General features: G+C 38.4%; 1 protein-coding gene and 1 long non-coding RNA gene across 2 annotated transcripts; one reads left to right on the top strand and one right to left on the bottom strand.

The window, feature by feature from the left end:
* The first annotated feature begins 60,212 nt into the window (after window positions 1–60,212).
* LOC309672821 lies at window positions 60,213–64,862 on the top strand. Its single transcript, XR_014269265.1, has 3 exons — window positions 60,213–60,303; window positions 64,162–64,325; window positions 64,843–64,862. It is a non-coding gene; the product is annotated as an uncharacterized lncRNA (long non-coding RNA).
* Window positions 64,863–71,727: 6,865 nt separating this feature from the next.
* Window positions 71,728–137,998, bottom strand: CALCRL (calcitonin receptor like receptor). The gene is made up of 13 exons (XM_082484196.1): window positions 137,759–137,998; window positions 101,496–101,596; window positions 100,317–100,461; window positions 98,677–98,787; window positions 97,652–97,764; window positions 94,456–94,547; window positions 88,781–88,907; window positions 87,033–87,186; window positions 85,751–85,811; window positions 85,564–85,630; window positions 79,445–79,663; window positions 79,043–79,084; window positions 71,728–72,112 (listed from the first exon to the last, which is right to left on the bottom strand). The coding sequence occupies exons 2-13, from the start codon at window positions 101,544–101,546 to the stop codon at window positions 71,891–71,893; spliced, it is 1,404 nt and encodes a 467-aa protein (XP_082340322.1). The 5' UTR covers window positions 101,547–101,596; window positions 137,759–137,998; the 3' UTR covers window positions 71,728–71,890.
* Window positions 137,999–144,179: the final 6,181 nt, after the last annotated feature.

Raw genomic sequence — 144,179 nt, 5'->3', positions numbered from 1 at the left:
GTGGTGAAAGCTTGGACGGCAGTTTTAAAAGTGTCTCCTGAGTTCCAGGAACTCAGCTATTGTGAATTATTATTCTGAAAAAAGACAAGTTTCTGTTATTTAAAAAGAAAAAGTAATTTCTGCACAAAGTATTAAGTTTTTAAAGTCTAAAAAAAAAGTTTTTAAAATGGGTGTGATTTAGGCATTGATATTAAAACTGGATTATTCTGCTTAGCTTTTACATCTAAAATATTTGCATTACAGTGCTGATCTTTTGTTTAGACACTGCCAATAGATTCTCTTTTTAATGGAAAAATCAATAAATTTAGAACAGAAAACCAAACAACTTAATTTTTTGGGGGGTAATTTTTAGAATAGGAACTGAAGTTTTGATGAAATAAGGAGTTTTCCAAGCCACTAGAAATTTTCGTTGTATAATACTTAAAAGACACACTGGTAACATAACATTTGTTTTTATGAAGAGCTTCAAGAAACATTAACTATATTGACGATAGTTACTTTGATTTTTAAGTTTATGATAGGCACAATAATATTAGAAGAACCTTATTTTGTGTTGAAGATAATGAATGTTGAATTCTCATTTGGCTCAAACCTACAGTACTGCACCTGCAAAAATGGATATGAATCGTGTTTGTTCTTGCAGAAAGGGTGGTTGGGCAATGCAGCATCTGTTCGTAAAATATGTGTACTTCTGCATGAAGGCAAGTACAAAATCTTGCTTAAGTCCTGCTTAATATGACCTGCTGTATTCAAGAGACTTCCTCTCTATTGCTCAGTCTTGCAACACTGGCTACAAGCTTTTGTGAATTGAGATTTTGGATCAAATTTAATTATTTAAAAAAAAAAAAGTCTCAGCATGTGAGATGCATGATGCAAAGCCTCTGAGAAAACTAAGAACACAGTCAAAGTAATCCAAGAAGTCTTTTCAGACAGGATACAACCTTTCACTTACCAAGTTTTAATTCATTGCTTTAACTATAAAAATAGCTAAAACTCAGATAGTTATGTTCGAAACAGAGATGAGTATGCTTAATTTTAAGATAGATCGGTTGATCTGTTCCTTAAGATTACATAGAAACTCCTTGTCTTTAAATATCCAGGAAACAGAATAATAATTTCTATTCATTGTGCAGAACAGAAACAATACAAAGAGATTGTACTGCAGAAAAACAAATGTTGCTGTATGCTGACAGAAATAGAGGATGCTTTCCCAGGACATGAAAACACAGTACAGGTCGAGGTGATGATAGGATCTGACTGTTTGTCACTACCCATGGCGCAGAATGCAAAGACGAGGATTGGGAAAATGGAGAACTGCCCACTGTGGGTGAAGATCAAGTACGAGACCACCTGAGGAATCTGAAGGTGCACAAGTCCATGGGACCTGATGAGATACATCCGCGGGTCCAGAGGGAGCTAGCAGATGAGTCACTAAGCCACTAGCCATCATATTTGAGAAATCGTGGTGGTCTGGCAAGGTTCCTGCCGACTGGAAAAGGGGAAACATAACCCCTATTTTCAAAAAGGGAAATAAGGAAGACCCAGGGAACTACAGGCCAATCAGTCTCACCTCTGTGCCTGGCAAGATCATGGAGCAGATCCTCCTGGAAACTTTGTGGAGGCACATAGAAAACAAGGAGGTGATTGGTGACAGCCAGCATGGCTTCACCAAGGGCAAGTCATGTCTGACAAATTTGGTGGCCTTCTAAGAAGGGGTTACAGCGGCAGTGGACAAGGGAAGATCAACTGATGTCATCTACTTGGATTTATGCAAAGCGTTTGACACTGTCCCACACTATATCCTGGTCTCTAAACTGAAGAGACATGGATTCGACAAATGGACCACTTGGTGGATAAAGAACTGGCTGGATGGTCGCACTCAAAGAGTTGTGGTCAACGGTTCGATGTCCAAGTGGAGAGCAGTGACGAGTGGCATTCTTCAGGTCTGTCTGGGGCCTATACTGTTCAACTTCTTTGTTGGCGACATGGACAGTGGAGTCGAGTGCACCCTCAGCAAGTTTGCTGATGATGCCAAGCTGTTTGGTGAGGTAGACGCACTGGAGGGGAGGGATACCATCCAGATGGACCTGGACAGGCTGGAGAGGTGGGCCCAAGCCAACCTCATGCAGTTCAACAAGGCCAAGTGCAAGGCCTTACATCTGCATCGGGGAATCCCAAACAAAAATACAGGCTCGGCGGGGAATGGCTGGAGAGCAGCCCTGAGGAGAAGGACCTGGGTGTGTTGATTGACGAGAAGCTCAACATGAGCCAGCAGTGTGCAATCGCAGCCCAGAAGGCCAACCATATCCTGGGCTGCATCAAAAGAAGTGTGGCCAGCAGGTCAAAGGAGGTGATTCTGCCCCTCTACTCCACTCTCGTGAGACCCCACCTGGAGTACTGCACTCAGCTCTGGAGTCCCCAACATAAGAAGGACATGGACCTGCTAGAGCATGTCCAGAGGAGAGCCACGAGGATGATCGGAGGGCTGGAGCACCTCTCCTATGAGGAGAGGCTGAAAGAGTTGGGGCTCTGGGGAGATCTTATTGTGGCCTTCCAGTACCTAAAGGGGGCCTACAGGAGAGCTGGGGAAGGATTTCTTACAAGGGCATGTAGTGATAGGACGAGGGGGAATGGCTTTAAACTAGAAGAGGGCAGGTTCGGATTGAACATTAGGAAGAAGTTTTTCACTTTAAGGGTGGTAAGGCACTGGCACAGGTTGCCCAGAGAGGTTGTTGAGTCCCCATCCCTGGAGGTGTTCAAGGCCAGGCTGGACACTGGTCTAGTGAGAGGTGTCCCTGTCTATGGCAGGGGTGTTGGAACTCGATGATCTTCAAGGTCCTTTCCAACCTAAACCATTCTATGATTCTATGATTTGGGAGATCTTAGCTTTAAAATGAATGCATATTACTTTAGGTGACAGATTGTTTTACTTTCCACTGCTTAAGGATTGCTAACCTGGCCATAGTAAATGTAATGTCAGTAATTTAGAAATCCAGTGGAATTATCAAGAATTTAATGTGAGAAATCTCAATATAGTTAAGTCTTTTAAATGGCTTAAAGGTCTATTTAAGTTGTGGTTTTAAGGAATAAGGTTTGTTACCAATTTATCCACACTTTAAGACTAGGGAATGAACTACGGAATCTTTGATTTAATGTTGTAAAATGTACCCAAGACTTGCTAAATAAAAGTGCATGTTTGCAATTTCATTGCTAGCAATTAGTCAGACAGAACTCCCACAAAACTTACAGTAAATATCACCAGGTCTTTGAAAGTTCATAAGATGTGTACTTTGCTGCTATTCAGCTTTTCATTTTTGCTCCATGTTTTAAAAATAGATCATTATTTCATCTGTTGTATGGTGTAAAAACAGAATCTCAGTCTTTTGGTGAGTAGACTGGAGTTTCACAAGTGCCTAGAAATACAGAACTGTGCTCAGGAAAGAGGAAAAAACGTTGTTCTTCAAATAAAGTAAGGCAAAAGATTATTGTGGAAAGGCAGGATTTTACTTATCTCTGTCTATATCCCTATTTTTAAATCCTATCTTCTTTCACTAGTTGCTACCATGATCGCTCCCATTGTGCAGTGAGTGTGTCCCTGGCTTTGGCCTGTGGCTGTCTTGGGGATTTCTCTAAAGGGCTCTCTCCAGAAAAAAGTTTAAACTGGCTGTCTGCCTGGTCTGTAGACTGAATGGCAGCCGGTATCTTTTGTTATTTTCACTTTTGCTGAATATTCAAGTAAAAATCCACGTATTGTCGCAACATGAACAGAAAAACTTGGTATAAGTATTTAAATCTCTGTAATAAGACGTAAAGACAGCGCATCTTCACTAGGTCTTTGCTTTACATCAGGAGTGCAATTTTGAAGTGAATCTCCCTGTTGTTCACCCTTACTGTGCAATGGCTTGTGTTGCAGAGCAGCCAATGCCTAAGAAACAAAATTAAAATGGAAAGCATGCTCCAGAAGCACACTGGAAAAAATTGCTATTGTGTTTACATTTGTATAACTGTTTGAGGCCCATGTGTGAGCCCAAGGAGGGGCTGAGAACTTTTCAAGTTGCCTGCTGATCCTGCGTTGCTTTGAAACTTGCTGAATAGATAGCCTTGGAAGTCTGCCAAAGTTGCAGCCAAAGTTGCAGCAAATGGCTCAGAATATTTTGCGAGTGAGGTATGTATTTGTTACTGGAAAAACAAAGAGCATATTCAAAGAAAACAGTGCAGAGACAGTATGCTCTGATTTTGTGGAAAAGCTGGCAGATTTTCAGATAATTCATAGGCTGAAAAGATGGTGTGAACATTGAGTAATAAATCCTCTATCTTCTGTTGTTTATTTTCAGGGAAACAATCTTTGTAAATAGGATTTTATTAAGGAACTATGAAACACTTTTAGCAGTTTCTTCTCCTAATAGTAGTACTATTTCTCCTCTGCCTGTGGAACTATGAACATGGGTCAAAGAAGCATATACGGCCCCAGTCTGAATTGCTTCGCCGCGTAGATCCACGCACATATTGTGGGACCAATCCCTTCTTGAGGGTATTTTGTGCTAAGGAGGCCCCGTTAGCCTCTGACTCTTAGCACCCGCAAACAACCCTTTCCTGACCTAAGTGCTCAGCTAAAAAAGAGAAGCAAATCATTTGGCTCAGAAAGAAAGGAATAATTACAGAATTATTTTAAAAGAATTGGAAAACATCTGACTGGTCTTTTTCCTTTCTCCTTTTTATTCTAGTCTCCCAAAGCAGAAGTTTTGAAACCATGAGGGATCCTTTTGAGTCAGTAGGCAACTAGTAGGTCACACAAACCAAGTGTTGGGCCTTGCTTCCTTGCTTTTACTTTACCTTACCTGGTTGTCTTCCAAGACCAAGACTCTGTATAGTTAGATATGTAAGTATGAAGTTTGGATATCTCTTTTATTCAGTGTTTCATAGGGACATGAAATCTGCCACAGCTTGTTGCCTAACAGCTTGTTCCGAGTGCTTAGTGTGGGAACGGGCATGGAGTTCTACAATTGTGTTGGTGCACTCCAGCGTTCTGGCCAGGGATGAGTGCGTGGCCGTGCACAGTGCTTGTGGAGGAGAACTGCAGTCTTCTGTGCCCCCTGTGCTAAATTAGCTCCTAGGTGAGGAGCTAATATACAGCTTTTATACAGAACGTACTGCACAATGCTTGATAAATCAAGTAACAGCTTACTGGAAACCATTTTTCTGTGTATCTTCTGGTATCTGTGCATCCAGCTCCCATTGGTAAATCTGTGTTTTGTTAAACATACCCTTTTTGAAATAGAAGCCTTCAAAGTTTTACTCTACGCCGCTGCTAAAGAGTTAGTGATTTAACTCTTTATGATGGGGAGCATATGTTGCCTTTTGGCCACTGACAGTAGCATGGAGAAATTACAATGCAACTGATTTACTTTCAGCACGTTGCTTTGAATTAATGGGAGACAGGAAAATAAAGAACTGATGACTATAATTGCTTTGAAACATCACTTTGGATTTAGAACAATCAATGTGCCACATGATTTTTTGAATACAACAATTTCATTAACAGAATTTATTGGTTTTTTGTTGGCTGTGCAATCTGCACTTAATTACTTAATTCGTGTTGGGACCACTCATTAGAAAGAATAATGTCAGGTTTCTGTGATGATATTTTAAAATCCTCTATAAGCTGTCAAGTAATAGACCTTGTCTTAGTTTCAAGATTAGATTTCTTCTGTATTATTATTATATTATAAAACTCTAACAAAACTTGATATCAAAATTAAGTTAGTCAAATGTTATTACTGTTTCTTCTTTCCTGAAAGAGAATTGTGGACTGGCCCTTTCAGTTGTAAACTCCTGTCTTGGAGAAAGTTAATTTCATTGGAACAGTTCTGATGCATCTTTTGGCTGATAAGTGATGATACCACTTTGAATCTCAGGGGACAAATCCTTAACATCAACAAAACCTAAACAAATGTACTGTTTATTACCAGATTTACAAGGGGATATTTCTAAATATCTTACAAATTCTATACGTTTGCTGCAGGGTCCTTTGTTCTCCTGAAGAATCTTTCAAAAACAGTTTCGTTAAACTTTTATTGCCATTACTTCTTGTTTGTTTTTTTGTAATAACATCTATGTTTGTGAATAGTTACTGCATATTCACTTCAATAGTCAGTGCAATCATGTAATAAAAGGACAGCTTCTACCCCCCGAGAATTCTTCCTAGACCTTATCTGTAGTGTTGCATGTGCAGTATGTGCTAAAACTACCCCTCTTCTAGTACAATCTTCAATTTATTGGGAAACTGAGTAGACATTATTTATGGTATCCTATTTCATTTCTGTTTCATACTTGAATGTTTGTTTTTAATAATAACAAATACGTTTCAGTCCCTTTGCAGTCACTAGCACTCTGATCCTAAGAAATCTTAGATGTAGTGATCAACAGTGATAGCAATTAGCAAGATCCACATACAAGTTGAATGTTGTCTTTCAAAGCGTCCAACTTTATCCATAGGATTGTTTTCTTTCGTGATTTGCAAAAACAAAGAGAGAAGCTGGGTATGATTATATGGAGTTTTTAGTCATAGGCGAGCTAAGCTAATTACATTTACCATGGAAAGCATGAAAAATTAAAAACAGCAAGAAAATGATAATGCAAGAGATGAACCCCTGGCAGAAACTGCTGGAATTTAAGAATCACTTCGTTTCTGATAGAAAAGTTAGCTACTCTTGTAAGTAATTTTGCATATTTTAGGTATTTAATGAAGCTGTAGAAAAGTTTTTAAATAACTTCAGTTCGATTAAACCAATTCCGTTCTCAGTGAGCCAGAGCATGCTATGTTTATTATACACTCACCCATATAAGCAAATTGTATCAAAGAGAATTTTTTGTGCTAGACTTGCAAAAATTCTGGGAGCAGCCCCAGCTCTGAGTGCACTTCCTACCATTGTCATAAATCACTGGATACATGTTTTGCCTTACTTGGGAAATTCTTTTGTAAATCAATGGCTGCACTAAAATCTGTTGTTTATGAAAGTATGGTGAGAGCCATGCTCTGAGTCTTAGTGTTTCTGCGAGTCAAACAACATTTTTTTTCTTCCTCTCCACCCAGTTTGTGTGATATTTAAGTTTCAAAGAAAATATTTAAATAGTCTAAAGCCCATAATTATTGATGTTTCAGTAATGAGCTTGGACAAACTTAATGTTGTGTTCATTTTGTGATAAAAGACTCTAATTGATTTTTTTTTTAAACTCTTACCATTGCTTCTGTCTATTTTGAAACGCAGACTGTTCTGCTGAGAAATAGCTCTTAATTACAAAGTTATACAGACATCATATTTTGGGTTTAAATCTCCCGTTTCTTTGTTAGGTGACTCTTTTTTTAATTCACCCCCTGTGTCTCAATCTTAGGTAGTAAGCATTCTTGGCAGGGATTATCATTGTACAAATAAACTTTGTTATTTGTTCATATAATATTTAGCTTTGTTGGGAGAGGGTTGTAGAAACTGCATATATTAGAAACAACTAATCACAGTTGATCATATTTTCTGGACAAAAGTTCCTATAAGTCCAGCTATTTGTCTTGCTCTATTTCTTTTGAAATATTCCTAAATCATATTGAATCTTCACTTCTGTATTAGTGAAATTTGAACAGTAACAGTATTGTTGAAATGATTTAAATGCAAGTAAGAATACTATTTTAAAGTAAGGTTTTGTCCATTATTAATAGATGTAATTGACATTGGAAGTCTTCGCCGGTACATTTTTAAATGTGGCAATTCTGTTCTCAGTTGTAAGTTTGCATTTCCCAGCACATATTTAACAAATATAAAAATGTGACGTTACAAAGTTTAGCTATGGTACACGTTGCTATTTTTTTGAGGGAAAATCAGTTTAAAAGATAATCTTACAACATTCTCGGCACTTGTTCCTGATCATTTTATTCCTCCCTTCTGAAATGGAGGTCATAGTCCCCTCAGTTCTGCAAATGAGTGTTAGCATGAAAATTCTCTGAAAAGAATCAGTGAAGTGACACCTAAATGAGCTTAAAAAACCCGTTTCTAAAAACTCTTTCTAAAAAACGTTTGCTTGAGTGTTTTATTTATTTGGGTTTATAAACCAGACCATTTGCCTATTCAGTTTAGGGTGCAGCTGCACAAACTGTTGAATCAGTGCAACTAAGGAAGCAGTAACATCCAGAAAGGTTGAGTCAGCAAGATGGAAGGTCTTGGAACATGCTTAATTCAGAATAAAGTTTTATGGGCATAAAAAAAGCCCTTTACAGTAAATCGGTTCCTTTAGGTTTATACTGATCGGTACAAGCAAATTTTCCTTGGGGCTTTATCCTGTTTTCATTGAGATAACAGCAATTCCCGTTGATCTCAAGCCTTTCTCAGTCTGTTTCCACAGTGCATTCAGGGATATTATTGTCACATAATAAGACAAGTTCTTTTCCATAGAGAGGAATGCGTTTTAATCTGTGACTTCATAAACTGAAGTGTTTTGTGATGTATTTGTAGATTGACTGAGAGTAAGAATTGACCAAAAAGAGGCAAATAGATTCAGGCCGTTAGAATATAATTCACAGAGCTTCAAATAGTGGAACTCTGTTCCTGATGGTAATTTTGGGGGCTGTCAACCTGACTCCTCTCTGTGGTTATGTGTACTAAGCAGTTTAAACAATTACACAGTATTTCTTAAGAAGGCTCTCTTCAAAGGGCAAAATAACACTTTCTGAAAACACTGTAAATCTTACAATGTTCTGACAGGCACTATTTTCAAAATGTGTATTTCAAATAAAACTAAGAAAAATAAAATGCTAACCTGTGGACCCTCCATAACCTGAATAGGTAGGGTATAAGTTTTACATGTTGTATGTGATAACATTTACTCCAAATGAATACAGAGCTTAAGATATTCTCAGTATGAATATACAAAGTGTTATAATTGTCAGACCAAAGGTCTAATGCAGTACCTTTCTCCGAAGGTAGTTAATAGCGGATAAATGCGGATATTAAAAAAAAAAAATTAAAACCCCTACCTGCTTCTGCAGAATTCTCTTCAATTCCTCATTGTTCTCCTAGGCAGAAGTAGAATGTGTAATGAAAGAATATAGAAAACTTTTCCAGAAAATGGTTGTTTGAGATCAGCCTTAAAATTCATTATTGTCTTCATTACCACTGCTTCACAGAACTTTGAAAATTAGTAGCTTAAAAACCTTTTATCATGTCACTGCTGTGAACTCTAATGCCTCTCACACTAATATAAATATGAAATGGTGCATCTAGGAAAAAGCATCCTATCCAAATCCTCCATCGAATTGAAATCATCAGATCGTGCCATGCCGTTTTATTGTGTCAGAGCACAGCTAGTAATAATGTCAGAATATAGAATGTCAAATGTAGAGCTTTGCTGGCAGAATAAGCCTGAGGCGTACTGATGAAATCTCTGCCTTTTCATTCAGGCTCTGTGAGGTGATTACAGGATGAAAAAGGACAGAAATTTTATGTTCCTAAGAAATACATGTATTTGTAAAATATTTCTTCTGAAATATTTCTTCTGAAATTAGAAGCCTTTTCTTCCCAAGGTTGCACTGTTCCCTCTCATACAAAATCCATCAGTAAGGTAAGCGCTTTTTCTTGCAGCCAGCCTTAAGATTAATCAAAGGGAAAGCATGCTTCTGTAAACTCAGCTGAGTCTCATTTGTTCATTTCACGCCAGACCTGCAGCACCGTTTTGCCTTATGCTTCATTTTATCAGAAAGGTCTGTCAAAAAATATTCACTTACAGTCTTTCTTTTCTGTATCAAATGAAAACAGAAGTCTTCATGGGGCGGATGAAAGAGGCAATGTTTCTTAAACTGCTTCTGATTAATTATTTTACTGGGAATCTTTACAATAGACAGTAGGAGGAAACTGGATTCTTTTGTCTGCCTGTTCCCTAGAGCATTCCCCTATATATGTGCAAGTTGTTAATACTGAAGTACTTCGTTTCTCAATCCTATAGGTCAGAGATGAACAGTGATGCTAAGAGTCCTTTTTGGTAGTACTACTGGTTTTTAGCAGAGTATTTTTAGCTTTAAATTTGAGAAGAGTAACACCAAATTTCACTGAGAGGACAGCGTAGGTTTGATGAAACTGCTCCATTAATTGTGGTTGTTAAGACAGCTTGTTTTATACCCATTCTAACTGTGGATTTGGAAATACATATCTCTCTTGCCTGTTACACTGAAGTCACTGGCTCATTTTGTATTTTCTGATAGCTGTCAATGTGCTGACCTAAAGCCTTATTCAAGTGAGAGACTAAATGCTGCATATTTGTCTGTTATGTATCTTAATGTATGTTTCTGTAGTGACAGAAATTGTTCTGTTGTGATGAGGCTCCTGGATATCTTGGTAGTCAGCGAGGTTACCTGTGGCTGCATCGCTGTTGCAATACAATGTCTGTATGAGTGTACTCTGAAGCAGTTTCATGATGTGACTCATGCATTATTGTTATTTGCAGAAGTAAAACAAACAAACAAACATTTTACAACTATGGAGTTCTTAAATGAATGTCAAAGGCATATTTAATCACAGGTTAACATCCAAGAGTACAACTACCTATTGAGAACCCATGGTTCTGTAGATCCAGTTGGGAATTTAGCAGGATTTCTAGAACTTCTGACAAAATTGAACATATACCAAATAACACCTTTCTCAAGACATTGCACTGCTGATACTGTTTGAATCCAGCAAGTGGAAAAAAATACCTTTGTGACTTTTGTAAAGTCTTCTGTCTCGCTCAAACAGAACTGCTTTCTATAGATAGAGAAAATTATTAGGAGCAGAAAAGGATGAGATAGGGATGTATATTTTCTGCCCCAAAACTTAGTCTTATGGGAATTTGACTTGAATATTTACTCATAGTCCTGTTGGCTTGGTTCTTTTTTCTGTGAAGTTGAACTTGCAGTTGATAAATCCTTCGGAGATCTAAACAAAGACCTAAAGTTTCAACCAACTTAGCATCTAATTTAACAGTTACAGTCTTGAAAACCAAAACAAAATATTAAGGATTTCTCTTTCAAAATATATTCCTAGAATACCCTGACCATAGGGTTCACCAGCTAATTAAAAAAAAAAAAAAAAAGATTGCCTTAGGCATTATCTTTCTGAAGCTGACTTCTGACTAGAAGTTTCATTATTAATGCTCTGTTTAGAGAATTTTCTGTTACATCAGTTTGACTTGGGTTTGAACTCAGTTCCAGAGGTGAATATTCAGTGCTGCAAAGTGAGTGCTCCACCCAATGCACTGATTATTCAGGTTCAAGAGATTTCTTTTCCAAATTGTCCACCCAATGTGTAGGGACACAGCACTTGGGATGACACAACTACTTTCTGTATTTGTGGGAACTGTTGCTATGAGCAGATCCTAATCGCATATGTAATGTTTCATTTGCAGAAAACAAAAAAACTAACTCCCCACACACCATCCAAATAACAAAGAATTATTTGTGACTGTTCTAAAATCATTTGAGTTTGTCCAGACCACTTGATTGCTTGATAACCTTGAAGCAACTTGAAGATATTAATTTATTATTTGATAACCTGTGCAAATGGTCTTGTCTCAGACTGAGTCCTCACAGCAAAGAAATCTGGACCAGTAAACTCATGTAATTCCTGCTTAAACTGAAGAATTGAGTAGCTATAGTAATAGAAAGTTCCTTTTCATCTTTAGTACTTTCTCCTCAGACTGCGGTTGTGAAGCTGTGCCATTGTCCTAACTTTGAACTTCTCTGAGCAAAATGCTGACTCTAAGAAGCTTAAATAAAAATTTATGGCAAGAGTAAGTTAGTTCAGCTGAGTAAGGTAAAAGCTTGAAGCTGTAGAATATGTATGCATCCTTGGGGACAGTCAAAACCCAAATGGACAAGGCCTTGGACAAGCTACTTTAGTTGATGCTGCTTTTACAGGAGGGTTGGACTAACCGACCTCTAAAGGTTCCTTCCAATCTCAACCATTCTGTGCATCTGTGATTTTTTTTTGCTGTAAAATTTAATTCTTTTTCCCACTGCATGGGAACATGTGAAATTAGACATGTGATCTTTGCAGTGTGGCTGGTGTTATACATAAAGGAAATGTGATGAAGATAGAGAAGTAAAAAGAATGTAGATCGTTAGTAAAGCGTGATTACATTTTATTGTCCAGCTTCTTTACCTTTGCGAGTTTTCAAAGTCCAAGATATTTAAGGTGAGAAGTCAGTGTTATTGTCTCAGAGTGGCCTTCAGCATACACAGATTAAAGACAGTTTAACAGCCTCGTATTTGCATGAAGCCCCCAACACCTGTTTGACATACAGCCTATTTTAACATACTCAACCTTGAATCTAAAGTGCTGCCCTAAACTTACAGCATAATCAGTGAGTTACCATTGTACAAAAAAGGCTCGGTTATTAGGAGAGCCTGTAGAAATGACCTTGGAAACTGCAATAATGGATACGTCTTTCAGTAATGTTTTGGAAAGCAAAAGTTGCTGTTAATGGGAGTTACTTATTAATTTTCATAATTGGTGTCATTTTGTTCAGTAGTTAATGCTAAAAAAGAGGAGTGTAATTAAAAAGGTTGATGCATGTAATTTATGGAACAGATCCCAAACATTTCAGTTGCCCGAATAGGTTTTAATTTGAGGTTTTGATGTTAATCCATTATTTTTTTTTTTCTTGAGGAGTCCTGTGACTGCACGTTTGACAGGTTCCCTGTGAGTTGGATAAATGTCTCAGTGGAAACTTCATGACCTGTATAAATACAATTGAAAGACAGAACTGACAGATTCTGTCTAGTCACTAATCACATTCATTTTAACATTTCCTCTCAGTGTAAATTAGTCTTTCGGGGCACTGGTATAATTTTTATTCTTGGGCAATTCTTCTTTCTCCGGGGTTCTCAGGGGTATTTTAAATGATGTTTTTAGGTAATGTTCATTCTAACAGTATGTGTCAATTAAGTGGGCATTAAAAAGACGACTTACACTGTGTCAAGCAAAAAGGAGAATGGTTCTGAGAGTAGTTTGTTGTTCCAGAGTATTTTAAAATTTGAAAAAGTTACCTTTTTAGACAATTTCTCGTATTGAGTTCCAGTATTTTAAAGCACATTATACTTTCAAAAAAATTGGAATAGTTATGATTGTTGTAAAACAATGTTTGTTTGACTCGAGTTTCAACTGTATTTTACTTACTGTTTCTGATTTCACTTCTGGAGGTGTCATTTAAATAAGTAATAAGCACTTCATTTTTTTCTTTTTTCTTTATCTTAATGTTAAAAGTCCCCCGTTCCAAACTTTCCTATCTTTGGTATGAGACTGAAGGCAAAATGGGAGATTGTAACAGCACCCACAAGGAATGAAAAATACACTGTTCAGATGTGTTTTGAATTTATTTTTGATGCCTGGAGTTACAGGACTAGTGCTTATTGTAACCATCTTGCTTCTGGATCTTGCGTGGGTTTCCAGGTTGGGCTTTGTGTGAGAGGTTTGCACCACTAAAGGGTGAGGACCTGCACTGATTCTTAGATAAAGAGGATGTTTCTGGGCTAAGCTTATGTTGCTACAATCATGGACCAGCTGGTGTGGTATACGGCTGGTGTGGGATTAGAAATTGTTAGAAATGTCTCTTCTAATTAAAATGAGAAAAGTCTAGGGAGTTGAAATATGGAAGCTAGGAAGAGGTACCTTTCTTTCTCCTCTCTTTCAGCGGTTTCTGAATTTTCTGTTATATTTCTGTCAGAATGACTCATAAACTATGAAACCTGGAGGTTACTACAGAATTTCCAGCCTGTTGCAACAGATTAAGTTCGGACCTTTGCCCGAGAAGGTCTGCCAGGGAGTCCCTAAGGCTTTGCTCAGGGAAACGTTAGCTATTGCCAGCAATAGTAGAGTGGCAGGAGGCAGAAGTTAAAGAGAGTGGGGTAAAGGCAAGCCATTCCTGCAATACCTCTAACAATAACATCTTTCTACAGATCAGCCTCCCCCAACAGAGCCTGAAACTCTGAGTGCATCCTCTTGCTATGCTTATTATACAAAATGAGTATATTGAAGCAAACAAGGATACTTGGAGGGAAGGCGTTATAGGGAAATATATAGCCAGATGAAGTGGGATTTTGTATGTTTGATACCAATTGTTGAAACCTGACAAGAATTGTGAAATAAAAATTAACGGAGAGTTGGTTTCTTTCCATCCCTTAACTACAAAGAAAATGCGATGTCTGGCAGCTTGAGGTTTCACTTTGTTACCCTTCTGTGTTGCTTAAAATAGCAACAATTTTTGCTGATTTCTGGATAATTCAGTTTTCAAATGCACTTATCTTATCTCTTTCCCTTTTTATATTATATTAAGGAAAGTAGGCAATCAAGGAAGAACTGAATTGTACAATGTATCCAATGCCTGTAGAACAGAAACTCAGAGTAGAAATACATACACTTTGAGGAATATTAAATACCTATATATCAAAATGAAACAATCAGTTGAAACGTCAGTTGGACCAAGATGCAACAAGGGAGAGAGAGAAAGAATTTCTTTTGCTTAGATTTCTCTGAATCTTTTAAATAAGCAGACCTAGCATAGTCTAGTATCGCAATATTTGTTAAGAATAAATGAGTGGTTTAAGCTCTACATTTTGTTAATAGTGTTTTATTATTTATTTTTATTTGTTGCGTGTAAAGTCATTGCCACTTATGCTGGTGCTTAAGACTTACACTGTTCCTTCCCAAACTGGTCTTTAAATAACCTCTGATCCTTAACTGCAGTGAAATCTTCAGATGAAGGTGCTGCTGTGGGCTGGGTATTCATTTATACGCCTCAAGGAGCTGGATTCTCTCATTGATGTCAAAATTCATGACAGTGATTCATCATGGTAGGATGAATTACCTTCTATCACTCCTTTGCCTGTTAGGAAGCATATATGAGTTTTAAGCAGCCTTAGGTGAGGCATGTGTGATTTCTTGGCATGATTCTTCTAACCTGTGTGACAACTTGAGTCTCAGAAACAGGACCAGGTGGTTTTATAAATAATCTCAACCTTTCCGCTTTCTACTTCCATATAACTTGTCCAAATGAAAGTGAACGTCCCTGGAGAAATGTCCAAAATATTACATTCTATTCTCTCAGCATCCTATTTTTGATAGTATCAGAAGTGTTTTGTTCTTAATGTACATGAATAGGCTTCCTGCAGACAGACAGCCTCCAATAATGGAGTATTTTTATTTCCTATCTCATTTCCTTTGTAACAGACCATAAGACCAGTAGGTACTGTACCTCAGGTTATGCTCATTTGATAGTCCAAAATGGCTTACTGGGCAACAAGAATGTCTGAAGAAGTAACTTCAAAAAGGGCTTTGTCATATAGAGTAGTGACAATTCATGCTCAGTTGTATGTATTAGTTTTCTGTTTTGAGTATTTTAAGTTGCTTAAACAATTACTGGTTTGCAAAATTGGCCTCCCTTAGTAAGAACCACACATGAAACCCTCCAGATATCTGAAGCTGAACGCACAAAACCAGAGGTAAAAAGCTGAAGGATGTTTCCTTATAGTGTGTCAGAAAGGCTAACGTCATGTTAATAAGAGCAGACTATCAGCTACTAAACTGAGTTTTGAATTGCTGATCCATGAGCTGCTCGCAGTCCAGACACTTGAGTTCAAAAAATATTTTGAGATAATCCCTAAATGATTCTTGCCACTGTAACTACTTGGAATTGCTTTTGACTTTTGGATGATTTGCTGTTCTTTAGTACAATGACCTTTGCTTATTGGTGAACAGGGCTGGGCAATAGGGCTTTCCTTTGACTTTTGAAAAATATTTTAAGTTCAGATCAAAAGTTAATGACTTTTAAAGCTAAGTCACGTGTGGGTGATGTTTACAATGGAGAAGAATTGGGGTTTTGTTTCCGTTTTTGAACCTTTAAGTCCTCACCTTGTACATGTTATTTACATACAAAGTTGAGAAATGCCTATAGCTGGGCTGAGGAATAAGGAAATTTTGTCTTATTTATAATGCCTTTTTTACAAAACCGAACCTTAATGTCCTAGATATAATGCAGATTGAATATGTATAAATGAAGAGTACTTTTAAGTATGGAGTATTTTTAAGTGTGGAACGCATCAGTTTTGAGGACTTAAAAAAAATGTTGCTTGAAAACTATAAGGATATGATCGGAGTACAAAGGTACATGATCCCTCCTGCCCAGTAATCAGTAAAATCTCATCAGTAAATGTGCGTATTTATGTCTGATTATATCATGGGAAATTCAAGGTCATGTCAAGCTTAGTGCTAAAAGTAGAAATGTAAGAGGAAGCATTTCCCTTGTGTTTTTGGTGTTTGGTTGGTTATTTTTTTTTTTTTTTCCGACATCCAGCATTTTTTTTTTCATTTATTTTCAAACCTAGTAATAAAGTCAGGCTTATTTTAAGGTCATAAGTAAAAAAATATCATTGTAGTATGTATCTCAAATACAAAAGTTGGTCTCATGGTAGTTTTTATTGTCCCTAGAAGTTCTAGTTCTAGAAGAACCAAAGCAAAATAAAAAAAAAAAAAAGAGGTTATTTCTTTGACATCAGCTTTAGAACTCAGCAAAACATAGAAGTCTCCATTATCCTCAGATTGGCTTTCAGAGAACTCTTCTTTTAGAATTACAGAGTTGTTGAGGTTGCAAGAGACCTCTTGAGATTTTCTAGTTAAATGCCCCTACTCAAAGCAGCATCAGCTAGAGCAGGTTGTCCAGGGCCATCTCCATTTTGACTGTCTCCAAGGATGGAGACTCCACAACCTCTCTGGGCAACCTATTCCACTGTTCGACCACCCTCACAGTGGTTGAATAAGAGGAAATAAACCTAAATAAAATATTGGAAGTTGATCTACCATCTGCACATCTTTTGACAGAAGAAAGTCAATTCTGTACCTATCAGTGTATATTTGTAGCAAAGTTGTGTTAGTTTTGCAGTTGTACACAATTGTGCAGATCAACCTGTGTGTATGGCAACTACGTGCAACCAGTAGATTGGCTTAAGTTAAATGGTCTTACAAGCAGCCATGATTTGTCTTGTTCCCCCTTTTTATATCAATGGTAAAAAAGTTCAGTATTTAAGTATTTTTTTAATGATATTTCTAGCATTTTTTACTTTTTCGTTTCTCTCCAACTTGGCCTTGGTTTATTAGTTACAGGAAGTTGAATTTAATTTCCAAAAAGCACCCAAGTTTGTTGTTTATTTGAACTTTATGTCATTATTTGAACTTTCCAAGTATCTTGATATTGGATAGTTATACTGTAAACATGATGAGAATAGGCTTGTGTGGAATTCCTCATGATTTAATATTTTTGTCTTCTTATGGTAGAAAATTGATCTTGAGCACTGTATTATTCATTTGAAATTATAGTGATTCATTTTATAAATTGTATGTACTAACAGAATTTTCAGGATCTGAAAGCGAAATAGAGAGAAAGAGTAAGTCTTTTAGATCAGTTCCAAAGCCCTTGGATAAGCCAGCTTTCTATAATTGGGAAAGCATCACCTATTCCTTAACACCTTAAAAGGAGAAAAATGAAGATTAATATAATTTTTAGAAAACCTCTGAAATGTCGGCTCTGTGCTCCTTCCATGAATCAGTTCTTTTGGAAAGCTTCAAGATCTCTGTAATATGCGAATGCTGTGGGGCTGACTTGTGTGGCCTCACACAGGAGGAAGGTTCTGAAACACCCCAGGGGAGGGACTTGGCCTGGGACTTCTTTGTGTGGTTCTGTTGTTCAAGAAAAGATTGAGCAATCTCAGTGTTGATGAAGGGAGAGATGCTGTGCAGAGTACTAAATTGCTAACGTGCATTCTAACTTGCGTGGTACAACCTTGCGGAAAAATTGATAGCAGTGAAGAAAACCCACTGACCTCCCTGTGGGGACTGGACATGTGGTAGACAGAAATCTGGCAGAGCAAGGGTGGTGTGATTTGATAAAGGCCACAGCAGTCTCTGGCTCTCGCCCCTCAAATCCCCCTTCTCCTTCAGTAGTGTAATTGCAAGTGTGTAGAGTTTTATGTCAGTTCTAGGGAGCAACTCGCCCTTTGTGGTCAGTTTTGTGGTAATAAACATCAAGGAAGGGCTTAGGAACATATTCTTGCCCCAAAGTCAATACAGAGCTGAAGGCACTAAAAATATTTTTTATGGTTTGTTCTTAAGTCTGGCTGTAAATATAATGGAGAAGAATTGAAACTAAACCAAATACTGTTTTGATTTTACAATTTAAATGATGCACAACTTCAGTTTTTGTATTACGTGTGCAAAAATTACACAGGGACATTAAAAAAAGAAAGAGCAACTTCGTAATTTAATTTAAGTGCGTTTTTAACAGCATGTGCTTTTCGGTCAGCACATTCTGCTTTAGATAAACACTGTGTTGGCAAATAGTGAGTGACAAGGAGTGGCGAGTTAGCAGTTAGCATGTAATCACTGAATGAGTCATGAAACCAATATTATAATAATTATGCCACTATGAGATCAGGTTTGCAAAGCCCCGCATTTGCAAATATACAAGCCAGTGACATGAAGGTTTGTTGTTTCTTTTGTGGTTTTTTTTTTTTTTCCTCAATGTAAGTAAATTGCAAAAAGGCACCTGTAAATTAAATCAGTCACACTGAAATGGGAGATAATAAAATGCAAGTGCCTCCTACCTGCAGATGGTAGACATGCTGACTATAGATTTTGTGGGTGATTTGTGATACAATGAAAAATACCTGTTGTATTTTGTGGTTACAAACATGTTGATAAGGGTGCAAGGTCAAGCTAGGATTTTCCAGATGTTTGTTCCATCCTGGCAGTACAAAATTCCAGAAGTCTCATATATAAGCAATCGGACTTTTCTTGCTTTGAGGAAAACCCCTTAATGGTAATAGCCAACAATGCCCTTTATATGTTTGTATATGATGCCAGTCTGCAATACATAATTGTATATGATGAACATAAAAGGGTGTGTTTAAAAGACTGCCGGGCAGTAAGAAGGGACAGTCTTGACCCTCGGGACTGTGAGGCCTGGATGACCTTTCTGTTATGATGGTTCAAGAACATCCTATCAGGATTTGATCCTTAGCACTGTATTTTTATAATCACAGATCATCACATTGTGTGTAATGCCCGAAGAAGGGTCCCGATAGAATAATTTAGTCTATTTCCAGCTTGATTGGTAACATAAAATCCTGGATATTTGAAAAGAGAAGTTTGCTTATCCAACCTGAAACCTTATGCTTGTGTCTGTGTATATTTAGGAGAACTTTTGATATGTATTTTGATTTTTCCTTAAAAATTCCTTTCAGAATTTGCCTGTTGCTGTTCAGAATCCAACTCATTTAATTTATGGGAATTAGAAAGATGAGAAAAGGAGACAAAAGTAAAAGCCTCCTTATCCATGTTGTTATTATTATCCAAATAAAAAAAAAAATCTGATGGTGTTGGGATTAGATTTAAAAGCTGTACCCCCCTAATGTTTCAGTTTAATATGCTATATGTAGGTAAACCTCTTAATTTCTGAATTACACCAATTCTTTATGCACTAGTCATTGCCAATGCACATTTTCAATATTTAGTGATCCAAATCTGTGAAAAGCTGTTGCAAGCTTTTAAAAACTTTGAGAATCCATTTACATGTCATTTAAAGTTGGGATGGCTTCTCTGTGCCTAATTGTCATCTCTGAAGGATACATCAGATGTAGAACAACTAATAATAAGCAGGTATGTTGTTAGATATGAAATCAAAATTAGATATTCTGGTTTAATCCTCTTTTTTTCATGTTTTGTTGAATGCAAGTAGTGTCTGTTTTAAAAGAAGTAATTAGTTCTAGAGAACTACTTATTCCCCTCACTAAATCATATTTGTCAAACTAGAATAATTTATGTAGTAATTAATTGTGATATTACATATAGTGGGCTGTTATTTTGATTGAGAAATAAGCCTCTGGAGCAGATGCACTCTTGCTGAGAAAAAAGTTTCCTTTTGGATTTGTAAATAAGGCACATGTGGAAAAAATAATGTAGAAAAGACTCACAAAACTGTTGTTATTTAATAAGTTCTTTTAGTAAGTTTGTTTTCAAAGATAGGAAGAGCAAATTAACCAGCTGCATCTTTGCTTGTTCAATCAAGGATTTCATGGTGTCTTGGCCAGCAAGTCAAGTGCCTGTTGTTTTTTCTTTATCTTAATTCAGCAAAACCCAAAAGCATGGTATCAAGCAACAAATTACTGTTAGAAAAGTGACATATGCTTGGAGCAGTGTATGCATCGTATTATTTGGAGTTTCTGGTAATGTTTCATGACTGATGATTAATTGCATAGGCAAAGGGTTATCAAAGGAAGCAGTAACTCAAGTGACAGTAGTTTTTGTTTCTTTTCCAAGAATTGCATATAATTGCATATACTTGGGAATGCTGCCTTAGTTATGCGTTGATTGCAAGCTTTAAAACTCCACTTAAGTTAATGAGCACAATTTTTGAAAATCATAATCCCAAGAGCTGCCATTATTTCTGCCATTTGGAAGAAATACATCCATTCATACAGGGACAATAAGTTTTAAACTAGGGAAGGTTCATCAAAGAAGGAATTCAGTAGCAGTCTGTAGCAACACAGCGGTTTCTACTACTCAAGAGTATGATTCACATTTTTTTTAAATGTATTTTGTTTGGGGCAATCCATAATTTGAGGAATAGTTGATTGGTAGGTATGAATGAATCTGGTTAAAAATAACATAATGTGAAACTGTGAAAATGTTCTTGGAATAAAGTATCTCCCTGCAGCTTCTGGGGAAGAAGGAACTGGTGAAGGAAGTGCTCTGGTAAATAGGAAACAGAGTGAAAATGCTTCTCCAGCATCAGTCATTTGGTTAGTAATCCAGGCTACTTTGTTCTTTTGGTCTGGGTTCATTTTCCCATGTGCTATAAGCCAGCTGCTATAAAAGCAGACTTAATTGTTTTGCGCTCCTCTTTGGACAAGGCATTTTCTTAACTTCTCTGGCCTGGAGGATGTGCCTCACTTACAGTCCACACGTTTTCTGATGACAGTTAACCCCCTCCTCTGATCCAGTGAGACGGGAAAAGCAAGTTTATTTCCTAGTTTATGACAAGTTTTTGTTCGGCTGTCTATCCCTCTTCTTGCCCAAGCAGAGTGGAGAGGCTGGCTTTCCAGCATGTGGGCTGATTTATGACATGTGTTTGAAGTTTAGAAATTATAGCTGGCTTTCTTCAATGCTTGATTTTCCCTTTCCAGGAATCTCGTTCTGTAGAAATAAGCTATTTTTTCTTGTGAGGTTTCCATCCTAGTTTCAAATAATAATAAGATCAGAATAAGAACAGCAGAGACTTTCATGTCTGGTTCAAAATGACGTGTCATTACAGTCTGAAATTTCCTCTTCCAATTTTATGAAACTTTTTTCTTTTGTTCCTAAGGGATATAAGGGCTTCTCCTTTCCCTATAATATGATGAAGGGAAAAAAAGTGGTGCTATCGAAGTGTTTTTGGGTGTTCTAGTTGTGAAATACTCCAGAGAACATAAAGGCAGTCATTTACTTGGCCAGGAAGGTGAAAAAAAAAAGAAAGAAAAGTGACTGTAGAAAGAAATAAAAATGTATGAGCAAGCTTTTCCCAAGATAATTCCCAGATCATAATCCTCTCTGTAAAAGGAGAGGCTAGTTTGCTGAAAGAGAAGGAAATGCCACCCTACCCTAGTCAGCCACAAATGCAGCCTAATAATAGACAAGTGTTGCCTTAATAGTTACGTTAGGTCAACCTTTAAAACAAATCTTCTCAAAATTCAGACCGAGACTTAGGAAACCTGAGAAGGTATTGAAATTTTTTAATAAAATGATTTATGTAGCTCTTTTCCCAACATTTTTATTTACCATATTGTAAACTTTTGAAGTTTTTTTTTTTGTTTGGGTTTTACTTCTTTTGTTGTTGTTGGTTTAGCATCTTTGAAGTCATTTTGAAGTGTGGAAAACTATTAGGTTGGCTGTTTTTCAAAACAAATGTCTTACCCTTGACTGTAAAATGATGATGATTGGTCGCAAGGAATAGGGCAAACTGCAGAACTCATCTCAGAATATTTTTATCCGGTGTACAATAGGAGACACTTATTGGGATGTGAACATAATTTGGAATTTAGTGGAATATTCAGTTGAACCACCATTCCCATTTAATTTGGAATATTCAAATACTTTGTTCACTTTTGCTTTTAGATGGTGAAGAGCTAAATACAAATCAATTAGTCTTTTTCAAATCAGCGATCATAAACATGTTGTTTGGCCTGCATACAAATGAATGAGCTACTTTGCTTTAAAGCCTTTTAAAAACTATCTAATCCTGGGAAGCTGGAGCCTGCAATTTTCTGTATACCAGCTTTAATAATGACTAATGTAGTCTAGCCGTGGTGAAGCAGCTTGTCTTGTGTAAGCAAGATATCTTAATCTAAACAGCTCACTTTTCTCATTAAAGTAATTATTGAATCAAAGCCAAAGCAATCATTTAAAATATGTTGCCTTTTTGCTCTGGAGTGCTGTTCAAAATCAATGCAGCAAAAGCACTGAAACATATTTATGAATGAATTCTCAAAAAAACTGGGGGATTGCCCATAGAATTGTAGGGCCGTTTGAGCAGAAGTTGTACGTTTCTTTGCAACCTCCGTTCGTCCTTTGGTGGTCACCTTTAGTTTCTTGAGGCAGAGATCCTGGAGGTCCATGCAGCTAGAAAAGCTTCCTGCTGCCCTACTTACTTGATTTGATGATTCTGCCTCTTCAGATGTGATGCAAAACAAACTGCAACAATGCAGGTAAAATTACCTTAGGTGTTGAATTCAGACAGCTTTGTCAGGAGAACATCAGTGTGAGGGATGGATATCAATTGGATATCCATGCTTTCCAGATCCAGCCATGTAATTTCCACAGGATCCTAGCAAATAGTGTATCTTTAATGAAAGGAAGAGAAGGTTGAGGACACAGCTGGAACAGACTTTTTCACTGCTCTCCTTCTCTCATAGTTTTCCAGCTCAAGTTCCCGTGCCATTTTATTTAAACCTCTGTTTAGTTTGTATGGCAATAGAAAACTGTGCTTCTCCGTACAAGAAACAAAATAGCTTACTCCTTGACAACAGAAATCAACCCCTCACAAAGCACACAGCTTGTTCAACAGCTAACATACAACAAAGCATGCAATTAGTTGCAAATTTCAGCTTTACAAGCAATATTCAAAGAGACAGTTAATATTAAAACTAGTCTTATACAGAAAAACCAAGAATGTTCACAAGCAAGGAGGATTATCTTTGAAATACCCAAACTTGTTCTATCATTCAGTGCTCTTTAAATGAAAGTGATGTATATGCACTGCTTCCAAGTTGTACATAGGCAGGCTTATCTTGGTTGTGCTGTTTATGGCATTATAATTTGAAAAAGAAATGATCAAGATAAATATGAATTGTATGGGTACAGAATACAATAAATATCTTGAAGACCTTTGCCATACTTTGAACATCATTTTTGCTTACAGCTGAAAGCCCCATGAAGGCAAAAGCAAATACCCTGGGTTACAGTACGCATGTAACTTCATGGATTGTCTGGAGCACAGGAGAGTAAAAACTCTAAAATAATGGAGCAAAGTGTGGCAAACCCCAACATCTGGTACCTGACAGGGGAAAAATTAACAGAGAAATTAAATGCAAATTATGAACAGCAAGGGGCGATGAAATAGCTTATGATATAAGTAATGATTTGTCCATTCCCTAGTCTCTTTAATTCAAGACTTGCTGTTTTTTTTTTTTGTTTTTTTTTTTTTCTTGTTACAACAATAAAACTACATGGTACTCAACCATGCAAATACAGTACTGATCAGTTTGCCTCAAGTGCTAGTCCATAAACTACAGCAAATAAACAGCTGATTCTTGTAGACCTCTGTTGCCTGTGTACCCTTGTGGAGGGTGGATGGCAGGTCTGGGTTAACCTTCTTAGCTGCTATAAGCTATGTTCGTGAATCAGGACTCTTAAGTTACTTAAATCGGAAATCTCTTCACATTGTGTTGCATCTTAGAAATCTGAAGAAACATCACTTCTTCAAAACTCAAATTCAGTCAGATTCCTCCCAGAGTGCATCTACAGTGTTCTTGTTCTTGTTACAAGAAGTGAGGAATCAGAACGGTGTGCTTGAAATGCCATTGAGGTGTTTAAAGAGCAATGAAGCGTGAAAGTCAGCACAGGACTGGGTACTTGCAATGCCCGCGCACAGCCTTGCCATGGTAGAGATGTGTATCAGGGTTTGTTTCGTGAGCCTTCGTAGACCAAAATATGTACCATTGTGTTGACAGCGCTAGGTAACTTGTGAAAAGCGGTATCTGCTGTCCTAGTTCAAACAGGTCATTATTATCCATTAACAAGTATGAAGCAGACAATTAGAGACTGCTAAGCTTCCTTTTAGTTATTCTCTTGGCCTGAATCCTAAAGACACTACATTACCAGTGCAGAAATGGAGTCTTGGGGATTGTTTTAAGTGCTGAAGACTCCCTCCCTTAACTTACTTCCTCCTTTATCAGACACACAGCTGATTAGATAGGAAAGCATGCTGGCTGGCGCCTTCCCACCCCGCTTGTTTTCGTACCTCGCTGCTGTGTAGTGCTGGGTCATGTTCCTATTCATTTTTCATGACCTTTCCTCATTACACCCTTTTTAATTGCGGCTTGTTTCTGTGACCTTGGAGTCCTACAGGCCAATCCAAAAGATCAGTCGCTGTGTTTTTTAAGTTACCTTCTGAAAAGGCTGGAAACACTAGGACATGTTTCAGCAAAGAAGTTGGTGTGTATGTGTAGCTTTTACTTGTTTATCATATAATATTTGGCTCAGTGCTGCAGACTGTTTTTGCAGCGTGGTAGCAACTTCATGAATTCTGGTGTTGAATGATTTTTGTTTACAAACGTATTATGTTGGGTATACGTGTGGCTGTTTTATACAAAAATGGATAATCAACTAATATTGCATAAATACCTGTCCTTACTTCACAGCTTTTTAGTCCCACTGCTTTGCTGCATGTTTCTATACTGACTTTCTGTGTTTCTGCCTCTCTAAAAATCATACGGTTATAGTGGCTTTGAACTCACATCGGTTTATTGCAGCCACAAAAAAAATTAGTCCATGTTTTGAACTTATGCTATAGGCAATAAACTGAATTAAAAGTATACCTATGTACCTTTTTATGCACTTTACCACATTTAAGTCCCCTTGAATAGATATTTTATTTTGATTGTTGGATTTGTCAAATGTTTTATTCTCAAGTTCCCTATACAAAGTTTCAGTTGATACTCAAGTAGTTTAAAAAGTGTTGCGATCCTTTATTGATGAGGAAATGGCTTATTACTCATTAAAACTACTTCCTTTCCATCTAAACCCATCTTCCTATCAGGTTCAGAGCCAAAAAGGGAAGATGTGGAAATTGTACGCTATGTTTTGAGAAAATATGAAGTATGTCTACCTGTGTAAGAGTACAAGAACAAATTGTTATAGATCTGTTCTCCCTGTAGTCTAAGTGGGCCGGATGTGAAGCATTTCTGGCCAGGAGTTGTGTAACCTAATTTGTGTGGCACCGAGCCTGAGTTAACGTACCTTGCCTCTCAGCATCCAGTTAATGCTGCTGCGTGGCTTCCGGATCGGAGCTTTCTCAGACCTGGTGAGCTGGGTGGAGCGGATACACAATTGTCCATACGCAGTCATGTCAACATGCACTTACTGCTCCCTGAAAGGGATTGAGAGCTGAGGTATGAGCATTCTGTGTATAGACAGTTACAAGCCAAGAGCGTTGTCTTTAGGTTGCAATTTTTACGTACAACCTTTAGTAGTCTGATGCTTGGATGCATTGGGTTCTTACAGCTCTCCCTAAAAGGAGATGAAAGAAAATCAGAAGATGGAAAATCTGGATTCATCAAGATGCCTATATTTGGATATAAGATGCCTTACCATAGGTATTTAAGCCTGTCAATTCTGACGGTGATGTATTTTGTTATAAAATCCTTTACTAGATGCAGAGGCAGATGCACCCTTGATGTAAATGGCAGGGTTCTTGGAGATAAATATCCTCTTTATTTGGTATCTGAGTCTCAGAGGCAAATTAGTCTTCTTTGTACTTCACCAGTGGTGTTTCCTTTCCATATCTCCTCTTGTTTGCCCAGCCCATCTGCAGAAGCAAAGTGGCCAGCGTGTTTCAGCACCTCTTTGTGCAGCTTCAGTTCTTTGGAGGCATTGACTGCTGCTGTAAATCAGAACAGACTTGGGGTTGAAGTAGAAGGAGAGTGGTCACAAGACACAGGGATGCAAATATGTGTTTATTCTGTGCAGCTCCACTTTCTAATGGCAACAATACTTTGAATCATAATAACATGAATAGTAGAGTACCTAATCATAAAATTCCTTTGAATAAAACCTTGCTGCTCATTGTTCATAATAAAAGGTAGGGTTTTTTTTTCCCCCCAAATAAATTCAAGTATATTTGAAAGGCAGAACTTTAATTTAGAAGCATGTAGAACTCCAGCATAATTTAAAATATTGTTTCTGCTAACTGTAGCTTGACTTTCGAATAGTGATTGGAAAAGTAATACTTATTTTCTAGAAGGACATGTTTCTTCTTTTTCTTAAAAAAAGTAGATGAATGCAGGCTTTTGACACTAATAACTAGTGCTGAGAGAAGCATTTTTCTATGGTCAATTACTTTGGAATGAAGCATGGGTTTTAAGTTTCTCAGAGGATTCACCCTAGCAGGATAAGCAACTGCAAGTCAGACTTAACATTTATGCCTGTCAGCCTTTACACTGCCAAATTGTTAAATATTAGTATATTGTATTTCAACTTTTTTTCTTAAAATAATATCAGCTCTTATTATGGTACACATGTTAAGTACCTGCTGGCCCCAAAAGATTCAATACCACTGACTCAGAGGTTTAGTTACATCAGTGGCAAAACAATCTTTTGTCTTATAGCTAAAGAACAAATATAAAATTACAGGAAGAATTTTGAGAACTTAGGGTTTAGAAAAATATGCTGCTCCTAAAGTTAAGGGGAAGTTTGTCTTCTATTTCAGCTGAAACATAGCAAGTCCCTTGTGAAAAGCTTTTGAAAATCTCTCTGAAAAGATGAAAAGAAAATTATTTAAAAGAAATAGAATCATATGTTCTGTCAACCCTTCATTGCTTCTTTTGCAACGTGAAAAACCTATTAAACCTGACTAACACCAACAACAAAAACTTTGGTTCATTAACTGCTGTCAGTTCAAGGACTTCCACTGACTCCCTTAGGCACTGATGCAGGTTCCTACTAATTAAGCATGTAAAGAACACATGGTTTGTGCTTAGAAAGTATTTTTTTTATAATTAATTACATCAATCTAATAAGAACATGTAATATTTCTAGCAGGAGATCTCACTTTTTGAAGTGCTAGGTAACTAAGGGAAGTAAGCTAAGCTTGACAAATCTTATTCTTTTCCATTTTTGCAAAAAGAATGTGAAAAATATACCTCTTTCTTTAACTTCTCTTAAAACATATGATTTGGTGTAAGTCAAGTTTATGCCGAAGCAAGAGACAGTGTCTGTTTTAAGAAGGTGAAAGCTTTGCTCCTTGTAATGACATTGTAGAAGAGGCTAAAAAATGAGTAATTACCTACCGCTTATGATGCTACCCAATTGTAATCACTGTACCAAGGGATAATCCAAACAAAGTCTTCCTCATCATTCCTGGAAACAACTCCCATTGTTCTTGTTCTGACTGCTTCTGATGATGTAAGGTAATAATGGGCAGTAAAGCTTTTCATGCTAAATGTTTCTGAGAGTCCCACATTTGTGAAACAGACTGGAAAAGTAATAAGAAAGTCAATAGAAGTTTTGAATATTTTCTTACCCGATACACGAGCATGGCTGAGCATGTCCTGTGTAAACCCTTTTAAGAATTAAAACTATGTTTGATCTCTGCAGAAGACATAAATATACAGTGTAAGAAGAGTGGGCTGGACATTTACAACAGCGCGACCTGAGAGTAATTTCCTTTAAGTGAGTGGGCTGTATGAATATGATTTATTTATTTGGCTCATATACAGACTGCTTTCTTTTCTTAACAGTCAACATGAAAACAGTTTATTTTAATATGCAAAAAAGGCAAATTTGTTTCTGGTCAAATCTTAATGTTTTGTTCAACTTCTATATTTTTCTTAATGCCAGTTTCAGCCAGCTGTAATAAAAACAAAGAGGTTGCTCAAAACCAACCAGGCAGGGACATTTCCTTCTGTCTACAACGTTGTAAATAAGTGGATGATAGGATGGTTGGGGTCCCTGAGATTTGGTGTCTGCATTAGAACTCATACTTTCATTCTTTGGTGTAATTAATGCTTTTGTATTTTATCTAAAATAGAATCATTTCTGCAGGAGGGAGTGCTTTTTTATAGGTACTGTAGAGTATAAGAATCTCTTGTAGGAGATCACGGAGTCAAGAGGACCATTTGGTTGAGATATTTATTCTGACTCATGCACAGAGAGGTGTCTAATTCCCAAATATCCTGTCTGTGCCGTTTGAGCTCTGAATTATAAGGTGGAAGGTGAACAGCAACACTTTACTTGCTTTTTTTTTTTTTTGTGAATTTAGTCCTTCAAAATGAGACCCGTTTCAACACTTTTCCTCCTCTCCTCTCCTCTCCTCTCCTCTCCTCTCCTCTCCTCTCCTCTCCTCTCCTCTCCTCTCCTCTCCTCTCCTCTCCTCTCCTCTCCTCTCCTCTCCTCTCTCTCTCTCCTCTCCTCTCCTCTCCTCTCCTCTCCTCTCCTCTCCTCTCCTCTCCTCTCTCTCCTCTCCTCTCCTCTCCTCTCCTCTCCTCTCCTCTCCTCTCCTCTCCTCTCCTCTCCTCTCCTCTCCTCTCCTCTCTTTCCCCCTTTCTTCCTTCTCTCCCCTTTTCTTTACATCTTTCTTCCTATTTTGCAAATTAGCAAATTACATGAATATTTTCAGTTAAATTTTTGGCTTTCCAACACTTGTACTCAGCTATAAGATTATCATGAGAAGCTGGATATATGCAACTTTTATGGTTATATTATATATACCCATACCCAATAGTAATATTGGTTTAATAAGGACAGGGTTTGTAGGCAGAGTTGGCTATCTCTATTATTTCACTCCTACTTTTTTTTTTTAGACAATTTCCACCAAGAAAAATGGTCACTGGTATACAATGAAATTACCTATGGTTCAGATTTTAGGCAGTACAAGATTTAATTGATTAATTTCATTGAAATGGATGAAACTGATAACAATGTTAAAATGTTGTTTGTTTTTCAGTATTAGATGCTTAATTAGTAATTTGGCAGATATGACAAGTAGGGAGGGTATTTCCTGATGGTTGACAATTCACTGAGTTGAGTGCCAACAGCAAATCTAAAATCCCTTAACTGCCATTAATTAATTACCAGGAAATACCTGGCTCGGGTGGAGTGGGTCATTATGCTTCTATTCCATGTAAAACTGTGAAGGGTGAAAAGAAATCAAAATAATGTACAGAGTGGATCATACAAAGCTAGTACAGAGACCAAACTCTGTATATTCACTGTAGTTGTACAGTGACACAAATAGGCCATCACAGATGTCATATTTATAAGCACAGCTCAGAAACACAAAACCAGAACTTCGAGGTGCCTTTAGGTTTAGAAGTGCAATGGGTGTAACCAGGATATATGTTTACAATGGGGTAACATTTTCTGAAATGCACAAGTGAACAATGAAAATATCTCCCGAAGACTGCCTTCTAACCCATGTTCTTTAAAGATTACATTTTATATTCATATTTGAGAATGGGCTTGCTTGTTAATACTTCACTTATTCACACAGGATAAAATTAGGTTACAAAAACTGTTGCAAGATATTAGGATTGCTAAAGTGTGCCTACAGGTTTTCCTCCATTGTTTTAGATTACAGTCTAAACTTGATCATCTATTACTCTAAATTACGAATAAAGATGAAAGTATAGATAGTCCTTAGTAACAAATCACGCCTATTTCACTCAAATTATACCATGATTTTCCAATATTTCAAAGGAAAAGGGAGGAAAAAAGGATAGTTTTCCCCCAACACTCCCTTTCCTGAGACCTCCATATAATCATTAACCAAGAGAAATCTTATTTTTTATTAAATTAGAATCCTTATTCTAAGGTGTGAGGAAGGTGTGATTTAAAAACTCTACAATCCTAAGATAGTAGAGATGTATTACAGTTGTTTCTGCTTATACAAGTCCAAGTCAGATGAGGACCAAATCCAGAGAGCTAATGTTAGTTTCCTTATATTGAGTGCAGCCATTGTTCTAGTGATGATAAACGCAGGTAAATAAAAATGGATACAGGTGCATTTCATATTATCTCAGACGGCGTAGAGATTTTTCTTCTGTTTTTTTTTTTTTTTTTTTGTGGATGGTTTTGTTGGCTAGCTTAGCTTTTCAAAATAGGTTATAATTTACTATTTTTTAAAATTGTTTTTATTGGTTTATGTTGTAACTTTCAGAGGAGCTTTCCTCTGCCTTCCTCATTCAACAGTAATATAGAGTTATATCAGCCTCAACGAAGACATAGCTGATGTGCCTGTTTGCAAAAGCACAGAGCATGGGGAACAAACAGGAGGAACTAGAGATGTGTGCATGCCTCCAAGGCTACGATCTCATTGGCATCGTAGAAACATGGTGGGATGACTCCTACAACTGGAGTGTTGGCATGGAAGGGTGCAGGCTTTTCAGGAGAGACAGGCAAGGGAAACGAGGAGGCGGTGTTGCCTTATATGTCAACGACCAGCTGGAATGCATGTAGCTCAGCCTAGGGATGGATAAAGAGCAAACTGAGAGCCTATGGGTCAGGATTAAAGGGAAATCAAGAGCAGGGGACATTACAGCGGGGGTCTGCTACAGGCTACCTGACCAAGAAAACTGAGTGGATGAAGCCTTCTATAGACAGATAGGGGTGGCATCATGTTCACAGACCCTGGTTTTCATGGGTGACTTCAACCACCCTGGTATCTGTTGGAAGGGTAACACAGCCAGGCATAGGCAATCCAAGAGGTTCTTGGATTGCACTGATGACAACTTCCTTCTCCAAGTGGTTGAGGAGCCAACGAGGAGAGGAGCTATGCTGGACCTTGTTCTTACCAACAAGGAGGGGCTGGTAGACAGTGTCAAACTCAAGGGTAGCCTGGGCTGTAGTGACCATGACATGGTCGAGTTCGAGATCCTCGAGGCAGCAAGGAAGGTGCGCAACAGGCTGACCACCCTTGACTTTGGGAGAGCTGACTTTGGCCTCTTGAAGAATCTGCTTGTTATGGTGCCATGGGATGAGGCGCTGGAGGGAAGAAGGGCCCAAGAAAGTTGGTTAATATTCAAGGATCACCTCCAAGCTCGGCATAGATGCATCCCTACAAAGAGGAAGGCAGGCAGAAAAGCCAAGAGGCCTGCATGGATGAACAAGGAGCTCCTGGACATGACCAAAAGGAAAACGGAAACCTATATGGAGTGGAAACAGGGGCGGGTAGCCTGGGAGGAATACAGAGGAATCGTTCGAGCAGCCAGGGATGGGGTTAGACAAGCTAAAGCCCAGATAGAACTAAGTCTGGCCAGGGACATTAAGACAAACAAAAAATCCTTCTTTAAGTATGTCAGCGAGAAAAGAAAGACTAGGGAAACTGTGGGCCCTCTCCGGAAGGAAACGCAAGAACTGGTTACCCTGGACAGAGACAGAGCTGAGGTACTCAATGACTTTTTTGCCTCAGTCTTCACTGGCAAGGACTGCAGCCGCACTGCTCATGACGCAGAATGCAAAGGTGAGGATGGGGAAAATGGAGAACCGCCCACTGTAGGTGAAGATCAAGTGTGAGACCACCTGAGGAATCTGAAGGTGCACAAGTCCATGGGACCTGATGAGATACATCCGCGGGTCCAGAGGGAGCTAGCAGATGAGGTCGCTAAGCCACTAGCCATCATATTTGAGAAGTCGTGGTAGTCTGGTGAGGTTCCTGCTGACTGGAAAAGGGGAAAAATAACCCCTATTTTCAAAAAGGGAAATAAGGAAGACCCAGGGAACTACAGGCCAGTCAGTCTCACCTCTGTGCCTGGCAAGATCATGGAGCAGATCGTCCTGGAATCTGTGCTGAGGCACATAGAAAACAAGGAGGTGATTGGTGACAGCCAGCATGGCTTCACCAAGGGCAAGTCATGTCTGACAAATTTGGTGGCCTTCCACGATGGGTTTACATGTTGGTGGATAAGGGGAGACCAACCGATGTCAACTACCTGGACTTGTGTTTGACACTTTCCCACACGATATCTTGGTCTCTAAATTGGAGAGACCTAGATTCAACAAATGGACCACTTGCTGGAAAAAGAACTGGCTGGACGGTCGCACTCAAATAGTTGCGGTCAACGGCTCGATGTCCAAGTGGAGAACAGTGACAAGTGGCGTTCCTCAGGGGTCAGTACTGGGACCTGTACTGTTCAACATCGTTGTCAGCAACATGGACGGTGGGATCGAGTGCACTCTCAGCAAGTTTGCTGATGATACCAAGCTGTTTGGCGAGGTAGACACGCTGGAGGGGAGGGATACCATCCAGATGGACCTGGACAGGCTGGAGAGGTGGGCCCAAGCCAACCTCATGCAGTTCAACAAGGCCAAGTGCAAGGTCTTACATCTGCGTCGGGGCAATCCCAAGCACAAATACAGGCTCGGCGAGGAATGGCTGGAGAGCAGCCCTGAGGAGAAGGACCTAGGGGTGCTGATTGAGGAGAAGCTCAACATGAGCCAGCAATGTGCGACTGCAGCCCATAAGGCTAACCGTATCCTGGGCTGCATCAAAAGAAGTGTGGCCAGCAGGTCAAAGGAGGTGATTCTGCCCCTCTACTCCACTCTCGTGAGACCCCACCTGGAGTACTGCACTCAGCTCTGGAGTCCCCAACATAAGAAGGACATGGACCTGTTGGAGTGCGTCCAGAGGAGGGCGACGAGGATGATCGGAGGGCTGGAGCACCTCTTCTACGAGGAGAGGCTGAAAGAGTTGGGGCTGTTCAGCCTGGAGAAGAGAAGGCTCCGAGGAGATCTTATTGCGGCCTTCCAGTACCTAAAGGGGGCCTACAGGAGAGCTGGGGAAGGACTTTTTAATAGAGCATGTAGCGATAGGACAAGGGGGAATGGCTTTAATCTGGAAGAGGGCAGGTTCAGATTAAACATTAGGAAGAAATTCTATATTTGGAGTGTACTTACATGCACCCAGTCAGAGTTCAGCATTTCAAATTATCTGGGAGCCCAAACCTATTTGAAGCTAGAATGATAAAGATCATTAAATAGAAGAAACGTAATTATCCCCTGACCCATTTCATAACAGGAGAGAGTATATATGCAGTTATACTGGTCGTTTTATCATTTCCATTATTCAACTTCCCATTAGTATGTACAAACTTGTCTTAAATACAAGAATTCCAGGAGTGTAATTTAGACAACAGGGACATTCTAAATCCTTAGGACTTTCACTTAAGTTTTTATTAAATAAAATCAGAATTTCATGAGGATTCTGTAACATCACTTCATGTACACCAAGACTCTTCGTACTGTTCAGAAGTAGATTTGACAGAACATCCGAATTTGCATTAATCAAGGAACAGTTCTCCTGTTGTTCTTCACCTGGATGTGCAATAATATTTTTTTTTCGTGTCCTGATAACATCAACACCTGGTGCTTGAGCCCTACAATTTTTCCACCATTCGGGCTTTCAACATAATGCATGTGGAGACATAGGAAAGTTATTTCAGGCGCTAGTGCAGGAGGTGGAGACACAAATGGTATGGAGAAAGAAAGGGGAAACTGTAGGAAGTGTATAGCAAAATAGTTCATTTCCTTATATTTATGAAATGAGTGAGTTCCCACACATTATTTTTGACCAGAATTGTGTTATATTTTTTGAAGAACTCTTGAGAATCGGTTGATATCAGGGATAGATAAGTCATTGAGCCACTGGAACCTCGCCTTTTCTTTAATAAAATAATTCAGATTTGGTTTTTCAGGGTGCTGTGTCTCAGCAAAATTTTACGACATTTAGGAAGAAATGGAATTCTAATGTATCTTAAAAAACCTAAAGACTACTACAGTTATTCAATGGCTAGCTGTTTAAATTGAAGCAGTGTTTCCATGGGACAGGAAAAAAGTACTGATAAGAAACAATGTAGTCTAATGGTAAAGATCTTATGATTGCGAGCTTTCCAGTCATCGTTTCAATAATTCACGTACTTTCATAACAGAACAAGATATCTTGTACTTACAAAGTAGGGTGGATATTACTGCATAAACTACATACAATGCCTTTCAAGCTTTTTGTTTAGATGCTGTTTAAATACACAGCTCAAATCCCACTATCACTGAAGTGAGTGATACAACTTCAAAGAGAGCAAGAACACACCCACTTTATCTGATGCAGTAGAGATACAATGGGACAATGAATACAAGAACATTTTTATTTTTTCAGATATAAACTTTAGGATAAGAAAAGAATGTATTGTATTGCTCTGTTTTTCCTGTGGGACACACCTAGTAAATATTGTAGTATACTTATTTTTTTAATGAAGATGAAATTGCAGATTGTTTGCAACCAGTTCCCATTTACAAGGTTCAGCCATATGTCTTTTTAGCTAGACGTCTAAATTACATTTCTGTTGAAAAGCTAATATTATATGGCCTAAAACTCAGAGCTACTGATATGCTAGCCCTGTCCTAAATCTTAGACTCATCAAAGAGGTTAATATGATACCATTACTAGGTAACCTGTTAATTTGCAGCAGCCACATTTAGAAGTTCAGACATATACACAAAAAAGAATCTTAAATGGTCTGATACTAATTGTGAGACATTCTTAATGAGGAAAACAAACCAAGTATTTGAAATTTGGTCTCTCTTTACCAGCATATTTATCTTTCCTAGAAATGCAGGGACAGTCCATTTGAGTACCACTGAAGATCAAAAATTGTTTATATGAACTAAAGGCAAATGATTGATATTATGGTACACGTTACAGAAAAGTACGTCCTTAAGTTTCTTGTAGGTGGTACTTTTTTTTTTTAATCTTTCCTTATTCAAAGCTGCTTTGGATCTAGTCAGAATAGTTATGCTATCCCCTGATTATTTGGTTCTTTTGTTTTATTATATCTGTGCAGTGTAAAAAAAGGATACCGTCCTTAATTTATAATGGTCAAATACTCTGCCAGTGTCCTTAAGGACAATTCCATTGGCTTTGTGGGTTTGTAATTAAATAAAAAAGACTAAATTTATTCGGGCTGTAAGATGTACTTACTCTTTTTGAAAAAGAAACAAAATGTTATATAAGCTCTTGTTAAGTCTTTCTTCGAATAGATAGATATGAATATGTATGTTTTACAAGGCTCTGACACACAGCTGTTCTGCCAGACTATTGTTTCACACAGCAAGAAGTGAAGCACTGGCAAGTTTGCACAATGATGCACTTGGCTGTGACTTAATAAAACCCATTTTGAACACTGTGAGACTTTGAGGGTAGAAATGGCATATAGGAATATATGCTTTGTAACTTACCCAGTACAACGATTAGAGCTACTGTTACAGGAATAATAGTTCTTGCTGAGACAAGCAACAGGAAAAGGTTCTAAAACTGCTGCTGGGAGTCTTGGAATTGGATTTCTTACAGATTTCTTTGGTCATCTTGGCATTTTATTTCATTATTGCACAGTGAAGCTTGCTAGAAAATTAGATAATATATGGATTTTATTTATTATACCCATTGTAATACAATTAAGCCTGTATCTGATTCAGTTTGCAAATATAAAATGTTTTTCATGTTATTTCAGTTCAGAAAGGTATTGAAGTGCGTGGGAGTGAATATGAGAGTATTATTTTCATTTTTTATATGTACTGTTATCCAGTAACTTTCCCATCATATTGATTGTACATTTAACTTGGAGCAAATTACCGTGGCATTTAAATGAGTCTCTGTATGTGAAGGTTTCAAGACCCTTTTTTTAAACTTTACTAAAAATCTGTACTAAGATTTTTCAGTTTTAACTTTGCTGTTCTTTTCACCACTATCATGTTCCCTTTCATGCTGTATAAGTATTTATTCTCTAGCATAAATAATGATAAATGTAGTAAAATACTTGTTTTAATCATTGGTTAAGACATATTCTATTCAAAAGACACATACTTAGAGTACGTTTCTTGAACAAAGACATTTTCATAAGGCTTATTTTTAAGACCAGTGCTTTAATGTCTATGTGATGTACACTACTGGTGTACATCAGTGGAAATATCTAAGATGACATCCTCTGGTGATCTAACACTAGGACCTCCTCCCACATCTCTTGAAGGTCACAGAATAAAAGTAATTATACTTTTAAAAGACTTATTTAACTTGACATCTCAGCCCTTCAAATTTACCCGTTATGCCTTCTCCACTGTTACCTGTGCAAAATAATGATGTTACATAGGCATGAGAAATTAAACCTTTGCCTGTGTCGGCTTTTCCCTGGTTTCATTCATAGACGACCAGTGTATGTCATGTATATCCAAGGTAATCCAAGGTGGAGCAAATGTTATATTTGATCCAGTGTATCACACTTTAATGCCAAATTTTAGCTGGTAGTTGCTTTTGTGGTTTTGCTGGTTTTATTGAAATCTACAGTGTTTTCAAGTCACAGGATAATCAGAACACACTGGGAATAAATGAGTGTAATTGTAGGGGAAAGACTTCTATCTTCAGCAACTTTACTACTGCCAAAACAAGCAAGACAGCACAAAGCTCAAAATTCATATCTTGTGGTGTTTGCAGGGTTAGCAGTCATGGGATAAAAGCTGTGTTGCTTTCACCAGTAAACCAGACAACTTGAATGTATCATTGGCACGTGTTGTCAAGACAATTTCAGGGCAGTTCCATGCACTAAAAAAAATAATGTAATACTTTACTGAATTCAGTTCAGCCTACTATTTTTATGCTTAATGTATAGAATAATAATTATGAAAAAAATATTTCCGTGACATGAAATAATTTTCGGTTGTACTTGAGTTGCACTTTTTAAATACTTTCTTAATTACTTTGCCTTTTTTACTGATTTTCAGTTCAGCTGTCTTTATCATTTACTATTCATAACTTACTTTTTTGCCTGAAGGGAAATGTCTGAGGGCTAGACTGAGTAAGAGGCTAGTTTTGTCTAAGAATTAAGTCCTCAAAGTAGACCCTAGACATAAGGATAATTTACCATAAAATACACACATCTTGAAGCATCAGAACGAAAGGTTTATTTAAGTGGGCTGTGGCAATCAATTGGCTATCATCTTATTCCACCATGTGAAACAAGATACTCTTTTTACTCAAAAAGAGAGGTAGAGACATGCTAGCTGCTTTAAAAATTGAAGCTGAAAGGAAGAGGTGCATATTTGAACTCCGATGGTTGGAGGAGAGAGTTGATTGTTATACAAATTCTATATTTGATTGCCTCCATATTTCCTTCATTGGAAATAGAAGTTGCAATAATCATATTTTGCAGGACTAGGATCTTGTTAGTGTATGTTAGACTGTTCTGAATCAAATGTCAAAAGGTAGAGGACAAACACTTAATTTCTGATTCCTAATTGGGTTTAGGTGAGCACTGCATTGGAAGTGAACAGGAAGCTGCTCTGAACTGTGGATGTTCTGGAGCTGGGCAGATACAGAAATCTGTCACTTATGTTAATGCACAAACCTCTCTAGTTTCAGCAGCAAAAATGAATGTTTGGTATGTCAGTTGGAAATTTGAAGGACTTTCTTTCATGTAATTCTTCCACGGAGTTCTTTAGGCCTTTGTGAGCTTAGCCTTAATCTTTTGTCTGACTCTAGAACACTTTAGTTATTTATTAAGTTTAGCTTTCCGTCCAAGTAACCACAGAGTCCTGACAAGGCGAAGATGTTGCATGAGGTGTATTTTATTCCAGGGATAGATACAATTCAGGACAATGGAGTACTTCACTTTTAAATAATGCCTTGAACAGATTCCTCTGCTTCCTCTATCTCCTCCCACCACAATCCTTTCATATGATATTTTAAATGGCAAAGAAACTATAACATTCTTGATCATTATTTGGGTTCCTTGTGGCTTTATAATACATTCGTATCATCTCTTCATCCCAAATCAGATCCTAAACCTTCCCTTCCCCTTTCTGATTTTAATTAACTTAATTTTTTATTCAGAATGTGGAGACTTCCGTTAAGATATTACAATTGTCATGTAATGGAGGAACACCACTTTTCAGGCATTTTGTCAAATAGATAAAATTTATGTGACTATCTAACGTTCAGTTGCAAAGCAAGGGAAATGTTCTTGCGTTTGATTATAAAGTTTTGGGGTTTTGTTTTGGCAGGTTCCTCATTGATATATAAAGGATCTGTAACATTCACTGATGATCTCATAAGTGACATATGTCTTATCCTATTGGCCATGTTTTCTTGTTTTACTTCATCTGTTATGTCATTCTTTGACGCTTTTCCTATTGCATTCTCATCACTTTTCTTATCTCTTTCCACATTTGTTTCCTTGTGGCATTGCCTCATTCAGTACATTACACCCTCCAAGTTCCTTGACAGCTTCTAGATTCATTTCTTTTTTTCTTTTATGTAGAGGTTTTGTTTAGCCTTTGATTTATTTTCCTCTTGTGCCAGTTCCTTTCCTGCAGTTTCAGTTGTACAGTACTCTTTCGGTAGTACTAACAATTCCCTGTGTTTACTGGATTGCACACCATCAGGATTTTTCACAGATGCTTTCTGGAATTTTGTATTCCTCTGTTTCTAGCATTTGTTATTAAATCTGGACTTACATTTTTATTAAGCTCAGCTGCATTTGATTCAGGACATGTGTGAGTTTTAAATATATTGAGTTCCTCTAATTAAAACTTATTTTTCAAGTAATTCCTCAAGCAAGGTTCTTCTGCACCCTGCTCCATGCTCTCTCTCTTTTTCCACCCCCCACGTATTACTTGCCCCTTCTTAAAATGCTTTTTTTCATTTCTTTAATTCATACATAGAAAGAAGCATAGTTTTGCATATCGCTAGTACTTTTAGCATAAATTATTGTCAAAGAATAATTTTTGAAATTGTCCAAAGTAGGTACAGAGCTTGTGTTAAAAAGAAGGGAAGAAATATTTCCCCTGTGAGACTCCATTGATCTATAGAGAATTCGTTTCAACTCTTGTTTCAGAAAATCTTTTTTTCCCTTGTTATAAGTTGTATATTAGCAATGTAAATTTTTCATAAGTTTTTTAGAACTTCATTTGAGTCTTTATGTCATTTCAATGTTAAAGGCATTGGGGATATTAACAATTATGAAAAAATGTGGCTAAACAAACATCTTTATGGAAGGAAACTATGTGAAAATATAGCAATAATTGACACCTTTTTTGCTATTGTGAAAATACTACTATTTGAGCAAAATTTCCTGGTATTAATGAACTTACTCAAAATAAGCACAGCTTTCAGAGGAAGCAGGTTTAGACTGACTTGTGACTAAAACAACGGAAAATCTGTTTCATACAGAATTCTGTATTACGTTGTTTTACTGTCAGTGAATTAAATGTTTAACATGTCCTACAGCCTTAAAAATAATGTAATGTGTTTCATATTAAGATACGGTAATTTTCCATTAATATATAGAATCATAGAACTGTTTAGGTTGAAAAAGACCTTTCAGGTCATCAAGTCCAACTGTTAACAAAGCACTGCTAAGCCCACCACTAAGCCACGTCCCTAAGCACCACATCTACACATCTTTTAAATACCTCCAGGGACTGTCACTCCACCACTTCCCTGGAGAACCTGTTCCAATGCTTGAAACCCGTTTTTGTGCAGAAATTTTTTCCTAATATCCAATTCCTAACCCTCCCCTGGTGCAACTTGAGGCCATTTCCTCTTGTCCTATTGCTTGTTACTTGGGAGAAGAGACCAACCCGCACCTTGCTATAACCTCCTTTCAGGTAGTTGTACAGAGTGATAAGATCTCCCCTGGGCCTCCTTTTCTACAGGTTAAACAATACCAATTCCCTCAGCCGCTCCTCATAAGACATGTGCCCAAGGCCCTTCACCAGTTTTGTTGCCCTTCTCTGGACATGCTCCAGCACCACAAAGCCTTTCTTGTAGTGAGGGGCCCGAAACTGAGCACAGTATTCAAGGTGTGGCCTCACCAGTGCCTAATACAGGGGGACAATCACTTCCCTAGTCCTGCTGGCAACAATATTTCTGACACAAGCCAGGATGCTATTGGCCTTCTTGGCCACCTGGGTACACTGCCAGCCCATATTCAGCCAGCTGTCGACCAACACCCCCAGGTTCTCTTCTGCTGGGCAGCTTTCAAACCACTCTTCTCAAAGCTTGTAGCACTGCATGGGGTTGTTGTGACCCAAGTTCAGGACCCGGCATTGACCTTGTTGAACCTCATACCATTGGCCTCAGCCCATTGATCCAGCCTGTCCAGATGCCTCTGTAGAGCCTTCCTACCCTCAAGCAGCTCAATGCTCCTGCCCAACTTGGTGTCATCTGCAAACTTACTAATGGCACGCTTGATCCCCTTGTCCAGATCATTGATAAAGGTATTAAACAGAACTTGCCCCAATACTTAGCCCTGGGGAACACCACCTGTGACCAGCCACCAACTGCATTTAACTCCATTCACCACAACTCTTTGGGCCCAGCCATCCAGTCATTTTTTTTACCCAGTGAAGAGTACACACACATCTAAGACACAAGCAGCCAGTTTCTCCAACAGTATGCTGTGGGAAACTGTGTCAAAGTCTTTACTAAATTCTAGGTAGACAACATCTGCAGCCTTTCCCTCATCCACTAAGTAGGTCACCTTGTCGTAAAAGGAGATTGGGTTAGTCAAGCAGGACCTGCTGACTGGGCCTGATCACCTGGGTTGTCCTGTACATGCCGCATGATGGCACTCAAGATTATTTGTTCCATAAGCTTCCCCAGCACCGAGGTCAGACTGACAGGCCTGTAGCTCCCCAGATCCTCTTTCCAGCCCTTCTTGTAGATGTACGTCACATTTTTCAACCTCCAGTCAACTGGGACTTCCCCAGTGAGCCAGGACTACTGTTAAATGATGGAAAATGTCTTGGTGAGCGCTTCCACCAGCTCCCTCACTACCCTCAGGTGGATCCTATTTAGCCCCATAGACTCGTGTGTGTCTAAGTGCTGTAGCAGGTGGCTACCCATTTCCCATTGGAATATGGGAGCTTCATTCTGCTTCCCACCCCTGTCTTCCAGCTCAGGGGGCTGGGTACCTGGAGAACAGCTGGTCTTACTATTAAAGACTGAGTCAGAGAAGGCATTAAGTACCTCAGCCTTTTCCTCATCCTTTGTCACTATGTTTTCCCCCGCATCTGATAAAGGATAGAGATTCTCCTTAGCCATCCTTTTGTTGCTAATGTGTTTATAGAAACATTTTCTGTTGTCTTTATGGCAGTAGCCAGATTCAGTTCTAGTTGGGCTTTGGCCCTTCTAATTTTCCCTCTGCATAACCTCATGACCTCCTTGTAGTCCTCCTGAGTTGCCTTCTTCCAAAGGTCATAAACTCTCTTTTTTTCCCCTGAGTTCCAGCCAAAGATTTCTGTTTAGCCAGGCCAGACGGTCTTCTTCCCCGCTGGCTCATCCTTCGGTACGTGAGGATGGCCTGCTCCTGAGCCTTTAAGATTTCCTTCTTGAAGAATGTCCAGCCTTCCTGGACTCCTTTGTCCTTCAGGACTGCCTCCCAAGGGACTCTGTCATCCAGTCTCCTAAATAGGCCAAAGTCTGCCCTCCAGAAGTCCAAGGTGACAGTTCTGCTGACTGCCCTCCTTACTTCTCCAATAATTAAAATTTCTATCATTTTGTGATCACTATATGCCCAAGACAGCCTCCAACCATCACACCACCCACAAGTCCTTCTCTGCTTGAGAACAACAGTGGGGCAGCTTCCCTATTTGGCTTGCTTACCAGCTGTGTCAGGCCATTGTTTCTACACACTCTAGTAACCTCATAGATTGTTTCCTAGGCATCACATACATTGAAAATTAGCACACTTCCCCTCATTAGGAAAGCTGAGAAAATTCATTAGAATTTATAATCTAGGTTTAAATTCAAATAATATTGCCAAAAAGAAGAAAAAAGGTATGAACTTACGATAAGTAAGAACTTACGCTTTTAAACTGGAATGGCAATGAAATGTCAGTGATGCTAATTGTCTGAAGTGTCTGAGTGATGCTACACACTAAAGCAATCTTTACATGTTGCCTGAAACTTTCTAAGTAGAACAAAGTTTCATGAATAACTTCACTTTTATTTCTGTCATTTTAAAATATTGTATGAGTCTGGGAGTCCCAGACTTTGCGGGTAACAGAGAAAGTCTGGAGGAAGCAAGATTTTTTTGGTTGACAAGGAACAAGTTAGAGATCAGTTAGGTAAACTGGATATCCACAAGTCCATGGGGCCTGATGGGATGCATGCACGAGTGCTGAGGGAGCTGATGGAAGTCATTGCTGGGCCGCTCTCCATCATCTTTGAAATGTCCTGGAGAACAGGTGAGGTGCCTGAGGACTGGAGGAAAGCCAATGTCACTCCAGTCTTCAGAAAGGGCAACAAGGATGACCTGGGAAACTACAGGCCAGTCAGCCTCACCTCCATCCCTGGAAAGATGATGGAACAGCTTGTTCTGAGTGTCATCTCAAAGCATCTGGAAGAAAAGAGGGTTATCAGAAGTAGTTAACACAGATTCACCAAGGGGAAGTCATGTCTGACTAACATGATAGCCTTCTATGATGGCGTGACTGGATGGGTGGATGAGGGGAGGGCAGTGGATGTTGTCTACCCTGACTTCGGCAAGGCTTTTGACGCTGTCTCCCACATCATCCTCATAGGCAAGCTTAGGAAGAGGGGTTTAGATGAATGGACAGTGGGGTGGATTGAACAGTGGCTGGCAGATAGAGCTCAGAGGGGTGTGGTTAGTGGTGCAGAGTCTAGTTACAGAATCAGAATCACAGAATAGTCAGGGTTGGAAGGGACCTCTGGAGATCATCTAGTCCAACCCCCCTGCCAGAGCAGGGTCACCTACAACAGGTTGCACAGGACAGCGTCCAGGCGGGTTTTGAATGTCTCCAGAGTGGGAGACTCCACAACCTCTCTGGGCAGCCTGTTCCAGTGCTCCACTACCCTCAAAGTGAAGAAGTTCCTCCTCATGTTAAGATGGAACTTCTGTGCAACATGCTGTAGGTGACCCTGCTCGGGCAGGGGGGTTGGACTAGATGATCTCCAGAGGTCCTTTCCAACCCTGACCATTCTGTGATTCTGTATGCATTTTTGTGAATATGGAAGAATGCATACAACTTAATTATTTATTTTCTTTCTTTATTTCTACCTTCCTGTATTTTAACCTAATTGTGGGACAGGTGAAATGGCAGTCTGAAAATTAGGGGACTAGTTCCACCTTTTTATGCCTCCATTTCCTCACTCTGAAGATGTACTAGACCAGACCAACAGTGGCTAAAAATGACATTAAATTTGGAATCTCTCCTAGATGTACCCTGAGGTAAATCTTTTCATTAGAAAACATGATACTTCATTGTTTTAGGTAGAATTAATACTTTTTTTTCCAGAAATCTTTCTTCTGCAGTGTTTATTTTACTCTTTTTATATTTTTGTGTTTATATATTTCTTTTCTAAGTTTTGGAAGAGGAACTAATTATTTTATTGCTACAGAAAACAAACTGCAACAACCTTTATGCAACAATCATGTTTGGTTTTGATGTGGCTTTTTTCAGCTTTTGTCATTTTTTCCATTGTCATTGAGTTTTCACAGTAGGAGGGGGGACTATAGAGTAAGCTATAATTATGAATCCTATGGAAAGGCAGGGGTAAAGGATAAACACAGTATCCTGTCAGGAAATACTTCTTTGTAGCCAAAAAAAAAAAAAAGTTCTCCTGGATCAATATTTGACAAAGAGAATTTGTTGTGCATTTCTTTGAAATCTGTTTCTAGCAGCAGTAGCACAGTTCACTTGTTCCTGCACTGTGCTGTATCTTGTCATTTTACATGGTGATCGTGCATCAATTTCTATTCAGTTTTTTATGCATGGGAATTAAGTCACACTGTCAGCACTTAAATTTGCAGTGGATGGCATAAGTAATTTCTTCCCCACTCCAAGCTTTTTCCCCTATTCTTTCTCAAGACAGGAAGCTTGTGCCCTGTGATACAGGAACCTTGTACAATCAACGAGGTGTGGGTGAGAAAGCGGCTGGGTCAGTAGAAGAGCAGAGCAAGCGATAAGATGTATGCAAAGATCAGTCTAACTGCAACCTGAGAATCTCTGTTGTAGATGAGAATTGACCCTATTTTCTTTGGCTCTGTCAGCATAAAAAAACCAACCTCTTGTCTGCATGCTCTTGCAGTCTAAGAAAACTGAGTCAATATTCTGTCAACACAGAGAGACCAAAATGAACCTTCTGCCTGAAAGCTACAGAAATTCCGATGCAGAAGTGGCTTCGTGCTGAACCTCTGCAAGGCTGGTCCTTAATGGGAATATGTGGGCCAGAGAAAATAGTTTTCACTCCACTGCTTTGGCTTCTGTGTGAATAGTATCTCAACTGTAAGAAAACAGTTGTGTTTACACCTCTATTAATCACCTGAGCAAGTATTTAATGAAATATATTAATTGGAGTATTAACTGAGATTTTAATGATATTTCCCATTGGGGGTGTTAGCCCCAGAAGACAGTAATATTTTTAATGTTCTCATTCTAATGTTTCTTAAGGCTACTGACTGGATGCATAATGGAAATATGTTAACAGCAAGCAGGATTCCCATAGTAAATCTGAGGTGTCCATAATCCTTTAGAGGTTCTCAGTGCAGGCGGGAACGTCTTGAGTTCACATGAAGCAAAGTAGACATGCTCTGAAGAAAACCAAATAATGAAGACAATTCTGAGAATGTGTTCTTGAGTGAATTTCATTCTGTTTGTAATATGTGTAAACATGAAGGGATAAAAGGGACTGCCTGAATGTGAACTATTGTTAGGAAAAGCAAAACTCACTGCAGAATAGGAAAAAACAACTAAAGAACTAAAACAAACTAAGAAACAAAGGGTACGCAGGTGCAGAACTTGGAAAAAGGAAAAAAAAAGTTTATTTGAAAGTTTTACAATTTAAAACCAGAGATTTAAAAGTAAACCTCTGTTTCCTTATTGTTCTGAAGAACCAGAATATAATTTACAGTGATTTACTCCCCTTGTCTTTGATGCTTCGAGCTGTCAAGTTGTAGTGATTAATTTTGCTGATAAGAGGGTAATTTTCCTCTAATTTTGAGTTGTCTTCTTTTTCTTTGCTTACCTCTTATATGGGTCTCTACTTCTTCCTTATCTAGGTGGTTCAATAAGGATTTAGGAACTTTTTATACTGTAGGCTTTAGCCTTAAAAAATGGATACCGTGATGAATATTTCCATTGTTATTAGTAAAACAAGCAACATTTAGAAAACCTAAACAAAATCCAAGACACAGGGGATATAGTATATATAGTATATAGTAAGAAAGTGCTTCTGCCACAAAGAATATGTATTCTAAAGGGACCCAATAATAAGAGAAATGTTATTATCTCATTTAAGAATGTGGGATGAAGAACAGAGCAATGAAGTGACTTGCCTAATGGTTTAGGTCTGAGCTAGGAATAGAATCCAGACTGCCTGCCTCCCCAGGCAGGGCATTAAAACAGATTGCCCTTCTCTCCTCTTGAGCAATAAGTAAGGGCTACCTGTTTAACTACCTGGACTTGATGACATATACACTGTATGATTTGCTTAATGAATTGGTTTTTTACCATAACGGAGGTCTTTTTTTAAAGAATGAATGTTGTAACTCATTAATGTTAAAATATTTATGGGCTTAATGTGTCACTGCTGGAATGATACTTCCTTATCAAAGTGACCGCATCATGTCAGAAGACACTAGTATTTATTTTTCAGGGAATAAGTACCAGAAAATGCTGCACAGAATGTTCTTTCCTATGAAGCCCTTGTTAACATTTACCCCTGAAACTCCTGGTGTAAGTCTGAAGGAGTGAAAATAAATTTCACCTCTACTATGGTTTAGAATACAGATGCAAAACTCCATTTTTTGGAGTTAGTATTGTCTAGTGTGTACTGCAGAGAACTCATCTTTTAAAACCAGCCATGGTGATATAATGATATATGTCCTAAGGAAATGTTCTTACAATTTACCTTGATAAAATAAATTCTTCAATGCTGAATATGAATTGGAATTGGAATTGGAATTGGAATTAGAATTAGAATTAGAAATCAAGCCCTGCTGGAGGCTGAATTGGGTAGCGTTTAGCCTGAGAGGTACAAAACTTGGAAAAACCTGCCTGGCATGCTGTCATTTTCAATTGACCTTAAGGAAGGTACATCCAAGGCAGAAAAAAAAATTACGTAAAATTAAATATTAAAATAAACAATGTTTAGAAAACACTGGAACTCCCAGAAAAGAATAAATTTGTTACCTAATTCTATAGAAAGGGAATAGAAAAGTGAGCTGTAAGATATGTAGACATGGGGGTTTCTTTACCTTCTTTTACCTAGTACAATAACTATGATAACAGTTGGAGTTTGCACACTACATATTCTCAGACATGTCCTTAAGCTGTCTTTAATGAATGCCATTCTCATTAATTTAAATGCAACTTGCATGCAGACAGCAATAATTGAATAAGTTCTTCATTTAAAAGCAGTTTATGTGGTTATTCCACACGAAGTAGCAGGGCTATACATTGTTAAAATCAGGACAGAGATATGAATTTTCAGAGACAGATTTAAGAGCAATTACTGCTAATCTCCAGTAGTTAGTCATTGCTTTAATTCTGAGAGGGTCTTTGGGGTGGGAGGGAAAATCCTCACTGTTCTTCAAAGAAGGAAAATCAGCCTGGTTTTGAAGGACTATAAATTTATTTTCCTAAGTCGAACTGGCTTCCAGCAGAGACTCCATCTCATGGTAATTAAACCTTTTGGAGCAGGACCTCTCCTTTTGTTTTGTGCCTGCACAGCACTAAACATAACAAAGTCCTGGAGTGCTGTAGCAATAAAAATGTGGGATAATAGTAATCACAGAATCACACAGAATCACAGAATTTTCAGAGTTAGAAGGGACCTCTAGAGATCACCTAGTCCAACTCCCCTGCTAAAGCAGGATTGCCCAGAGCACATTACTCAGGACTGCATCCAGGCGGGTCTTGAAAATCTCCAGAGAAGGGGACTCCACAACCTCCCTGGGCAGCCTGTGCCAGTGCTCTGTCACCCTCACCGTAAAGTTTTTCTGTGTCCTATGTTCTAACTTGTGCCCATTGCCCCTCGTCCTGTCACTGGGAACCATTGAAAAGAGCCTGGCTCCATCCTCCTTCAACCCACCCTTTAGATACTTGTATGCCATAATAAGGTCTCCCCTCAGCCTTCTCTTCTCCAGGCTAAAGAGTCCCAGCTCTTTCAACCGTTCCTCATAAGGCAGATGCTCCAATCCCTTAATCATCTTAGTTGCCCTTCGCTGGACTCGCTCCAGCAGTTCCCTGTTTCTCTTGAACTGGGGAGCCCAAAACTGGACACAGTATTCCAGTTGTGGCCTCACCAGTGCAGAGTAGAGGGAGAGAATTATCTCCTTCGACCTACTGGCCATGATTATTTGTCCAGCACAAATAATTCAGTGTTTAATACTGTATTGGAACTGCATTCTTAACTGCTTAGTTCTTCATGTCTTTAAGAAAAAAATCCCAAATCAATACAAATAACGTTGAACAAGTTAGGTATTAGCTTAATGTCTAAAAGTACCAAGACTATGGGTAGTAAACTGATTTTTCAACATACTAGGATATGCAAGGAAGCTCATATCCCTGCCATCTATACCTAAATCTGTTTGGGAATGTTCTGTTTTGTTTTGTTTTGTTTTGTTTTTTTTTTCTAGGAATCTGGTTCATCAACTGTTTTCAGCCAAGCACCACTGGCTGAACATTGTAGGCACATATGCAGGTAGGTACAACTTTGAGCATTATAAATGTATTTTAAATATGACTACAAAGGTTTTACTTACACCATGATGATAATAAGGAGGAGAGAGATTTTTGGGTGCTATTTAATGTTACTGCAATGAAACTCAAAGCATACTTTTGTTCATCCCTCCTGATGTTGGTTGGCATTGAGAGAGGAGGGGTCATCCTGCAACAGCACAAGTTTCACTCAGTGTTTAATTGGATACTTTGTTGTGGAACCAACAAAAAACCACATGTGGAACAAGGTTCTCAACCAGCTAACAGGAGGGAGAAGACAATCAAGTTGTTAAAGCTGAGTCCTTGATGTGCTGGCCAGTTTGTCCCCATGCACAGGGGAGGGAGGATGTGGGATATTTCTTTGAAGAACAGGTGTAAAAGGTAAACTGGCAAACCAGTCTCTGTGCTCTTCTTAATGGCATTAACCAGAGAGCGACTAGTTAGGAACCCTCCTTCATGCATGCAGTCTATATAGAAATTAGACTGTATTAGCAACCTGTTTGCACTAGCTGAATTAAGTTGCTGTGTCAGTCCAATTTCTCCCCCATCCCATAAGCTCTTTCTCTAAGAGGCTTTCTCTATTGTTCAATAATAGTTATTTTCATTGTTTAGGATTATTCACTAAAACCTTGTGTTTATTTATATGACCTGAAAATGGTAAAAATTAGTAAAGACCTTTACAGATATACTTTTTTTTCCCAATTATCTCTTGAACATTACTCTTTTGAGTAGACAATATTACTGTGCAAATTTTTGTGTCTACTTTGCAGTTTTTTTCTTTTTCACTCAAAGTATGGCTCCAGTGTAGATGCTTTGTTTGTTTCATTTATTACGCTTTCTACTGTAGCATTTTTTGGTTCTGTTTAAGTCTTACAAAATTAATTTCTTACAAATAGTACTTATGTGGTTTCATTGGAAGATAGAAACATAGATAAATGTGCAGTATAGGAAGGGCAGATAGAACCACTCATCATATTAAAGTTTCCTGGAATCTCTTCTTATAAGATTGCACTTTTTGCTGCTTATAACTTTATAAAACTCTGATTTGGGGGATGTTTTTTCTTTTTTAGATGTCTGCCTAAGTCTGAGATTTCACTAAAAAATACAGCCAAAATATGTATTTGCAGTACTTCATAAATATGCATGTTCAGTAACTATATAAATAATAGGATGGATGAGCCTTAATTTGACTGAATTTCATCTTTTACTGTTATCCTAGTAGTAGTTCACATTTTTTATCTTCAGCATTTTGGACCCAGTTTTATAATTTTTTCCACACTAGCGAGCAATGACTTTAGCAAATAGTTTTGTTGCTGGAGTCAATAGGTTTAATAATTTTAAGGATGTGCTCAATAAAGTGTTCCAAAATTGAGCCCTTCAGCTTGCACTGTGTGTGACCAGGGAGCACTCTTATCTTCCCTTTAAAGAACATTGCAAGCTTTTACTAATTTGCTGGGAGACCACTGTTCAAACACCTAATGCACGTAATAAGTAAACAAGGAAATGTTAAGAAAACAGAAAAATGTTTGTAGAATTGCCAAGTTATTTTAAGCTTTAGAAATGATCTCATAATATGGAAAAATAAGAAGGAATGTAAATGACTTATTTAATAAAAGGTGAAAAATGACAGAAGTTGAATTTGTATAATTTTTCTTCACGATAGAATTCCCAATCTTTTTAATGAATGATTCAAAGGAAATTGTTGTGCTTATCATGTAAAACCATAATCGATTCTCCAATTTCTGGAGATGATGTTGTTAGCAGTTTTCTCATTCTGGTGTATTGATACATCTGACAATGAGTAACATAGAGCAATACAAGAAATAACCTATTGTACATTTTTTTGTGTATTTCAGAGCACAACTTCTGTCCCCACTATCAAAGCATGAGATCAGCTTTAACTGCAATCTGTTTACCATCCAGCATTATGTTCCAAGCAAACTCCATCTTTTCTTCCTTCCAGCATTTGAAGGTATTTTCATTGGCTTCCCTGACAGTCAGATTACTCATCTGAGTCCTCTTCTTCTGACATCTATGGTAACTAATTAAACAGTGAGTTAACACACATATTAATATATGACATGCCTTGGTAACAGTGCATGAGGTCCTGTAAGTCTTTTTCCTATCTTTGTTCTTGTACTTATTTTTTATTCATTGGATCACTTATCAACTAAGACTATAAATTCTTCTTTCGTTGTTATCAGTAAAAAAATTTTCTTTGATTTGGGGAATTTATTGCTTAATAAAAGCAGGAGAATACTCAGGAGAATCAGTGAAAAAGAATCTTTTTTTTCCCCGAGAGTGATATGTTGGAGAATTTTGAATTTCCAAAACCATAACTATCATCCAGGAACCATAAGTTCCTGGAAAAAAATCTTGAGGTGTTACAAATTTTTCTTCAGCACACAAGCAAAGTTTGAACAAAATAAAAATGTTTTTGACAAAGAGAAATGAGTCACAAAGTTAACTTGCAAAGTTTGAGAAGTACATGTTAACACTATAACAATTCTGCTTCTAAAGCAAGTAGTGAAATGATAGTTTAGAAATCCCATTTTTTTTCACAGTCTTCCTGGCTTCTCTCTTCTACAGCTGGTTTCTAGTTGGTTTAGTATTTGACATCAAGCACATTTCTAAATGAATTCTGAAAAATGACTGGGGAACTGTCAGATGATGGAAGATCAGTCTCAGATGCCCTGAATAAATGCAAAAAAGGCTTGGGTTTGGTGCTTTGTGAGATACAGGTATCGGCTGATAGAGCAGGATTCCATTACCATATCAAAATGTTCCAGATTAAATTTTCAAAGATATAAATGGTACCACATAAAATGATATTTTCCTGTTTAAGTAGAATAGAAAATGAAAATTCACTTTGCCTTTTGTTCAATTAGACATATGTCTTGTGAAAAATTCACCTAAATTTACCTTAAAAGTCTGGAATTCAGTTGCTAAAATGTCCATTGAGCAAAATCTTCTGCCTTTTGTCAAAAAATGGGCTGAGAGTTTTATATGGCATGTAAAGCTCTATTTTTACATTGGATAACTTGGTGAGTTTCCAGTAAAGTCACTAAGAGCATGTGAATGTTCAGTCGTTCTATCCACAAGGTTACAACAACGGACAGTTTTGAAAGTGATGCTCAGAATTATGTGTACAGTTCTTTGCCATTCTGTGAAATATTGCATGTTTATTTTGGATCCTTTATGACGTACTGAGCACTACACATATTTAGAATCAACTCCTTTGGAATCAACGTGCGGATATAGGAGCGTTGATGTAAAGGCACACACTCTGGCTTTTCACAACATATCAGTTCATAAGATCCACTGATCAGTAAATTTGATCCAAAGCTTTTAAGGACACTTTCCTGCACTTATGGAAGCAACCTATTTTTGCACTAACAGCGTATACCAAAGAAGCTATTTTGGTGTGATTCATACCATATAAACACTGTAATAATTTCTTCACTAAATGATGTTTCCACTAAATATGGAAGAAATGAGCAATATAGGTTCTTAAATATCTTCATGTTAACATGTTCTATCATGAAATTCAATAATTGAGTGTTTACCATTCTAACTGAGAAGAGTCTTTTGTGCCTCTCTAGCTAAAGTAACTCATCATCATATCGTTCTGTTACTTTGGACTGCCCTGTTGGTTTCACAGGCTTTGCGAGGCACTGGCTACACAAACCCATAGGCAGGTTACCCTGGCTGCCCTAACCACCCCAGCTCAGTATTGCCAGTAAGATCTTTTACGATGCCCATCAGTCAGACAGTATCCTTCTTCTCACTTCTTTCTTTCTAACCTCTTTCAATCTATTTGCTTAACATACCTACAAGCTTTTCCCCTAAGGCAAGTTATCAAATAACTGCTATTAACTTGAATACAGTAACAAAAAGGAATTACCTTATTATTGGCTAGAATTTTCTGATTTTCCTGATCTTTTTTTTTCAGTTTGGTTTCGGTTGTGGTGTTTTTTATTGGTTGTTTGGTTTTGTTTGTTTTTTTTTTTTTGGGGGGGGGGGGGAGGGTGTTTGGTTTGGGGTTGTTTGGTTGTTTGTTTGTTTATTTTCTGATAAAACTATAAACTCTCCAATGTAAAGGCATGGTCTCTCCAGATTGGTACAGCAAGTAGTCCGGATCCTTTATGGAGTTTTGAATATTGCAGAATACAAATAAATGGTGATAATAAATAATAATCTACTCTTTTAAGCACTGATTATCATTATTAAGGTGGAGTTAATAACAGTTTTGTGTGAGAGTTCATTCTGGGTGAAAAAAAAAACAACCCTAACAATAAAAAGCACATCATCTCTTATTGCAGCCAAATATTTGTAAACTGAAGTTGCTGAGAGCCTCAGTGGTAACAGTCATCTTGCAAACAGATGGGACAGTCCTGTGTTTGTGAACTTTTGCCCTAGGAAGCAAGAGAGTAAAGGAAAGGAGGGAGGAGAAAATAGAATAAATGGTCAGTAATTATTACTTATTGCACAGTATCACCTTGCAATTATTGTTTCATTCAGGCACATGTATTTAATAAAATTCTAGAAATTGTCTCAGAGTAATTCAGATACACCAGGTAGGTGTCAATTTGAAAATTGTCATTAAGTTGTCTGTATAATTGTTGGGTTGGTTCCTTTTTCTTAGCCACAGTAAAAAGAATGACAGAGTGGTATCCTAGACTCTTAATGACGTCATAGATTAAACGATGTTCTATAAACAGAAATTCACACACTGTAGTTTCAGCTGAACTGAAAAATAATTTAAAATTTGAAATAAAGAGTCTGCAGTTTTTATCTCTTTAAATCTGCTTTGAAGCCTAAATCAATTAAATTCACAGGGTTTGTGAGGGTGTCTTAGTATGGTTTAAAATTTAGGCGAGAAAGTAATGTATTTAAGAATGATCAGTTTGCTGTGCAGTAATGTTCAGTGCTCCTTTACTTTAAAAATTTAACTTAGCTGCAGATTATTTTCTTTTTTAATGTCCTAGAATTCCCTATACATCTTGGATGCCATTAATTCAGGTTGTTGATATTCACTGTTAGGTTTTTTATATCCTGGTCCATAACTGGCAATGCTACACTGTTTCATACACGGTAAAATGCTTACTGCTTTCGAATCTGGTTAGGTAGAAAATATTTTCTACAGAGATTCATACATGAAATCTATCAGTGGTTTTGTTCATTACCTTATGCTTTCTGAAATATGCTTTATTATTTTGCAGCATCCTAACATGCTCATCATATGTCTCAAACTCCACTGACTCGATCCCTCCAACCATTACAAATTGTCCCCAGGCTATCACCACAACCACTGAGACACATCCAGTACAAGTCAACAGGGAATAACCTGAAATTAGTGCCAAAGGTGGAGATGCTTCTATATCCAATGCCTCCTGCTTCCAATGCAGAATTTGGCGGGTTCAGCATACAGCCCATGATGAAGCTGGAAACACAGCCTTTTGCTGCTTTAAAGTAATCACCAAGAGTAAGTACTATTTTAGGATAAGGCTTAACAAATTTGAATCTGGCTACTGACACCTCTTTCACAGTTCAGTTTCCAGTACCAAACTCAGTATATGTGTCTGTTTCTGTGCACAGTTTGATATTGGGTCCCCTATACCAAATACCATGAATATTTTAGATTTAAAAACAGTAAAACTTTTGATGGTGGTGAACCAGCTGCTTCATGGATTATCACTTTATTAGTTCAGGGAAACACTTGTTTACTAGGAAATAAATTTTATAAAATCTGTTATTTTACCATTTGCTAGAGTCGTAATCACTTGAGGGCTTGGGTGACCAATGACCTCTCGGTGTCTTCACTTCAGTCTGATCACTGTGCTTGATGCCACGGGCAGGCTCCTGTAACGTTTGTATTTTTACAGATAGAGCGCTGCATTTACACAGTGAGGATTTCCGACATTGAGAATACAACGATGAAATACGCTGACCAATAATATGACGATGTGCTATCTCAACTACATACCTGCTTGGAAAGCTATCGCTGTTATTGCAGCCCCTTTGTGGAGCGTTATGCCCATGTGGATACTCTCTTTAAGCACTTCGTTACGAGCTCTTGTTCAACAAAGGTAAGTTTAAAGTAGTTTAAGCTGTGTGACCAGGTTCAAACTTGGTGCCAAAGTGACTGAGGTATGCATAGAAACACCATTACGCCTTTCTTCAGTAGAAACTACTTCTTCCCACAGAGGATTGAGAGGGCCAAGGGGGTGGTAGATATGGTGAAGAACATTTGTAAATCTTATTACTTCCACTTGAGAGTCTACCATCTCCAGTAACACACAAGTTTTTAAACTAATTTAAGAATGTTCCCATAAAGGATTAATAGCTTTTAAGCACTAGACTGATTATCAATCCTATTTGTGTAGCTCAGTACTCTAATATGCAGAAACAGAACGCTTTCTAGTCAACAGAACTTTTAAGAAGGTTTTCAAGCTTGTAATTGCTCTAAATTCAATGAGCATTTTTAAAATGCAACCAAATGTTCTGAATTAAGGTCATAACACTGAAAAAGTAGTTACTATAAAAAATGAAAAAAAGAAAGTTACTTCCTCTGGCTTGGTTTCTTGTAGAAGCCAAAGCATGTCTACAAATCTTCATTGACATGATGGCAGAACATGAAAGAGGTTTATTGAGTATGGGAATTATTTCCAATAAATCATCAGGAATGGCTTTAACCGAACTTCCAAAAAGCTTTTGGAGATGTTTGGAATTCGCATGTTCTCTTTGATTTCAGGTATATTAAAAAGTCCTACAAACATATTCAGCACTAGTTAGCCTTATATTCTACACATACCATCATTTAACCTACTTTTAAAATTCTGTGGGAATAGTCTTATGCTTATTTCTTTGTGAGATTCAGATGGAAATTGTGGGGATTTGGGGTTTTTTTTTGGTAATTATACGTACAAGTATTTGAAACCTATTTTATGAAAATATAATTTATTACCTGCCAAACCTGAGCAGGACTTCATTTTGAGGAGGAAAATCAAAACAAGATTAAGTTGAAGGTGCTGTTAATATCTTTGACAGTGGTTTGCTGTGAATGGTTGTACCTCTTTGAAAGTAGAAATCTGAATCCTACAAGAAATTCATAATGCTTTTAGTTGGCTTGTACATATTGTTTAGGAGTAAAGTAATGACATAGTTTTTCTTAGCCAGAATAATACTGCACAGATTGTAACCAGACAAGATGACTGGGTTATTCAAGCGCTTTCTCATTTATTTTAGAAAATTAGTTTGGCTGCTTATCAGGAAGTGACTTCAGTAAGGAAGCACAGTAATTCACTTATCAAAAACTCCTTTTTCTAACTCTTCCAACAAAATGCATATGAACTCAGTGTAAGAAAAACAGCTTCTTGTCTTCAATAACTCATTATGTTTCATGCAGCACAATTCACCCCAGAAGGTTTATCTGTCATGGGGGAGGCAGGCGGAAGAATGAAAAATTCCAAGAGCATCTCAAATATATCATTCCATTATAGGCAGTGATACTATTTCCAGGCGAAGTAGCTCAGTCGTCTGTTTGGAGGAAATTCCTCCAGCCCCCAGGTCTTGTACCCTTCATTCCCGATTGTCTTGAGACAAACAATCAGAAAATCTCTAGCTTGGGGACCATATTGCCCCCAGGGCTGCTGTTGCTTTTTATAAAATACTGAATTTGGATAGCTGAAATTGCAATGTGTCTGCTAAAGATTGCTGTTAATATATTTTAAGGAACTGAAATAATGGTAAAAATTGGAGAATGTTCAGAGCAATTCACAGTCGCTGTTTCAAAGTTCACACTCTCTTGCTGTCAGTGAGAAGGAAAACAGCCATAAAAGAGTAAATTCAGAAAAATACATGACAGGCAGCAGCAGTCTCTTTTTTAAGAGGAAATCTAGTTTGTAGAAAGCTCCTAACATCTATGGGTATTTTTTTTTTCCCCAGTTTTTACTTTCTCTTCTTCACATACATAAATTCAAGAAAACAATTATCAATACTATGATTTGAAAAAAAAACAAACCAGTGTACAATTCATCTGTACTTTCATTTTGGTAAACCAGTCTACTTTCAGTATTACCATGCACGGCTTCAACGTATAACTACCTAACCTCTGTCAATCATGTGACAGATAAGCTCATCATATAGCAATGCAGTTGTTGGAAAGAACTAGTTTTTTAGTATCCATTTAAAGTATAAGGACCATACGGGGTTTCTTGTTACTAAGAATACATAGCCTTTCCAATATGCTTTTCATGTGTGGTCAGCAAGATTTTTTAAGTACCCTTATACCCATTCTGCAGCTAACATGAAGAAAGGTGTAAGCAGAGCCTAGCACTCCTGTGTCCATAGTTGGGTATTTATCATTTTGGGGAGATATATAGAGAAACAGTTACAGGTACTTTGTTGTAGGAGAAAAAAAAAAAACATCCAAAGGTCCTTGTTGTATGAGAAGACTCAAAATAATTAAAGGGAAGATTTTAACTCCTTTAAAAATACTATTTAAGATAGCTACGTTAGATATTTTTCCAACAGCTGGTACTTTTCTGTACTAATTTAAAGAAACTGGCAAAATACAAAATTGTGGCCTTTTGGACTCTCCATTGCATCAGGCTGCAATTTTACTACTTCTCAGCACTTCAGATATGCTACTGACCACAAGGCAAATGTAGCCATAGAGGGATTTAGTTAGAAACCTAAAAGAGGAAACAGGACATCATCAGAGAGTCTCAGAACAACATTGGAAAGAAACAGGAATGTCAGCCTATAGCTAAATGACAATGTACCTTATGATACCGGATAAAATAATCTTGGGGAAGAGGTGAACACGCGAAGATTTAGGTCAAAGTAAGCATCCTGCCTGCCTCAGCTGACAGAGTGTATCGATTGCTTTGGAAGGGTGCCTTCATGGAGAGAGACATTTTTGCCTAACCTAGCTGCATGAATCAGCAATCTGACACTGCTGCTTTGCAATGGGCTGAGAGCCGGACCGAGCTCTTAGTGTGTAGTCTGAGTAGTTATGTTACTGGGACAACAAGTGTAAACTTCAGCTGTTTGGAGACCTTTCCAAGAAGAATAAGAATACTGGCACAGTACTGCTATAAGCAAAACCGGAGTTTTGCAGCTTGTGCATCACAGACCCTAACAAATCTTAGTGCTCTTGTGATCAGATAAAGAAAAATATTTGTAATCTAATTGGGTTGGGCTGGGGAAAAAAAGTCTGGAGTCATGGAAGGGCCACATTGTTTGAAACTGTCTAAAAGGAAAAAATTTGTATTGCAAAAATTATCCTGGCAATTTCTTCTCCTTTCCAATATTAGATAAATGAGTGTTTTAGCTACAAAAGCATGATTTGCAAATTGGATATAAACATGAAGGCTTTGGGTGCACTGGCTAAAAGGAAAAAGTCCAAAGCATCTGTTTGCTTTGAGTGACATCAGAAAACACAAACCAAACCCACAGTTGTCTTATTTTGCACTAAAATATGAACGCTATATTCAAGATATTTTGATAAAATCTATTGCTCAAGGTGAGAAACTCCAAAATGTTATTAAAGATGTTAAGACAGTTTGCTGTTATCTCTTGAAGGGTGTTACATGAATATCGTTATATGTGTTAACTGTTATCAGATTAAGAGTACGATATAAACCGAGGGAGGTGTTTGTTTAAAGCCATTAGGGAGGTATGTGTCTTAATACCAGAAGTCAGATACAATTGAGTAACCTGAAGTAACCTAGAATACGGGAGAAAAACTATCAAGTAGGCATTAGCTGGTTTTCAGCTGAAATGGGACAGGATACCGACTAGAAGAGGGTTAACTGACACAGTAGATCTGTCTTGTTATACCCAGCGTGCAAATGGAATAGTATGGAAACACTGATAATGTATTGCCAGTATTTTGGGGGGAGAGTCAACTTTGCGTGGACAGCTGGGGCTGGAGCTGGGGGTAGTAACACAAACTACCGAGGCATAATTCTCTATAGTTCATTCAACGCCGCTGTTACAGACTCATCATAAAGCTTAAATAGTGTGTTTGGAGGGAGTTAAGAAAAACAAACCTATCCAAAGCCTTTGAAAGATGGCTCAAGAACCTGGAGAAAGCAGCTGGTAGGCAAGTAGCTGTCTGCATTTAGAGCAGATCTGAACCGTAGATAGGACTGGGTTATTTATAAGGTAGACCTACACTGCAATCAGCAATTTACAATCAGGGTTCTGCACCAGCAATTAAAGCATCTGTGCTGAGAATAGCTTTAATCTACTGAGTCTGAGATGACATCACATGTTGACAAAAGGAAAATGTCAGGGTAAAATAAACCTAAGGTATGTTTGCTGCAATGACAAAAGACCAGAGAGAAGGAAATATGTGAAATTGTACCATTTCAGAATTTTGCTTTTTGTGTTCTTTTTTTTTTTTTTTTTGATGTGTTCCATATTTTCATTTTGTGTTCTGTATTTTACCAGAGCCTCTTAAAAATATTGACCTTCTGTCCCGGTAAAATAATTTTTTAGTGAATAACTTCAACTTGTTTAAAAGTAAACAATTCTTTCCTTCACTATTTCCTCAATATTTGGAAACTGTCATGCAGTAAATAACTTTTTTAAAAAAATAAATGCATTATTTTCTTAGAGGGGAGTTTAGTTACTGTGTTTCTTCTGGAGTGATGGAAATGGAATTTTATCTATAACATCTGTTTATTGCCATTTGATTTAGAGCCTGATCTTTCATGTACTAAAAAACTACCTCTGATGGAGACCCCAGCAGCAAAATGAACAAACAGCAGCAATTCTGCATCCTGTTCCATATGAAGGGCACTGATTTCTACCAAAGAGTGCAGGTCTGGCATATTTCTGTCAGGTTTCCTGTATGACAAATTTCTCTCATTTCGATGCTGCCTGGCGAATGACAAAGCATCATATACCAGAAGCTTGCACAGGTAAGGCACTCTTGAAAATTTCAGCAAATTTGATTGCTTAGAGCTTTTTGCTGATTGAAAGCTGGTTGATTAACACATTCACTTGCTGTTATAGAAAATCACATCGAACGCGTGTGACCTAAATGGAGAAAAGAATGGGTTTGGTTTTTTGTCTCTAAGTAGGCTGCCTCTTGGGCGAAGATTCTGATGTCAGATATGCTGAAGTATATTGAATTCAGAAGAGTTACAGAGGAATAAAGCCAAGGTTACTGAGGAATTGGCTTGAGTATATAGCCTGCCTTAATACTTTTGCAAACACTGTAAAATGCTGTAAATTGCAAATACTGTAAAATTGTAAAATACACATACTCCCACACACAAGATTTTTAGTCACACAGTTCTTGAAGGCTTAAACATAATATTTCTGCAACAAATTTTGTTGTGTCTTTCAGCAAACCCAGATATCTTCACTTTTTTTTTTTCGGTGTAGAAAAAATGACAAGCTAGTACAGTACGTTTGTATTACCATGACTATTTGTTGAATGGTGGGCCATACCAGATATGGAGTCATGTGGCAAGCGTACAAGAACAATAATTTTTAGCACAAAATTATTACACAAAGATTCTTCAAGGACCTAATGTAGGGGATAGAGATTTAGAGATCCAAAATATGCCCTGGAGTCTTGGAGAGCCTTATGTTTTGCTTCCCCATTAGCTACTGCTGGGATGAGTATGCTTGGAAATTTGCCAGAGTAGATATTCCAGAAAAAATATTTATGGTTAAAATGGTTTAGTTCCAACATGAATAAAGCAAATTGAGAATAAAAACACACAACCCTCTTTTATTCTAGAGGAACAGTGTCCACGAGGGGAGTTCTGGAATAGCTAGTCTGGAACAGATATTGCCGTAAACTGCCGGTGTATGAAGCACTTGCTGACGTGTACTGTAGTGTTTTGTTTTGTTTTTTTTTTTTTTTTTAAAATCTCTTAAAAAAAAGACATCAGATGTTGAAAAGAACATCTTGGCTCTTAGAACAGAGCCAAGATAGACTCAAAGGAGGCAAGAAAACTAAATATTTAAACAAAAGAGGACCAGAATATGTTTGGCCCTGTTCAAATTCACAGGAGGGTTGGAAGTCTCAAGGAGCTCTTCTCTTGCAGATGTTTCTTTGTGGCTTACAGGAAAGAATAAGAGGATAATCCAGCACCAGACAGTGTCAACTAAAAAGGATACCTGAACTAGTTTACTCTCAAGATGGCTGGGTGGTCAGAGACTTTCACTGGACTGACAGGTAAAAAAGGATCTTGTCATAAGTATTTAGTGCTGAGAGTTCAGGTCCTGCCTGTGGCTTTCTGGAGCTCTGGCAGGACAGGGGCACCCCTATTGCACTCCCATTGCAGGCTTCAGTAGGTCTGAGGCTCACATCTTCTTGTGATTCCAGACTTCAGAGGCAGTTAAACTAATCTGCAGATGAATTGACTTTGAATCTCAAAGCAAAGCAGAATAATTTTAATGACACATAGTTGGAGGGGATGTAATATTGTAATTCCCTATCACATGGACATGCTTAAGTATTTACAGATGATGAAGAAAGCTTGCAAAAATAAAATGAGAAGTTCAAAGCAAGTGGGGAGGAGCAAGATCTTTTTTGCTGAATTGTGTTTTCTGTCATCACTGAAATGAGAACATGCTGCTCACACCATCTATTTGTTACTGAGGGGATCTCATGTTCTCAATTTTTAATCAGCTATTTGTACTGAAAGGCAATACTATACGTCAGAAAAAGTCTATTTGGCCTTCTTCTGCATTCAAAAGAACATACTGGTTTGTATTTCTTGTACCTTTAGTATAGCCCTTGAGTTGCATTGTTTGAAAAACAGAGTATGAAGATGATGATACAGTGATATCTGCCAGGATTGTCCTTTAAATTTAAACATCACTTTTACGCAATGAAGCATGATCTTGGAACTGTAATTATCAGGGAACAGTGCATTATCCAGACTGTTCAGTCACACTGGGTCCAGAAAAGGAGAATCACTACAGTGTCCTGAAGATGATTGCAATGAGGCAGCAGTGATAAAAACACGCTAATTTTAGCCACAGTGGAACACATTTTTGCCAGGTTGCCTCTGTTGCGCCTTGAAGCCAGATGTACATAGAGTGTTAATATATCACATCTTTCAATTCTTTGTGGGCCTGAAAACATAATATAATAGGCCCGGAAAAGGTAATATATAACTTGGGTGTTACGGTTTTCTGAAAGCACTGTTAATTTGATTTGTCATTTTCAGAGCATATTGTCTCTCTTTGTGGTAACTCACTTTCTCCAGTAAATCTCAATTATTTCCGAGTAGAACAAAACTATGATTCCTTTAAGTGTATCTTGCCAAACACACAGTCTGTCCATCAGTATGCTCAGGCAACTATTATGCCCATGATTAGAGGACACACCCCTATTGGCAGTTTTAAAATCTGATGTTTTTCCTGCAAGTAGGTGAGAATAAACTTTCAGAGGCTACTTCAAATAAATGCTTTGAAAGAAATGTATAAGACTTCAAACAAAGATAGTGCAGAACCTATATAAAAGTTACAATGAACAGAGAGGCTGTAGGGTCAGCTGGCCAAATGCAAAGCACATTAGTTGAGATCTATGGTCTCATAGCAGTTGTCAAGAAGTTCGTTAATGGAACATGCCTAAACACATGCTGCATGGATAGACCACATAGATGCTGTTAATTTGTGAATGTGACGGGTTAGGTGGAAGCAAGCAGGGCAAACGATTTTCATTTTTTAATTTAATGATGCACATCCACATTTATTCAATTCAAACCTGTGTTAGTTCTGTACAATGTAGGTAGTTACAGTTCAGAGTGAACCATTGCTAGACTAGTCGTTCTCATTACATTCATATACTGTTTTCTTCAGCTGTAACCAAAGGAGACAGTATTAAAAAAGAAAGTATTTTCAACCTTTAAAAAGATCATGCTCACCTCTAGAGTTAGGTTGGTCTAGACATCTTATTTAAACTGCTTTACTTAAGTCTATGGGAACTTTCTTGTCTAGAAACAGGAGGTAGTATTTAAATTCTATAGTAAATACCTTCACCAGTAAATATTGCTTTAACAGAAATAGGAATGATTTCTTTATCTTGGCACCCATTGCAGGAAACTAGGCTGGATGGCTAAGGAGTTCATCATGTAGAATCACCGTAGTTAAAGCCAGATAATATTATGTTATGGATAAACGAACAAGCCAGGGGAGTTCAAGGAAGGAAAAGAAAAAAGAGAAGAAGGTGTAAAGTTGCTGCCCTATGCTTTCTCTGAAGCATATGGGCCGTTCCCACTGATGCTGATGGAAGAAGCCTCAGGCTCCCTTTTAACTTTTCCTCTCATCAGCATATGTGTGCGCCTGGAAAGTAAGTGGTGAATGTCTGTAAATAGAGGGATAGGCAATTTTGCATTATTCTAAATTACAATTCTTTTGCAATGATAGAAGGCAGACTCTTTTTCGAGTTCTTAAATCACCAACAGTCCCTGTCTGTAGAAATATTTTTATTTGGGGCGGGGGGGGCGAGTAACACTGCTCCCTAGGCTTTGCGTGCTAATATTGTCCGTGTAGCTGCAGTATTGCCAGTGGCTTGTGGAATGTTCATGCTGTCTGTGTATGTTTAGTAATCTTTAGCTCTATTTATTTTATGCTTCTGCCATATTAGAAATATGATGGATTCTTAGATTTGTCTGGCTTTCAACTTGCAGCTGCCTCTGCATGTAGAAACCGATGGGGCTTCCTTCTCCCTTCAGTTGTTTCAAGAGTGTTAAAAAGACATAAATGGGGAGTGATTGAGGAGAAGGCCAGAGATTCCACATCACAGCAAGGGGAGTACCGCCAGAAAACCAGCTCAGTGCATTCTTCCTTGCAGGAAGGCACAATGCCAGTTATTCCCCAGTGCCAGAACAACTTCGCTGAGGAAATGGGTGTGAGTTAAAGACTCTCTGAGGCTTCGCTTCCTTCATTCCTGTGCCAAGTGTACCTCAACTGAAACGGAAAGTCAGCGAGTGCTAGTGACTGGCCCACCGCGCTCCTCCTGTGGTCCAGGCACAGCTGGCGGGGCTGGGAAAAAGATGTTAGCCTGGAGCAGTATTACCTCCAGTTCCCAAGACCTTTGGAGATAGCTGGTGGAAGGAAAAGCGTCTTGCAGGGATGTGGATACCGTCTGGGTGCTGAGCTTTGGTGAATACTAAGAAACGACAGGAGGATTTTATTTGGAAAAAAATAGAAAAAAATCACGTCAATGCCAATGAAGTACAGAGGTCTGAGGTGGTGGGAAAGGGAGTAAGGTGTAAAACAAAATATTTTTCTCAAACTTACATAAAAAGTCTATTCTTGCAATTTAAGAGCTCTCACATTTAAAAAACCACATTACATGACTCTGAAAAAAAATCTTTTTCCGTTATCTAATGAAATAACATAAATGTATATAGTGCTGTTATTGTCTTCAACAAAAACATATTTCCAGAATTCTGGTGCTAACAAGTTTCCATTTTTGCTTTCAATATTTTTCTTGTTTCTGTGAAAGCTTCCTGATTCAACTTTCTTCATTAAGAATTTCTTCTATTTCAATGACAGATCATTCTAATCAGCTTTTTAATTACAGCTAGAGCAGGCTAATTACAGCACTCCTGACTGTTATAAACAAATCTCTGTGGGGAAAAATATGAAAAAAAATAAGTGATTAGCTTTAAATGAAAATGAAAAATAGCTACTGTCATTTTCCACTGTCAAAAAAACAATGGAAACATTTTCTATACCTTATAGCAAATACAGATCTGGACTGGAAAGGACTGGTTGAGTTATAGTCCAACTTTGCAGTTATCTGAAATTGAATTACACAGGTATTTGCTATGAAGATTTTGAAAGAATTGATCATCTAACTTTGTGAAGTCTTGTAGTTAGTCCATTGCATCATCTGCATAAAGTCTATCACAATTACGTTAAACTGAGATGCTTTTTGTAAGACTTGTGAATATGAAAAACAAGGCAGTATTATTGTACTGTATTACAAACCACAGAATAGTAATACAACTTTATTATGATTTTTCAAGTCATCTAAGTCTGAGATCTCTTGCTGTGAATTTTTTTTTTGTCACAGATATTCTGAAGTATCCATGGTGACGATCTACCCTCAGAATAATGAGAGAGACCCTTGAACAAGGAAACTCCTACTGTCATCATCTGCCTGAAATGTGATGGAAGGAGCCAGTGCTTGAGGACAGCTCCTGGAGTCCATCTGGGATCACAAGATGGGAGTCCTTTGTGAGTAACAGAAAAAAATTGGGCTATGGACACTATTCAGTGGAATATATGACCACAGATCCTTCTGAGAAACCTAGCCAAATGCCGTTTTGAGCTCTCTTAAATGCACATATTTGGCTCATATTCAAGGTTAGCTAAGTAAAATGTGATTAAGCATTTGTGTTCCTAGCTCTTCGTTGCTGTTTAAGGTCTTACGTCTAGTGGAACTCCGGGGACAAAGTCCTTATCATTTGTCTAAGTCTAGAAGTATGTGGTATGAAAGGTAAAATATTCTGGTTTTAAACTTTTCTGTAGCACATTTAGAAAAATAGGCACAAAATAGTTCATTCTGCCTTTTTTCCCCTCTTTACTTTAAATCCAACCTACCCAGCAATGTTTTTATCATGTTTATCGTGGTGTTTAAAAATAACACATAGGTATTTCTGTTCAGTGGAATATACTTTTTACTTTTTGTAACATCAAAGGATTGTTGTTCCCTTCTTATTCAGTACTTTTTTTCTTCTATATTTATATCCAGAGCTATGGCATGTACAGTGGACTGTCACAACATGGAGCAACAGTCTGTGACTACCCTTCTTCAGCAGGGATAGGCCCGATGACCATGGACTTTACTGCATTGTGTCAGACACCCCCGGTTTAACAGCGATCCCTATCCAATGCATGGAGGACCTTCAGAAGCACTTTCTCTGCTACAGACACACATTTGTCAAGTTTCAGCTGCCAATACCGAGGTAAGGAACTAAGCAAATATCTGCTTGTATTCAAGCTTATTTTCTACTTTATGTATTTGTACAGTTGATATTTCCTTATGTATATATTTGCTGTAGAACTTTAGGATTCGTTCCTAAACTCTGCCCCAAACTCTGTCCATAGGCCCACCGGCAATTTCAAACCGTTTCTCTGCAGAAAAGAGTAGGCTCTTCTAGGCCAGAGAGACGGGAACATTGTTACCTTACACTAAGAAGCAGGAGGCTTACCTTCTCGGTCAACTCTTAGCTCCTGCAGAATGGAAACCTCAGTTTAGATTGCCTGCATCCCAGGTGGCTGGACTTACCATTAAAACTTGCTTTAACCGGACAGCACTAGGAACCCAGCACCCCTGTTCACCTCTTTTTCCCTTGTGGCATTTTTAGTTTGTCAATGACTGGGCAACCTAAATTTCCAGAAAAGCTTGCTTGACTTAAATCAGGAATTACCAATAATGTGTAAGCACTTTTGCAGAAAAGATGCTTTAGCGGCTTTGATTTTTCTGTATTTATATTCTATTAAATTCACACAAAACAATGTATTAAGCTTTACGTGCTATTACTAATCAGAAGGTATTTTCCCTTTGTAATAGTTTTCATTTAGAAAGTGGGGAGTTTTGTTGAGAGGAAGAAAACTGTGAAATAGTCGTTAGAAACTGTAATTGCAAGTGTGTTTACAACTTAGCGTGCACATTTTTTATTTTGGGTAGTGATAAAACTGAGTTTAATTTAAAAAACAATCATACATGTAACTTGTCTCAAATGAAGCATGAACTCCATGTGGATGAATCTAAATTCCTCATTTAAGCAGTTTGTTCTAAAAGTTATTAAAAATGTACAGCTGTGGGATGATAGATAATAATTCTAATTATAAACAGGGTGCTGTCAGCTCTGAACTTCCAGTCAGGCTCTTGTTACAGTTTAGAGATGGGCTCCTGAAAAGGGAATGATTGCAGTCTGTAAGGATGAAGTGACAGGTAAAAAGCTTTTGCTTTGTTCATTGATTATTATTTACAGGAGTAGCATATGTAAAAATACACCTTACTCAGGCTTTTCTGTGAGATTTCAAAAATGTTAATTGTTTTTTCTAAGTTGTTTTTTTTTTTTTTTTGTGTGTGTGTGTGTGTGTGTGTGTGTCCAGACATGTGTTTGCTTATGCATTTTGTGTATTATTGTTATTACAATATATATAATGCTATTCCTAAAGGTTTCCTAAACTCGCTCTTTGTTGCTTCTGGCCTGGTATAATAGCTAACATTGTAGCTCTACATAATCTTCATGGTAGCCCTCAGCAGCCACATGCCTGTAGACGCTGGAATGCCTGTGTCGGCACATCCACCTGCTTTCCCCCCATCCTCCACTTGCCTATTCTAGTTTCAAGTATGGGTTTGAACACAAATTGTTGCCCCAAACAAAACGTGATACGATGCAGAGTTTTGCATTTGGTTTCAGCTAGTCCTTTCTCAAAAGGTTAATAGTGACTCTCCATGAATAGCGAGCCGACACTTGTAGTCCAACACTAGCTACAAAGAAGTTTACTCGTGTTCACTACGGTTTTCATTTTAATTCTGTTACTTTGATTCTGTTAATTTATCTTCAATGTGCAGTACATCAGTGTTACCAATGGCAATTACTCACTTTGGCATGTATTTGGTCCACTAGTTCAAAGTGAATTTTGTATTTTCTTTGCACGTGTTTTCTTTTTTTTTAGAATCAGATAACCATAAAAAGCCTAAAACTTTGGATTAGAACTTTTACTACTATGGTGACTGCCATGACAAGACCATGCAAGGTATGTCAGTAGAGCACTTGGAATATTTTCAAAAGAAGTAATTTTTGTATCTTGCAGAGAGCGGAATGTTTATCATAATTGATTGGTATTCTGTGGCAATAGGTGATATGAAATTGGTTGGTTTGGGTTTGGTTTGTTGTTTTTTTTTGTGGTTTTATTTTCTACTGTATTTGTTGGCATATCTAAATATGACGTTACTTCTGCTATAAGAGCATTTCCTCTTTTAAAATTATCTATAACATGTAAGAGACACTGTTTACTCTTACTACAGAGGTTAGGAGGCTATGTTTTATTTTTCTTTCAAGAGCAAAATCCTATTTTTTCATGCTTTTAGGCGCATATGACTCCAATTGCAAATGCTGCTGTGCATATCATTTGTGTTACTTTTCTACTACTGGGCATAAGGACAAAACATTGTAGGTGGTAACATTTGGATTTGGGGGACTGGCTTTGCTTCTTTTTCTCGATAGTTACTTATATAAAAGTATAAAATAATTGTTGAACGTAACAATGCAACAGCTCAGGGAGACCCGAGTTGGCCCAATGTAGGTGCAATTACAATGCTCCCTCACTAGAGCTGCTACACCCATCCACTGCTGAGGCTTGTGCCCGCGCTGAAGTGCGAGTTGGGTGAGAGGTAATTGAAGCTGTGGATGAAGTGCCCATCTACTTTGGCATTTCCCCAGTCTATATTAGAATGGTTTGATCATCAGCTGATACCATTCAAAAGTTTAGCGATCACATGCTGGTAGGCATCTCTCAAATGCCAGACAGGCTTGAGTATTCAAAGAACAGGATCCATTCTACAGATTTAAAACATACCTGTGACTCCTAGCTTTTGCGCAGCCACCGTCAATTCTATTGGGGAGGTGGGGCAGGGGAAACCTCACTCATTTTTTCTATTGCTTTTTATCTTGCTGGTCTTACAGAACAAAACTTCTGTGCTTCTGCACAGGTCAGTCTCTTTGGCTGAACACCACATTGAGAGGAACTCCACCTAGACTGATGGAATGAGGAAGATGATAGGTAGATGTATTTACTTCAGTCTCTGCTCCGCTGCCAGCTCATGATGGAACAGAAAATTTGGGTTCTTAACATAAGTAAGTATTTATAACTTTTTATTAAAAGGCAGATTCAGGAAACAAATAAATAGGAATATGGAGCTTTTGAGTAAGTAACTTTAAGTGCAGCCATATTACATTAAGTCATCTGTGCAAGCTTCCTCCAGAAATGCAACACTCTACTATGCATTAAAAATGTAAGTATTAAATAAACAAACACTTAAAAACAGAGCAATTGTTAGTAACTCTATGTAATGAACTCCCTGGCTTAACCTTTAATTAACACACAGTTAAGACATCTCTGAAAGCCTACTTTAGATCAGCTTTGTTATTTCCATATTATAGCACAAGAGATCTGAATAAATGTAGGAATATTTTATTAATCACAAACATAATACTTCTTTCAGCAATTGAAATGCATGATGATTCTTATGAACAAAGTGAAAATAAAGCACAACCAAAAAATAACTTCACATTTTTTCCATTTCATTCTTAGTGTAAGCAATAAATACAATGCTATAGCTTCTATTAATCTTATTTACATAGTACAATACTTGAATGTTGCCTGGTTTCCAGACCAAATGTTTCATGAAACGGAGTACATGTTGCAGCATTTCTACAGCCAAATACTCTAGTAGATCATCACAATGAAAAAATACATAGCATAAATGCTAACGTTAAACAAAAAAACCCAAACAACTGAGGGGACCCTGCAATGGAACATTTTATTAATTGAAGACAGTAGCATTAAAAATGTACATTCCTCCTTAAAGAATACTAACATGCTGATATTACAGATACCAAATATATGGCAAGTATTTCTGTAGCCCCTGTAGATTGATACAATAAATCCTCACTAAATAACAACAAAAAAAATAAAGAGCAAATAATAACAGATAACTGTTTGCATGTTCAAAGGAATCTCACAGCCCCACCAAAACAGAGTTTACTTCCATCCCAGAGAATACAGATAAGGACTACAACATTCTGTAAAGTAGAAAATAAGCCATGAGAAATCAGCATAAGGATTTGATTATAATTTATTATGACATAAAAAAATTTTTAGAAGCAGACCCTTCACTTGTTTGTGTAGGAACTGAAAAAGGTGAGGTAGGAAGACAAAATAGGGAATTTATATTTTCCAATGCAAAATAGGAAATAGGTTAGTTAACCTCATGAGGAGGGGGGAAATGTAGATCTCCTGTGCCATGTAACCCTCCGCAGCTACAAACATTTTCTTGCACATCCAGCTGGACGTGTGTTTCTTTTCCAAAGCGAAGACAGACATGTTCCTAGAAGCATGCTGTGACTGTCCACCTAGAAGTAGGATGATTTCTGTGGAAAAACAATTTTCCCTCCAAAATTACAATTAGAGTTTTCTCTAACAGAGGACAGGGAGCAAATAGCAACTAGCACTTTGCATTAAGTGATAAAAAATTATAGGCTATTAAATGTGAACTGCCTAGCTGAGAAGGAAGCTTAATTCAAAATCTAATATTGTATCACGCTCTGAACCATGACATATGTTTTAATCATAACAACCCACCAGGTACCATTGAAATAATTGTCTGATAATATGCTTTAAAGGACTTCAAAGCACTTTTAGATCGACAGATATCTGCCTGGGCTTTGATTCTCAGATGGTACCCATTGATTCTGAAAATGGAACTCGAGACAGATTTATACCAGTTGATGATCTGGTCCCCCAAATGTAAAGCTGCTATACCAGAGCAGGGATTTTCTGCACCACTAATATATTCAGAACATTGCACAGATTTTAAGTAACACTACATAGATCAGCAAGCAGAGTGGCAAGTAACCTCTAATCATGTTGTAGCAGATACTGTTACTGTATTCTTACAATTTCAGAGATGGTGACATCTGATTGCCAGATTTCACACTATTCTAAAGTACAGAATCCAACCAATTTTCAAATCATTCCCATCAATCAACCAGAGAGCCTTGCAGAAGAACAGGAAACTTCTTTGTGCATCTTAGCTGAGATTCTATATTATTAAACTAAATCATTAATAAAACACTTTCTAAATTCAAACTCCAAACATAAGAAATGTAAAAAACTACAGAAAGGTGCAAATGGTGTGAACTTACCGCATCCTCCTAATGTTTTCCTTCTAAATACAAAGCATTTAAAGCCTTATGAAGTCACAAACCGATAAACACTGACAGCAATTTAACTAGATGCTAATGAAGCTTACAGAAAGGCTACCGACAAAAATGTATAAATGTTAAAATCAAGTTGTTCATATAAAAAAATAAGTATTTAAAACTGAAACTGAAGTGGTCTCAGAAAGAACTGTCTTTCATTTTTTTGACTGGCTTTCATGCACCAGATATACATTAATTAGCATAGTAGTCTATCAACTCCAGCATCTATTTTCCTCTACTTTGTTTTGTTTTTTCCCCACTTGAAGTAGACTTATCTGCAAGATAACCAATAAAACCTTTTTCTACTTTTGTGATTTTTTTATAAGACTCTTCTAAATTCAACTCATTTCATGCCTTCATTCTTAAGCATTTTTGTCACTTCACTTAAAAACCCCTGCTATTTCTTTAAAGCACAAAGATTTACAAGAACTTACATAGCTATAAAGACATTTTCTCTTCCTGACAACCTCCTCATTTTCAGTGAGACCTTTATTCTTTATTTCACCAAAGAAACAACTTAGAAAGTACTGTTCTAAGCTAATTAACTGAGATAGAGATTCAGCATCAAGCACTCCAAAATAATATTAAAATTCTCAATCCGTAATGTTTTGAACTTTTATAAGACAAAATTTATATTGGATTTTCCAAATAATGACAATTACTAACCTTAGTTTACTTGATTAGTCTGAATCTCATATGCTGGCTTTAAAGGTGACGTCACTTGCACTGCGTTCAGTTTTCTGTGCTTTTCTCAGACCAAAAAAAGCCACAAAATTAATCAAAACTTTGCCCCGAGAATAAAGGAATAAATTATCAAGCATGTGGCCAGGGAAATACTTCAAAACACAACAACACAACAACATGACTACAACAAATTCTGTACATGATCTTTTCCTAGTTGAGTAAATTCCTTAAGCACACAGTGAAGTTCCATCAGCTCAATTATGTATTAGTGTCTGGAAGGATTAACAGTTATTGAGGTTACTACTTTTCTTCCTGGAAATAAAGCCTCATGGATCTTGTCTGTGTCAAACCAAGAAGAAACGTCCATAAACTTGAGGAGAAGGAGACACTCCCGTATATGCAAAAACAGTTTAACTAAAATTGCTCGAAGCTTGATGTCAAATACAACATTGCAGTGCAGAAGTAAGTAGAGTCTCAGACTTGCACTGGTGTCTCTATCCTTGATTTAAAGTAGTGGAAAAGACAAACTGGCCAAACCAAACCATCAACATCTTTGAGTCTGTTATCTCAGACTACCTGTTGGGCTTTTTTGACAGTCAAGTGCTGGACACAAAATCAACCTGGACAATCTATTGTTATTATTGCACCTACTTTAACCATTTTCCTTTGTTCTGTTTTAGGTTGAATTAAGACAATACAGTATGGTATTTACACTCTAAGATTCCATAGGCAAATGAAGTGGCTTTGATACAACAGTCTTATACAAACTTCCAAGAAAATAAGAAATCCTTCATTGATTCCCTTTGTACAAAAAATTGCCAACTTTGTCTACACAGTAGAAACTGAAGAGGCAAAGTTTGTATCCTTACATAAATGCACATACATATATAGATATATATATGTACAGATGTCCATACTATATAGATACACAGAAACACAATCATATGTATATATATACATACATATGAAAAAAACACGTTGGTTTAGTTTGCATCATTCAGGAGAAAAACAGAGCCCAAGTTAGGTAAAATCTTCTGGCCGTGAAGTCATTAAATCAAACTTGGAGTTCATGAGCTACGAGGGTAAGCACGCTGGCATACGCCGAGCCTTTGGCCGTCAACCATACAGCTTTTCAGTTTTTAAAACAACGCTCTCCATGTCGTGGTAGCCCTTCCCATTTAAATGTTCACTGGTGCAGTCATGATTGTAGCTGTAACCTTGAACGTCACTGATTGACGAGACGGTGTAGGAAGCGGTGCGCATAGCATCCGAGTGGCTGAAGCTGTGCTCAAATTGGATTTTGTACTGATTCCAGTGTCTTCGCAAAACGGCTTGGACCTATGCCAGAAAAAAAAAAAAAAAAAAGAGAAAAAGAAATGCACATAAAACACTGGGAAAGATATAATTGGACTTCATTCTTTGATGAATGAGTGCTATAATAAACGCGTCTAAGCAAAGCAGGTAGTAAGGCTGAATAACCCTGCAAAATGGGGGTACCTACGTGTGATCTGTCACATGAGGTGTTCTGAAAGATTTACAATTTAAGAAGGCATTATTCTTTGGCAAATTTGGTGTGAAATAATTGCAAAATGAAATTTGTAAAAATGTAAAATGTACTAGTTGCTCAGGAAAAGCACGGATTACTGGAGGAGCAGCAGCAACACAATTTTCTGCTTTCTCCCCCGTGGACTGAAGTCTAGTGGGGACAGATCAGATTTGCAGGTGAAAAACATCATTTCTCTTCGCCCTTATATTCAAAAGGCCACATCCTCAGCAGCTGTAAATTCTTATGCTTTCAACAAACCATAATTTACGTTTGCTACGGTTCTGGCACAAGAAAGCCTTCCTTAATTTCTGACCATACCTTAATCGAATGAATAGAAGGACAATTTCCCAAACTCCTTATTCCTACCGGGGTTAAAAATAAAGCTGATAAAATAGTTGAAGGCCCCAGTTTGTTTACATGTCTGCACTGAAAGGATGTTATGTTTATCTTAGCCTTCCTCTCCTGCAATATGGTTAAACACCTGTGCATACTGGATTGATGAGGTGTCACATTCATGAAATTCACATGGAATTACTTTTTCAGTGAAGATGCCAAGTGAGGGATGCTAAGAATGGTCATAGCTATTGTTGTTGAATTTTCAAGAGATTTTTTTTTTTTTTTAATATTAAAAAACCTGCCCACAGGTCATGAATATTTAATTTCCTTTTCAGCCAAACTTTGTACACAAATTATTCCCGCATTGCCTGGGAAGGCGCTGACTTTCAAGAAATGCTGGAGGGACACTGACACTCCTATTTAGCTAGCAGTGCACCCCAAATCACAGGCCTCATTCACAAGCATGACCTTCATTTCACTTCATTACATACAAAAGAACTAAACACCGAACAGTGATTCCCCCAGTTAAATGTTGATATTGTGGCTAAATATTTTTAGGATTTTCCATATGTCTTCAGGGTTTCTTTTGTGTTTGCTTTACGTTTCCCTAACACAAAGGCTTCTTTTGTCTAATTTTATTCTGGCTTTAATTATGAAAAATAAAAATAAAGAGAAGAAAAGGCATGCAATTTTTAGACTTCCTGCAGTCTGGTATCAGAATCCTCTGTTTAAAGGAGGACTTCATGTTTCTCAAAATCCTGGCAAAGAAAACATAAAAGGGTAAGGGAAGAAGTATCAACTAAGTAGCATAAGAAAGTAGTATTTTAGGGCAAAGGAGATGCTCTTTTACTGTTCATAAAACCATTCCAATCCACTCAAAACATCTAAACACAAATCTGCAAACACTGAAGAGAAATCAAGTGTCTTAAGACTTCTAAGTATCTGCTCTTATTGCTCTTCATAGTAAAAGTCTGTATTTCTTCTGAGTCTAAATGAAGAGTTCTTGTTTCGTCACAGGAAGTTTTTGATTAATTAATTTGCATTGCAGAGCAATATATAGCCTTAAATTTTCACACAGGTTGCATCCATTTCCTGTAATCCCTCATAAAGTCAGGAGAAGAGGCATATTCAAACTTCCATCTTTCCTGAGAAGGAAACTTGGAATTTATTTCTAAATCATATCAATCGATCTCTGCACATCACTAAGCAACTTTCCATTTGTTTTCCTTTCCATGGTCAATTCCTCAATAATGTTAGTGCTTTATTGTAGACACACGCTCAAAAAATTACATATTGAGTAATTTTCACTTTAGACAAGACAGACAACAGGCAAGAGATGAGAAAACATCAGCAACTAAATGGCTTAACCGAGGTCAAGGAAGTCTATTGGCAGAGCTAAGAAATAAACTAGACTTGCCAAGTTGCAAAGAAACTTTACATTCAGGTCCTCTCCCACGCTTCCTCCTGGTTGCTTCAGTAACACTTGTTTGTTCATCTTATTTTCAATTGTTGATAACATTTGTAAACCGGTCCTAAAGGATACCAGTCCCTGTAGCTCAAGAGAACCATCAATACACCTGCGAGACAAGTGCCTTTGGGCTACTTCTAGGGGGAAAACACCGCCTGCTTAGCTTGCTCTTTGGCCACTGACAGATTGCTATGAATAGTGTTTCCTGTACAGGCAAACACCGTTTCCTCTGTGCCCGCCCCAGTGCCCATCGTGCTCTCTCAGTGCATTTCCAACTAAGCCACGTATTTTTGGCGTTCTTCCCAAAGCCTCTCTGTTACTGCTGAATCAGTATTTCACCCCTGTCCTACTACATGTCTATTCTTACAGGGTGTCGCATCCTTTCATTTATTATTACTGTCTTTCAGTCTTCTCTAAACCATCCAAACCAATCATTTGTAGAAGCAGATGGGAAAAATCAATGAGACAACTGATTTTACCACTAATTATAAGCTGTTTAACAGCATGTATGTCTACCCATGAAGTGAAAACAGAATTCTTTCCTCAGCTTTGAGGAAAGCTTTGAGCAAAACTTTCATCTCTTTGCACAGAGCTATACGTTCAGTTCAGGAGGGGTAGCACTTTGTTACTTTGCTATAAGAAGGGATATTAAGCAATGCATTTAATGAAAGAAAGTAATGTAATAAATATAATTATATTTCTCAGTCATTAATAGAGATGCCAGTTCCAGCTGGGACATTCTTGCTTTCTCACTGTACTAGTTAGTAATGGCTCTTTTTGATGAGTTTTCATTAAGATCTCCTTCCAATCAGCTCTTTAACATACTAGTAGCTTGATGCTCGATATAGCACTAATTAAACAGCTCAGTAGTCAAGGAGAAAAAAAACAAAACAACCCCCCAACCTCACCTATTAATAAAGAGATTGTGTAATCCTGCAGACCTGAGGCTATAATCTTTACTGCAACATTTCTATAGACCAGCGGAAGGGAAAAAGAAACCCTCAGCCCCACAAACCTTACATGGATAATGTAGGTCATTATTATCAGCTGTTACTAATAGCTCAATAGGAATCTTTCTAACTGGGACAAGTTTCTCCTCTGACTGCAGCTTGTGTCACCCCAAAGGCTGCTCTAGGCCAATTCAAACTGGAAAACATGAGGTAGTCAAGAAGCATCTTACTCTGTGTGATGCTGGGACAAAAGCATGCGAGTGTCCTCAGGGAAGCCTTGCCACAGAAGATAATGGTGAAGGGTTTGCACATATGCCCTTGTCTGTAGGAGGTTTGTGACAAACAGCTGCAGTGCATGTTAGAACTGGATTTGACAAACCATCCCTGGCTGTGCTGCTCAAGAAGTTCAGAGATGTTCCTTGGCTACAGTCAGCAGGACATACCAGCTATTTTCCTTACGTTTCTTAGTTCCTTTTCACTAGAGCTCTTTGCTAGCAGACCACTTTTATTCACTTTTTGGCCAGAGGTGGCCTGCAAGCCATCACTTGAACAGGATTTGGCTCTTGATATTTGCTATAGAAAACATTAGAAGGTACAGTAGCAGTTGGGAAATGCTAAGATTTAAGGAGAAAGAAATCAGTGCTTTTAGCATTTTTAATTTCTAATACCCCACTAGAACATCTTTGCCCCTTTGCCACTCAAAGTGTTGATTCCAATATCAGTATTCACCTTTAAACCATAAACTTACTGCAGAGAAGTGTTAACAGCACTCTCTGGTGCCTCTCATTCTCTGCAGTCTCTAACGAGGTGTTGCTATGACAGGTGATGATAAAGAAGCGTGTTGTACACAACAGCTAAGCCGCAGTTGCAGGCTTTGTTCAGGCACTGTTATGACAGCAAGAGAGGATGATGGCAACAGAATACACGTGTGCCTGTGGGCTCACATCGCAGAAGCAGAATATTTTAGTAGACAAAGGAAACACTTTTTTCTAACTCTACTGTCATTCTCCCCATGGATTTCCTTACTGATACAGTTATTTATAAATCTTATTCTTGAATAAGATGAAGTAATAATTTAAAGAAAGTGAATAATGGTCATTGAAGCACTGAACCCAAAACTGGCTTAAAAAGCCTGTCTGTAGAGAGCAAATACAGACATGTATGTTTAACTGACAAAGTCAAGGCATAGGGTCTAAAAATTAAATGCCTAATTTAACAAATGTTAAAATGGCTATATCACCCTTTAAAAATTATCCTGCTGACAGATGTTGAAAAAGTGATTCATCTGTTACCATTTGTAGGAGTTGTGGAAGAGCTCATCTTTTACCACTGATCAGCCCATACTGAATTTAGGATACTGAATTAGTGGGATGACTCAGGTTTGCTTTTCTTGCACAGCAAAAGAGCGTGTGTAAAAAATAGGAATGGAATATTAACAGATACAATTCTTATTGATAATATCACATTTTAAAATTAGGGTTTTGACTTAAGTTTGACTTAAGTAATCAAATAGCCTCAGAAGATCCACAAGGATTAAAAGGCAGAACTGATCAGAGGATAATGTTGTTTCATAGAAACTGCAGAGATTTCAAGGGTTCCCCCCCACCCCCTTTTTGCACTGGAGCAGAACAAATTCTCTTCAATTTTTTTCCAAATATCTATTTTTAGAAGGCATTCTGAACTATAAAATTTAGAAGGGAAAGAGTGTGTGAAATATCAATGATGAATGTGGGCAAGTGGTCAAATCAGATCCAGAACGCTTAAATGATGTGTTCTGCTTTGAATCAAATACATAGCGAGGACTTGAACCTGCATCTACTTTGCATTAAAACCAGATCAAAACCACCGCCCAATGCCCACTGAACTATGAGAAAGCCTCTTTTCAACTTTTCTGCCTCCTTGGGGGAAAAAAAAAAAAAAAAGTAATTGTTGAGACTCATACATTTCTGGGGGGACTAAAAATAAACCTTGAAACCCCATGGAAGGTTCATTGCAATTCAGTCAGCTTCGGACTTAGGAAGAGAAGGAAGGACGCAATTCTAGTATTAGCCAGATATTTACCTGTAAGTAAATATTACTGTCCAATAACATTTATATACAGCACACTGATACAATTTTATAACATCTGATAAAAGAAACTAAGGGTTCAGTCACATGAAAACATCTGGTTACTCCCACACATCTGCTTACAGCCGTATACTGCAACTGCACTAAATGTAGAACAAACAAACATATGCGTAGGAATAAGCGTAGGATGTAATTGTTCCTCTGCCAAAAGTGTTGGAAAAGTACCAGTTAGTTTTTTGGCGGGGTTTTTTTGTTCATTTGTTGGTTTTTAGGGGTGATGATGGGGAGGAGGAGGTCTTTGCAAGCAAGGACCTGGGTGTGCTGATTGACGAGAAGCTCAACATGAGCCAGCAATGGGTGATTGCAGCCCAGAAGGCCAACTGTATCCTGGGCTACATCAGAAGTGTGGCCAGCAGGTCAAGGGAGGTGATTCTGCCCGTCTACTCCACTCTCGTGAGACCCCACCTGGAGTACTGCATCCAGCTCTGGAGTCCCCAACATAAGAAGGACATGGACCTGTTGGAGCAAGTCCAGAGGAGGGCCACGAGGATGATTGGAAGGCTGGAGCACCTCTCCTATGAGGAGAGGCTGAAAGAGCTGGGGCTGTTCAGCCTGGAGAAGAGAAGGCTCTGGGGAGATCTTATTGTGGTCTTCCAGTACCTAAAGGGGGCCTACAGGAGAGCTGGGGAAGGACTTTTTACTAGAGCATGTAGTGATAGGACGAGGGGGAATGGCTTCAAACTGGAAGAGGGCAGGTTTATATTAAACATTAGGAAGAAATTTTTCACTTTGAGGGTGGTGAGGCACTGGAACAGGTTGCCCAAAGAAGTTGTTGAGGCCCCATCCCTGGAGGTGTTCAAGGCCAGGCTGGACATGGCCTTGGGCAACCTGGTCTAGTGGGTTGTGTCCCTGCCCATGGCGGGGGGTTGGAACTCGATGATCTTCAAGGTCCTTTCCAACCTAAACTATTCTATGAGTCTATGATATATATGTGTATATATACATGTGTATATATATTTATGTATATATATTTCCATATATATATATTTTAGCCTTTCGACCACTTTGATCTCTGACACTGTAAGACCCTGTAAGCGTACTCTGAAGTACAGCTTGTGGGCCAGAGTTTCTAGAAGGAAGTCAATGTGCGCACTCCAGAGTTACTGGACCTTGATCTATTCAAGATAAGAGCAAAGCTTGTTAGCTTCAACATAATGAGTACTACATGTTACTGAAATGCTGAAATCTTTTAACTTAAGAATAAAGAAGTTTGTTCTTGGAACTGACTGATGATGGTGTCTTACAAGTGCACACAAATTTCTGACCCAAGCACAATAAGCTATTAAGTTCTCATTTTTGCAATTATATTTTTCAGCTATGCTAAAAAAGAGTTTTGCAAACTGCAGCCTAAAATTTTCTGAAAGAGCTCTCGTAACACAACAGTAACCCAGCACAGCGACATATATCCAATGTGCTCAATTCCTGTTGCAGAAACACCAAATACAGTGATTCCCCAGGATAACAGATGCTATACAGCTTCTACTTTAGACAAATATACCTTCTGGATGTTGAATTGCATTTTACTTTTATATGCTATTTATTGAGAATTTATATCAAAGCGACAATTGTCTTCAATTCCTTATATAATCATGAGACATATATCGCTCTGCACAAATGAGTCGGTCCTAAAGAACTTAATGATGCCACAAAGGATGGCATAGTCTTTCCCAAGCTCTGCTCTTGGCAGCCAGATAATTTTTTAAAAATTATTTTTACCTGACAAATTTAGATTTAGACTTTTTTAAAAATTATTTTAAAATTACCATCTCTTTAATTGCTGAAAAAAAACCCAAAACTATATAAAATATGTATTATAAATATATTAAAAACTGTTACTCTACCTCTCCATTAAAGAAGCAGAAAATTGTAGCCACCAGTAGACCCTGTAAAATAAAAAGATTCTGCTTTATTTCACATGCATATGGATTTTTCCAGGTTTAAGATAATTAGAGATTACTGATAAAATTCAGATATAGATAGCAAAGAAAAAGTAGTAGAAATCTAAACCTGGTGAATGATTTTTTAAAATACATTACTAAAAAGTATTGGGCCAGCTATCTACCATGATCTTTCTCTCCTTTAAGAAATGAAAATCCAGCATATTGAGAAAGTTAAAGTAATTTATAAGAATATTGTATGAAGGTCTTTAAAAATGAAAATAACATGATAATTTCTGTTTTATTTGCTTCACTTGCCAGGCGCTATCTAGCTCAAGTCGGCAAAAAGTGTTTAATGCTTCCTACCTGGTAGTGCATAAGGATGTGCATCACATAATCATACACTTCCTCAGCGATCCTTCCCTCTGGTCGCCATGGAAACAGGACAAATTCAATGCCAAGTAGTGGAACAAGGATCAGGGTAGCTCTGACTGCTTTCATGTACAGGTTGGATTCTGCCTTGTGGGTGTCTTTCAGCTTTGTTATGAGAACACGAACGATATTTAGCAGGAAGAAAAGGTTCACCTGTCAGAAAAGAAAGCGACACTCGAGATAGTCTGAAAAATAAACCCCCATGCTGTTTTGTGATACTTAAAACCATAAAGTCAAAAAAACTCATACTACATGGACAGCATTGTGATTGTACAACAAACAAGAGTTAAAACTCTTTGAAAACACCTTTAAGTAACTGAGAGTGGGCTCTAATGTCTGTTATCCACATGCATTGCTCTATGTTATTAATTATCCATCCAGATAACCGTTGGTCTTCCAGTGTTAACAATCCACGGACCTGTCTCTCTGCTATCACAGTAACAGTACACAGGTGAATGATTAGTTTTATTTAAAATGATGATGTCTTTTTAGGTTGGTCAAGAAAGAGGATGACACTCTTCCCCCTTTGTATTTAAATATGGTTCTTCAAAAAGCTACTTTTTTATTTTTCAAGTATGAATTTGATAAATATATAGAGCAGAAAATAATCAGATTAAAAAAAAAATAAAAAGAAACAAAATTGCGGGCAAAATGCTTCTAGAGGGAACTGTATACTCCTGTAGACAAACAGCAGATTTAACATTCTTGGAGTGGCCGGTGGTTGATTTTTGGAGCATTCAGCAGAACTGCAAATGGGACAAGCACCGAAATGGTGCTCTGCATCACTCTCATGCACTACTGAACTTGGTTATTTCCATAGCTATTAAGGTTTTTCATGTTAACAGTGGTGTATATCTGTTCATTCAGTTTTATATATAAAAAAAAAATAATCCCAAACTGAAATCACAACTATGCAGACTGTACCTTTCAACTCATTGTAAGCAACCACAAAACTAATACACACACGTATGCATGTGTATACACATACACACACATATATATACCCAGCAGCCTAAGCACATGAGTAACCAGAGCAACAGCAATGTTAGTGATGATTACACCGTATTTTCATCTGTTGTGCAATAATGGCAGCCCCTTATAGAAACTAGAGCTAGAAGAGACCTTGGGAGCTCAGCCAGTCCCATCACCTTGCTCAAGGTCACAGAGGCAAGACAACGAGGCGTAGGGGATTCGCTGTGGAAGGGAGAGACATAGACTCTGGTCCTATCTCTTCTTCCAGATAATTATCTGTCCTCGTCAACAACTATCTAGAGACAAAAGGCGGTGACGAGGAAAGAAGCCAGCAGACAACGAGACAGACAACTCCCTTCGAAACAGACTAGGAGGTCCTGGTCTAAGGGAAGGCCTCTGTCTTGCTGTAGGACAAGTGCAAACAGGCAAGCCATTTCAGACCATATGTGTCACCATGTCCTCCACAGCCCTGGCAGAATTCTTTCATGTCAGTTAAGGTTTTCACGATAAACAGCTGCATATTGTTATAGCAACGAGGCCCTTGACAGATATGTGATGTTATTTATATTATTCTTACATGCTATTTAAATCATTTTAACAGGAAATAGTTTTACATAGGAAACCACTGCATAAATTTCTCCTGGAAGTCTCCAGCTACCTTTAAGCTTTGTTTAAGCAACCAAGGTCTCCTGAGTCTTTCTCAAGGGATTTATTTAGGTTTTATGCAGCCTACGATCCTCATCCAACTTCCTATAGTACACATAGACAATAAGTCCTTCCTCCACTTCTAAATTTAATCCTTCTCAAATCTACTAGTTCAACATCAACATGTCTCAGAGTTTTCAGCCTTCTTGTGTTTCGGTAGCATGGCCAATTCCTATAATACTGTCCTTGAATGCTAACTGATGATGAAGGTTGCGGCAGCCAGCAGAAAAATACCACCCATCAAACTATTTAATTTACAACATGCTGAAATGCACCGAATTTTTCTAATTGTTCCACTTACCCACCAAAACCACAAAAAAGCGCACAAAAATAAGCGCACCAAGAGTTTGCAAATAGGTATTAGGGCAAACAGAAAAGATGAATGAGGCAAAGCAGAGGACAGAGAAGAGGAGCATGCCTGTCAGTAAAAGTACGCAACGCCACTTTTTGACGTGTATCTCTTCTGTCACAAACACAGTGGGATCAGGACGAACTGAATTCTTAAAGTGATGAGAACGGGTCTTGACTTTAGCAAGGTAGCGAGTAGGTTTTTACATTTAAGCAAATGGAATTACTCGCGTGTATATTATCATCAAATTGACTGTGATGGTTTGTAAAGCCTCGGAGGGGTCCCGTTGTGCCAACTGCACTATGAACACACGGTAAAATACCGGCAGCTCCTCAGTGACCTGAAAAGCGAACCGGGCAAATGAGCAACAATGGAAACAAAGGCAGAGAAGGCAATCCTAGACAAAAAGAAATGTTGGCACCTATACTGGGAACTTAATAGAATTTAGGTTCTGCCTTATGAGTGGCTGTGAACTTAGCTGAGCTTCTAAGTCAATAGGAGCTGCAGTTCTGGATTTAAACTCTCCTCAGGTCCCTGATATTTCTACGTCTCCCCATGCTGAGTTTGTGCTAAGCAGTACGGTAATCCTTATTAGCATGTGGGTTTAAATTCTGTCTAAATTCCTCCTGAGGATGATATAAACAGACCATTCTCAGCTCAAGAAACTCAGATATTCTTAGATACTAGCCGGTAGCCATTGCATGGCTTTTAATCTAGTTATGCAGCTTCAGATCTTCGCCTGCTTGAGCCTGGCTTGCTTGGGCAGAAATTGAGTCAAATTTTACACCCGGCCTGCAGACATCCCCAAGGCTGCGTATATGAATGCCAAGCGTTCAGCTTCTAAACTCCTAACTCTTGTACTACATCCAGCTTAAAATCATTAAATAGGTCAGTGACAAAGCTAGGAGCTCCTGAACTTCCTTCTAGTACACGTTCACTGAGTGCACTTGCTTCTTCTGCTAAAAGAATTTCATCTATAAAAGGCTGCAGTCTAAGACACTGATACATATTATTATAGGGCAAAATAAACAGGCCTGGATTATTTATATAAATAATGGCATACCTAAATCAAAATCGACTCTTTCAGTGGCACCAATGCAAACCAAATCACTAGTGCACTGGCACATCTGAAATCTACCCTTAAATCACTACGGCTTTTATTAAAGTTCAAACCCATTGCTTTTTTCCCCTTCTCCATTTTAATCAATATTTGTCTGGTGTAAAAACTAACATCACCCTCTACTGTTTCATTCCCGCACTATTTCTTTAATTGTGGTTGCTTAGGCAAACGGTTGTAATTAAATGGTCAACTGGAGACAATTCCAATCAAAATGCAACCTATGTCTGCTCCCATTTCCAGTTTCTTTGGCAGTGATCTGACCACAGTTATGTAATAGCAGGGACCGTAAAAGCAGCATTATTGTTAACTTTATGTAATTGTAGGATTTTCAGTGATGTACAAGAGTAAAACTCCCATTGGCTTCTGCCAATTCTCCCTGGCACCCACTTGACAGTCCTCTTCATGCTCTTTGAGATCTTGCTCCTACAAGTAGAAACAGTGTCTTCTCCCCTCGTTATCTAATTTGCAGTTTAATATTGTTGCTTAAATGTCTACTAAAGCAGGTCATGCTTAGTAAAGTGTGAAAATTGTATCTGGCAAGCAGGCTGCTTAAGCAAATGAGGGTTCTGTTCACAAAGCCTAAACACATGCATTTCATCTAATGTCTTTATCCCTGGCTCATCTTCTTCTGAATTGACATATTACTTTTTTTTTTTTGTTACCAGAAAGGAAAGCAACTCCTTTAAGGTATTTTCATATCACAGGCAAGATGCGTAGTTGTGTTTACTCTTTGTTATTCCCACGTGGTTTTCAAATAAATTTGCTGATTATACTAAGGCAAAAAAAATGCAAGAGGAAACCCCTTCAAGTCAGCTCATGAAAAATATAGGACTATCACAGGTATAAATCTTTGCAAATTGCAAAGGGAATGGACACAGATTCTGCCCAAACCAAGCCCACAGACGCGATTATTATGCCTCTGTGGTGCATATATATATATATAAATCTATATATAAAATCGAAGGACATTCTTAGTGTTGCCTCGAGTGGGAAGAAGACTTGACAGTTTGGGACTGATCCAGTACATGAGAAACCAGTAGGAGTCTGCCCATTGTTTTCAATGTGACTTTGTGGAGGCCACTGCTGGGAAGGAGAAAATGACCTTATGTTCTAAAATGATGTCACTTAATGGCAGATGGTAGAGTATCATCATTACACAACTTTTTCTGTTGTTATCTAAGGAAGCTCTGACTAATATAAATTATATTTCAGCTTTAAAGAGTTCTATCTAAGTGATATATCTGTGAGGAGACACCTGAACAAAGGAAATAACAACAAGGCAATGCAGAATAGCATAGAGTTTCTGGGTGAAATACAGCACCACCGTGCAAAAAAAACCTATCCCTTTCTGTGAAAACAGGATTTCTCCTTCTGTGTAAATTAGAAAGAGGAAAAATTGAAAGGATTAAGAATTGGTTTTAAGTTTACAGACTAGAGTGCTAGTTAAAGTGTCTTTACATTAACATATATGGCAGACCTGATTAACATGACAAGGGATTATCAGTAATAATTCACACCCCAAGGGCCGTGGATCTCAATAATTTTATGGGGATTGCCTCTGTCTTCCCATGCAGAGGACTTCAGGTGTGTCATGGTATCAACACGATCTTCAAAATCTAAGTTCACCAGCTAATTTTGCTGTGAATGAAAACGGAAGTCACAAGAACGACAGGATTTATGCAGTGGTTTTCAGAGAGAATTCTCTATGCACAGAATGCCCTCCGCAAATATTCATTAACAATTTAACAGAAGAGGAAGTTCACGTAGATCAGAAACTGAAATGATTTCCAAAAGGTTACTTAATGTTTTCATTCTTAATGAATCTCCTCGCATGAACTGAAAAGCTGTAAGAAAAGTCAGCAGATGCGTATAAAATACCTTCGCCCGATCAGCTTGAAGTTTGTGTAACAATAAAAGAGATGACTGTAACATATATAGTCAGCAGCTAATTCAGGTCAGGTATAGAATGCCTCTACACTGCAGCATTCTTCGCATTATGCATTCATAGATATTAATTATGTAGATAGTCGTGTAAGTCGGTACATACAAGTATTTTCTTTTACTATGCACCTATTTCTATTTAGCCATAATCATAGGTTAAATTGCGTCCTAGAATAACTGAAGTACAACATTGATTTTTATACAGTGGAGTCTCGAGCGAGTTACCTAGAATTTAACGTCTTCAGCAGCAAACATTGGTGTAATAGAGCTGGCATTAACTTGGAGTGTAAGCCAGAACACTGTGCTCTAAGAGTTCACGGACTCACGAAGAGTTCAGAGGACCCACGAAGAGTTCATGGACTCATGAAGAATTCAGAGGACTCACGAAGCAGAGGAGTTGCAATACGCCGGTGGCCAAAGCACACATTGCTAGATTAGTATCAGAACAGGGGCGGTCACCGATACTTGCAGAACTATTTCCCGCTGGTTCTTTCCCAGGGACCTGCTCTAGTTTCTCTCCATCCCATATTGCCACCCACAGTCAGTCATGACGCTCAAGAGTCCTCTTTCCGAACCTCGGTGAGGTCCGGGCTGGTAGCTCTTTGGCCACATTAGCAGAGTGACACAATGATGCTAGTGGTAGGGTCAACCTGGCAAACGGCCTGGGCAGCGCAGCCCTCCAGTACTCCCAGTAATATTTAGTCCTTCCTTGTCACTAGCATTTAAGTATGATGATAATCAACACTGCAAAACCTGAGCTTCTCAAAGGATCAGGGGTACAGCTCTTTAATGAGGCCAAGACTTGTGTATCCTGTGTGTCTAAGGCACCTACTGGGTTAAGTGAGACTCCTGCAAGTGACAGTGACCTCTAAATGTTAGCTTTAGGCTCTTACCGGCTTTGTAAGCCCATGAAGAACAGCCAGAAAACAAATAAGAACAACAAATTGTTATCTGAAAAATACCTACCAAGAGAGCAGCACAAATAGGGCCATGGATGATGTACAGCAGATGAGTATCAGAGCTGATCCAACAACTAGAGAAAACAAACAGGGATAGAAAAAAAAATATTTGGCATCTTATTATCCGTTGTATTCCTTTTTTTCCCTAAAAGAAAATATAACAATTTCGCACAGTAAGTTAAGATGCTACTTACTTGTCATTATAATATAAACTTCTAGCAACAGCATGTATGCAGGCAGGGATCAGTGGAAAACCTGTGAAGAAAAGACAAAGTTTTTTTCATATATAAACCTGGCAAATAACTAAGTAAACTTGCATCTCTTGCAGGAATCTTCTGTATTTGCACCTCATCCAAACTATGTACCTGCAGAGCAAATAAAGTAAGAGGGACCAATTCACTTCCTGTTTTCTCAGATTTCTTTCTGAGGGGTGCATGAAACCTTATTCCCACTGTCTTGCCAGGAAATTCACACCAACACGCAGCAAAAAAAGGCAAATCAAATTATAACTTTTTAGACTGCAACGATCCATCTTCATTAACACAGATGTTTTTCAGACTGCAGTCCGCAATAACGTTAAACAGGTAAGTAATATTAAAAAGGTAGTTGTATTTATGACCACAGCTTTAACAGTATGATAATCAACGTTGATTATGTCCTCACTGATGGTTGCTGGGTATTCAGAAAACAAGGTCACCTGCAAAACAAAGTTGAAAGGCCGAATTCAAAATTTAAAAAGAATAAACAAATTCGCCATCTGGGGCCCTTGACACGCTGGTGCTACCCAATTTTCAGAACCCGCTGAGCACCTACGGTCTTTGAACCACACCTCAGCTGTGTCTGTAGCGGGACAGCTCGTGACCCAGGTACCAACTCACATTACAGCTGAATGTGCCGACACGCTGAGGCTGAGGAGAAAGGCCTCACTTGCACTTTGTGAATAGGCTGGTGTGCATTATCTCAAATGAGCAGGTTTGGCTTGTTAGTTCTGGTACTGAGATCTTCAGCTACAGCTATTCTGTATTTGCTTAGCGAACAATACAGGTCAAATGGAACTGCTGGAAAAATAAATCCTTGGCCGTCTCTAACTCAGTTCTGACCCTCCACCCTAGACATGGCGAGACTTCTCTGAAAACAAACATTCATTCCTGAATAAACATCTTCGAGATGAGGAACAATGAATAATTACTTCTTAATGTCTTTTTTATAATAGCAGACTATTTTCTCTATACAAAGGAGGAGTCCCTTCCTGACTCCAGAAACGCACAATCTCTCTTTCAGTGAAGATAGAGGTACGTACAACTTCCGACGTTAACATTTCTAAGCCTGTTAAAACACTGCAGACAAAGAAGAGGGGTGTGTCAGCGTCCTTCAAAGCTACCAGCTCAGAGAAGCAAAGGGACAGATGTTCAAATTCTCGTGAAAAGGAGCAAGAGACCGCATCAGCCTGGAAACACAGAACCTGAAATTGCATACCCCAGCCAAGAAGGTAATACCACATCAAGTGTTGTTTCTCAGCAAAAACAGCCACCACAATGAGAGTGTGCAGGTAAATGCCTTCACACAGCATCCAAAAGTAGTTGCAACCCATTAGGTACAGGTAGATGAACTGTGACACTTTGCAGCTAACCTGTTGAAAAAAGCAGAGTGCAATATAAATTTGTAAGTTGCAAAAATCTCAGAGCTTTATTTGCAAAACGGAAAAAAAAATACTGCTTGAGTCAAACGTAAATGTTTATTCTGTTTTTTCACTACAATTACGTATATTTTAAAAATAGAATTTTCATAGAATTTCATACAATTCCACACTTCATGGTGACAAAAAAGTTGGTAACCAAGTCTGTATTTTTAGTATTCAAACATGAGGATCTCTAGATCCTCAAGCACGATGGCAGAAAGCTGTAATGATATCCTTCATTGCAAACGTTGCCGCATTTGACCAATCCAATCAATAAGGAATCTTTAAATTATCTGATGGTAACCGCTCAAGAAAATGTACTTTGATGGGGGTAATCCCCTCTCAATTTTATCAATCACAGCATGCAACTACCCCAGAGAACGACTTATGTTTTTAAAATGCTTTACAATACTTCCAATTTTAACCTAGTCGTAACTCCGCTTAGGGCCAGTTGAGAACTTGCATAGTAGGTTCTGGAAGGAAGCTCGCTTCTTAGCATATATTGGTATTTAGCTTCATTCAAAAGATATTCCTCAACTGAAATGTTATAACGTAACTTATTGTGAAGACTAAAATGCGAGGTTATGAAAAAGGAGCAATAGTAAACTTGCAGAATCGGACACAGTAGATTTTTTTTCCTTCTGAAATTACCATGTGTTTGATTGATTGATTTCTGGCACTTAGCTTAAACCAAAAATCAATATTGTTTTACCACGTTCTGCTACCTAACTCACTTAATGATGACTATCAGCAGCTACCTCAAGCCTATTTTCCAGCACTTTGATGAGCTTCTACAGGAGAAAGAAAATTTGTCTTTTTACTTGATTCAGCTTCTGGAGTTTTGCCCTAACTTTCACAGAATTTAATTTTATCTTCCAGCTCTAAATAAAAATAAAGCCATAGTTAGGCATTTATTTGTTTGTTTGTGTATTTCATTTTCAGGCTCCTCCGTTGCTATAACTCCTAGCCTTTTGGGAGAGGCTACTGATTCACACTTGCCCCAGTATTATCAGGAAATGAGAGAGAGAAAAATTGGACCCAAACGGACAGTTTACTCTGCTTTTTGCTTTTGGAATATAAGGGTCAGCTTTATCTCCCTTCACAAAAAATTAATCCTTCTCATTTCAACTGAAGATGGCAAAATTAAAGCCATAGGAAAGTAGCTGACAGCCAAAATACACTCCAAAGGTTTTTTTTTACTGCCCTTCCTCGGTGAGTTCAACTGTCGTAACCTCACTGTCGTCATCTAGAATAGGCTACTTTACTTAGGCAGTTGTTTCGGTGCAAAAGTGATTTGTACAAATTCAGAAGAGCAGTTCAGTATGCTCCGTCTCTTCAAGTGTTTTTACTGTTTCGAAACCTCAAATGTGAAATGCCCAAAATCGTTGTTAGACATCTGTTGTACTACGTAACATGCGTACGTAAACATTTTAACCTCGCGATATACAACATTTCATCAAGTGTTCATGTCTCATTTCTCTCTTCTGCCTTGCTGAAGTTCTTCACATACAACTCAAACAAGGCTGCCAAACATACTTTTACTTACTGGATTAGTTGCAACCAACTCCTGATTGTTGGCAACTGCAGTCAGTGAAATTATTGTTACAACAGAGTTGCAAACAAAAGAGAAAAATAGATTTTTATGCAGGGTAATCCTCTGGCAACTCAAGCTCCTAGAAAAGAGAAACAAGAACAAATGAATACACGGGGGGACAACTGTGCGTACTTGGGGACAACTCTGAAATTTTGAAATACTAGAGTTCTTTATTTTATTAAGAAGTCTTACATCAACCCTTCCTTCAGCTCCAGTCCAAATTTAACAGGATGATGTGAAAGGTAACACCTTCCTTTAATCTTAATTTTTTGGACAACAGGAGGCAAAGCAAGTACATTCAGTTCCAATATGTTTACAATGAAGGACCTGCTTTGCAGCGGCTATCTAAAAGTGATTTGAATAGCAATAATATAGTATGTTTCGGAAGACTTATACCTTTTTTTCCTGTTAGTACCAGTGGAATTTCCCAATTAACTATCACACCTGAGCTTGAAGAAACTGTTTCTGTTTATCCAAACTTGTTAAGATTTTTTGAAGTTAATTCTCTTACTTACATTCTTGTAATTTCTCTCCCTTAATCCTATAGCTAGAGAAATACCAAAATACATAAAATAAAGCAAATCTTACCTTGACTTTTGTATATAACTAAGTATATAGAATACAATTATGAAATGCAATCTATAACTGCATTTAATTGTGTTAATTTTCAAGTGTGCTTTTAATATGGCAATAAAATTAACGAGAAAAATATGTTTTGAAAAGCTCTTTTTGGTTTGTTTTGTTTTAAACAGAGGTTCAATAATATTAAATAGTACTCAAAGTTGAACACGGTCACAGCTAATTTCTGTTTATTTGCCATTCTAGAGAACGCAGGTCTAACTTAGTATGATTCTAAGAGGTAGGAGTGCTTCTCATTCAGTTTTTTCCAAAGAAATTCAGCTTTACAAACAAACACGAAAGAAGATAGAAAGCCTATACAGTTGTATGTTCAGATCATTGGGATACTAAGGCTTAATGCTCAAAAAGCAAGCGACATCCCTTTTGTTATGAAAGCAGATGACCACTTGATGAAGCTGGGTAAAAACAAGCCTTTTAGATTTAAGAGAGGGGGTGTGTAGCACACATGAGCCAACAAACTTGATCAGAGCCATACAGCACCTCAGTGGCAGCAGTCAGGAGCAGAGCCCGGTTTTGCAGGGTGAGCGTTGCTCGGAGAAACATCTCCCACACGCAAAGAGAAGTGATAAAGACTGTGGTACTGCGGTCACCCTCAGGAAATGCTCTTTGGTTACTTTGGAGAAAGAGTCTACTGAAGCATCTGCCTCCATTTAATAGCCAGCAATATGGAGTGGGGTTGATTGACAAAATGAAAAGACTAACTAGAGGAGGAAAATCTATCACGAGCAACTACTCTTCACTGTTAGAGAAATCAGAAATACATCGACAAAGTCAGCAGGGAAGAAGTCTAAATTGTCACACAGAGGAAAAAAAAAAACTAAATCAAGTTTTCTAGTCTTTTCGAATAGCATGACTGGCAAAAAAGATAAAGTACGGACATTGGTGATTCATTTTTAATTTGGGAGGGCAGGAAGGAGAAGGACTTTATATTTTAACAGAGAAATGCAGATAAGGAATAGTCACCAAAGCTGGAAGAGTATACTGAAATCTGTTGAGAAAGTGATAGATGGAACAAGAAACAATATGACCTCACTGAACGAGAGAGATAGTCAAGACCGGCTATAGAGAAGACTCCACTTCTTGGTTGCGTTCTTTGCAACTATCACAAGAAGAGCGTATGAAGCACCCCACAGCTGACAGGTTCAGACGTGCAGAGTGCAATACCATGAATCAAGCAGACAGAGTTTCTGCCAGTTAAGCCTCGGAGCCCTGAGACATCCTGAGCCTCATGTCACTAAATACAAGGGAAAGAAACCACAGTTAGAAGCCAATGCTGCCACGCAGCACAAGGAACCGCACGAACCTCTGTTTGCCAGGTGTTATTTGCCCGAAGAAAACAGAAAAGAAAAAGTGTCCAAAATACAGAACACAGCTTGGGATATGAACTAAGCGATAAAGTATATTCCATTAGGTTTTTTAAAATTTTATTTTGGCTTTCGTTTTAATGCCTGAAATTTATGTGTTTAATTTAAACACATAAATCTTTGATTATTATAATATGCTGGTTTAATGTTCTTTGAATATGGTGGTCGTTTCCTTCCCCCCCCCCCCCCCCCTATATATTTTATATATGAAAAGAGAGGCAATACTAGATTCCAGCTAAGTGCTTTGTGTAAACAAGTCCCGAAGAACTCTGGAATTCTGTCTGCTTATTGTTAAGATTCAATGCACAGGCAAGGAAAAGCACGTACAGCTAACGGGGCCATCTCTCAGGGTCATCCAGCAGCTGTTCCTGTTGAATATTCAAACACACCCACCCACACCCACCTCCACCCATGCATAAAAGGATTGAGAGGATCACCAGACAAGAAAGCAAGACTGATGACATTTAAAAACAAAGACTGTTTTCGGTAATAAAATGATTTTTTTCCTAATTCTCCCCACCCTCCCTCTTCTCTTACCCTTCCTATATGCCTTTTTCTGACTGTTTTTCTTAATGACATAATATCCTTTAATCATTTAATTCTCATAATTATGATCTAAGAACATTTGAATGACCTATCCCTGAATTAAACCCTGTGCAGTAAAATAAAACCAGACCTCCTGCTAAATTATCTATTTCCCATTCCTATTTTGACTCCTGTATGTCTCGGGCATTAGGGAAAAAATAATTTCTCCAGTATTTCTCCAAAAGAAAAAAGGTAACATTTTTAAAAGCACCCAGGTGTGTTTGGGAATGAATTTTTTAAGGTATTCACATACTGCAAAATTCAGCTGGTGAGATCCACATATGCACTTAAGGGGAATTACCCTTTCAGCTGAAATTAACTTAAGGGGACTGAGAACCTCCCCTCTCTCTATCAATTTATCCTCCAGTCGCTTGCCTACTCTTTAAGCGTGGCATTGCTATCCTCTGTGGGTGCTGTCATGTTAGTTTAAATGGTGCTTAATCAACAACCTCTGTATTTCAGGTGGGGTTTTTTGTTTGTCTGTTTTATTTTTTGTTTGGGGGCGTGGGCGGGCCATCTTTCGAATTATCTGTTCTTTTAAGATTTCTCTTGCCTTGTTCTTCTTTATGAAAACCATATAACTATTTTAACAGAAGTTTTATAATAAACACATGTATGGTCTAGAGCATGGAACAGAATGAGGAAGCAGAGCCACTGCAAAAGTTACTTTTATGTGTCATAGATGAATTTTCAAAAAGGAAGATCAGAGTTCCAAGTTTATAGCCCATTGTATGCTATTAAACCAAGAACTCCGATCCACTCGGGGAACACAAGTCACAAACTGGACAAGTATTTCCAATGAGACAATTTTCTGAAGGAAAAAAGAGAATTTCAAATAAAAAAATAAAGTGCAAAAAAAAAAATTAATCCTGAAAAGTTGAAGATATTTTTTAAAAAAAAAAAAAGGTCATTTTTCCTATGGAGAAAAGTACCACCTTTCTTGTCAAACTTAAAGATATTCTAATGGTCAGCAATCCATCAAATGTCATCTAGAAACTATCAATTGATTAACAGAATAAATTCTTTGGAAACATGACAAATTCAAAGGCGCCCCACACAATAGCAAAAAAAAAAAAAAAAGTCCACCTGTTAAAGCTATGAATAATTATACAAGCTTCAGCCGATACATAATACATCCTGGTATTAATCTAGATCCTTAAATACCCCTCTGGTACTAAAAATACTTTAGAGGAACTGTACATCCCGAGAGAACAGCTTGTAGAGGACTTTCTTTAGCTTCCTTTAAATTTTGTCATTTCCTTTTATATCCCAGCATAACCACAGTCTAGAAATTGTGGTTTGTGGGTCCGGATTAACTCCATGTGGTTCTCTGAGGGGAGATGATGCTCCTACCAGAGGGAGAAGAATCCCTGGAGGGTCAGAGAAACATGATATAATTGTAATGGTAGCAAAGCAGATCACCTGCTTTTGCAGTAAGTGCCACAAGCCAAGATGGAATTGGCTTTCTTTTTATATTACAGGATAGAAAAATCATGCTTTACTGTTTCTGAACTTTAAAAATCATATTCGATTCCAAATATTTTTCTTTTCTCCTGAGAAGTCTATGTCACAGCGTTTTTCCTGTCACATTAGGTAAGTAGTCTGTTAAACTTTTTGTGACATTTATAGCAACAGTGTAGCCCTTTTTTTGGCAGAATCAAGCTTCTTATAAGGATTCGGAGCCATTTCTCATATCGATTTTGTGGAGGGAAAGTGAACCCGGAAATGATAAGCATTGTATTTACAGGTCATATGCAAATAAATTGATTAATAAACCACAAGTGTTTTGGTTTGTCCTCATGAAAAGAAGTCAGAAGAAGATGAAAAGTCATCTTGAATATTGGATTTCACAAAGAGGGGCTACAAAGTTGAAAAACTGATTTGTTGGGGATTTGTGGATATGTTCCCCAGAACCCAGGGAAATAACGCGTGTCTAAATTGGAAACACCGTACTCAGCCAGATGTGACTAAGGAGGATAATTTTTTTATCAGATATCTGCTACTCCTACCTAATCAAAGTCCAGAGCATGAGAAAAGCAAAATCCGAGCTAAACCCCCGGTCGCTGCTGTATGTGCTACTCATATTTCTGTGTTATGAAAAAATAAAAGATGGAGTGAGACAGTAGAGTATAGTGGTAAGAAACGGGTAAGAGAGTAGAGCAGATCTATATTATCCAATGAATAACACTGCAGAAATGATTCAACTAGTGCCTGGTACCAAGGAAAGCCTACACTATGCAGTGCAGCATTTGGCGGAGATGACAACTTGTCTCTCTCAGCTCTGCTCACGTGGCAACACTCCTGGTTTCACCTTTCTACTAAGCCTCAGCAACTTCCAAAAAAAAAAAAAAAAAAAAAAAAAGTCTTTCACAGGAAAGAAAAGTTCACAAAAGTGAATAAGTAAACTAATTTTAAAAGACCTGTGCATTATATGACAAGTTGTGACAGTGGTGATACACTGCTCAAACTTTCTTACGAGAAGGTAATATAAACATCTGTTAGTGTACATGACACAACCATCATAGAAAAAAATACGGTAAATAAAAAAAAACAGGATTATTTTTATTATTCCCACTCCTACTGTAGCTCTTAGCCTTACTTTCTTTACAGTTTATCATATTTGGTGGCTACCTACTTTGGAATGTTACTGTACCTATCATACATCATCAGTGATTTGGTTTCCATTTGCTCTTTAGTTTGGCTGATGCTTGGCACATCCAAACTGTAACTCATTATTAAAAAACCAAACCAAACCAATACACCGCAAACCCAAAACAAACAAACAAAAAATTTCCCATTTTCCCATTTCCTATTTTCAATATATTTTACAGTTTTTGGTTTGCAGATTTGGGATTTTAGGTTTCTGAGGAAACAAACCTAAAATTTTATTACAATATAACGTTCAATGCCAAACATATATACTGACTTTCTTCACCTTCTTTCACCACCTAATTTCATTGGGACGGCTGGCGTTTCAAAGCATTGAAACTAGCATTGCCACAACCACTGATATTTGGTAAAGGATTTAAATATACTTACTTAAAATAAAAGAATATGCCAAGAGAAATCAGAAGTGATGCAATTGAGAGACCGTGTCCGATGATGGCCAAGTAATACAAATTCAGAGCAGTCTGCAATACAAAAACAAAACCAAGCACCTGTGATGCATACACAACTATTGTTGATAAAACACGAACTTATACATCTCTGCTGCATATAAAATGACTATAATTGGAGTGAGAAAATAAAAACATTACAAGATAAAGATGATTCTAGTTTAGAATCCTACAAATCAACACCTTACTAAAATCTCTTTCTGTAGGACACGCAACAGATTCATTGAAATCATCGCTAGAACTTCTTATCAGTTAAAACATTAGGTTTCTAATATATACTGCTGTGTTTTTTTCTGAGTATTTACATAAATTTGGCTATTTATGCTACTGCACAGGGCGTATTCCTGTCTTGATTCATCTATTAACACAACTCTAAAGTAAAACATGTGCTTCCTATATGAATTTATGTATTTTTTCCTCACAGGGGTTTTTTTCTTACCATTTAAAGATACTTCCTTGAAAGCAATCTGTGATTATGATATTGGAAATTTAATTTTCATTTGGCATTTAAGGAAGGGTGTGAAAAAAAATGAACAATAACTCAAAAATAGGGAAGACTAAACAGCCTTGTTAATTCTATACTTTGGCTGTAGGGTTATTTATGAAAAGCTGGGTAGATACAAAAGGTAAAAATGAGGAACTTGTAAATTAATTTTTGGAATATATACATTATTAATTAATTCTTTGAATTAATAAACATATTCAATTCCACTAGTAACAAAGCCCTCCTTTCAGTCATGGAAAAAAAAATTCACTTGTTGTATTACATGTAAGATTCTCATTTTGCACACAAAGAAATTAAGATACTCAGGTTGAGCCTTATACTATCACAATAAAGCACAACTATCTGGATTCTGTAGGAAGAGTTAGAGCATACATACAAATGCTCGTGTACTCCAAACTCTATGGATCCTCTGAAATTATTATTCCAATTTAAGATTGACTAACTGCAGCTTGCTACATATATTGACTTTTGAAATAATATAAAAAGATTCCAGGTAAAGCTTTAAGATGGCTGTAAAACGAGACGAGTACCCTTTGTACATGCTAGAATTTTTCAAATTATCATTAATTTTAAAAATTAGATAACTTATTTAAAAAAAAAAAAAAGTAAAGCAATAGGTTTATGTGAAACTTTCATAAAAATTTGGAAGTAATAAAAAACAAGGATTACCCTGAAGCGCTAAAGCTTGGCTACGTATACATAACGACAGCCTTTCTGTGACAGGCCCATATCCCGTATCACCACCTCATCCAGTGACCAATTTAGGCAAAGGTGTGTGTTAAGGATTTAGAAGATTCCGGCACAATTTAGAACTGGCACGAAACAGTGGTACAGCATGGACTGCTGATGAGGGCAATAACGATAAAAATTCAATAATGGACAACAATCACATTCATTGTGCGTTATCTAACCCGCCTTCTGAGTAAAGTGGAAAGATAACGTCGTTTAATATCACAACACATAGAACTGTAGCAAGCAGTAAGGCTTTCTTCGGGGCTATTATTCTGTTTCAACAATAGCTTCTGATGCATGACAGGGTTGAAATATCCTGGCAAAACAGCCTGAGGGAAACTAGCTCATTATTCATAAAGAAGGACCTGCATGGATCTGCTCCTGCCTGAATAACATTATCCCAGTTTCCAGCCAAATATTAGCTAGAATCGATGAATTATAGCACCTCTGCTAGTACAATTAAACTGCCATTAGCCTATTCAATGTCTCATGATTTGAGAAAAAGCAATACAAAAGTCCCTCATTATCGTCTATTACCACCTTTTCTCGATATGGTTTCTAGGTAAATACCCTAAAGCACTCGTGGCAGCAATGACGCAGGCAGTTAGGACCTCTACTAGATGTTAGTATTCTTGACACAATCTGCTATTATTGATCTCTTTTCCATGAGGTCCAAATTAATTTCCAGTCTATCCTGACCTCTGTTTTATATTCCTAGTTTCAATTCGTTACTTCTTCCCATCACTGAATGTTTCACGTTTCATAAACATGAAGAATATTAGTGGGTGGGGGCGGAGGGGGGCAAAATATGCAATTTTGCCCATTATATCCCCACATACCACAGAATATTTCAGAAAGAGGGCATCTGGAGGTTTACAATATTTTTTATTTAATTTTATTTTTCTAAATCTGTCAATGGATGGGCATCTTCAAGATAAACTGAAGTCTATAAAAATACCATCTATACATATACCCACATGGGTATGTGTGTGCACAGAATCTACCTTTGATGCATATAAAACAACTCTCTCAAAGCATTTTGCTGTCTGGCCTGAGACAATTTTGGATGCCTGCAAGATTTCACTTAAATAAACTCGAACTATAGGTTTTTCATTCATGTAAGCAGCTTAATCTCTCAAAAACTGAAAAAAAAAAAAAAAAAAAAAAAAAAAGGCACTTGGGAGCCCAGACACAAGACATACACAGGAGAAGGATCACAGGGGACATCAAACCCTAACACTTCTCATCATCTGCTTCCCTTTGACCTCCAAAGATCCTGTGGTGAATCCACTCAACTGTGGATTCACGTTTGTAAAAAAGAAAAGATTAGTTCTGCTTTTCACACTGGGGAAAAAATCCTAAACCCAAAACATCCAAGCGCTACTTAAAGCTGCCTTGAAGGTGTATTAATCCCAAGTAAATCTTTGGTCGTGCACCTGCTGAAAATCTGTCAACTATGAGTTAATTGGATAAACCCACGCCCTCAGCACATCTTGCAGAGACGTGCAAACCTCCTGCAGTTCTGATGAACTTGGACCCTACTTCAAAACTACAGAGCAAAATGTAAAGATCTGCTCTTACAAAGTATACACTTCGCTTATCAGTAGATGACTGTGGATGACCTAGACAAGTACTAGTACCCACACATTTAAAATACCCATAAACAAAAATACAATCGTATTATTCATCTGTAAAAGACATCGCAGGTGGGTAGGGTTTTTTTTGAGTCTCTTTCGTACAATTCCTCCTTTTTATTCAACATGCTTTCTTCCTTCTGCACTTTGATGTTGCATCAACTCTGCTGCCACTCAAGTTTTGAAACTCGTGAAGTTTTTCAGATCAGTTTCTTGACACGGGTAACACGCATTCGTTCCTTTCCTACCTTCACTTTTTCATGCGTATAGATATTACACTGGGTGTAATTTGTCCACGTCCTGTTGCTTTCTGGGTGTCTAAACCAATTCCCACTTGGATCACAGATCTTCGTAACTTTTTCTAAAGTCGAAGCAGATAACAAGAAAAACAAAAAAGAAAAATGAAAGAAAAACAAAAAACAAAACCAAAAGAAAACCACAACAGTCAGCACCGAAGTCCTACTTCCTGATGCCCACTATTTAATGAAGAATGATTGGGAAACAAGTGACAGCTTTATTAATATGACTAGAGAGACTCTGCTTGTTACTATGAATTCTGAGAAACTAGAGGCCATTGCTTTTTCTTGGCAAGGGCAACCGATAATGTGTTTTTCTTAAGAAAACAAATAGATTTCCCTCCTCCAGTCCACTAAATATCAAAATATATCAAACTAACCGTTAGAGAACTACCAGATGAAGTGACAGCAATATTGAAACGGTTCATTTAACATCCAAGGTCTAAACCGAAGTCTGACATCCTACCACTGTAAATTAGGATCGGACAGGCAGGAAAACGTCAACAGAGAAGCTGCTCAAGAGCCAAACTGGAAAATTTCTGGGACCACATAATGATTTCTATCGTCAAACGCAAAGAGGCGTGAAAGGTCCCAGGGAAATACCCAATGCAGCAGAAAGAGACAAGAGTGGAAGTCTGTGAGGGTTTCCACATGCTCACGTTCACTTGTGGGAGAAATTCTTGTGGACTTCAACTGCTAAATTAAGGTAAAAGAGTAAGTCGTATCTCATCATCTCACGTGATCTAACTTCAATTTCTATTTCCTAATCCACAGAATCCCTCAAGGACATATTTCAGAAAAGAAAATAAGTAACTTGTCAGTTTTCTATGTGATAAAGGGAAAACACTAGTAACGGGTTTGGAGTTCCTGAAATTCTGGAGCATTAGTGACTTCAGTGGCAAAAACAGGAGGCATCAAGCACCCAAAGCTTCATTTTATGAAGAAATATGTTGCTGTAGAAGCCTGTGCACACTTACCTGACGGGTTGAAATCCTGAAAGTAGTCAGGACAACGCTGTACTGACACAGTTCCAGCAGCAACATCACTCCAACACAACCAGCCATCCCACGTCCTGTTACAGTAAGGACCTGGAAACGAGTAGAGAACTGATTATAAAATAACAACCTTTATTTCATAATAGTCTTTCAAAAGTAAGATGTAAGACTGCATAAGATAAGTTTCTTACTTGCAGCAACGAGAAAAAAAGAAAATAGAAACCTAAGACTTAGCAATCGTTTATTTAAATGCCACTTAATAGAAATAGTTCCCTATATATTTCTTTGAACAGATTTTAAAATGCATCATCATTCACCTTGAAACGATCTATGTGTACAATTTACAAACCTCAAATCTAGAGCATGGGAGGCAAAACAAACGAAATCAATTCTGACCAAACAATACACATTACCAAGGAGCCCTTAGGCTTGCAAAGACCATTTTACAGAGTTTATTTATATTTTGGGCGCATACCAAGCTTATACATATGTTTACTAATCCACTGAGAACGCAGTGGTATCCCATCGGAAGTGCTGGCTGGGAGGCAGCCACAGCTCCTCTGTGGTGAGCCTGCGGCAGTCACCGTGGACGGACACTTCTCCAAGTGCTTCAGGGACAGGGCATCCACAGTGTCCCTCAAGAGCCTGTTTCAAGCCTCATTGCGCTCACACAAATTTTAACATCTAAAGTAAACCTCCCTTAGGAATGAGCTGGGGTATTATAAACAAATCCCTTCCCAAAAGGCACGCAGAATGACTGACCCCCTCTAGAAATTTGAAGATGTTTTTAGTAACTTCCGCCAGTTTTCTTTTTAAGACTTAATAATGTCATGTGTTGTGCCATCCACCCCCACCCCCAGCTCAAAGGCTGCACTCTTCAAACATCATGTAATTGCTCTGCTTCTCATCTGATTTCCAATTCATTTTCCAAGTTGTCCTTCTGAAGCTGTGATGCCCCAGGCTGGACATAAGCTTAAACTGTCATACTTATATCCATGTCTGACCTCCAGGCATTTAATTCTTCCAAAGAATCATTGCAGAAGAGAAAAAAAAACTCATTGTAAAAGAATGCAATTACTTCTCTTTGCCTCACAAGCCATTCACTGCTTCCAGAAGTTATAAAGTCAGAAAAAGTGAACCCAGCAACAGGTAGAGGTACTGAGGTTAGCTCTGAATAAGTTATCAGAAAAGGTATTAATAACACTAACACAACCCCCAGAGCAGGGAAGTGGTGTGTATCAAGATTCTTTCAATTTTTAAAGTCAGATGTGACCAGGGAGACAGAGGTATTATAAGAGCATGAAATGAAATAAAGTGGTAAGATTAATCAGTCATCATTTGTTAATCTGGGTATCTATTTAAATGGATATTTTCTTATCTCATCAGAAATAAAAGCTTTGTGTCATGTAAGAAGTGGTGCTATGGGCAGGTAATATAACATATTACTTTATCTTCATGAATCCCAAAGTGACATTTCTGAAAAGCTGTACAAATACAGCTACAGCCTGAAAAATTATTGCTGCCAAGAGAAGAAATGAATATAGCTGAAGGATCCTGAACTACTGTAATTATATCTGTTGACCATTTGCCTTTGTAAAACTTTATAAGAAAATAATCTTTACCTTCTTTCCTATGAATAGGATCTTGCATGATTTTCTGGTAGCATTCATACTGTGCTGTCATGATTTTATTCCGTGTAACACTCAGTTGAGTGAAGTCCTCCGTCATATTCTGATGCCCTTCAGATGGTATAGCAGTGGCAACAAACTAAGAGGAAAAAGACTTTTTATTTAGCAAGTCACGTACAGACTCCAATATAAACTTCTTAACTTCAATCTTTTTAAACATTATATTTAAAATATTATTTTATTGAAGGAAAATTATCTTCAAATCTTATTACTGACAGGATGATTTTGTGTTTTTCTGGTTAATTTAGCAATTCTTCTTACTACTGAATCTTGACAAATATCTCCTGAATGAGCATGGGGGAGTAGCAATCTGCAAGATTTGTAAGTGATAATGGAAAAATGCATAGAAAGCACTGAGACAATCAAAAGCATATAAACAGCTTTTGCAAAATCCAGTAAAATATGTCAAAGTTATATTAATCTAAAAGGCATTTGAATCAGGCCTGAAATGATCCTTTATGAAAAGATTTTCCATATATTGTATGCACTGAAGCTTTTTGGCTTCTTTAGAGCTATTTGGTTGCTCTACAGTCTCATGAACCATAAATTCAACCCTCAGAATACAAAAAAGTATTCAAAAGATATGACATCCACTTTTATAGTTATTAAAAATAATTTAAAAAAAAAAACAACTTAAGAAAGTGGATCTTGATCAAAACCTGAACCTTTAAAGTGCATTTCTAAAAGTAGTTAAATATTTTATGGGAAGCTACTAAACTTCATGGAAAAACAAAGCTGCTGACTGAAATACTGTACCACTGTCATACAAGGGGTGAAATTAAAGTTCTGAGGATGTCCTCTGAATCCGAGTTAAATGTATCCTCCACTCTTCCTGGGGTCTGCATAGTACTGCTTATACGTCACTTGTCAACTGTTACCGTAAAGTTCTCTGCTAGCGAGGGCTATGCTGGGTTCAGCAGAGGTAAATACTATTTCTGTTCCTTTACCACAGGAATTAAAAGGAGAGCAGAAGGTAGATAAAGATCCTGCTGTGCAGAAACTACATTTGAACACAAGGTTAGCTGCTTCTGCATTTCTGTATTAATAATTTATATGGTATTCTGTACATACTTGTGAAAACTGGAAGTGATTTAAAAAAATTATGAGACTCACCATAGTAACGGATAAGAAGAACAGCAAAAATGTGATCCAGATTTTTGTCATTTTTTGTATCTGGTGCAGTGAATTTTATATGGTAGTTGAACGAACTCAAACTGCAATGAAAAAAAAAAATAGGAAGAAATTTAGCAATTGATGAAAGCCAAAACGGATAGAGGACTTAATGTTTTCTTTCTGAATTAAAACAAATCACTTTTTATTCACAAGTAGGGATGCAATGTGACATACACGTAGATGGACAATATGATGTGAAAAAAAAATGCTTTCAAGTCATCAGCAGTGAATTCCAGCAGCAGGGATTTTCCTGCACTGCTGCCTCCTTGCCTCAACTAACACCAGTTCTCAGTTTGTCTCAGTCGGGCGTCAGCTCTAACAGATATGTAGTAATTAGCCCTGAGATACGAGTTGGCTCCTTGACATCTCTGCCTTTGAGCAATGACAGCAAACTGCAGTTCAGTGTACCCTAAAGTAGACTCTGACTTTCACAAACACACACACACACACAATTATTTCCTATTCTCTTCCCACCGGCTGGTTTTTGATTTTGCCCTTTTTGGAAGAACTGATCTAGCAAGTAGCTGCTTTACCTTGAAGTTACAACTTTGCAAGGATGACAATGGCAATGCAAGACTTAATTGTGAGCTGCAAACTAGTTTCTGTATCTGCAGTAGCTGTAAACTAGTTACTGCATCTGTAGTTTGAAGAAAAAAGAACTATCCAAAACAGCTATAATTGTTTTACAGTGCAGACCAGTCTTGCAATTGATTCTTGAAGTGTAAAACGCACCTAAAACATACAATATACAAAATTATTTATTAAGCAACTAGACTACCTATTAAGCATAATTCTGCTCTGATGACTCCTTCAAAAGGAGGGAAATGTGTAAGAGATTTCGCATGCAATATTTCACCATGTCCTGAAGTATCCTGAGAAGACCACAAAGCTGAGCCTGGAACTGAGATAAGAGCTTCTCTTCTGCTTGCATGGTAGCAAGAGACTTCTCCACATTTAGATTGTTATTGCAACTAAACCTTTCAAAATCTAAGTATCTCGCTCTACCAGCATTAATGAAGATATTATCAGCCAAAAAAAAAGGCACCACGTTTGAGTGAGTTAAGCTCCCTTGTACAGATTAATTCACTAGAAATAATACACTGCCACTTAAGATAGAAAACTCACCCACCCCAAAAGTCCCTCCCATACCTAGCTCAAAAATCCCACTGCTACCGACTCAAGAGGGCTACTGGAAGCCCTCCTGACCCAAGCCTCGTTCTCTCTTGGATCACGCTTGCTCTTGTCTTTGGAAGTTTTTCTTATCCAGCAGTCACATCCTACAAGAGACTGGTGGATGACAAACAACTGATAGTACATTGGCCGGCAGAGATAATTTTAGAAAAAGCCCATCTTTTAAAAAAAAAGAAACACCCTGCCATTCACAAAACCCAAGCATTATATATCTACTTATTCTCTGCTTTGACACTGAGACTGGGTCCTCTTAACACAACTGTAATACAATGAACAACATTTTGTAGGATATCCTGAATACAAAATATGATGTCACTGCTATTTATTGTATAGCTTGATGCAAATACAAGAAATGTGTTGTAAAATCAGTTACTGTTGTGCATGTTTAACTCAGACTAAAACTGTACCAGTAATCCTCCCTCTATTTTTACCGTTGGCATGCAATCCTCTGATTACTGGAAATTGCACAGGTAATTCAGTGAGACACCGAAATTCAAGTATGCTGTTCTGAAAGCTCTTAGAACGCTAACAGGAAGATCAATTAGCATACATGAAATATATTCTGTTTGAGCTAATACTTCTCTGGAAAATCCATGTGTGATGAGAACTACAGTGAACAGATAATTGTAAAAATCACTACCTGTTAACTAAAGAAAAATTTAAATATCTATCTGTAGTGACTAAAGATTGACTGAAAACTAAATATAAATGGAGATACCTAAATTAGCAAAGACACAATATGATTTTAATTCTGCATCACTGGGGGCAAGGGAGATTAATTCCAACCTATTACAAGTCTTCAGTCATTTATAGTCGTGCCTGTTTACCTATGAGGGGGAAAAAAACTACGGGCCTCCTAATTAACTACTCGCTTGTAAAGTAATTTAGTAATCTTCTCTCTCCAAAGTATGCCAAAATGCATCTGCATAGGGTTAAAAGCCATAAATGATGTGCACAGGACAAGCAAAGAGACCAATCAAGTAGAACACAGCAACCATAATTTAGTGTATGTTTTTCTATACATGTATACAAGAGTTCAAAATATTTTTCTCTGTAATAGCTCCAAAGATTTTTTTGCTACAACAAATGTTGGATGGTAAATGTAAAATGCATATTCAAATATCGCCCCCACTTAGCCTTGCTTATTTTTATTTATCTAAAAGATACAATGTCATATAAACAAAGGCAGAATTTACCTGCTTTAATTCACAGTCCATGGTTATTTCTGTTTCACAATATCAAAAGCTACCCCTTAGCTCAGTTCCTTTAATGGTCCAAATGTTTTCATATCTAGTGGTTGTGTAGACATTTCCTATCAACTATTCCAGTATCCAGTGCTAAATTATTAATTCTTCCCAGGAGATAAAAGATTAAGTCAAGTCTATGATTTGCTCTATGCTTTCCACTCATTTCTCACAGTTGCTAACTGCAAAAAAAAAAAAAATATATATATATATAGAAAAAAACCTTTTTTATAAACAACACTATTTTTGAACGTAATTACAAAATGCAGGATGAAGGTCATTCAGATGCCTATTTGGACTTCAGCAAAGCCCTTCTATCATTACTACATTAATTCATTCACTCAACATTAATTCCAGTTAATTTGGACAAGAACTTTCACAAGAATAGTAAAATCTTTCTTAAGAATGGACAGCAACGTAGTCCATTGATTGAGGCAGCCAGCCAGCACTGCTGAGAAAGTCAGGCTGCTTTTATTAATCATCTCTTCTGATGAGATACAAACCAAATACAATTCTCAGAATGTTCTCTCCCTCTCAGAACTGGCAGGTATTAGGTGCACAAAGAAAATAAATTAATAGTAAGGGAGACCCATTCTTAGGTTTCTTTAAATAATAATAATTCCCGAGTTGTTCTTCTGCTATTAAACATCTTTGACAATTCTACTGTGGGGCCGAGAGGACAACTGTATTGGACTGAGATTGATTTGAGTGTATTACACGTTAGCTTAAGGGAAAAGATGGTGGAAGCTTAGACGGAATCCCCTGACTCCACTCTGTGACAGCAAAGCCAGCAGGACTGTGATTTACATGACAGGTATTGAATGAAACTGTAAGTCAGTGGACACAACACTACAACCGGCAATTCCGTCTTAAGTATTTTCCCAGTAAAAGGGAATATCCGTGGGAAGAGAACGGGGAGTTGCAATAGCAAATCAGATCTTCAAAATCTCGTTTTTATTTTTAGTGCATGCTATACTGAACACTGGGTTAACTGAAAAAAAAAAAAAAAAAAAAAAAACAAACCAAAAATGAACTGCCCGTTTTTCTTCTTTATTAAATACTTCATTACCCAAACTGATGATACTCCAAAGGCCTATATCATGTTTGTCACTGATAGCAGTGACATCTACTGAAGAAGGAGGAATTCAAAAGGAACTGCAAGCTGAACTTAGCCAAAATAATCACTGGTATGGCTTTAACAGATGTTCACATTTCTCTTCCTCCTGCTTTCTCTACAGAGCCATCCTGCCTAATCAGCTCATTCTACTTTTAATCTTTTCCCATCCTCCTAAGAATAAACGTCAACTTTGCTGAGCTCCAGACACTTCCCATTTCAATGGGGGTTAAAAAAAGTAGTCAGCAAGAAAAATAATTTTTTGAACTTCAGTCAGCTGACCACATTTAGTACAAAAGAAAAACCACAGGCAGCTTCTACCTTAAGCAGTTGCCTTTAAGTTTGACTTTAAGTCAGAATGCAACTCTGTAGGAATGTGATAGGAGGGAGAGTCTACTTATGTCATTGTGTGTACATTCATACACAAACATTTTTCACTTATTGGTAATCTTTGATTTGCCCAAGAAAAGAAAAAAAAAAAAAAACACCACAAAACCCCAAAACATTTTCAGTATATATTACTTATCTTGCAATGTGCTATAATCTTGCAACAATAAGTTGAACATGTGTAAATATAGATGGATATCCTTCTTCTCTGACTGAAACTGGGAGTCAGACAGGCTGTATTTTTGACAAAAAATAAACCCTCTTGCTTTTGTTCTAACACTCCATGGTTTTGTTTTGTTGCGATATCTCTCAAAAATAGCTATACACGCTATTTTGTTATTTCTGGTTCTTTTTAGAGGGAGGCATACGCCTCAAAGCGTTTAAACCCCAGGCAATGTTTGGTTGTTTCAGCCCAAGATACAGCCAAAAATACAAGCTGGAAAATGCCAAACCCTTTTCTAGTGTCCCGAATTTGAATTTATGTAGTAGACTGTTAGGAAAAAACAAAACAAAACAAAACACCACAAAAAAACAAAAATCAACACAGTAGTTTAAAATGGAACTACAGATCCACTTAGACCTCTCCTCAAGTAAACTTTGTGGGAAATAATTCTGCCCATCATCTACCTAAAAGGGCTTTGCAGGTGGGCAGTACCAGCCAAAAATTAATACACACCAGATTCATTTAGTCCTGAAAGTGGACTACAAAATCTCCACGCTTCTCTTAGAGAACAATGTAGGGCAATTTGGAAATCACCCCCATCAGGTGAAATGCCCTCGTTTCTGCGGGAACCACTTCTGCTGGGGTTTAGTCCGATCTCCTCTGACGGTATCACACAGCAGCCCACAGCTGTATGTGTGGGAATTACTCCATCCTCCTAATAACGATGGGATTAAGAAGGCTCAAAAATAATAGCTATGGAACAGATCTAATGAACTCTGGGTAGCATAATTTCACAACGCTAGAATTCCCTACTCGCTGCCCAGGCATCAGCAGCTGCAGACCCCTAAAACACATGAGACAGGAGATCAAAAGAGTTTGATCCATCATGAGGCAATTTTTTCAGTACAGAAGCGTAAACTCCTCACAGTTTTCAATGGATTTCATTGCACTATTCTCTTCGTTCAGTTAGTGGCAGGGCTTGGTGGGGTTTTTTTTTGTTTTTTTTTTTTTTGTTTGTTTGGTTTTTTTCAAATGTATTCCCTTTCATTTGTAAACACTTGAATGAACTACTACAGTACCCGAATATGTCAGATCCATATGTTGCTGGATTTTCCAATAAACAAAATCTAACTTACTACACTGGTTTAAAACACTGCTACAACTCAATTGTGATGCTAGTGGAACTGCTGTAAGAAAGCATTCCTATCCTCACTGCAGTTATTCTTTCAAACCCCCAGTGTGACTTCCTCTCTTCAAATCCGATGGGGCACAACAAAACTAAAAAAAAAAATAAAATGCTCCTATGACTATTTTGAACTTATTAGGAGTACTATCGTGAATTGTTGTGTGTACCACCAACTGGTAGCATCATAGAGACAGAACACTGCAAAGAGCTCGCCTAAGAAACGCAGTGGCTTACAAAGGGATAAACGGAGATCCCTTCTTGAACTGCAGAACAAAGACTTATAGGGCACGTGAAGACCTCCACAAGTGAATCAGTAACTCGGAAACGATTTGCAATATTCGTATAACCAATGTGAAAAGTACCATAGGAAATAAACCCAAAGTTTATAAACAAGCTGAGTTTGTTTAGACATCTCATTCTCTGAACCCACAGCATTGCTCACACGCGTGGAGACATCATAAGAAAAACGCCGCATCGAAAGGATCCTTGTTTCTTCTGCCTTTATTTCCAGGAGTTTTTTCTCGGGAGCAGTTGTGGCACAATGGCGTTTACTCACTTCTTGAGGATCAAAATAAATGAAGAACACACAGAGTGGCATACCTCTGTTTTACTGTTCTACTGTAACAACGTCACCACGCACTAGGTGGTAGTTCAGCTCAGTACGACGAAGTACTCGCTGTTTATTTCTTGGGCCACATGCTATGCGTGTCTCAAGGTCTCAGGCTCATTGCAAGTAGAAAATTAGGTCTAGTCCACAAAGATGTTTCACATCTTTTATTCTATTAGCATGCAGATTTTTTTTTGTTTGTTTTTGTTTTTGCATCGCTCTAGTTGCTTGCCAGAGGCCTTGCAGAGATTGCAGAACCATCTGTAGATAAGATTACACAGATTGAATTACTTCTGCGTACTTTTTCCCATTAATAGCTTTTGGCTACCGGTCAGCTAAGTTTTTTCTCCTGCATCCAACAGAAATTACTAGCAGTAATTGACAACACTCTTGGCCAGTGCTAATAATACCTAAAATCATACGAATCTATCATAGAGTGCTGGTGGTGCTAGTTTTTTCCTGGGGAGGAGGGAATCCTCACTTTTTTGTAACACTTCAGTTCACAGGTTTGGATGATATTGTAAATTATTCTAAGAAACACAAGATGTGGAGGTCCAGTTAAAAACCAAACCAACCAGAGAAAGAAAAAAACACACCACCCATGAAAAAAAAAAAAAAAGCCACAACAAAACCCTCTAAATGAGGGTTTGGAGGAGGAAACCTCCACAAGGTTCTTCCCCTGGAAGATTCTGCAATTTCTGCTCTTGGGCAATATTACTCCTCTCCATATGGCAGACTGCAGAGCTAAGATGTTTTTGTGTCTTTGTCCAGCATACCAAATTTGGCTCTTTAAAACAGGATTTTCACTAACAAAAGAGGTAGATTATGTTTTCCTTGCTTTTACATAGGTGTTCTCTTGGCCCCCATGCTTTCAATACCTTTCCTATAAATTATGAATGCTCTTGCTCTATCTCTCCTTCTCAAATACGATGAACTTTCTATTGACTTAAGAACATACGAAGCCAGCAGTAGCAAACGCTGCCATTGCATGTGGAAGATGGGCAAGGACTCAATTAGCGTTATAGTTACAATTCAGCAGGATATCCAACTGTGCCAAATAAGTGCATCATATGAATGTAAAAAATAAATTTTTTTTTATTATTTAGTAAAATTATTTAGAATAAGTAAGAGACACAATACTCCACACTTCCAAAATAATTCCAGTGTTTTCTTGGTTATAGTATTTTCTGTCTAAAGTACCGATTATTTTATCTTCTAAACAGAAATCTCTATCAGAGTCTGATTGTGCAATACAGTATAACTTTCTTATTTCTAACTTGAAATGAGAGAGCAAGAGCTGGCAGCTAACATAAAACATCCTTTACTGCAGAAATCAGGCCCCCGGTAACACACTTCTCTACATATTTTATCAAAATACAAAAAAAATGAGGATAATATTTCCCCCATTACTTACATTTTTTAAATGATGCTACTTTTTTCACTGTCTCATACAGTGATAATAACACCCCAAATGCTTCCCTCTTGAGGAACCAGTTGTTAAATGAAGGCAACTGAGGTTCTGGCAAAGCAAATCTTTACCAACAGACAGACATGGCTTATTCTCAGAGATGCAGTTGTGATTTCCAACAGTTTATGTTTATTAATGCCTCCAGATATTTCAGTGAGACTATCATTCTGTAAGCAGTTGTTATGCTTACTTTACAAGCTTAACCCTTTTTACCCCATAGCTCTACCCCAAATGGTACCTTGATATCTAAAATCCATCAACACAGCAACATATGTTATTATGCGTAAGACACCAAGTTCAGTTCAATGTTCTCTAAGCCATGGCATTTAAATTCTGTAGCGTTCATTCAAGCACAAAGAAACTTAGAAAGAAGGCTGCTCTGCTGAACAAAATTATCTGTAAAAAAGCTAGTGTGGCCACAATCAAACACAGAATAATGAACGATTAAATTCCAATGGCTGATTGATTAAGATGATTTAGTGCTGGTACTTCTCTTTTTCCCTACCATATTCATTTCCTGCTATATTAATTTTAAAATGTAGTTAAAAACATGCAGTAAACTTTCCTGAATTTTTTCTTCCTCCAAAGCAACTTCTATGCCGTGGCAAGGACGTTCCAATCAACATGTTATTTTAAATACATTGCTCATGACGTTCTCTCTTTTCCATGGATTTTATACTATGCAAAAGTCGCAGGGCTCCCATATTCTTATTAGATACAGTTTAATGCCTCATTACCCTTTGCCAATCTGTATTCCTCATGTGTTCAACAAAAAAAACCCCATAATTGAAACTAGAGCAAGACATCCACAGACGCACACAGTAAAACTTCACAGGCCAAACCCCAAAATTCATAGGCATGTGTTACTGATGTGACCTCAAACCCAATTACACAGTATAGCAAAGCATCGCAAGTATGTCACTGGAGCTATTGAATCTTCCTGCCCGAGCCCAAATTCTGTTGCTTCATTCCAGATGCATATTAAAAACAATGAATTTCTTGAAGATTTTAGGAGAGACCTTCGTGAAACACTGAAGAGTGTGGGGGCAGCCCTTAACTGAGAGTGGACATCGACTTCTTTGCCATGACTCTAAGGGAGAGAAGAGAGGACCCTAACCACATGCCCAATTTAGAGAAAACAAAAATGTTTTTCATCTTGCTCTCTCAGCACGCACCTGCTGATGCTAATAACAACAGTGTAACCTGCAAACCAAAAGGGAATATAGTTATCCAGACACAATTATATATGGATGATGCTCTTAGTCATATGATTTAGTTTTAGGTAGTCCTGTAAGGAGCAGGGAGCTGGACTTTACGATCCTCATCGGTCCCTTCCAACAAGAGATATTCTACGATAGATATGAAAAATATGGTATATTCCTCCAAAGAAGATTTCTCCACCTCCAAACAAAATTACTGATCTGAATTAAAACAATGGCAGTACGAATTTATCAAATAGACCTCAACACTTGTATAAAAACCCTTGCTCAGATGTCTGAAATTTTCTTTTCCCAGGCACTGCTTCTTCAAGGCTGCAGAGAGTGAACTGCTGCTCTGTGTACCCCTTTCAGACAGTGTTTTTATTCAAATGATTCTGTTTGATGGTGTTTACCGAGTAATGACCCAAAAGAGATCCAAAGGTTTCTTTGTGAAAACGTTTATAGCATGAAGTCATCTTCTCAGCTGGCTGAGTTTTAAAAGTTTTTTTGTTATTTCTTCATTGACACATGCTAATTTTACAAGAACAGTATTTCCACAGTTCAAAGACTTTTTTCTCAAGGTCAGAAGAAAGCAATGGGAATGGGAGAATGGGTTAACCAGAATGCATCAGGACTTCTGTTTTTTTCAGGGCTTACCACTCAAGCTTTTTCTCACTGGCCCCGATCCAGTTTGGCAGTTAAGCATATTCTATGAAACTCACAGGTTCTACATCAGTTTCTTCTAGATTCACATTTAGAAATGTGAATATTTACACACAAATATACACAAACATGCTCTCATTCAGTTATAAATAAATCTTTATAAAGTTTTAAAATATTATTTTCATGAAATTATTACATATTATTATATATATTATAAAAATATATTCTTTTATATACATACATAATTATATTTTTAGGTGGACCATGCCACACCAGCGACTCGGAGCAGGATGGGGAGGGAGCAGGTGGCCAGGAAAGGGAACTGCTTATGCCAGCATAAACAGTGCTGCTGCAGACACTGCATCAGAACCGGTGTCCTAACTTTGGGTTCACCATTGGTCAATGACTTGAACAGAACTGATGAACCAAATATAGTTAAACTCTCCATGGAAATGTCAGAGGCACAGTGGTCTTCTGATTTGGTGTTGGATTTCTCTCTTTTACTTTTTTCTTCTTTATTTTTTTAAACATCACACTAGGAACTAAAATATCCCCAAAGCAGTTTTCTTTTCACAGCAATAATTTTGGTCTGGCTGAGAATGAAATTTCAGATGGAACTTCATGCCAAAATATCAACATTTTCTCTCATGGGATATTTCTGATGCATTTACTATTCCAAAAATGTTCAGGTAAATTTAAGGCAGCTTTAGAAAAATTCAGCTTGGCATACTTATTCAAAACAAAATAAACCACCAGCTACTTCAAAGCCTTTAGCAGGTCAACCTAAGTCACCGCAGTTCAGAACATTTCCTCTTGAATTTAAAATTTCACATGCCAGAAGTCAAAAGACCGAGATCTGGAACATTTCACCCTTTGAATATTAGACATTACAAGTTATACTGTGCTAAATTATCAAAACTACTAATCCGTCCTGTAGCAAAAGCCAAGAACAAGCAGCAGCCAAAACCAACCTTTTGAATTCTAGTGGTCTGAAGCTTGTCTCCTTTGCTTTATAATTAGCTACAGATATTTCCCATCTTTCCTATGCTTTTTCATCTGTTATATTCCTAAAATGGCGTTTTAGCAGCAAATGTTTTAAATTGGGCTCACACAGAGTGTGCTAGCCATAAAGGAGTTTGTGAAGACAGTTAAAAAACAGAAGTAGTGAAAGTTAATCTCAACAGTGTGGAAAGAAGTTACCTTCTATATATATATATTTAAAGCCTACGGTGGTGAATAATGATTCCTAGCTGCATACCAGTATATGCACATTTTCTTGACATCCACCCAGACACAGGACTTGACTTCCAAGGGCCTATACATCCAGCTCTGGAGCCTCCAACATAGGAAAGACATGGACCTGTTGGAGTAGGTCCAGAGGAGGGCCACCAAGATAATTGGAGGGCTGGAGCGTCTCTCCTATAAGAGAGGCTGAAAGAGTTGGGGTTGTTCAGCATGGAAAAGAGAAGGCTCCAGGGAGACCTTATAGCAGCCTTCCAGTACCTAAAGGGGGCTTACAGGAGAGCTGGGGAGAGACTTTTTACAAGGGCATGTAGTGTTAGGACAAGGGTGAATGGCTTCAAACTGGAAGAGGGTAGATTTAGAATAGATATTAGGAAGAAATTTTTCACTTTGAGGGTGGTAAGGCACCAGGACAGGTTGCCCAGAGAAGTTATAGATGCCCCATCCCTGGAGGTGTTCAAGGCCAGGCTGGATGGGGCTTTGAGCAACCTGATCTAATGGGAGGTGTCCCTTTCGACGGCAGGGAGGTTGAACTAGATGATCTTCAAGGTCCTTTCCAACCTAAACCATTCTACGACTCTATGATTCTATACTCAGTACAGTGAAGAAGAGCAAAGGCTCATAAAATGACTTCTAATGACAGAAAAGAATGGATGCACATACTCAAAAAACAGATTAAAAACACAACAATATCAAAGCTTTGGTCATTACATTTATAACCAGAGCTTTTCTTTTTATACATTGCTCTCTTTCTCCTCACAGACTAGCTGCAGAAACCATCTTAATGTAGCCATAAAGTAGGCAAAGTGATAAAAGGTTTTTCTATTGTCTACCTACGTCTCCATCAGGTGAAGACATGCACCAAGATATTGCTACAGCCAATGATATTTTACATTAACATCATTTTCCATCCGTCTGAGTTAACATTAGTGGTGATAAATTGAGGAAGATTTCATCCATCAATGTCTCAAAGTCTTCTAAATGGGAATTTCCTTCAGCTTCATCCACATCCTACCACACCCAGAGGAATATTGACATAAGCACAACTCTGACACAGACTGAAGCATCCAGGAGTGAAGAAACACTTATTTTGATGGAGTTGCTGTCAGTTTAAAAATTAATTACAGGATCATAGCAATTAACTAATCAGCTTAACAAAATGAGAAGCGAGTTCCTCTGAATTGCTACCAAATGACTGCACTAACCTCTCTTACGGTATTTGCTCTACGCATTCCTCAATCTGATTTGAAAGTGGCCCCGGAGAACACAAAAGAACTGGCACCAGTACAAAAGCGAGAGTCTCAAACTTTTTTGTGTGTTACATACAATCCCCCAACAGGCACCGATGACCGTCCATCAATTCTCTCTTGCAAAGTCTTAGTTCTTTCTTTGAAATACCAGAGATTAACAACTGCTGAAAACTGAGTGGTGAACTGGATGGGCCCAGATCTAACTGGCCTTATATTTCAGTTGACATCCTGTTATATTTTCCTGCTGTTAATGGAAAAGTGATTCTGTGCCATTGAGAAATTCTACTTGCAGGGATTACTCTGGTGGGAAAGATGTTAAAATTTTAAAATAGCAAAAGCAGTTGGTGGGTCACCTAACAACTTAGCTGGCATGCGATCTGTAAGCCACACACATATTTGATGGCCAAGCACTGCACTATTGCACCTCCTCTGAGCGAGAATGACCATTACTCAGATTTCGATATTATTGCATAATTGCATTGCATTTTACAGTCTTTTTACGATGCATTCCATCTGTTTCACATCGCTGTATAGTAACACTGCAACAGAATGAAATGTATCATTGCACATTATCACATAAAATCCTCTGCTCTTTGTGAAGCAGAGATTTTATAGACAGTGCCAGCTGCAATCTGTAGGAAGCAGTGTGAATGTTTCCATGAATTCAGTTAAAGATCATATGCTCAGGGTGTGGCCGTGGGAAAGACTAGTGTATCTTACACACAGTCCCTAAAGTCCAATTAGTGTTCCTTTAATTACAAACAGACTTTTCCATATCCTTTTGCAGTATTCCACCCTGACTTACCTGAATGCAAACCAAAACAAAATATTAACTATGAACATTGAAAAAATCTTACTCAAATTGGACACAAAAATCACTGCCTTGATAAACTCGAGTCTCACTTGGACAAGGTACTGCATGAAGATGAAATATTACAGACAAAATGTAGTGAAACATTACAAGCACTATAGCTACAGCAGAGGAATGGGAATCAAGCACAGCTATTCTGGTCATAAATTACATATAAATGTTATTATATGTATATATATATATAAAATATTATATATGTGTCATTTACACATTTAAGCACTTTATCTCCCCTCCAAACATAAAAATAATAATAATATAAAGGCAGAAACATGTAATGGAAAATCTCAGTTAAAGCCTGTCAAAATTGCAAGCAACTGAAAATTTCCACTGCAAGCATGGAAAATATTAGGTGGCTTTAATATAGGTGTCCATATTTTCTGCACACTCACATCCTGCATTTATTTTCCTGGAGAAAAAAAAAAAAAAACACAACACAGAATTCTCATACTGATTTCATTCTCCTCCATTAAAAAAAAAAAAAAATCTCAAGCAGAAACAAAATGCATAGAATTTGATGGGAAGTTTTGATAAGGATAACGACTACCAAAATGGAGTTAAAACATATTCAATTGGGTTTGTAATTCGACAGACCAGTTCCTGCCATTGGTTTGACAGTGTCTCAAATGGAACTGCAGTACTTATATTCACTAGTTTTGCTAACTGACTTTAATAGCAAAGCTTGGACATCAGACTTTCAGGCATTACTTACCTCGGACTGAGGTACCAAAAGTCACTATGAAAAGATAACCTTCGCATGCATTTTTCAATTCTTTCCTGCATTTTTAACTTAATAAGACGCCTTAAAAGGCTCATCCATTTCACGCGCACACATTTTATTCAGACAGCCTGGACTTGCACCCCTCAACTGTTACCCTCTCGACGCTGTATTTGTGTATCCTGTTCCACAGAGCATGCAAAACTTCAAATTCATCTTGCTGAGAATTTTTTTTGTTCACAGCTGCTTGCTTGGCAGGGATTTGGTTGCAGGGGAGGGGAGGGGGGTGGGAGGAGGGGAGAGACGATTTTCCGAGCGATGGGGAAAAACAGTACAAAACTGTCATCATCAATGGCCTTGACATTGCCGGAGCCAACGGAAACAACATCACCCAACTGATTCCCTGCGAGGGAACCATTCAGAAACAAACAAACAGAAAATCTGCATGTATTTCTATCGAGGCAGCTTATGCCAAGCTTCCTTTGGTGAAATCCAGATTTCTCCTGCATTGCCTTCCTCTTGCTGTTGATAGAGCAGGATATTTGCTGAAACACAGCAATGTTTTGTATTGTGGTATTCTGAATTAATCAATGTGGTATTCTGAATTAATCAGCATATATGGTGGAGAGAAAACTCCGTTCTCTTCTGAAGCTGTAAGAGCAGCCATCTTTCTTTTCCCAAAGGAACTATCACATGCTTTATCGGTGAGCTGGGTCAAGAGCAGACATGAAATTTCTGTACTAATTCTTAACTGGATGCAAGTTTGCCGGCAAATGAGTTCCATAACAGGTACGTGTCTTACTGACCCTGTCAGTAATTTTATAGAAATAAAAATGTTTAGCTATTGCTACAGGTGGACACCACACAAAGAATAGGTGATATTTCATGGGATAACTTCTCATTGGCCTAACATCTCCAGGTTTCTCAAAAGAAATAGAAATTTGTAGGAGTAAAACCTGGTTGGTTCCTTCCCCCACCCAGTAAATATATTTCTCTTTCTCAGGAGAGTATTAGAAAACAACTGCTGCACTAGTATATTTTATAACTGCTCAATGATGAGAATAGTGCACAAAAAAAAATAATATCACAAAATCACCTTTATTCTTCACTTTGTTTTGCAGCATCCCAAATTTTTACTGACGGTGCACTGCTAAACAGTTGTTGCACGTCATTCCAAAACTAGTGGCATTTTAATGACAGCATTAATTATTCTGGATATCACATAAATATTTTATAGACTAGGAAGCAAAGTACTTTTTGCTTTGTCTAAGCAAAGCATAAAATGGATTAGGTACAGGCCCTGGTCAAAAGTCACACTGACAACTTTACCTATATTTGGTTTGTCCTATTCTAAAAGACATTGTCTCCCAGATACGAATTCTGTAAGATGTTGAGATATCAGTAAGCATCAGTTGCAACCACCAGACTACGTGAATTCATTCTCGTATTGTTGCTAGAAAACAACTTTTAACGTTGAAGTCATCATTGATCCTCAGACTGTCTCATTACACCACTTTACATGGCTGTGGAGAAGAGAAATAAACCTTTGATGAGTGTTTTTAAGGAACAGAGAACTTTAAATCTGAAGTGGTCATCACCCAGAGATCTGAACTCTGAACCCCAGTTGGCTGGTCATCTCTGGGGGTCAGACATTACAAGGAAGATGACCCTAAAACATCTGTTGAAAATCAGACTACCAAACTGATGGGAAACTCAGACTAATCCAAACGTGGGAGCCAAATCAGCTACTGAAAATATATAGTGCTCCCAAATGTAGAATGATTACACCAGGAAGTAACCAGGCTCAGTTCTAAACCCCAAAACAAATTCAAAACCACCCTTCAATATATTTTTTTCTTTAAGATCACAGAGAAGCACCAAGAAAGAACGTAAAGGGAAGATGAGAGTAAGATAATTAAAAACATTGATCCTGAATCTAAGACTTGCGAATCAGCTTCTATCTTTCGTAGGGGTTTTGTGAAGGAATCCTTAAGCAATATCTGAGTCTTAAGAACATACCTAATGTGAGAGGTACTTTAACCAGCTTAATGGCTGACAGACAGTCCTGAGAATCTAAGTGTCTTTTAACTGCTAATACAGATATAATTTTCATTCTCTGTAGGAGAGAATAGCAGTGAGACGTGTAGTATTTAGAATCAGTCTGCTTTGATTTACAGTTTTTGAGAGGCCTACCAAAACCTGCGGATAAATTTTGAAGGATAAAAAGAATAAACCCCCTGATGTGTTCGAGAAAAGAAACTAGACAGAATTTAAGCGACTTGCCCATCACCACGCTGCACTGTTGCATCACGTCTGAGGTTTAAATACCTACTCAGCAATTGACAATGGATTTACCATGCATATCTGTAGGAACTGGCATCAAAGGGACTGCAAAAGGAGAGTAAAAGCCCTTGGGCTAAGTAAGAGAAAACCCAGAAAAATGAAAAGTCAGGAAAATATAACCCAATATTTCTGCTAATAAATTATCAGTCATTTATTTTCCACACCAGCTTTTCATCTGTAACTGTACTTACCTCTCTGTAAGATGGTCTTAGACCAAAAATTGTTCTCAGGTTATGGTTTGGACATTACTGCCTGTGGTATCGCTAGGGACACTTCAGATGCAGAGGTTAAAGCAACATCTCCCACAAGAAATTCCCAGTATTAAGAATTACTTGACTAACTCTTACCTTAATGTTCTCTTTGCACCTAAGAGACACGAAGCAGGCTCCTCCACCCCTTCACTCCTAGAGTGAAGTGAAGGTAAAACCATTACCTAAAGCGACCTCCTGAGCCCAGCTCTGTTCCTTTCTAATCTCTTGCTACCCACTCCAAGCACTCACCCTACAGATTGAATTGCATAGAATAGCATTGTGGATGACAGTTTTTTTCAGCCATCTTTATCGTGACTTCCACAATTTGCTCCAATAACCAAAGAAATATTCCTTCACATTGTGTACAACTTGCAATTTTCAAACTGATACTCAAGACTACCTACTTTGTAGTAAAGTGTAATGAAACACTAGTGCTACGTTCCCCACGAAGCAACAGTCACCTGCAATATACAGGCATTAATAATGGTGACTTAAATACCCGATTTTAACAATCTGGCAATCAGTCACGTTGATTTCCATGATTCTTCATTTCTCCCATAAAGCCCTAAGAGGAATTAGAAATCTATTCCTAGACACATGATCACAAAGGAATCACAGCTGTCAATCAAGCCATCGTGACCGATGACAATCCTGAATGCACCTCTACAGAAACCCAGATAAAATAAACCCACCTGAAAAACATTCGGTTTTAAATACTTCTTGATTTTTAAATTGATCACCTGGTGACAGCAGCCAAACTCATTGTCGCATTACTATTATTATAAATTATACAATTACAGTGCCAGAAAGAACTACAGTGAAGAAGTAGTCTGACCTGTTAAACAGGTGCCAGAGGACAAGAATATTAGGAAAGGAGAGGAACCATAAGAAAATTATTATTACTTGAAAGAGAACACATTTCTAGGTTAAAAATGTGAAAAATATTACAATGTAAAATAGAATACAACTTACATAAAAACAGTAGGTAAAATACATGTAAGAGCCAGATAGCCTTGTTACACCACAGGAGATTCAGAAACTAGTATCTGATAATTACCATCGCTGAATATCAATTTTAAAAAGCTGCCGATATAAGATTCAAGTCTTTATTTAGATTCTGAAGCACTCTCTCAGACTAACGGTGATTTTGAACAATTCTACAGTCCTTTTAGTTGGGAAATTTATTCATAGTGGTCGCAATACACCAAGGATTTCTCAAATCTCTGCACTCAAAACAGAACAATAGAACTGAAAGGGTGTTAACTTCAGAAGCTAATTATAGCTTTTCAAGTACCAGCACCATTAGCAATTTTACTGTCCAAAAAATACCCCGGGGACATTCACAACACGTGCTGGTACAGTGGAAACGGACCTGCCTAGCTAATCATGATAATGCTTTCATTTTTAATTGATCTTTTACAATAGCGAAAGGTGAACACCACAGAGGAATATTGCAGAAAGTTCCAAAGCATTAGAAATCAAACCACAGCCTCTCATTTTGATTCTTCTACAAACTGCTGGTTGCATTATCAGTCCCTAGTATTAACTCCATTTATACGATGGTTGCGATCCGCAAACACGCAGATGTAGCTACGTACATCCTGCATCTTGCCAACGCTATTCCTCACATGTACAGGTAATGAGAGATAGCTAGACCAAGGGCTAAGTTCGCTTGCCCACAGAGGTGCCCTTTGAGGTGCCAAACCTGGTCCCAGAGCCTCTGGGGCATCCTGCATGGAGGCAGCCCAGGCCTGGTGGAGTTCCCAGGCAGCAGCAGATGCCTTCCCACTGGGTAACCACCTTATTAATGGCTTCCCTAGAAACAGCTTAGCTGAAGGAACAGGAAGAACAAAAGGAAACATACCAAAAGCAAAATGCAAATGTGATGAAGAATAAAAAATACAGGGCCTGTTTGTGTTTGGGGTTTCCTAGCAGTTTGACTAAAATCAGTAAGTCATGACTTGCCCAGAGTAGAATCAAACTCGTCAAATGTCGTGTGAAAAGAGGGTCACGCTTAAAGACTTGAACCACCTCCAAAGACTGCAAAGAAAGAGCAAATTGGTAAGTAAAATTTTCAGATAAAGCCCAATAAGGGTCAGAAGAGCACTATGAAAAGTTTGGGTGAGAACCCAACAAAAAGCTGAAATATCGTCACGGCATCGTTGTCAGAATCCAGAAGACAGCTGGAGGAATGTTGCAAACGCAACTTGTGCAGTTTTCCAGCAACTGTAATCTATTACAGTCACTAGGGCAGATGAGTACTTGTAGGCTGTGTTTAATTTGTCCTGTTTACATAGGCTTTTTTAAAAACAATGTATACCAGAAACACGGACAAACGCAGAAATATGGAACCATTTTTGCAGGAAACAGCTCCTCACAGAGTTGAAGTGATCAAAAGATTCAAATGATCTTGAAGTACAGAGAGGAGATGGAGGGAAGGGTGGTATCCTTTCACAACAAAGATTATTTTTACTTAAGTATCATTATCTGTTGGGTTTAGACGCTTGCGCCTGTGATTGTAATTGAGACTGCTGGGCTTTGCCAAACAGTCCTAAAAACGGCACCTCTGAAGGCACAATCTCGTAAAAGCAGTACACCAGCGCCCTTCTCTGCTTCCCGAAACAGCTCAAAAGAAATGTATCTTTGTAGACACAATATTTGATGAAGAAACAGATATTCAAGGAGAAGTGCCGTACTTTGCTGAAATAAGACCAGGCTGTAAATCTAGATAGAACAATTTGCAAGTTCTCTCAGATAAAGTATTTTCACCACATAAGTAAGAGCTGAAAGGACCAAGAATATCTAGCATTAAAAAAGAAAAAAAAAAAAGAAAAAGAAAATATGCATCCGCATTGCTGTATTCGGTCTAAGTTTTGCTCAAGGTCTCTTCCACAGACCTCTGGTGACTGTTCAGCTGGAAATTAAGGGCCCAAGAGATTTTTTGAAAGCAGTAAGGGATATCCTGAGTCCCAGCCAGCAGCCTAACAATACAGCTTCCAACAGCCAAAACTGTGTGAATTGTGTTATGAACATCACTCATTACCGCACTGTGTGCTTATGGAGCCTTCATATAATTGTATTTTAACTATTAAAAGTGTTTTATTTATAAAAGATGCTTCCCTCTAAGTAATAGGTTTCCACTCAATAAAAATCAAACCATGATTTTGAATTCTTTTTTTATTTCTCAATATAGTCAGGTAGTCAGCTTTGGAAGCTTCACTGTGTAATTCTAATGTATTTCTTGAGAATAAAAAATTAGGCTGTGAAAAGTCTCTTCCATACTTCATTTTCCTATCATTTGTGTTTCACATCTGACCAGTATAATACGGGATTTTCTTTATGATAACCCGTTCTAGGCGTCAAGGCAAAAAAATAAATATCCAAAGCCAAACCAAAATTAAAAAAGAAAACACCCAGTTTATATTAAATTGTCATTGAAAACCTGTGTGTCTCCACTCTTTTCTACCACAAAATAGCTCAAGTGCGCTTCTTTAAGCAACATCCTTTCTCTCCTACAGGACTGTGACATAGGTGGAGCTGATCACTGTAGGACTGGATTAGTTTCTTGGCAAAAGTTGTTATGACGTACTTGCTGCTATATCCTAAGCTTCGTTAGCATTCCTCATCCTAGCTGTATCTACCACGTCCCATAGGGATAACTAAGGAATTAGTGTAGAAAGCTATTATCTGAGCTACGGATTTCAGATTTTTATTCTTCAGAGACGTGCTTCTGTGGCATTAGCTGCATTTATGTGCAAGGGATGCACTGCTTCAATAACTTTCACTGTTATCTGCACATTATTTCTCTTTCTTGTTTGTGCTAAAAGCCATGGAAGTAAGAAAGCAGAACTGCTTAAGTTATAAACGTTTCTAAAGGCAATTTCTAAAGGCAAGTCTTTTTGACAAAATTCATCTCCCATGCAACTGTTAGAGCTAAGAGCTGTTTAGAACTGTGAAAACCTGTTTGTAAGTCCTGTCATTTTTTGGTACATCCGACAGTTAATTTTGATAGGGGTCTTTTGATTTAACTGCAGAGACAGACTTGTTGAGACAACTACAAAACTGAGTCTTCACACATTTATCATTCTCCCTGTGCTAATTCACCTCTCACAGCTTGATTAGACATTGTGAATCCACTGCTCAATGTCATTTCTTGAGCGTTACTCCCCGTAAGCGTTTCTGTGGCTTGTCAGCTCTCTCAGCCCAGGAGAAGCCTGGGTGTTATCACGACTCTTCCCTGAAAATCATCTTCATTACAGGAACCGTGATTATATTTCTTTTATTCCTCTCCATGCTCCGCTGGCTCTTATGCCATCATGACAGAAAACAGTCATTGAAATGTAGCTACCATGTTGAGGGCATCCGAAATTATTAAAATGCAGAATGCTTCACGCTTACTTTATTAAACCTCTTCTCACATTGATGCGGGAAGGAGCAAGATCAGAGTAGCTGGTGAGAACTAATCCCGTCCTCAATAACGCCGGCTGCTCAAATGGTCTTTGTACACACGTTTCACTACCGTTCTTGGAGAACTGTAGTTGTAGTCTTAACAAGCGTACTGCCTAGCTGGCGAACGTGAATTTTGTCACCATGGCAAATGCCATTTAGGAGTAAATAAACTTTAGAAGAGCAAGAAAGTAAGTTAGGGAGCTGTTGTTGATCAAAGCTTTAAACAAAACACAAGCATGCCTTCCTTTCTGTGCTAATTCTAGACGGAGAAGGAAGTCAACACAATTAATGGCTGATAATTATAAAAATACTGTGTTACTTTATATAGCCCAGCATATAGCCTGCATAAACACTAAACATCTTTCATTCAACTGCTTTCAGTCAGTGGCTTTTTTTTAAAAACTCTGGATAATATTATACTACCTTTGTTAGCTAAATTTGTAGTTGGATAAAGATGCATTGAGTTTCAGAGTAATAAGTAAGCTCCCAACATCATCAAGGAGAAATAATATTTTCTTAATGCAAAACATTGCAGAAATAAATTCCGTTTCTTAAGGTGATGCCTACGTTTTTTTTCATTTCAGGAAACACTGTGCGCAAGGTGCAGACAGAAGTCAAAAGAAGGATACTAAAGCTCACTGGCCTACATCTGATTCAAGATGGCACATCCTCCATTTTGAGTGTGAAGATTCCAGTGCAATTGTACCTGTGAAACAGCATTAAGTATTCTAAAATATACGAAAAGCATGAGTTGCATTACAAAAATGTAATATCCCTGTGATATTCCGATCCCTGAAAACAACATGTCACTGCTAACAAATCAAAACCATCTGTTTCCACAACAACATTAATTGGTCTTATGAGCAATTTGTTGTGGAGCCAAACCTTTAAAAACTTAAGAAAAAAAATCATCAGGATTGGAGGAAAGGTGACGGTGGGAAAAAGAGACCTCCGTCCCAGTCCGTGTAAACAAACTTGCACATTTTCTTCAGTTTACTGTAGACTTGGCATGTTTGTCAGTTTTACAATATTTCTCAAGCTACTGCTACAGTTGCAAGGTACAAATATCTATAGAATACGGTACGGATATATGGTATGATTACATATAGACCATCAAGCACCTTGACATTGCTTAAGCCAGAAAATTTCTGGTCCTTGTGTTGTAAAAAGTTATCCAATAGCCACTTAAAATTGGTAAAAACTAAGCTACTTACTGAGGTAGGTGCAATAGCCAATTCGCAAATTAAGAGCGAAAGAAAACAAAAGCAAGTTTATCAGCAAATATAAGCACATACCTAAACCATCTCAGACTTGAGAACAGACTGTTAGTAGCAAGTCTGACTTATTTTGGAGGCACCTGCTTTCCATTATGCTGTTTTTACTGCAGCAGTTCTGCACATTGTGTGGACAGAAAAAATCTGTACGAATTTATACTAGGTGGGGTGGGAGGGTGCTGAGGCTGAAGCCTGAGGATCGGGAACTGATGAACAAATTCAATTCATCAAATAAGTAGCAGCATAGTTGGATGAGCCATGGAGCCTTCTGTATACTTAATGTTCTTCCAAGCGCAAGCCAGTTCCTCCATATTATTAACAGAGTGCACACAGGCACAATAATTTATCTAATAAGTAGAATTTTGAAACTCTAATGTTTGCTGAACTGAGGGTGATTAAAAGATGCTAGCACAGGTCTGTTCAGTGCAAAAAAAAACGGAAAGTCTATCAAAAGATGGATTTTCCCCTCCTTATTCACACTGAATATATTTTCAGAAGTCTCTCACCTAATAGAGGAATCTTATGAACATTATTCCTATATGCAAATATTTCCTCAGAGCAGCTGTAGCAATACACAGGAGCTAGAGAAGTACATTTTCCCCAGGAAAAATACGTGTAACTAAATAATGATAAATTCTAAAAGAATACCCTAATACATTCTGTAGTCACACGTTGTGCTGACCAATGTTTTTCCTTCACTTTCATCACACAGATAGAGAGTTTTTCCTGCTAAAAGATAAATTAATTTAAGCTTATGTGATCATCAAACTGTATTTTAGGAGAATACGGATGCTGATGTCATAAATAAAATTTAAACCACACATATCTAACTAGTTTACCTATTATAGAATCAAGGAACCATAAACAGGGGTCACCGCTGCGTAATATATATTTGTCCATATAGGTAATGTATGTCAAATGTGTTTTTCTTTGAATGATTATGTTTACCGATTTATATCAGTGAAAGATGAGAAACATTTCCAGTGAGCTCAATCCTACTTCCCTGAGAAAAAAAACAAAAACAAGAAACAGCACCAGCTGCTTGGCAGGACTCTGCTAGAATGATAACATGGTCTCTGAGTGCTCTTGTTCAAGCAATGGAATTAATTACTGATGAACACTAGCGCAGCAATAGCACCGACAACTGCATCACCTACACTGCCTAGCAAACGAGCTGTTTGCTCGCGGTGGCCACTGCTTAAGTACAGAGCTTTTCCAGAATTACTTTTGCATCTATTGTGCTTCTAGAGTAATATGTGAAGGAAGTAGTCAAATTTGTCTAAAACTAGGAAACATTTATGTCTAACAAAGATTTGTTAGTAAGAAAATTTGAGATAGCAATAGCATGCAAACTCATTATTAAATCCACCTGAAACTAAGCACAGAAAAAACTTTTCCTTAAATAATATCCACCCACTAACTTGGGTTAATCTTCAAGACTGATACAATCATAATTAGAAAATGAGTATGAACAGGTACTATAGTTCCTTCTGCAAAATTCTCATCATCCTCCACTTTAACGGGCTGTTGTTCATAAAAAAAAAAATGACATTTATTTCTAAGAGAATGGAGAATGATTAATCTGAATAAAAAATCATTAATGAGGGAAAGGGACAAAGGAAGTTCTCACACAGCTGAGAAGACGAGTGAAAGAATAGAAAAGAGCTAAAATTATGGAAAAATCTTTATGTAAAAAGTATAAGGGAAGAATTGCAACCAAAAAAAACCCCAACCCCAAAACACTGCCCCCCTCCCCCCAAAAAAACCCAACTGAAAAACCCAAACAAAACAAAACAAAAAACCTCAGCCACAAGCTCTGCTGTAATGTGTGACAGTATAAGTTTCTACAATTCTTTGGATGATGTTCCAGATTTGTTGGTCTGGAAATTTGGACAGGAATCTCGTGAGAACAGGCTTTCTGATGATACTTTAGATACTCCCAGGTTAAAAGCCTGCCAGAAATAATGCAAGAGCAGCCTTTTTCCATAGTATTTTGGTACTTTGATTCCAGCTCCAGCAAAAGAGTAGGAACTGCAGAGACGTGTGAACTTTAAAGAGAAAGCAATCAGTAATAAACTCTCTCTCCCTGTTCTTCATCAATGCACAATATGGTACAGCCTGAACTTTGGGGAAGACACAAAGGAACTGTGATTTCATTTGAATCACTTCACCCTTTTCTAGTTGGAAAAAGTATTCGTTGGTGCTATTTAAAACAAGCACCTGACAGGAGTCACAGCTTTATTCAACTTGTTCCTAAATGGTTTTCTAATAAAGGTCAAGGATTTCTGCCTTTCTTGAGCACTGTGTTGTGACTTCGCCCACAGGATTCCTGGAGCTTACAGATATGGCTGGTAAATAAAACAGGATGTTACAAAGGTTACCTTCCTTACGCAAAACAAGGAAAATAGTTAATTCATTGAAAGACTGTGAAAAAAGGGATCTTCTACGAGTAGCAATGATAACATGCTTGCTACCTTTAGGAAGAAAAAAACCCACCTCAACAACTCTGATTTTATGTTAGATATACCTTAACTCTGGCTGCAAAAATAGAGGTAGTGACATTCCTGCAAATGATGACATAACTAGAATTTCCATTTTTATCTCGTGCTTCTTTGAAAGAGATGCAAGTTAGAAAGAGGTCTTCTGATAACTGTGCTCTCATGCAATCAGGGTAAAGTCAAAAGGTCTACTGGGGGAAGGTTTCCGGCTCAGCCACCCTTTCTATTACCCATATAGGTTTGGTGAGCAAGGATTAGTCTATGCTTTACCACAACATATACTCTCTGGTTATATGTGGAAAACACAGTACGTTCTTCCAGAGGGTTGCAGGGAAGTGGCAATACTTTTCCTAAAGATTGAGGGATACAGACAGCTTTGGAAAGGCAGCAGTCCAAGGCTCCAAGAGCACAGAAAAAGAAATGGAGCAAAGATATATTTGGTTGCTCCACAGAGATTACACTAGATGAAAAGAGAGTCAATAGGATCAGATGGAACACAAAGGAAATGAGAATTAAAAGAATTACACTTCTTTTTTTTTTTTTTTTTCTTTTCTGTTTTTAGCCAGAAAACAAGGTCTAGGTACTAGCAAATTCACAGGAGCAGCAGTGTTTTCTCTTTGAAAGCTGAAGTTCTCTAACAGCAGGGCAGGAAAGGCAGTTGAATCTCTTCAAACAGACAGCAGTTGCTTGATAACTTGGTGACCTTCCTGTTAAGCCCAAAGGGCCACAAACACACAGAATCCATACGACCTGTGACATCTTCAAACACTGGAAGTTGTTAACCGAGTGCCCAATGTCAGGAAACAACTGTCTGTCTGTGACAAGCTCAGTTCGTCCTCCTCTATGGGACTGGAACTAATTTATTTTCTACTAGAGTATGCTTACAATCGCTCTCTTGAGAGAGTCAAGAGAGAGATTTTCAGCAATCAGTTGCAGGTTACCTCATTGGAATCCCAACAGAAATCATTTTTAGCCATATTTGTGGTCCCTTTCCTGACATGACATACACCCAAGAAGCCTGGTGCTCTTTCGAATGGTCACCCTCTAAGAAAACCCAGCTGATCTAAAAATCCCCACATGTAATCCTTTTGACATGTTCAGTGCTCTAAGCATTTAAGTATTTGCTTTAAAAAGTTACAAATGGATTCTGGAAATCCACAGGTATTTCTTGGAGCCTTTTCATTTTAAAAAACCTGCTTACATACATGCACATAAGATCGCGTGGCATTTTAGGAGGAATACATTAACTATTGTGCTGTAGCTAATCTAGAAGAAGTACTGTTGATTTGCATTAATTAGTTGCTTTATTTTTACGTCAAGCGGTGCACACACCCCTTCCTATACCAAGCAATACATTAATATTCTTTGTTAAAAGGATACAAATAACATTAGGTGCGGTAAATGATTACTGAGCACCCTCTATGTCTCACCTTTCAAAAGGAGTAGTAGTGTTGACCCAGTGGACAAAAGACATTTTCTCCAAAACATACTTTCTCTTCAATATTTTCTTGCCGGTCACTAAGTATGTGGAACTGTGTAAGTACACGACTTGTGACTTCAAGGGTTTCGTGTGCTTGAAGACTCAAAAGCCAAAGGGAGTCAGAGAGCTGAGGAAAAACAGTTGGTCTCTAACACTTCTAATGAGCCATTTGTCACACTGGACAAAAGCTGTCCAGTTTGGAAAAGCTTTTGATGAGTAGCATTAATTCAAACCTCATCCAGTGACACCTCATGTCTGTTAATATGTTTCTTATTCTGGAAGAACCAGACTCACACGTATGTTCCTGTAGTGGCCGATTCCTCCCCCCCCCCCCCCCCCCCCCTTTGTCCTTGCCTACAAAAGAAGGCAGCGCTGAGACGCGCCGTAGGATATTCTGCTGCCAGACTTCCCCCTCGCAGTTCTGCTAACCTCAATACTGACCTACAGTACCCTTAGTTTTCCATTGCTCAGACTCTGTTGCACAAATATAGCCCAGTATTCCAAATGAGGCTGTGTTTATTCCAAGAACACAAACAAGACCATTTTCACATCTAAGAAAATTATGTGTCTTGATTACAGATTGAGACATTTTTCAGACAATGCTGAAAACATATGCAGTTTTCATCAGCATCCCAAATCCCTGTGGACTGGTTTCTGGTCTACTCTACTAATCCCTGGATCCCAGTCCCAAATTCACGTCTTCCCAAATTTGACTGGATCCTCTTGCTTGAACTCTTAATTTCACATTGGCTGGAAACTTTCCTGAATGTTTGCAACTGTGCCCATTAGCGAGTCTCTTTCAGCTAGAGAATTGCTAATTTAATCACACATCACAGAAACAATCCACAGTCGCTTCAAATGCCTACTAGGTCCTGCTTCTTATTTTCACCTTTTAGATCACACCAACCCTTTAGACTCCAAGTGTTGGCAATGATGGAAAAAATGCCCTGTATGTCAAAAAGCAGCACTGCAAATAAGCTGTTTTCTTTTCAAAGTTCAAAAGCAAATTTTTTTTTTTTTAAATTACCTTTCTGGACTTTCAAATTCAACAGTCCGTCACAAGCTTCTGTGATTTTATTTTGCTAAGTACACTAGAGCTAATTTGCAGTTTGATAGTGAAAAATTTCCTGGATTTTAGTCACGGTTTGGGCCGGACTAGCCACTGGGGCAAGCGAGAGATGCTCTCCCCCACCTCCCAAACCAGGACGCTTTTTTTCTTAGTATAAATGATGATCAATAAATGCTGCTTACTTACAAAATATACGAATTTATTACAAATATTGAAAATCAGCTTTCCACAGAGCAATTGGATAAAACTTGTACTGCATCAAATTGAACTTTGTTAGAAAACGGGCAGTTCATAGCCTTACAACACTAATAATAGGGTGCTGACAAAGGACGCAAGCTGGCAAATGTGAAGCTTGTTCATAACAGGATTGCACAAGAAAATATACTGTAATGACCCCGTCTTGAACATCCTGTAATAGCCCATTGTTCCTCTCTATTACTCTCATTCAGCAATTTTTTTTTAATAGCGGATGCGTGGCAGCAAAGGAACCAATGTAATGTGGGACTGCACGTGCACAAATCACGGCACATAACAGAGGTGAGAAAAAGACCCTGGCGCGCTAAGCGGAGTTTGGAGTGTGCTATTAACGGGATGTGGAGCCTTACAAAACAACCCCACGCCTTTGCATAACTTGAATAAGGCAAATAAAAATATTTACCTAGAAATGCCTGAAGGATTGGTAAACACTGAGAAGAGGGGAGAATCATTTGACCTATGAAGGGCAACAAATAGAACGGGAATGAAAAAGGCAAATCGTGGGTTTAAATTCTGAGAGATCATGGCGTCTCGTAGCCAGTGCATTTAAAGTCAGCGTGGTAGCAGAAATAGGAAGAATCCTTCCCTTGCATAGATGAAGAAAAGATGTGGTACTAAGCATCTTCCGTGTGTGACAACTGGCTGTTTCACCTTCACTCGGTACGAAAAGCGAGGAGCTAACTGATCACCGCAGTTGCTGGTGTCTTAACTAGATCATGCACTGAAACCCAGCGTCTGCTTTTCTTGCCAAATTCTTGCCAAACAGACAATTAATTTAGCAACCCTGCTGTGAATTCATGTCATACGCATAACTCCAAATACAGATTTCTCACCGTCTAAAAGAATCTTTCTGTTTATCAAGTGGGTATCGATGTAAAGAAATGGCTTTTGACTGACCACAGGATACCCGGCTCAGCTTTGCCTCTGCAATTAGAAGGTCACGCTAAAGGCAACATTGTTCCTTTTACTGATTTGTTCACAGTTTACTTTCCTATGGGAACTACATTTTGAGGTTCAGATTTATTTTTTTTCTTTGTGCGTTTGTCATTCCTTGCATCACTTTCTCTTCCTTGCTTCCCTACTACCAGACTTCATCATTTTACTGTTACTTAGTGCTCGAGGAAGGAGGAGTTGGACAACTGTCCTATTTAAAAGCCATAAATGTTTAAAAATATAAAAGCTTGGAGACCTAGGAAACAGAAGGGCTAAAGAAATAGTAGTAAAAATAAAATAAATCAAAACAAGCCTCTGGCTGAAGAATCCCCACATTCCTGCATGGTATAGTGCTATTTTCGAACACTTTGGTTTGGCAAACGTGCATTCCCTGAGGAAGCTGAGTTATCACAGATAACTGTCTGTCATGCCAGTCTGTCGTCATTGGACAAAATGTATTTCTGCAGTATCTTTTCTCCCCTTGCCTAAGCTGATTTAGCAATCTTATTTCCATGGGTCCCTAAAATCTGCTTCGAATCTGGGCTCTTTTGGTGCTGACTTCACCCTAACCGTATACGCGCAGTCTTGCGGAGGGCAGGATACCCTGACACGCTCTGGTGCCCCAGTGCCCCCGCAGAGACGGTGCAAGTATCCTGCCATCCTTCCAACAAACCCTGAGTTGCTGCCATGTCCTTCACTGGGCTGTAATGTGACTCTAGGAAAAGCTTAGCACGTCAGCAGACTATTTTCTCTCTGTAGCTCTAAATAAAAAGCGTCCAATTAAACTACAGTGGCTGAATTCTACCCTTGGATTGCACGCATAGTCTTTAGACGGGGGATCTTCTCTAGAGAAGAAACTCTACTTGGACAGTCTCTTCTGAAATAATTGGGGGAAGGAAAAAAAAAAACCAAACCCCAAAAGAAAAAAGACCTAGGCCTGGCAACTACCCCAGTGGTTCACGCTAAAAGGTTAAAAACATCTGAATGATGTTTTTCTACCAAGTTTCCTAGGAACTCTGAAAATGCTGAGACAGCGCATCCAGCATGCTGGGGGGGGGGACACACAAGGCTCTTGTAGGACCGTGTTGTGACTTCCGGCATCAATCTTAAGAATGACATTGTCAAGATTTGAAGACTGCTCAAATTACCGCCTTTAATCAGAAATTAAGCATTTCCAGTATGAGAAACTAAACATAAATTTAAATTGATATAAACGAATACTCAATGATTGCATTCCAGACTCAATTGTTTGATCTTCCAATTACACCTATTTCTCATGTTTTATATAAAACCTATATTGTGATAGCAAATAGAAATGAACAAATTTTCTACTTCTACTTTGCTCACTGATGTGTAATTTGTGTCAATGTTAATTACACTTATGACATAACAGGAAGAAAATGACAGAAGGGATATAACCTTTCAGGTCTCCCTCAGTGAAAACTGATGGAGTATGAGGTTTCCCAGGTCTGCGGGGTAAGGAGAACAATGCAATAGAAGAGTTTAACTTGATAGGAGTTCTTACTCTCATTTCCGTATCGGTTTCCAAAGTTACTCTTCTCTAGGACTATAATTTTCCTTGTTTGTTTTCAGCAGAAATGCTTTTATTTTCTGATGCGCATAGACGATTAACAGAATAGAATTATTATTTTTTTTTTTTTAAATCCCTCTTTACCCACTCCTTCCAAAACAGAGGGAGGGAGGGAAGGAAAAAAATAACAACAAAAAAAAAACCAAACCACACCACACTGGCATGCACATAACCGCAAGAAAGGCTACAATTTAGTTCTGTGTTTAAGTGCCCATTTAGTGTTAAGCACGTGCTTTTTCCGCTTGCTGCTAGCGACATAGAAAAGCAGCCCAATCCTGGTGGCCTTCAATGCATTATGATGCAATAAACAACACATTTAATAAAAAATGAATGCAGAAAGGTGGCCATGCAGAGAGTACTTGAATAGCACTCAGGAAAGAGCCTTAATTTTGGCTTTCCTGGACTTGTTTAAACTAACTTTTTCATGACTGAATACTAAATCAATCTTAAAAAGGTTACCGATTGTGATACTCTGTTACGGTACACACATCTGTTGTTCCTCTTCAAGGAAGACGACTGTGAATTTCAATATATAGTCATTTATGGAAAGGGTTCTCACACCTCCTCCCCCCCCCTTCCAAGAAACTAGATGTGTGAAGACAGACATTTCTCTTTGAGAGGAAGGATAAGGCAGAGGTTAATTTCATCTGCATGAGCCAGCGTAGGATAAGCTTTTGGAAATATTGTCAAGCCACATTCTTAATGCCTGGCAAAGTGACTCATTCAGAGTCATCACAGGAAAGGAAGTTGAATAGAATAAAAAACGGAACAGGATGGGGGCTTAACCAGGAGAAAGACGCGAGAGAAAGGAAACTGGATTGTTTAAAGTGGCCTGAGGTTACAAGCTCTATAACAAGATGAATTTTTAAAATATATATGTAAAATACATATATACACGTGTCAAAAAAAAAAAAATGCATTTATGCATACCTAAAAATACACATATGTATGCGTGTATTTATAAAAAACAACTTCCTTCTATTTGAAAAGAGACTTGGTTTTGTGGATTGTCTTCCCAAGCTGCCCGCTGAGGTATTTATTTCAGCAGAAGATGGCATTACCATGGTATGGGAAATAAACGAGAATCCCCTCTAGAAAACCACAAGTTTTTCACAACTATGCTCTGATTCAATGCAATATGGGATTCACAGAATATGAAGTTATACACTTATGTCAAAATCCACCAGAATGCAACAAACGCATTGTTATACTATTCCCTAAAGAAACGCTTTGCAGAATAAACACGGCTTTTTTCTTTTTTCCCCAAATACGCAGCATTGACTGTTTTGTACGAGCAACCCAGTGCAACATGAAAAAGTTTCTCTTCTCCAAATATTTTTACGGTGAAACTTTGGACAAGTAGCCACCTAACACGCCAATTTTAGCCAAATCAAACAGAAAACAATACGTAGACTGTTTAAATAAATACGTTCGCTTGCAGCAACCTGCTGCAGAGCACCTCCTTGAATTCATCATAACTGAAAACACATTATTTGTGCAACTAGAGTTTCCATTGACGAGAAAGAATAATTTTGGTTCCCAGAGAAGATGACTAAGGCATTTTTTAATATCATAAAGGCAACATACAACTGACTCCTAGCTCTCCATGTTTCAAAATTGACACCTGTGAGTAAAACTTCTAATTGTGTAGTCCAATACTAACTACTGTGTCAGTTTTCATGTTCAAAGCGATACACAGAAAGATGGATACACCCAGTAAATCACATAATTAAAAAAAAGAAATTTAAAAATTAAAATGCGATGCATGGTCAAAAAAATGGAAAAATGTATTAGAAAAAATACTCCCAAATTCTATATCTGATCTCCCAAGTAAATTTCTCTGTTTGCAAAATACTCCTTCTTTAATCCCCAGAGTGACACCTGCTGGATTTCACTAACAGAAACAAAAGGGCAGATAACCCCATTATACAGAACATTTCAGGACAATGATTGCAAAAATGTTCCCTTTTAGTAATAAAAGGTTGTACAGTGTGATATTTTTTGCTCCATTTAGGGCAATAAATAAATATATGGACGCAACCATAGAGGAAAGAAGTATGATGTCTAAAGGTCTTATTCATTTCTAAAACACATATTTTCAAATTTCTATCTAGGAAGGATTATAGAGCCTAACATTGGGAGACAAACTATATTAATTTCTGATAATATCAGTACGAAAAATATTTTTCAAGCCTAAACCAAATTATTTTGGTATAGCAAATATGTTCTTGGCACATCTTTTGCTTTATTTTAGTGAAACACTACCAGCTTTGCCAGTATTAAAATAATACAAATTTTATTAAAATTAATTTCCAAGATTTTACCACTGTAATGGGGGGGGGGGGGGGAATCTAAATGGTAACACAAAGAGTAACACTTTATGCCCACACAGGCATCAAAGTTGTGCAGTTTTCAAGCTCAGAATTATCAAAGAATATGTTGAAAAGATGATACAGTTTTTTAGGAACTACAAAGATATTCATCCTAAACACAGTTGATGGTATGTGAGGTAGCTGCTTTGAAAACAATAATAATTTTTAAAAAATCACTAATCACTGTATTTCAGTCATTGTCCTTGGTTTCATATGGGAAGTCAAACCGGTACGGGCTTCATCAAACAAAACTCTGTCACTAACTACGTTGGGGATATTTTTTAAATAAGGCCTGCATGAATCAGGCATAAATCCAGAAATGCAACATTGTTTTATTTTCTAAAATTCAGTCAGTTCCTTAATGGTCGGCTACAGTCTAATAGTGGCCAAAACTGTCAGAAAAGTCTTGGGTGACATCTATGCCATATCGGAAGGTAACAGCTTCAGAGACAAAGGCATATTTACATCAGTTGATGTAAATTTTCTTTTCTTTTCTTTTTTTTAAAGTGAGCACATTGCTTTCTCATGGAAAGTCTTTTTTTAACACATTACATTCAGTTAAGGGCATTTGAAATGCATCTTTCCAAGGAAAAGCAACTCTAAATAAATCACTTCTGATCTTTTGGACAGCATACGCTGCAGCAATGATTGAAAGTGTTTGCACAGAACTAGGGCAGAAAAAGAATGACTTTGCTGGGAAAATGTAAACAGTATAAACAAGCTTGGGAGACTAAGACAGATATGCATGAGAGATAACTGTGAAAACAAAAACTTTGAAAATGCGAAAGTTTAGCCCTCCAGTTTTGCCTAGCTTCAAAAATAGGCCAAAAAAAAAAAAAAAAAAAAGCAGTGCTATAAACAAATGCTCTAATGGAAACAAATTTAATAAGAACTTATATTGTACTGCACTGGCTGTGGGAGTCCCCATTAAGATAACAGGTAACAGGCTAATTTCTGCTGCTCTTTGTGCAAACGCATTGCACTGAAAACATCAGACTTGCCAATGTGAGTACAAACAACAAAAAAAAAAATGGGTTGTGAACACCCATGGAACTCTTTCTCCTTTTTCTTTTAAACATTAAAAGGAAATAACATTCAAATGTATGCAATTTAAAATATTGACACCCGTGACTCATGGTTTTCTAAACAAAGGGTGAGGTTTAAGACTAATTGACTTTGAAAGTCTCTTTCAAAATGTATATGTTCTTTCTTTAGTTGATACATTTGGAATAATAAAAGTCAGCATGATACAGATTCACAGATATCGTATGTATGTACATAGAAATAACATATTTTATATATTATTGCATGTCTAATACATGTAAACACATCTATAAACAGACTTCCAGCTTTATTTTACTGCTTAAAAGTAATTTGTTTGTCGACTCCTATCTGTTTTGGTAATATAAGTATTCATTCCTTCCTTGACACAGTGGTATCGAGTTAATTCCAGAGCTCCGACAATTTGTTACACCAAAGACTTAAAATATTTCCCAGTAACAGAACAGTTACACGAGCAACTAAGAGGCTTTTGACAATAAGTGTAAAGCTTAATCGAGGAAACGACTACATCTGAAAGCCAATGACATAGCTACGAATGCTTTTAGAACAGAGGTGACCGTAACACTGAGGTAACGCCAATATTGTGTGCGCACTCTATAGGAATGGCAGCTAATCCGAAGCACAGAAGGAATTTTGCTAGCAGATCAAGAACACTGTAAACACATTGGGAACAGATGGGAACAACTTCTTAAAGAGAAATTCTATTTTGTTTTCCTAACTGTAGACTTGGACTTCTCACTGGAGAAATTACTTCATGAACAGCTTATGTTATGTTCGGTATTTACGATAGAAGTGATTAGATATATACCGCCTAAACATCGCTGTGTACATGTTATTATTAAAAACATATTGATAGCAATGGTGGTATTTTTCCAAATGACCGCGGACTGGTTTGAATCTTTTATCCGTATGATTTCATGAACTCTTGTGGGCCCAATCCTACCCAGCTCTGGCACAGCCTAGGAACGCTGTTGGGAGCAGCTGACGAACGCACAGAATATAGAACTAAGTTAGTAATTATATTGGTGGCAAAGGAAATGTATTAGCTGCTTTCTTCCCTCAGTTTTGTTCTTAATTGCATCCTAGTCTAAATCTGGGTTGCAACCCCCAGCCAGCCCACAGAACAATCCTGCCTTCCCAGAGCGGGCCAGGTGGGACATTAGTCACCAAGAACGAGACATGCAGATTTGTGGTTTTCAACTTGAGCGTTCAAAAAAATTACAGAAGTTATCAAGAAACAGCTGCCAGCAGACCACAGAACGTAAGTGGCTGGATGGGTGATGTATGTGCAACTCCTTCAACAGAATACTACTCGCATTTAGGAGTATCCCGCCCTTTGACAGTCAGGGGAAAAATTCCCACTGGCTCTCAGTGGGTCAGGATTTCAACAGTTGTGTTGTATCAGGAAAAGCATATCCAAAGGGACAATCACTACATTTCTTAACGCACAGCAAGACTCCAGCTGATCAGGAATTCAGAGTACGGTAACATTTGAAGGTGACAGGACACACATAATGCGATTCTCGAACTTGCAGTGCACGTTATACGCTCAGGTACTTAGTTTTGTCCACCAGAAAGTGCAGTCACACTCTTCTACATTGCTATCCTGCCACTCTCTTTGCTTAATCTCCAAGTAATGTAGATTGTGGCATGAAACCTGCAAACACATATATGCCTGGCACTTCCTATGCGGGCCATCCCACCGCAAGCTCAACCAGTTACTTGAGAAGAGCATAAAATACGAATCTAAATCGTTTAGCTGAAATGCTTCTGAAGACAGTTGTTCCTACTGCACTGATCGTTAAAACATGAACACTTTTTATCTGAAGCGTCACCTTGTTTGATTTAGTATCACCAAGTGCCTTTTGTGCTGAAGACTTTCAGTCGGATAAAGACTTTGGGATTGCTCCTATATGCGGTGAAGTCAATGAGAGTTTAAGCAGACTACAAAAGTCAATACTGTGAAAATATAGATCATATTTTTAATTGACAATTTCGGACAGTATCACAGCAGGTATACTTTAAAAGAAAACACATGGATTCAGAGCTGGTCTTATTCATATTTATCCACGTCTAGTCTGTCTCCTTTCAATCCACTGAAAGAACCTCAGATTCAGAGCACAACAATCAGGCTTTTAGTATCACTGACCTGAATGGGTTTAGACTGTTATATGCATTATTACTGCAAATTAATGACAAGATCCCCAGTATTCACAATACTACTGGAAAGATTCTGCATTGGTACAATTGTAAGAGCAGCGAAATCTGGCCACAAGGTATCAGGCAGAAGTTTATTAAGGTAAAGAGCAAAAAAAAAAACCCAACAACCCAAACCAAACACACATTGTAGATCAAATCCGAGTGTGATTTATAGCCTATGGTATTTCTTAACTATCCTCCAGAAACAAGATTTCTTTTCCGGATTCTACAGATCTGTTCCTTACACACACAAGGCAAAAGACTAGATGTAGCAATCTCAGTAATGCAACTGTATTTGTAAAATAGAGGATGTGGCATCTGCTTTGGAAAGCTGAAGAAGTGGCAAGACTCTTAACTGTCTCTCCACTGATACTGGAAGGCACAGAATCACACTCTGCCCACTGTTCAATAGCTTCTCAAGGAAATGAAACAGTGGGTAATTACCTTTCAATAAATCAGGTCGGCGTTGGTGGGAAAAATCTCAGACAGTAACAACCCCGGCACACGACAAGCTTCAAACTTGAGCTAACTTTTTCTCAAGCAAACAGAAAGTCCAAACAAAACAGAAGCTTTATCTTTTTAGTTGTGTAATTACAACTCGAAACCTCATTATGAAATAACTCAAGTACGACCTCTTTCTGGTAGAATAACGTCTATAAGATTAAAGGAATACTCAGTAAGAAAATCTGCACCGCTTTATCACCTAATTCAGCCTCTCTTGAAAGAGCTCCAGTTGTATTGAATTAGTCTTAAGGACTCTTTTCAAACCAATGAGCCTCTAATTCTCTCCAGATGCAAAGACAGAAATTTGGTTAGCTAATATTGGAGGTTTTAAACAGAATCCTTTAAGCGCCGATTAGGGTATTTTTATCTCCCTTTCTACCAATTTATCGTTGATTGCTTCCTCAAGGATATATTATAACAACACCAGTTTATAAAATCAGCTCAGCTCACCAAAAACAAACGAAGCTTTTCCCATATCCCTTTCTCCCCGCGGATCCCATCCCGCACGCTGAGGTTAGTGTGAAGAGCGCGCACACACACACGCGTAACTATAAACGCGTTCAGATGCCGCAAAAAATAGCGTCCTTAGGGAAAACAATGGAACTGGCTTCATCGGTACTCACCGCGCCGAGATTTCTGCGGGAACGTTTTCGGATAAATCAGCCCGAATTGCCCTCTTCAGTAGGGCGAGAAAGGCGATGTTGCCTTCCCTCCCTCCCCGGCCGAATAAGGCGGCGACGACGACCTACGAGAGCCCGTTCCTCCCGCTGGGTATAATCCAGTTCCCGAGCCTGGTGGCCGCAGGGGGAGAGAAGGAGAGGAAGAGGAGCGGAGCACAGCGGAGCGGAGCCGCCGCTGCGGGCAGCGCCTGTCAGATGCTGCGGGAGCGACCGAGGAGCGGCGGCGGCGGCGGCAGCGAAACATCAGAGCTTCCTGTGACATCACCCCGACCCCGCCCGCCTGAAGTTACGGTTCGTTCTCCGACGGCGTGTCCCAGGGAAGCCGGGGCTGCCCCCGGTATCCCCGGGCGGGAGCTGCCCGCGTCCCGCCGGTGGCCACCTGCGCCCGCGGGCGGCCCCGCTCCTGGCGGCGGGAGGCGCCGCCCGCAGCTCGCCCCGGGTCGGGTGCAGCTCGCCCGCCCCGCTGGGAAACGAGTCGGGACACACTCACTCCCTCTCTTGGAAAGGAGCAGACCGCGGGTCTTGTCTTTTCACGTACCGAGGCAGCGAGATTCGCCCTCCAACTAGACCCAGAGGGACAAACCGCTTTGGACCTTTGTTCAGAGGCAAATAGTATGCACGAGCCGCATCCCTCATTAACGCGACTGACCTGACCCACCTCTGCCAGAAACTGCAGAGGCTGCACTATGTCCCATACTGTAAGTGCTGAAAAATCTCTACAAAGAAATACTTTTATTCCTCTAATGTAAAACTGCATTTAAGGTCAGAATCAAATTTTCAAATTCAAGTGAGTGCATAATTTACCGTGCCACTTTGTTTTCTACCCAAGAAAAAAACCCTGTATTTAAGCAAATAAGTCTTTGAAATATCAAGGGGTAGAAAAAAGGCAGCAGGAATACTGCTATCGCTGCAAACTGGTATCGCTTGCAGTCCTGAGTAATGTGCTCTAGGCAATCCTGCTTTAGCAGGAGAGTTGGACTAGATGATCTCTAGAGGTCCCTTCCAACTCTGATAATTCTGTGATTCTGTGATTCTGTGATTCTGTGATTCTGCACAGAACTCTAGGCTGCATTTTTATTTAAAATGTGATTCGAAAGCACAAGAGTGAGCTACCTGGTTTGAAAACTGCCATAATCGAAGACAAAGCAAAATTAATGACAGTCCTTCTACTAGCTGCAAAGAATTTTGTATCAGGACCTATAAATATTTCTTTGAGAGCATTTATCACTCGTTCTTTGTACAATTGATACCTGTGCTATAGGCAGAATCTGTGCTCTCCAAATCAATAGGCAGTTGCTGTGTGCACGACAGTGCTATGCAGAACAAATGTGGAGTTCGTGGAGCATTAAGCTCAAATACTGTTAACACCTGTAACACCAGTACTCCTTATGTAAGGCCATAAGGACCTCCCAAACATCGTGGTTCTGTAAGCGCTCATCAAAATCATAATAATTTTCTCATGAAACAAGATATTCTGCTTGCTTCTCACTACCTGTTGTTCATCCACTCTTTCTACCAGCAGAAACATTTGTGGAACATGTTGTGAACTGGATGAGGGAATTTATCTGGCCATTGAAAATCTTTTCCTCACAAATGAAAACAGCAAGAAACCCAAAACTAAGGGGAAAAAAAAAAAACCACAATCAAAAAAAAAACCAACCCCAAAACCAACAAACCCAACCCAAAGCAAGGGTCAGGAAAAATCAGAAGAGGGAAGAGAGGGGCAGGAATACTTTAAATCCATACAGCCACTGGATAATATGAATTGTGAAATCACACTCTAGGGTCACTAAAAGAGCAGGCATATGACTTTAATACTCATTTGGCACATGCGAGTGTTGGTGCTTCTAGGGTCTTACATCAACAGGAGAATGTTTGAGTTTTATAATCAGTGAAGAACTAAGAACTGGCACTCTGAACTTCTAGGCAATGTAAACAGATATAAGCTGGGGATTAGATCTGATTCTGAGCAGTGAGGGAAATTAACTTCTCTGAAATAAACAGTGTCGCCTCAGGTAGTGGAATTTCACGAGAAGTGAGCCTGGCTGCATTGCTTTAGACGAGTTAAGTCTAGGCTATAGGCTACAACATGGTATGTTACACACTATAACCACGAAAATAATCCGTCTATTCCAGTCAAGTGCCCGTGTTCAGGACAGGCATCTAAATTAACTGGAGAGATTTATTACAGAGGATATTTGGCACATCAGATTCAGTGGAGCTTGAGGAGCGGGTGGGGGTGGAGGTGTTTTTTGGTTGGTTTTATTTTTATTATTATTTATTTTATTTTAGCTCAAAAGCCCTATATTCGGCTTATTCGGCCACCGTTGGAACTTTCTTACTCCTCCTCTCCCGGGACGTTGAGACATCTCAGCTGGCACAGTTTGCGTTTCCAAGACGCAGAAGACTCCCACGCTCACTTCAGCTCCCCCCTTCTCCTTGCCGAAAAGCACCGAAATTACCCCAAATTCTGGCCGCCCCCCCCGGATCACAGGTGGCGCTGGCGGCACCCCACGGACCGCGGCGCGGCGCTGCCCCCTGGCGCGCAGTGGGGCGGGTTGCGGGTGAAAACACGCGAGGGGAAAAGTCCTCCCACGTGTCGCCCGTGAATAAAACACTGAAGGGTTTGCGCGGAAACACGTCGTAGCCCTAAACATCGATATCCCGCTTTGCGTGGAGCCAGTTCCTTCGCAAGGTAAGGTGCCAGCGGAAACAACCAGGTATGAAACATTATCCTTACGGCCACGGCATTACGTTTGAAAAGCAGAAGGCAAAAAGATGAAGACTTTCTCAAAATGTAAATAAATCGATCGGCTTTGAAACGGTAAATGGATTGGAGATGCAGGGAGAAATGCTGGTTCCAATCCCCATCCCTCTGAAGTCTTGCCCCATCCCTGGAAGTGTTCACTGCCAGGTTGGACGGGGCTTTGAGTAACCTGGTCTAGTGGGAGATGTCCCTGCCCATAGCGGGGGGTCTGGAACTAGATGATCTTCGAGGTCCCTTCCAACTCTAATCATTCTATCCTTCTAAATGAACTGGAAAGAAAAGAGAAGCGGGGGACAGAAAGCAAAAAGGAGAAAAAGGAGGGCATAACAGTAAAAAATGTGAGGAAAAGAGAATGAATGAAAAGACATTATTTCTCAAAGACATTTTGCTTCATTGTCTGTATGGACTAAGGACACATAGCAAGTTACTGCAGGTCAGATGATACCTGGAAACTCATCAAACCTCTGTAAAATTGCTTCGGCTTCTTGGCTCCCGTCATACAAAGTGGGAGAAATTTCACAGCACCCTGTATATTTCCTCCAAAGCAACCAGGGCAGATTCTGGAACAAAATGACTGGATGAACGGACTCTAGTTAATTGCAAATGTACAGCTGCTGTAACATCTTAGCATAGCTTCATTTTCTGCCCTCTTCACCATTCCGCCATCTGATTCCCTATCTTTTCCCTGTGTTGTGGTCCGTTATCCCCCCTTCTACATTCACCCTTTAATGATCTTTGAGAAGTGCACAGATCTCTTTTCTTGTTCTTGCATTTGGTTGTTCTGCAGATATTCAAGCTACAGGAATGAAAAGAAGTGAATGAAGGAGAAGGTCACAAAAGAAACTTCTCATAGAGTTGATGAAGATCAGATCACACTGCAGTTTGGACTTTTGGTGGGAAAAAACCCCAACTAATTCAATGCACTGTAGAGCTACACAAAGGGAAGACAGGTAGACAGCTGGATAACTGGTATGGTGGCCAAACCTAGTAGACAGACTAAGAAGAGCCTGCACTCTCAGATCAATACTCTGATTATAATCAGGTCAGCTTTTATGCAGTCTACAACATTCCAGTCTTTATTCTCATTGCAGAAAGTCACAAGCCTGGAAGATTAATCACTTTAATGTTTCCTTAGTTGAAACAGAGGTGCTGTTGAGATGCTGTAACTATAAAGTCGTTTTCTGTCTCAACAATGGCATAAGAGATCCATCCATGGATCACTTGTTTAATCACTGTTACTACAAAATGAATGCATGAGAAATTTCTTCAGTATAATGTAAGTAGGGGGTGGGTGAGTGTGGGGGAGTACCTGTTAGTCCTGTCCTAGCTGCAGCAGTTCTGGAAGAAGAGAAGATTCTCAGCCCTGGGGAGCAATGAGAACGCTCTGTGAGGAGACCCTGTTATTCTGCAGGACATCTCAGCAAGCAGGAGACTTATAAGAACAGGGAGCAGCCACACAGCCGGGTTTCTGCAGAGACCGACATGATGATTTTTCCTAGACTCCCAGGGTGGATTTTGTAGGTGTTGAATCCAGGCAGCCAGGGACAAGTCACTGGACCAAGAGGCAGCCTGAAGGAGAGATACTGCCATGAAATGACACAGGGATCACAAGACAATCTGTGTACAAATGCGTTTATTCTTTCCTATCTATCTTTTATCTCTCTTGTTTCATACAGAATATTCTGTTTGAGAAAGTTCATCGTTCTAGTTTATGAGCTAATAAAACTCACAGAGTTTACAAACCCTTGTTAGTGTTCTTGGTGGGACTGCTCTAAGAAACACCATGGGCAAACCCCTTCCCCTTCCTCCCAGTCCCTGCATGGCTCGGACCAGAGTCCCACCACAACTGGAAACAACCCCAGGTTTAGCGCTGCAGCCACCCAGCCGGGCAGAGGACACAGCCTCCGGAACAGCTCTGTTCTCACCGCCTTTATTTAGGCTTGACGCTGAGGAAAAACTCTCCTTGAAGAAGCACTGCCGCCGATAACGCGGATTCGTATCAACACTGGAGTTATCCGAATGTTGCATTCCTGCTCCTAAAGAACGAGTTTCGTTCTCTTTTATGTGAAAGCTCTAGAAGATGTTTTTGTTTAATGTGAATCATGGTCAAATATGTTAGAATCATGCTAGGGAACACCACGATCCTTTGTACAAGGATTTTAGCATGGTGTATAGGATAGTACTGCCTGTCTGTCAGACGTCACTGACAGAAGGTGGGTGCTGCAAATGTGTTACTTACCCAGCACTTGACATTTTCTTTTTTTGCTTCAATCCAAAACCATAGATTCAGAATGTCCTTACTGAGTCACTGCGCTGCTGGAGAAGCCGAGTTGCACATACCTCAGCTCTGTCTCCATTCTGAGGTACATCGCACGATCTAGCGACGACCTAAGTTTTAATACTGGTGTTATGGTTTGAGAGACCCATAACAATTTGTTGTCATTTAGACAATCATTCTATCACCCAATGACCCCTCCCCACCTGGGAAAGGGAAATCGGGAAAAACAAGAAAACCCGGGAGTTGAAGTATAAACAGATTTAATAGAACAAGATTAGATAATTAACATTAACAGCACTAAAGAACTGATATTGATCCCGACACCAATACAGAATATGCAAAGATTATACTCAGCCAATTCTATCAGTAGGAAGCTGTGCACTCCCAGCAGTGGACAGCAAATGTCCGACACTGCGAGCGCTACGGCTTCGGGAGGAAGGGAAGGACTCAGGGCTCCGGCACCAGGGCATGAAGTTCTCAGGATGGCAGCCATCAAGGGAGAGAGAGAACTTCGCAGCAAACTTTCTAATTTATAATGAGTGTGATGTTGATGGTATGAAATAACCCTGTTGACCAGCTTGGGTCAAGTGCCCGGGTCTCGCTCCTCCTCATCCCCGCACCTGGCGAGCTCGAAAACACTGAGACCTTGAGACCCACACACCATAGCTGGCTGTAAAGTAAATATTTTCACAAATTCAGACACTGGAGTCTTCTAAAAGTGCAGTTTTCCCAAGCATTAGAAGAGAAATTAGTCCCGTGTCTCTCAAACCAGGACAACTGGCAAGCCATGGGAAATTATTATGACAAAGAATGGAAGATTAGATATTTTTACTGCCTTCCTCATAAAATTTATACATGAAAAGGTGCAGACAGCTGTGGACTCACCTGCATTCCTAGCTAGGCAGACACAAGCCAGTGTCAGCGTGGAAGGAGGGTAACTGCGGCATTAGTGGGGTGTTCAGCCCCCTGGTAAGTCCTGCCTCTCCCATACCTTGTGTGCCTAAAGCAACTCGAGCTTTTGGAGGCCACGTGCGCTACTGTGCTGAGGCAGTCGCTATGCTACAAGCGGAAAGGCCCGGGAGCAGTTTAAACCATGGGCTCTCCGCTTGTCTGCGGTGACAAATTCCAGCTGGTCCAAGCGTTTAACCTACCGCTCTGCTCCTGTGCAGCGCAACTCCCATCTACAGGCTCGACTCCTAGTGCGTGGAGTGCAGGCAATACCTGGACGGTGAGGTCAATAAAAATGATGAACTAGAAGGGGAAGATGTCAAACCGGAACGGAAAGTGGCAGGTAGCTACACACCAAATTCATTCTCTGT

The sequence above is a fragment of the Vanellus vanellus genome (assembly GCF_965231255.1).
Source record: "Vanellus vanellus genome assembly, chromosome: 5".
NCBI classification, from domain to species: Eukaryota; Metazoa; Chordata; class Aves; order Charadriiformes; family Charadriidae; genus Vanellus; species Vanellus vanellus.
This window is presented reverse-complemented; position numbering and strand designations above follow the sequence as displayed.

Coding starts and splice junctions, on each gene's coding strand:
- CALCRL (XM_082484196.1), bottom strand. CDS start 101,546: ATGACAAAAATCTGGATCACATTTTTGCTGTTCTTCTTATCCGTTACT. Junction 88,908..94,455: donor GGCATATTCTTTTATTTTAA/GTAAGTATATTT, acceptor TCTCTTTTCTAG/GAGCTTGAGTTGCCAGAGGA. Junction 85,631..85,750: donor AGTTTATATTATAATGACAA/GTAAGTAGCATC, acceptor TGTTTTCTCTAG/TTGTTGGATCAGCTCTGATA.